We start from the raw sequence: 100998 nt of genomic DNA on the forward strand, positions 1-100998 counted from the left end.
GGTACAATCTGTGTGAAATGCCAGTGTTTTTGTGCTTCAAGGGTATAATATTGGTGTTTTCAGTGTATTGGCAGAACATTTATGAGCATTGGATATATGTTGTGCTTTATTCACTCTGTATTCACAATGTTAATACAGTCTGTGGGTCCACACCTTTTATATACATTCACATCCGTATCTCGAAGCACAGCCTTGGCAACAGTTATCCCATATGACAGTTCATATCATGCAATGCAAAATGTTGCCTCTCTTGTTTGATCTCTCAGAATGGTCAGTGAAATCCAATTCAAACTCCTGGATATAAGTGACATGGCATTGTTGAATTAAGCAGGCAGCATTTATCAACACACTGATGGTGGAATGTATGGGGGAAAGCAGCATTCATACTCGCAATAAAATCATACTACTCCTTCTGTTTGTCAAGGGATTGTTTTACACACTCCTATTTCCTTTTGCATGATTGGATTAAATAGCTACTTTGTAACTGATTATAAAAACACAAGCTGTATGTTAATCTGCTGTACTGGCAGTTCCTATGCAATGACTGCTCCAGAAACATTTTATTGCTATTTAATCAGTCAATCAGCCCTTAGGATGATGAGACCCCCGCAAACCACAGTAATAATGGACAAACGCAAAAGGGACAGAAAGCTAGTGCACATGTTCACATTCTCTGAATTCTCCTTAACATGTCCGTATTTGATTTTCTTCAAGTCAGCGTTTTTAAATCTTGCCTTAAAGTTTTTTAGTTTTGTTAATTTATTCTACTAAGCTACACATTCGTGTGCATGCAGTGTTTTTGCTTTTATCGTAAAGAACCATGAGATGATAAGGGTACTGCCTTCTTTTTCAATCTGCTTTTTCAGAGCCAAGCAGTGTTAAAAGGAAATTGCCTTCAGCCAATAGGAATTAAATAAGGAATTTGTTTCACATAGACTTACAGTATCTCTGCAAATCTTAAGAAGCCTCTTTTTATTTCTATGAACACCTGTCTACCTTGTAATATAGGGTAATGAGAAAAATGCAACACCAAGAACTAAGAAAATTTGTTTGTAGATCGACTTATCCTGGATGCAGAGCTCCAGCATTCTGAACTACTTTTCTGCTAGAATAATTGTTTTAACATTTATTATAAGCTTTATATATATTGCTGTATACTAACAGACTAATAGAAAGTGAAAAGCCATCATTTTACATTAATGAAATTCAGTAAATATTATCACCAATTACTGTATATATACTATTATTACATACAGATGTAAATATCAGCCATTTGATCCATGTAGTGTGGGATGTGTTTAGTGGAACAATACGTACAAAATATAATTTAATTGGAAGGGATGTTGTAAAAAATGGTGGGTAATTTAAGTTCCTAATGAAATGTTAAAATAAAGGAAACAAAAATCTGCTTACATCCAGAACTGATCTGCCTTTGTTCAATTTTGATGCTAAAAATTCAGTGAAGTACTTCTGCAACATTTACAGGGAGAGAAGGGGGCCGATTGCTTTTTGTTCAGTGTGCCTTTAATAAAGAGAGCAGCAGGGTTGCAGATTATATAACAACCCCACCTCCTCACATGTTTGACTGTGTGACTGTCAAAAGGATGAAAAGAGAGCAGGAGGGAGAAAGAGAGATGGAGAGAGATGAGAAAGGAGAGGGTGGGTGGGTAGCTGTCAGAAGAGGAAGAAATAAACAGCTTCTTAGATAGGTGCTGGTCACTTCACTTGTTAAACTCACTTAGGCAAGCAACTAAACTTAAACTGTGCAGCTCCATTGGCATGTTAATGGGATGTAACTAGATTGATTAGGCACTTTGCATACATTCAATATATTGAATTGCTTTTTCAGCAAAGCTGTTAGAATCCATTGATATCCTTTCGAGTGTTTCTGAGAAGGAAAAAAAAAAGAGCAAATCTTACAAGTGCATTTCCATTATGAAAAGATGGTCTTTGAAACTCAAACCTGTCATCAGTTGTATAAATCTAATCTTTTTTCATGTTTTAAAATCACCATTTGCCTTTTTAAACCACATATGGAGGAGTTAAGCCAGAGTTGGATTTGTTTCTCAAAATGCAATTTCTTATTTTGACTTTTCAGTGTGGCTCATGTGCTCAAAAAGGGTATGTGTGGAGTGGTTTCCATAATTATCAGGAAGTGCATCATCAGAACAATGTGTTTGGGCAGTCTAGTTTTGAAATAATGATGTGTTTATTTCTTATTTAATCCCATAATTGGCATATGACCGTGCTCTCCATTTTGCATTTTTGTTTTAATATGTATGACAGCTTACAGCAGGGGGAATGATAACCTGTCTCTATCAGTAGGGAGCTATCTAGTGATGGAGTACATACACTCCAGCTCTAAACCTGTGAATATTATATTTGTTATATTGCTGCACTAACCTGGTGATACTGAAACTGAAAGCACTGCACTGGAAGCTGGTCGCAGTGAAACACAGTCGTGGTCAAAGAGCAAAGAATGGTCTAGCTGGGATATTGTCAAGAGGCGGTTGTGAAGCTGAGGGGAGTCTGAGAGCATGGTCAAGGACACGCGCGAGGGTCAGTACACAATAGGTTGGCCTGGATCCCTAGGCATTTACAGAAGGTGTCCCAGAAACTGAGGACCATGGTCTGAGGTGATATCCGAGGGGAAGCAAGGGGAAGCTGGAAAATCTCTTGAATAATGATACCTGCCATTTGTGGCGCTGATGGCAGGCTGGGTAACAGAATAAAATGGGCAACCGTAGGAAACCTGTCGACCACGGTAAGGATCATGCCTCAGCCGCTGGAGTGGGGGAGACCACTGATTAAATCCGCTGAGATGGAGGCACATGGACACTGAGGAATGGGAAGGGACTGAAGTCACCTCCTGAGGGCAGAATTCACACTCTTCCAGTTCATCTGTTCACAGAGTTGCTGTGCCTGTTTGGCTGATTTCAAATGTGATATAATATCGCCTGCTTCCGCGTATTACAGTAATTGTTTTCTGATATGTCCAAAGTTATGTAGGCTGCACAGGCTTTTGCCAGGAGTAGAGACTCTAAATATAAAGCTCAGTCCTCCTGTAGCTAGCTACTGGATATGGACGCTCTTTCGAAAGTTGTTAAATAGTGACAGATGTCCTCATCTGGATTGTATGGATGTGATTTTGGTCCTTTGCGTGTGACAGTTGTAACTGTCATAGCAGCTGTTACTGGGGACCAAGAGGACATTGCCATAATATTTTCTCATTGTGTCACTGCCAACAGACACCTCCACGGGTGAAGTCCTTTCCAATAGACTGGGGACATTTGCAGCTGTAAAGGCCTCCAGTGAGCCTCCTGTTTCTCCTTGTTCCTTATGCGCTGTTCTTCAATAACATGCTGTCTAGGCAGCAGCATTCGCTGAAGGTTTTCTGTACCAGTTGTGGACCCCACTCTCTCAGGTTCTTTCACTAGTTGGACTAGTGCCAATTCGTCACAGTTTGCAAAGAAAGTCAGAACAGATGGAATACACATTGACAGTCACCCATACCGTGTACGGACAACTCCGGTGGCAGTTTCAGTCCATGCGAAGATGTGGCTCGTTACCGAAGTGTTATGGGGGTGCGAGTTGGAAATTGCATGGAAATCACAGTATTTAGATGAGAAGCAGCCACGACTCAGATAAATCCATGCTTATAGTTCTTACACATCCTGTATAATGCTTGGCAAAATGTCACCGACATTCCATTACATGTGTGGCCAGAGACAGATTAGATGGCTTAGGCTCAAAAGTGAACCTGAATTCACCAATCGCTTTAACAGATGCAAAAGAGAATTGAAAGGGACTGCCCCCTCAAAGTTTTAATCTGTTTTAAGGCAAACATTGCTTTAAAAGGTGTTCCTATGTAGCAGTTAAAAAAATACCTCTGGGTATGGGTGATTCATACTGAAAGTAAAACATAGACCTCTATGTGTTGGAAAGTGCAATGTTTGCCTCTGTATATTCGTGTGTAAGGTTGAGTGTGAGAGCTAAGACCATGACAAGTGCACATGGATGCAGGGCTAAGACTGTATATATTACAGCTATCATGTCTTTTACTTCATCAACGTGTCAAACAACTCCTCCTATGATTCCTATAAGACTAACACTTTATGAAATTTGAATAAATAACAGTATGTATATGAAAGAATAAATAACAGTAAATGAAAACATGTTCTAATATATCCTTATATTTAATTTTAAATCCAGCTTTGTGCCATTTACTAGCTTCCAGAAATAACTGATCTTTCCCACATACTGAACCTTTTACACAGCTGGATTGAGTACAACAGAGTTTCTCGTTACTCAGAATAATGGAGTCTATTTTAAAGTAAATTATCCCAGTACTAATCCATTAGTGTTAATGGGGTCCTGCAGATAAGGCTGGGATTACACTAAAGACAAATGTGTCTTCTGCTATTGTCCCTTGAAAACATTGGCATGTTAATGCCAGCAGGTGTAGCTATTGCTCTTTTAGATGAATAGCTGAACTCTTATTTTTAGAACTGTTTTTTTAAAACGTACATGATTGAATGTGAATGGACATTGCTTTAAAATAACCAATTAATTCAGTTATATTTACTATGTTTACTGTTTAAGAAAAAAATATGAATGTGACTCTATCTAGGGTTTTACCAATTGATAGGGTAAAATCAATGTTGTGCTTTTATTTTTCTTCTTAGCTGTCAAATAAAGACATTCTTGAATACCTATTATCTCATAAAATAAACGTCTATAAATGAAATAAACATGGTTTTTAATCTTTTATTAAATCCACTACATAGTGATGCTAAGAGTAGAAAGAACTGCTCAGACTTTTCCTTGCTACAGTATTATATTGGTGGGTTTATAGCTTGCCAGTGAAACTTAAATAACAGCTTTTAACTGTGCAAAGTAGACACTTTATTCCATCTAGTTTTAAATGTTATAGTATTAACACAGAGAGACTAAATTTTCACTTCTGAACATCAGCTACTGTAATTTTTGGTCTGATGCTAGCATACATAGATTTACTTGGTGGATCTCCATAACTATACTACATTGCAGTATTCGGACTTCCACATCCAATAATAATTGTATTGGAAATTTGCTGGGAAATTTAAGTAGATGAAAATTAAAAATTTTCATCTAACTATTAACTGAAACTGTACTTCTGTTTACAGGCTATCTGTGGTGATACCAAATTTCTGTTTTTGAGTTCCTGCTGGTGGTATACTATAGAAATGTCCAGGATAATCAGAGACCGAAATTGAGTAAAACTCTCATACCCCCTCTGCGCTTTATTTGAGAATTGAATCACATATAATTTGTTGTTGCTAGTCCTTTTGTACCAGTTGTTGTTGTTAATAGCAATACACTGAGAGGCATTAAAAACACAACACGAATAGCATCTGATGTGTTTTAATGCCACTTGCTACAGTATAAATTAAAAGATGAAACACATGCATCAATAAACTCCACTAACCCTAGCAGCAGAATAAGGGAATTGTGCCAAAACAAGCATTATAATGCATTCAGCATTTTTTTCACAGGATACGGCAAACACAGCAATGTGAAACAAGACAGGATAATCTCCATTTCTGTACACAGAAAAAAGTCATGATACAAAAGCATTGAAACAGAGGTCTCTGCTGACCTCCATGATAAAGGAGGTCATATTCTTGTGGTGGATCTGAACTCTTCCAGTACTGATGGTTATCTGGTAAAGACATCAACCCACATTCAAATTTCACAATTGGACTAGCTCTTACTTAAGATCTGCTCTTGTTTTCTACTTCAGTTCTGGATGTGTTAATGAGAGTTTAAAAATGCAGTTTAGTAAGTATTTTGAAATACAGAATCTGTGCTCAGTGGTTCATTTATTATTACTCTGCCTTTATTAAACAATATTCAGTGTGAAGTTCAGCAAAATATTCTGTATGTTTTAATTTAAAGGTCTTAAAAAGACTCAATGTAACAACAGCCTATTTTATAATGCAGTGACCTTATTCCAGAGCTCTTCTATGATATGACAAGTAGCATCACATTTTTATGAGCTGAAAACGTCAATAACAAGTAAAGAGCCATAAATCTGGTTCTTCTGTTTTATCTGGCCCATGCAAAAACCTGTAGAAAGATATTACTGCTACCAAAATAAACAAATGATGGGTGTGCTTTACAGCACTATGACTAATTCAGATAGAAGACAAACTATGTGAATAAGCTCTAATAAAGTGCTTAATTAGTGCTTTACACAACCCCAACAGAGTCAATAACAGTGAATCAAATACAATAAAGAGAAATAGAGGTACAATTTACAATAAATGGAAAAAAAATGTGGACAATAATTTAATCACAACAACTAAACAGTTTTGACATAATATAGTCAACTGGTGACTCATGCATTAATGCATTTAGCATTTTCAACAGGATAAAGCAAGCACGTCAATGCATAAAGAGACAGGATAATCTGCATTTCTGTAGAAAGAGCAGAAGAAAGTTGGTTTCTTCATGCTTGAAAATACTACAATGCATCTCACATTAGATTCTGTAAAGTCCTGAGTAAAACAGAGGGAAGCCCCTCCACCTTATCATGCCATCTGCATCTCTTATCTTATTTCTTGTAAATCTGTGGAAGTTTATTCAGTCCCCTTTGCCAATACAAATCATTATGTCCTCCAGCTTTTGAAGAAAGCTTTAAAGAAAGGGCCCTCTGTTCAGCTTGTTTTTAGGTGTTTGTATCAGTTGACTCATCTGCATCCCCAGTTGAAAATAAATCATTTCAATTCAGTACTCCATATTTTGCATCTTTCATAAACTTGTTTTCCTTAATTGAGGGCACTGTGCTATTACTCAGTTATTGTTTCATTCCCATCTGTAAAATATCTTGCCCACTCCTTTTTATTTCTCTCTTTTTTCATTCAATTTATTTATACGACAACTGACCCACCAGCAGCAGGACAAGGGATAATGAATCTGATTTATTTGGATAATTATTTATCCAAAACTTGCATTTCCTGTGCAAAGTGTTTATATAATCATATCACCCAGACCAAAAAAAGACTTTTTATGTGCAATAAAAAAGTTTCAGAGTTAAGAATGCCATTCTGAAAAGAACATTTTGTCCCTATTCATAGAAAAGGCTTTGATGCAGTCACATTCAAATCTGATATCTAATTACTGGCCACACAGTGTCTCCTTTTAATACTTCAAGCATACTACAAGTGAATAATACTTATACATATAATAATTTATACATTTTTACTAATTTTTCTTTGTGTTTACAAAAAGAACCTCAGGTATTTTCTTTCCCACTACAATTTCAATTTCTAGGCTTGATTTGAGTTTTAAAAGTATTATGTATGTTGTAGTTCTACAGTACAAATTGTTATTTTTCTAAAATGTCTATTGACTACACAGACACAGAATAGGGTTTATGTTACTTACCCAAACTTATACTGGGAATATACTTAATATTAATATAAATAATATTTAATATAAATACTGGGATTATACTTAATATGACTGTGGAGCAACATATCCACTATCAATGGATATTATGATACTGTATTTCTATAACTATGCACATTAGCCATAGGTTTTCTTTTATTTAGTCCCTTCCATTTTAAGTCAAAACATCCCTTATAGAAGCATCTTACTGCCTAAAGAAAATGCTAAACATTAGGGCCTGTGTAATATTTTGGGACTTTCCACAGGGGCTACCTTAGCAACCATGTGAATTGTTTCATGGTTATATATCCCAGGTATTTATCTTGTGATAATTCAATCCTATTATATTTTTGATGTGTACTGAATGTGCTGGTATACTTGCCCCGCAGAACTGTACTGTACAATTCATATTGATAGAGCAGGTACGACATTTATTTATAGACTGTATGATGGCTCACCCTTACCCCACAGGTCGTTAGAATATTAATTCATATACTCATATGACTGCAGTAATTTATAGATGTAACTAAATAAATATATACTGTAGTAATAATAATAATAATAATAATAAACTTTATTTTATATAGCGCCTTTAAAGGTGGCTTCTCAAAGCGCTTTACAGGATGACAATAACAATAAATAAGAAGACTACAACAATAAATAAGAAAATTTCACAAGACAGGACACAATTATAATTACAACAATACAACAATAACAATAGAGGAGACCGTGGAAGATGGTATTAAGAAGAGCAGAGGGGTGAAGAATGGAACCAGTTAAGTAAAGGCTTTTCTGAAGAAGAAGGTTTTGAGTCTGGATTTGAAGGAGTTTAGAGAAGGTGACTCTCTAATATCCTTGGGCAAAGAGTTCCAGAACTTGGGGGCATAGCAGGAGAAGGCCCTGTCGCCCATACAATGTAGACGGGCTTGGGGGACAGTAAGTAGGGCAGAATTTGAAGAGCGGAGGTTGCGAGGTGGGGAGTAGGGCGATAAAAGTTCAGACAGGTATTGAGGTGCCAAGCCATGTAAAGCCTTGTAGGTGAGCATGAGGATTTTAAAGTCTACGCGGAATTTGACCGGAAGCCAGTGCAAGGACTCCAGGATAGGAGTAATGTGAACACTTGCACTAGACCTGGTCAGGATTCTGGCTGCTGAATTTTGGACATACTGCAGCTTGTTCAGAGTAGATTTAGATACCCCAGGGAGCAGAGCATTGCAGTAGTCAATTTCCATACATACATTTCCATACATTTCCATACATACTGTATACTGTATGATGTATTAATTTCTGTTGTACTTCAAGAGTATCACAGCATAGTTTTTAAAAATAGTTGTCCTAAGAACCACTTGAGCAGCTCAACCACGAAGAGAGTTTGCTTCAAGTGAGGTTTGAGCTTTGTGATCCACAGCCCACGGGCTTTGGGCTCATGCCTGAGTCATACCACTTGCTGACTGTGACTGGGTTCTCCAAACAGCAGAACCCATTCAGCAAACATTTTGGTGTCGCCAGCAACGGCAATGATGTTGGTTCTCAGCACAACAACTCCTGTGACATCTTGGGCACCTGCAGGCCCTCGATGTTGTTAGCGAGGGATTTTCTTCACCTTCAATCACAGCCAACCCTCCTATGAGTCATTGTATACAGTGGCTTGTAGCATGTTCTAGAGGTGAGTAGCTCAAGAGATGGTGAGACCGGAGGAGCTGGTGTGCTTCTTCTCAGTCTCCCTTTTGTGAGTATGAGACACGTTGCTGTGAGCTGAGATGCAAAGACAGACTGGCAATTATAAACTTTGTGGGTAGATAATAAAAAACATTTGTCTTCCTTTCAAATCTTATTGGTAGAGGTGAGAAGTTTTCATTAAACATGAAGCCTCTGAGGTAATGTCTGTCTTTAGTTTACATTTCTTTAAGATCCGTGTAGCTGCAGGTTAGGATTCTCAGAAGAACAATCCAAATCTATCATGATTACTTGCCTTGCGACTGAAGCACGCGGATGGGATTTTCTCTTTTCAAACACCTGCTGTTGTTTGGTCGAACCTGTATTGTCATGCCATACTTTTTGAAACTATCTTTCTAAAAATGTTAGATTGTTGAAAATACATAATGTACAGGACAATAAGAAATAATCCTTAATCCCGTTGATTAAAAACATTTAAAAAGGAGTCATCTTTAGGGCCCATGTAATCAAAATTAATATATTTCCATGTTTGTATTTTTAAGTGGAGTAATAACAGCCAAAACAGCAGACCTTGTCTCTACCTTGTTAACCCCAAACCTGACCTTAAAACTCTTCTAGTTTCTTTAGTCTTTAGTATTTTGTATTTTGTATCAGCATACAGTACCTACTTTTGGACCTAAAACCCTTCACTCAAAAGTGGAAAGTTGGAGACCCCTTAAACACTAACATTAATACAATGGTTCTGTAACTACCATCATTCCCCATATTATTATGTATATACAGTAATGTATATAGTAAGCATGTATGAAAAACAGCAGAAGGATACATAAAGAATAGTTAATTGAACATTTTCACAACATTTGGAACAGTTGTTTGACACTTTTGCAGAAATCTTGTAACAGCGTTAAAACTGTGTTCAAATGATCTAAAAGTCATGGCCGAGAACTATTCCTGGAGTAGGGTTAGGGTTAGCAATGCCATCATACTTTGACTTCAGCTAACATCATATTTGCACTTCTCAAGTCAAAGGTAAGACTAGGTGATATGAATTGCAAGCTCAGCATGTAAGATTTGTGGAAGCACAACTTTAGCTGAATCACATATTGATTCCTAATGCAAACTTCAACCTCGGATAATTTCAAAATAGTTACATATACTGTACATGGGTGAAATACAGCAGAAAGATACAGAAGGAAAAATTAATAATTGTACATTTTGACAACTTTTAGAACACGTGTTCAACACATGTGTGGTTTCCACACCATCATATTACCTTGAGTCCATTCTACACAGAAATGTGTTTAATCAGAGAAAGAAACATATGTTTAGTGTCTCTTACACTATCACTGTGGATTATTGCCCAGTGTAATTGACGCTGATAACGATATCAGGTTGCATGGCACGAACAGATGGATGATGGGAACTACATCATACAATATTATTTAGGTGCTGGTCTCTGATATGTTCCAATGTCTGCAAGGTCATAACATAGAAAGGAAGTAAGCGATCATATAGAAGTTTATGGTGCGAAATTTCCACTCTGATGACACTTGTGGACATCAACCTCTGGGACGGTCTATAACACTGATTGATTGATGCTTCAGACAATAATCTATAGAATAAGGAACTCCTAGAGTTTTAGCTGTCTGCAACAGGCTTATGCCTACTTATTTTTTCATCATACTGGTCATTAGAACTTGAAGAGTTTTGGCACAGTATACTTTTTTTTTAATGTGAACAGGTTATGTGGTGTTAATAGGTTTATAAACATGCATCCAATTGCATACAGTATTTCAAAAACTCATATGCTTTAGCTGGCTGCAACACATTTATTAAATGTAATACATAAAATATAATTAACAATAAACATTTAATAGTAAGTAGTGCTTGCTGACTAACACATTTTTAGCTTGTAGAAAATGTTCAGAATGTTACTTACAATGAGGAATTTCAACCTGCAAGCAATATACTGTAGCACAGAATTTTTCCCTCATTGAAAGTCTTTGCCTACGTCTCCCAGGATTCAAACAAGATGTGTGAGGCAATGTTAAGAGTACTGTATCTACTATCACAGAAATGATTTCAGAAAAGTCAATAAAATATGTACAGGCATTTTAGATAGATATTAGGTAAATATGCATCTCATATTAAGATTGACTTGAATTGTTTAGACTTACTGAAGTGACTCACCAGGAAGGTAACTGCCAAAACAAAGGTGTCTGCGCTTGGTTTGGCAATGCAAGGCAAAACAGATGAGCAGCTCTGAATCAGTTGACTGCAAATGTCAATCTAAGGTGTCAGCAGGCAGTTTAATCTAGTACATGCCATTGAGAACTTCACAGAGAAGGATATTATGGTTTAATTGCAGTGCATAATCCCCTTAGTACACATAAAGAAGGCAGTGGTCTACTAACAAGTGGGGAAAAAGTCACATGGTAAGATAAGTCATCCTTCACCTTTTTCTCAACAAGTTGATGAGTATATGTGCGAGACACACTAAAAGAAACCTGTAGGCTAGAGTAAAGGTGAAGGGTTCTGGTGGCTCTTTTATCATGCTGGGTGCTTTTTCCTGGTATGGTTTGGGTGCACTCAAAGAGAGCAAGGCAAATGCCAACAAAAACAAAGCCATTCTGAGTGATCGCATTCATCCTATGGTGCAGCATTTCTATCCTAATGGCAGTAGAATCCTCCAGGATGGTAATGCCTCCTTCCATAGGGCATGGGTCACTGAATAGTTTGATGAGCATGAAAACAATGTAAACCACATGCCAAGACCGTACTCAGTGCTCAGATCTCAAACCCAGCTGAACACTTATGGAAGATTCTGGAGTGGCGCCGGAGACAGCGTTTTCCACCACCATGAACAAAACTCCAAATTTGGGAATTTCTCCTGGAAGGATGGTGTTGCACGCCTCCAGCAGAGTTCTGGTGAAGCAGTTCTGGTGTCTCACGGTGGCCAAATGACCTGTTAATATAACTTTATATTTGTGTTTTCCTTATTTTGGCAGTTACTGATAAATAAGATCTTCATCATTCAGATGTCAGACTTGAACTCACTACCAGCCATGAGTCCAAAGTCTTACCTACTGTGCATACCACCTCCCTTCAGTATATATGAATCCAGTATTTCCAGTACCACCACCATTGAAAAATCAAGTTCTTTGCTTAACAGAAAATATGCACTATTCAATATTTAGTCAGGTAATAAGTAGTTTGCCCCTCTTAGACTTTTACTTTTATTACTCTTTGTGTGCTTATTTTCTCTTTTCATAGGGTTATACCCCTGTCAAATGAAGGCTATAGGCAGGCGATGGAATGGGTGCAAACATTCACCTGTCAGCAATGGTCATCAGTTTTTCATTTCAAAACTATTCCTGTCAAATGTTGCAGGTTGCAAACGCCATTTAACCTAGATTCCTGTTGAATAATGACAGAGAGTGAGACACAATAGTGAAAGCAGGTGGTATTGAAAACCATTTCAGTGGACGATACAAACTGTGCTTTGTCAATCTAAAACCATCAGGTCTCTAAATGTCTTTCGTATATTGACCCTATGATCTCTTTCACCTCACTACCTTTTGACTTCCATCTCAGCCAGCACAATGTGAACCTACAATCTTTGAAAGTCATTTGTATTCTTATTTGGTAGTATTTGGTTATTGAATTGGAGACCTTTGCGTGCATTGCTTTTCTAATAAGAAGGCACTCATTTGAAATGTCTCCAATTGCCTGCGAGATTCAGACAGCAGAAGCACTTCTCCTTCCTGTCATTTTGATGCCATCATCATTGTCATTCCTTTAAAAGAAACACTTGTCTCATGCATTCAAAATAAACCCTCATGTTCTCCAAGTGTACTTTCAGTATTTGTAGTAACTTGACTGTTCTCATAGTAAGTCAGCTGCTGAATCCTACTGGTTTACTAAAATCTCTGGAAGGGTTTACAATATATGTTTTCCCCTCAGAAAATTAGCCTAAAATATCAAAGAGGACTGCATTTCCCGATGTGTTTGTTTGAGATAAAAAGTTATCGTGGTGGGGATTTACACTGGATAAGAAATACCTGAAATGCGGCAGTCCCACTACATATAAAGAGTACTTTTTATTTACTTTTTATTATTCCACAAGGAAAAAGGAAATCAGGAAAAACCTACAGTAGCTGCTAACCACATATTTTTCTTGAAAGTGGAGACTTAATGAAGCAGCACATTGGGAAATATGAAACACACCTGCTTTCTGACCACAGACTACATTTCAGCCTGCAGGCAGGCTGAAATTTCAACAACTGACCTTTAAACTTGTTGACAAATTCATTTTTCAATGGCTTGCAGCAAACAAAGGAGCTTTGAAGGTTTGAAGGGCAGTTTGAAGTGTGATGCGAAAGTTTCCTCTGTGTTGCATATCTCTGTCAGATGAAGAAAATAAAACAGACTTACAGTATACAGAGAAATGTCCAGAACAGGTACTGTAGGAAAATTGAAAAGCTTTGATTGTTGACCAACTATTCTGATAAACCAATGAGAAGCAGATGGACACCATAGACTGATGGAGTTGAACCAAGGGTTGCCATGGATTTTCAGAGCCTGTTTATATCTGAGAGACAAAGTAGACAGAAAATTTGGATCTTACAATCTAACAAATGCAGTCAATCAAGGCTGAATATTTTATTTTAACCAAATGTATTCAGTCTATGAGTATATAAGCATTTTGTTCTTATTTGCAGAACACTTTAATTTAATCTCTGTAAGATAACACTATAAAAACAATCATTCATTGCTTTGAGCCCTGGGTAAAATGCAAGGCAAACAAATTAAATCATACCGAAGTGAATGACCTACACTGATCCTTTGGCACTATCATTTAAGCCATTGATGATAGTAACCAGAGCATCTTTTTGAAAGGATTGGCTCAGAATGCTTTAACACGCCGTTTCCCAAGCCCTTATGTCAGGGAACATTATTTTTGTAAATGAGCTCTGTCAATGTGAACCACCACATTCAAATTATGAGAAAAACAAATGTAGAAAATCCAACAAAGGCACCAAACATATTGTACACAATATTATTATACAGTACGTAGTTGGTGTTTGATTAATGGAAAATGATACATAAATACCCACTATACACCTGTTGTGAAAATGTAAATTTATTTTAAAATGATACAAGTGGCATTTGCATGTATTGTGGAATTACTGAAAAACACTCCTCACACCCTGAGCAGTCTTTAGACTGCAGGCTGGAATCCACTTTTTGTTTTCATTTAACGTCAGAAAGTGCCATGAAAGCTGTGGTTCCAATTCAGCAATCATGTTGGTCTTTATTGTATTTTTGTTATTTCAATTGTGATAGCAGCCTCTAACATATGTAGCATTGTAATGATAATCGTGGCCTATAACAATTAATGTTGATGATGCATTGCTATGTGTAATATACTTATTATAGTTGGAATTCAGTAATGCAAAATCTTCATAAAGTACTTGTAACATGGAAACTGTAAGGGTGACACAAAATCACTTGAAATTCTAGGATTGCAGTCAGACAGCTGAGTAATTTTTCACTCCTCTAACACTTCTGCTGTGTAGTGAGGTGCATAATGGCTGCTGCACATCACACAGGAGGTAGCTGTACTTCTGTGTTGGGCGAAGTTGGTCTATTTCTATATAAATACTGAAATTATTTAAGATCTAAAACATTTGGAATCTTGGGAATGAAAAGTACTAGATAAATACAGGCTGCTGTGATGATGCTGGGTGGGTGGGGGGGATCAAGCCCAGTTCATTTAAAGCCAAGAATTAGAAATATGCAATTTGAAAAAAATACTGATTATATACTAATTTCTAATTATAAACTATTCACTCAGAAGTGTTTGTTTTAAAGCTAATATTAAGCCACATTATATGGAAACCCCATCATTTTAACAACCATACAAATGAACTAGTTGCTAATTCCAGCAATGGGACCCTCATGTCCTACATCTCAACAGCCCCTCCCCCTGGATGGAAAGTCCAGTTCGCCATTTAAACAGGATAAATATAGCAGGGTTCACTTGAACCAAATTATACAATCAAACAATGAAATCAAATGGAGCTGGATTAGATAAAACACATAGATTAAATTATGTATAGCGAAGAATAAAATGTTCAATCAGAGTAAATAAAAGAGGGCTCAGACTGGTTCATACTGTAGTTACAACTTAGTCATGTTTTAGTTTGCCGTGTAATCCTGTATTGTATTGTGATTAAGTGATGAAAGTGGCCCATATGTAATTTAGTAGTGGGGTTGTCTTGCATTATACTGAAGTTTGAGTTAAACTTAATTAGATTAATTTATTCAGCATGTAGGCCTTCTGGGGAGTATTAAATGTAATATTTCTTCAAATATGGTTCAGATGCTTATTGAGATTTGAGATTAGAGTATGCTAGTTCTGTTTTAATTTACTTATAAAATGTGTTTAAATAATATAGTACAGACATACAACACTGTCTACTCTGAAGGGAGGGGTCAGTATTTGACTAAAATAAAAGAATTTAATTAGCAGAACTGTTTCAAGTTTCTTTTTTACTTCTGGCCCAGTAGTGAAATTGACACTGTTGGAGTGACAGTGCTCTTTTTAACTTCATAGAGTATGTTTCTTGTGATGGCTCAATGATGTGGTGGAAGAAAAGTGAAGTTGTTGATAACAATGGTTATCATCTCAGTTTTTAAGACCAATTACATCAGTATCACAAGAAAAATGCTATCAGCTTGGTTATTTATATTTTTCAAAAACCATCCCCACTTTTCTATAATTATATCAAGCCTACTATGAACGAGTCTCTTCCTTTCTGTGCTCTAAAAAAGAGATAATAGATCAGCTTACAGTGAAGCAGAGTAAAGACAAGTGCTCTCTCTTACAATGGGTCCATAAGAACTGCTCATTAGATACCATGGTAAGTAAATCTAGGATAAAGCAAATTTTATTATGATTTTGTTTAATTTTTTTTGGCCAGTGAGTTCTTATACAAAAGATAACAATGCATTAAGCAGAGCAGTTCAGACACTGCACCATGAAGCCAAGATAGTGTACAGCAGCCAGTATAACATTAATTCGAGCTGTCTAGTAGGCAATTTAGATTGCAGTGCTGTGTAGAGAATATAAGTCAAAATAGTTCTGTGTCTTTGCTACATTTCCACAATACTTTAAAAGCAACATGATTTTCTAGTGGTATTGGATACCTTAATAAGCACTGACATTGGACTATCTAGTGTTGAGTGTTATTTTAGTAAATCATGCCAGGATTATCATTACTCTTGGTAAGTGATATCTACAGTATATAGAGTTGTCATTATGATAAATATATAACTTAGATAATATGGTGGGTGTATACTACGAACAAGTTTAACCCCAGATTTGGGGTGTTGTGCCATTAAACTGTCCGTTGAGATGGTGATTGAAAGTGTTTGTGCATCATTTTGCGCAATTCAACAGTCACATTATGGGTTGTGTAGGAGATGAATTGTTCATGTGAACCAAACATAGCTGGCCTGACACGTCATCCCCTTGCTTAGTGTGAACAAGAGCTACTAAAAGCCAATATTCATTAATTTCATGCTACCATTGAATTTTAATGAGACGTGCTGCTGAGGGTAGGCAAATTTAACATTTTAGTATTATTTGAAATTGAAATCTTAGGGAATCAAATAAATGCAAGCAGAATGTAAGTAAATGTGTGTTAATGAAAGCAATGTATCGATACTAAACCAAAAGACATTTAAGAAAATGTGTTACCTGACACAGCACAGACAAAAACACAGCTTCTGATTGATATTGGTGGTTTCATGCACTGTCGTGTCATGATAACATACAGTAACTTATACCAGCAAGCAGTATATATGCAGTCACACACACAGCAAAGGAGAATCACAACGGTACTCCAAGCCTTAATTTTAAGAATTTGAGACACATTGTTTAATATACTAGAAATACTTTCAGTTCGCATTAATGCTCTGAGATAATTTGATTTTATGTGCTCAACAACAGTTTAGAACTCGGTGAAGGTAGAACATTGTTTGTTTACTTATCATATGACATATCTGAATAGCTGATATAAAAAATATCCAGGCACTTCTTATATCCTGTTCGTAAATCTAAGACATACTATTAATCATCAGAGATACTCTGCATGCAATATTTTCTCATAAAATACATAGTTCCTTGGCTATGTATAAGTATACATTTTAGGAAGAATCTTTGATGTCCTGTCTTTGAATTAATTCTGCTTTATCTAGTGAGATGGGATTGTGTGCTTGCTTTGTAGGCTGATTTCATTATTTGTCTTGCCGAATAGCACTTCATAACCCTTAGCTATACTGAGATGGACCCCGAGGGAAATAAAGACTTAAGAAAAGATGGATTTTGTTCTGGATTTCTGTTGAGTTTTAGTGGCTTGTAATAATGTTACATATTGTAACCAGGTTATACAGTAGGCTAGCTTCTTAAGACAGCTGCTTCAACTAGTTGTGTATCTTGTGTAATACTATTGAGCACTGGAACCTAACTCTTCACAAACATTATTGACTTGTTCCTACTGTATGTCCTCTGTGGATTAGCTCAAGACCCACATCTATTAGAAATAAGAAAAGACATTTAAATGTTATTAAAGGAAATGTAAGAAACCTGTTATTAGCCCTTCAAATGAAATGTGAGAGTTAGAAAAATACCACACATCAAGATAACAAAAGATTAATCATCCAGGCTTTTCCTGTTTTTTCTCTTCATACAGTACATACATTGTGATCGATTGTGCAGTCAACAAGGATGGTTCAATATTAGGTCAATCCAAATGGAACCAAATGAAATACTTTTCTGTTGTCTTCAACATACTAAATTACTGATTATAAAATTAAGGTGGACAGACCATAAATAAACAGAATTTTGACAGCGAAATCTTTTATTCTTCTGTTCATTTTTAGGAAGAAATAATTGGTTCATGTAAAGAGTACAGCTATTTGCAGCCTAATCACAACTGGTTTCCCAATTAAATCTGTCATTAAATTGCTGTGAAAGCTATTAGATATTATTTCTATATAAAACCACTATCTGACCTTACAGGAACAGAACAATTGCCTGAAGCCGTTGTCTTGCATTCAGAAGTGTTACCAATTCAGAAGCAGAAACAGGAAACAAAACAGCTGGAGACTGACATGGTGTGTAGTCTGGACTGTCTAGAAACTTCATGTCTGTTTCAGCTCTGCTGAGCACCTCTGATACCAGACAGCAGGAGAGTAACCTCCTATTAAAAGGTGATTAGCCTATGATTTCTGACATTTCCTACAATACAGCCATACCCTACATTTATTTATTGACCCTCTTGTTCCTTAATATACTGTGGAGAGAACAGTTTTCTAAACTGAGTTTGCATGACTATGTTTTGCAAGTGAAAAGTCATGGACTATTCATCTTACTGCAAGCATAGGGGAAATATAATTATTATTGATCTATTACAGAGAGACTAGGCATGTGAGGAATAGATTAGGCTTGTAATTTGCTGTTAAATTGATGGGTTATACTGTGCATAATCCTTTAGAAACAATAATCATTAAAGTTAGAATTTTTACAGCACTTTAAAGCTGTAATGTTTTCAGTCACCTGCAGGATTAACCCTTACGATTAGTGGAGCATTACTTATCTGAAACAGATGTTTGCTTTCCTGGTAGTAACCACCCCTATTTGAAAACACGTCTTTTTTTTTTTTACTACAACATGATTTATTTTTGTTCTAAAGAAAATAATTCCGTTTGTTTTCACCAATGAAGCTTAATACGTACTGGCTGTAAGAATCATTTTCTGATTTGTATCTGGGATGAATATTAAATGATCACAACATGCTTCCGTTTACAAAAGTAGTTTCCACAATTCCCCCAAGAATGGTGTTCTCCTACTGTAGAGCGGGAACAAGTGTTAGCCTACAGTATGTGTGCTACAAGCCATCCGCAGAATTGCGTTTGTAGTTTGCTTTTACCAGTCAAATGAAAGCGCAGCCACGCCAATTTAGAGGTAGGAACTTGTTGCAGTCTTTGGCGTAGTGCAATTTCAGTTTGAAGCCTACGGTATGCGTGCAGATGGAGAAACTGGAAAAGATTCGGATTGTTTTCTCACTTCTGCGGGAGAAGGCGACCATCCCGCGGACAGTAAGGAGAAGGAGCTACTGTACTGTACATGTGGAAGTGGGTGTGAACACATCTCTGAACAGTGAGCAGAGCTGGCGGATTCCAAGCGTCCAGGGCTTCTTAAACATTAACCAGCTGCCATACTCTTCACGCTCCTCGGGTTCAAGTATCGGAATAAAAAGGCGCTGTGGGGAGCTTCACCTCTTTGCGGGTAAGATGTTTGTCATGTTTCACAGGTTTGTTTTTTCCCCCGATATGTTTCCGCAACTGCCGTGTTTGTCGTGGAAAGTTCATATGAATTCTAGCTGTTTCAATGGGTTATGGGGCTTTCCTCAATCCGAAACTTGCTTTTCTTCTGCGCTGCCTGGACATTGCAAGGCAATAAAAAACAATGAAAATACCACCGTAGTCTGAACCAATGAGATTGAATGAATGAAAACTCAAAAAACTTTTTAAAACCCACTATAAACATCTAAAAAATATATATGAAGACTATGTACAGTGTATAGACCTACGTATTAGGAACTGTTAGCTAATTGAGATATACGTAAACTGTATTTTAATAATATAAAGAAAACAATATTTACCTGATAAATACAAAAAAAAATAACGGGAAAATATTGTGAATATAGCAAGAAATGACCCTTTAACTGTGGGATGTTGCTTTTCAATATTTCATTCCAAATAAAGAGATTATTCTGAATACATTTGTACAACAGAGCTGTAATTGCTATATGTTCCACAGGTGGCAAAATCGTTGAATACCAATAGCAAGTGCGTGTTCCATTTCTTTGCTACAGTGTGTCGTAACTTGTAAACTTTGTTTGAAAATCATGTTCGCTATGTATACTGTATATTTATGTCACTCTAAAATGTTCATCATGTACTTTTGTTCTTTTATTTGAAAATCTGCACGGTTTGTAACTGATTTTGCAGCTGTGGTGTATGTATTTGTTATTGAGCGAAAATCATCGAACAGAGTAAACGTTTCCATAGAAATAATAAAATGGAGTATAGAAAAGAGGGATTTAAAGTTGTGAGATACATAGGTTAAATGAGTGGTTTTATTCACTTTTCAAGATCAAACAAAATGCTGTACAGTTCTACATTATCTTTACTTAGTAGTTTTAATATAATTTTAAATTACTTTGCATACTGTATTTCACATACAATAAATTAAGTATTTTTCTGCCCTTGTTTTATATTTGAAGGATTATTGTGTTTGGGGGAAACAAAGGGGTATCTGTTATAAATAGCACTTTGAATCTGACATATCACATTTAGAGTTGTTTCTATAGAACTCCCCCCACTTGCCATTACACTAAAAACAGTACTGTACATAGCTGTTTGAACTACTGTATATGGGTGGTTCCTTGTAGAAAACATTCATACACAGTTAAAAGTCTGACTGTAGTCAGACTGTCTTAAAGTATTTCAGACAGTTGTTTTATCAACACTGTAGACTTAAGATCAGTAACACTGAGTGTTTCTGCTTCATTGGTAGCTGACTCAGAAGTGAGATTATTTTGCTAGTTTCTACGGATTCTAATGAACATCAGTTAAACACATCTAATGCAATGAAGCTGTATTGCATGTGAGAAGTCAGTTTAGGATTAACATAAACTGTCAGAGCTGTGGTGGAGATTCATGATGTCAAAGTGTTATTGCCAAACTTTCATTTTTCTTTTTAAACCTAAACAAAATATGTTGATCCAGTTGAGATTGTCTTCAAAATACATGCAACATATGCTCCGTGTAATTCTGCTGTAATGTTTTTTTTTTCACAAGTGTGTTTTTTAATTTTCCGAAGACGACTTAAGTCATCACTTTTTTATATTAATCCTTAAAAAACTCACAACTCAATACCTTTTGTCATATGAACTGATTAGAGAAATGCAAATTAATTAAAAATCTAAGATGTGTTAGATTGCAGAAAAGTAGATTAGTTGAACTAAACTGTATCACTCATATTATCTATTTGTTGTTTTAAGTATATTGAAATAAACAAGTGCGATATCATAGTTTTTTTTACTGTGTATGTAAAATGTAATACAGTTCTCAGCTAAAAGTTAGTTTGGGCGAGACTTAAAGAGACCATTGAGTCTTTTTGAGGAAAATGTATGTAATCCTAAAGTAACATGCAAAAGAAGATGTTCAGTGGATTTGGTTAACATGGTTAAATGAGACCATGTGACTTTGCCTTACAAGGACTTATCATATGTTTCAGCCAAATGCAAAATCTGTGCCATACTTAAAAGTCCAACATTTTAAAGGAAAATGAGTTTAGAATTGTTTCAGGTGTAAATGACAGCTATGCACAGCATCAAATTATCTACTATCTCTGTATACTGATATTTGTGTTGAGGATGTAGACGAATTGTACAGGAATGTATTGATAAAATTGTTTGTGTGTACACATGCATCATACAGTATAAATAAATAGACATGCTCTGACATTCAAAACAGGGGACATTATAGGCAGCTGATAGAAGTCAGTAGGAAATAAAGCATTTGTCATATCACTAGCTACAGTACTCTAGGAGTTGGAATCAGGTGAATCAGTTTTGGAAAAGGTTATGCTGTGTTTGTTTTTAATCTTTCTTTGTAAGCGGTAAATTCCAGTACATTTTATAAATGCCTTTTAAGTTGTGTTATGCTTAGGCTATATTTTATTTTTGGGGGGAGTCTTTGGTTTCTCTTGGCACTCCAATTAAGAAGACACACAAGCTTGTGGTCACCCAAATTTAGCAGACGTAGCAAGTACTGGGTGTTCTGTAGAGTACCCCCGCAGTAGTGAAGAGATGTATACAAATGTGATAAATGGTGCCATGAGAAATATCAGGCTTTATCTCCACATAGATAATGCAGCAAAATGCAGATCACCCCTCACACTACACTAGAATGTAAAGGGAAAATGAGACCTTTCAACAAAACGCACTTGCTTGGTTCCTATTCGCTTATTGAACTGAGAATCCCATCCCGTCACTTGTTGAAGATTTCTGCAAATCATCCTCCACAGTATAACCTGGCAGTTATTTCCTTTTCAGTAAAGAAACCTCCAATACTTGCACTTCTTTGTATTTTCTACAAGATTACGTGTCATGTTCTGTCCTCGTCACAGGCACTTCCATGCCCTACTGATCCTTGCATTGTTTTTAAGGTGATTAAAGTTCAATACATTCCTAGCAATAACCATGCACATACTGTAGGAATATTTTCTAGCTATGGTCATGTGTGCCTGTGGGAATTTTCATGGAACTATTGGCAACATCTTGCAGTCCATCAGGGTGCATATTTTGCTTTGCAGAAACTGGTTGCCTGCACGTTACCTGATACCTCATGCGTGCCCATCCATTGTGCTATTGTTATGATGCGTTTTTCAGGACCCTGTGCAGACAGCACAATCCGGTAGGGAGTGAACACACACGGGGAGGAGACGAGGAACTGGGCTGGTAGACGAACAGGGAGGGCGTGACGAGTGTGCACTGGTGTTGGTCCAGGCAAACAAATCCAAGGGAGTCCAGGGGGAAAACCGGGGCGAAGTCCAAAAGTCCAAAAACCCATAAATCCAGGAGGAGACAAAAACAAAACACAGTTAAAAGCCGGAACGGGATACAGTGCAAGGACGGGGAATAAAAACAGGTAACAGGACCGGGCGCTCCAAGTCCCGGACTCGGCTGGTTCAGGATGCCGATAGGAGGCCTGTGCCCTCAAGGGCCCTCAAGGGCCCTCAAGGCCGCAGACGTAGGGCGACTTGGTGGTAGGCGGGCCTCCAGGTGTCCTTGTTCCAATGCAGAATAGCCTGGAATAGAATGAGCGTCTGGCTTTTGTAGGGAAGGTTCTGGAACAGGGAGCAGATGCACAAAATCAACTAAAATGTGAAAGAGCCGGAGCGCCTTTAAGGGGGAGGGATTACAATCATGACAGCTGCATATCACACTATCCATGCCATACAAAAATGAAAAAAAAAACCAATATACAATAACATAACCTCGACCTTTAACATTACATGGCATCAATCACATAAACAATGTGTGACATATCACATTCCAAATCAGATTCTGTTCTACTAATGACTTCAGTCCTTAATACAAGGATTTATACATAGAATTTCAGGAGGAATTTCTAATTTAGAAGAGCGTGCCATTTCATAGTATTAACCTAATTTACATATGTCATTGCTACAGATACATACCGCATGTGTATTTTGCCAGGGTTGCACTAAAATACTCAGTCGTTAAAATTATTACAAAGGCAGTTTAATGGTGTGACATGTTGGTTTTTGTTACTGTCGGGTGTCCCTTAGCAAAGTTCAATGTTTGCATTAATGTTGAACATCTTGGGTTAAGCTTGAAGACATGTTATATTCTCTGTTTTGTAACAATTGGTATATCGCTCTGGTGTATCTGTCTAATTCAAGCATTAATATTGATGCCTGCGTTTCTACAACAGCTCTAAAAGCCTTATTCCATAAGAGCCAATGAAGAGGGAGATACTTCAGACGTAAGCCTTTTATGTGTTTTCCACAGTAATCTGAGTAAATTACATCTACCCCATCGGCATTGCTGCATAATTTCAATAGCACTCCATATTTACTCAGTTGTCTTTAAAGTACTGAAGAGAACTGTTTTCTGGAGATTTTTTACGTCAAAGTGACCCAATTGCTCTCCAGCTTTTTCTAAATTTTATAATGAATTTTTTACGGTTGTCATGGTAGCTTCACACATTAAAGGAAATAGAAACAAATTATCTAGTTATGGTGTAGGTGCTACAATAGCAAGATATTCCTTTTAATTAATTGAATTTAATTAGTTGAAAATAAAAGACACAATTTCACCATGTGCAGTTACAGGCTGGGAAATATTTTTTATGTGGAGTTTACTTTATTAATGACTTCTAGTTTCCAGTACTACATATGAATGCCGAGCGTACTGGGTAGTTAATTAAAATTTTAAGATATTTACAGTATCCGAACTTGTATGTTGATGTACTTGGACACTCGTAAATTACGAGTCAACTGTATTTATGTACTAAAAGTCGTGTATTTATTTCCGATACTTCCTTTGCATTCACTGCTTTCTTAAAAACCATCTGAGACATCATGTACAGTAATCAGGATTTAGCCATCTTGTGCCATTTTGCATGATTAATATGAACATATTGTTAACTGAACATGTGCATATGGGCAGGAGTCTGAACATATTGCCCAGGACACGTTTGGACGGGATGTGGTTTTATGTTTTCCCTTCAATCAAAAGAAAGCATGAAAACGATTATTTTTTTGCAAAGATGAATACTAATTGCAATACATGATATATGAGGACAGCTCTTTTTACTTTACCTGCAACTGATCTGCATAAAGGAACCCTGTTATTTAGTGTTTTTTTTTGGAAGAACTTGTGCATCTGGTTATACAGTATATGAATTTCCCTAATTTCTTAAGTGCAACTGAAAAGGTGCATTGAGCTTCAAGTGGCCTTTAGTAAAACCTCACATTTCCCTGTAAAACATCAATTTCAGTAATGAAGTCAGTCGGATCTGTGCGGGGGAGTCAGTATTAATCTCGGTTAAATTTAGTTCGGTTATGAGCAAAGTAAGCAGTAAGTAAATTTGCAGATGCCTTTTTGTTTTCTACACATCATGTTCTTTTGTCTTGACTTCTACCTTCAATGTTCGTTTACTGCTGCACTAACAGAAAAGCTGTTTTGCTCTAGCTTAGTTACACTAGTGGTGTCCTCTCTCTTTCCCTTGCCATGTCTGATTTCATTTTTTATTTTTTCTGTCAACTTCAGTATTCTCGTTATTTCTTTTGATCTTGGTGCATCCTCAGTGCCCTGTAAATTGTTTTCCTCTAATGTTTTTTTTAATAATTTATTTGGCAAGCCCCTTTGGCCTCAGCCTTTTAGATCTTCTTACTGGTGAGATTTTTTTGCTTTGCACAGCTGCCATTGTGTCCTTGCAATCTAGCCATCCAATTTGTGGTGTTTTCTCATCCATTATCTTACCTGTATCTATGGGGATTGACCAGAAATTCATTACTCTAGTTGTTTTCCCAGACATTGTGTCACAACTTTAGATGTTACGTCTGGAAATATGAAATAAAGTTCTGTTGATAGCATGCTGTGATCACTGGTCCCCAGTAGTTGTCTACCTACCACTCTCAACACTGCCCGGATCGATAAGGACATCCCCTCTTGGCATCCTGAATATATCAGGTTAAGTCTTGGGATTCAGTCTCATTTGCAGGACCCCATAGTGGCTTTTCCTAAGCTGTGCCAAAGATGTTGAAATCATAATGGTTTTACTCATCTTATTTGCATTTCTAATTTCTTTATAGACTAAAGTAATGTCTGTAGTTATACATTTTACACATTTTCTACTAAACAGCTGTATAAGCTATTGAAACTTCAAATTTGGCTCTAAGTCTTCATGAAATAGAGCTTTCAGTATTCATTCCTACACTTATTCTGCTAACAGGATACTGTATAAGAATATGTATCTTCATCAGTTTGTGTGGTTCCAAAATTTAATGGTTTTTGTTTTTACCATTAGACAAAGCATAATGTTTACAAATTTGTTTACAAGTGGTTAATTTTTCATGTGGTGTTCTTGATATTTTCTATACACCCTGGGTTTTTTCTTACTTTCTTTCAATTCACTTTTCCCATTATCGTAGCTTCTAAAGAGTTGAGCACCATGAAAATCATGCATGGTACCATTTCAAAATGCCATGCGTCTGTGCAGAGCAAGGTTCCTTAGCAACAGAGACATGTCATTTCATGGCTGCTGTTCACACGCACCCTCATGTGTTCTCTGCTGTCCAGGGCTAATTCACTTACTCATATCGACATGAAAAGACACCTAAATAAGCTTCATTTTATTTGATTAAAAGGTGCAAATAATGGGTGTGTGTGTGTAGATGTACAGTCATACTGTACAGTACAGGATATAAATGTTCGAGTGGGGAGCTACGTCAGCATGCGATGGCTACAAAGGAAAAAGTAAAAATTAATTCCACACTGAAAAATAGACGCAGCACAATTTTGTGGTTGTTGAATCTTCTTCAGGGGTGATGAAATGTTGTGTTTCTTTTTTCCGTTGTTCTGTGTGGAATTAACCTTTACTTGTTCCTTTGCAGTATATATAATATCACACTTCTTTTTCACTCTGAAGTTTCTTTCTAGCAGTGTTCATTCAATTAATATAATTAATGAGTTTCTAAAAGAGTGGAGACTTGGCAGTCAAAAAGGAAAACAATGTCTGAGTCAGGAGGCACTGATAACAAAATACTGCACTTAAAAACCTTATACTGGAGTAAATAAATCATCTCCATCTGGATTTTATATTGTAATTTATTAGCCGATACCGAAAGGTACATGTGTAAATGTCTGTTGGGGAAAAACTGTTGAAAGGTTAATGATAAATCACATTTATTTTCATGGCTGAGTTGTAAAAATTAAATACATTAATGGTTAATTTTTTGTTTTTTTCTCATTTGGTCACGTTCCAAGTTTTGAATTTGTATTTGTTCTTCCGATTTAAACTATGGCTACAGATGACGTTTTCATAGTTTTAATGCGTCATTGAAGGCTTCTGATTGTATTTACAATTCTCTGAAATTATTCATAAGTGAAACATTTCACTAATGAATATTTATTTTGATTTTACAGAAGTGTAATTAACAGAACAGATGGGTTTGGGGATAGAATGCTTTTTCTTTCTTTTGCTAAAAGTTGTTAAGAATGGTTATTTGGTGCTTCATGCCCAAAATGTTTGGAGAAAGATACACTCCTTTCCTATTTTGTGTTAGTGCTATACTACTGTACAGTATGTTGACCATCGTTTGTTTAGGTTACAATAAATACATAACATGAAATTAGAAATCAGTCTTTTATTCTGCAGGGCTCAAAACAAGACTCACAGAATCAAATCACATTCTGTTTTTGTCATTATTGTAAATTTTTACTTTTCTGTCTGCTAAGGAATTACCTGCCTTGGTGATTTTGTTTTGAATTAATTTAAGTTTAACTTCAAGATCTGTAGGTTTTTAGATCACAGTCAGTGCATTTAGTAGTTAATTAATTATATCATGGAGCTAGTGCTTCCAATATCAGTCCTTTAATATACAGTTCGTAAAATGAGCAGATTAATAAGACGACATGAACCAGAGAACACAAGTGCATGAAGAGCATGAGAACAGGAGGCACATTTTCACACAAAAGGGTTGTGGAAATCAGATACAAGCTGCCCAGCCACATTGTCAAAGTTAACACCCTGGTTTCTTTCAAAAAGTAGCTGTTATGAGTTCCTCAGATCATTCTCTAGCAACTAAATGAGCAAGATCCACAAATCATACAACAGATACATAAGAAAATAACAGAAATATGTGTCCTGTTTTCTTAAACAAATTATGGGTTGAATTCCTTTTGTGCTTTTAGTTGTTTTCAAATGGTTGAAGAGTCTGTCAGCTAGAATTCTTTTTTCAGCACCTTTTTTCGGTGGCATAAGACTTAAACCTCATTAGTGGAGGAAGCAATAGTTCCAACTATAGCAACAGCTACTGTTTTGGGGTTCTAAAATATCAAGGGTGGAACTTTAATTGCTTAGCAAGTATGATATCAAATAAATATGGCATTTTCTCTGTCTTATTGTGAACATAAGGAATAGAATTTATCCTAAGGTAGTTACAGTTCTCATTATAACACTTACACTGTGAACCTCAATCACGAATCGTCCACATACAGTACCGTATGAAATCAGTCCAGACAGATCTGACAAACATTAAGGATGTGATAGCATGTGGCTGAAACGAGATACTCCTCATCTTGTTTGTCCTTTGTGTGGAGTTACAGCAGCTTTATTGCAGCCCCTCTTCTTCCAAAATTTGACCACATAAAATAAACTGATCATTTTTCAAAGCTCTTTACTTGCATAAACAGTAGGCATCTATGAAGTGGTTGTTTTTTTTTTCCTTTTTTGAAGCTTTGTGTCTTTGAACTCAGACAGCTTCTCATTTTTCTGTTGAATCTTTTTTTTTAAATCTTTTCTTTGAAATGTATTTTATCCAGCTTCTTTTTACTGAAGAAAAATATGGAAATAAATGAAGACCCTCCTGCCTCTTTAACGCAGCACTAGATATTGACATAAAAGAAGTTTAATTGCATTATGTCCTGTTTAATGCTTTTGACTAGGACAAGCATTAAGCTCTGCCCCTTAGGGAAACTAACAATTGAATACTTATAATTTATAATAGTCTTTGGTATTTTTTTGTTTCCCAAAACACTCTTTGGACTGTCTTAGTTTTCATTTTTTATGCCTATTGAATTATTTTTGTATAGTTTTCTGTAATAATTACAAATCATTTGTTTATCGTTAAGAGTATGTTTAACATTAAAATTGAATGATCTGTAGTTAGATATAAAATGATATACTTATCTTAATGGATTTTAGATTTTAGATTTTTAAAGACATTTGATGCTTTGTCAGTAGAAAACAAGGCATTTTATTAGAAAATATGCAAGGCCTATACAAATAGCATTAGAGCCATGCATTTCATACTGATATTAAAACATTAATTCTATATGTTGATATCAAACAGTATTTCCAGTTTTTCAAATGCTGTCATTTTTTTCTGTTTTCATTTTGTAGGTGTTAGCAGAGACAGATCCAGGACAAAAACATAATATGGTCTATGGTCTTCTGCATTTTTTACACCATGTGGACAGACCCAGGACTTCAGTAATGGAGACTACATCTGTTCTTTCCCTCATAGACAATTCCTTCAATGGCACTTGGAAAAAACAGTCAGATGCTGAAGAAAGAAGACTGAACAACTCAAGTGTCACTTTCCACAACCACATAAATGATGCCTTGCTTGGACTGGTTCTCGGAACTGTGTCGTTGTTGACTGTGATAATGAACATCTTAGTCCTTTACGCTGTCAAGAAGGAGAGAACGCTGCACACAGTTGGGAACCTCTATATTGTTAGCTTGTCTGTAGCAGATCTTATTGTGGGTGCTACTGTGATGCCCCTCAGCATTGTGTATTTGCTGGAGAAAGAGTGGAGACTAGGCAACATGGTTTGCCAGTTTTGGTTAGTCATGGATTATGTAGCCAGTACAGCTTCCATCTTCAGCCTCTTTATTTTGTGTGTGGATCGGTATCGCTCTGTGAGGCAGCCACTTAGATATCTCAAATATCGGACCCGGGCCAGGGCCAGTGTAATGATATCAGGGGCCTGGCTTTTGTCAATGACATGGGTCATACCCATATTGGGATGGCGGACCTTTTCCGACGTCGATCCACGGCCCGAAACGGAAAACAAATGCGACACGGATTTTCGATTTGTTACCTGGTTCAAAGTCCTTACTGCAGTTTTGAACTTCTACGTTCCCTCCGTGCTGATGCTGTGGTTTTACGCACAGATATATATGGCAGTGAGAAAGCATTATCGGCAAAGGGAGATCATCAAGGAGTCGAAGCCCTCTTCTTACAACAGGAATTGTTTCGCTAACAATTGTAAAATATCTGGGAAGAGGCGTAAGACTGATGTAGTCAGACAGGAAGAGAGTGCTCCTCAGGAATCTTCCCACTTTGAGGGTTTGATTGATCAGTACAGCCTCGGACAGCAATACTACCCAAAAGACATAAATGAGGGTATAGAGACCTGGGTTGAGAAAAACACAACTAACTGCTGCTACCAGGCTGCTTTATTCACTATCCCCAAACATCAAAAGCAGCCGCAAGAAGACATGTTCCTGACAGATAAAGAAAAGCACCCGCTTGCTTCTCTTGGTACACAGGGGGACACAAACGAACAGCATCTGGCCATGGGTCCTGAGACACCTTTGAAGGTGGCCTGCTTGCCTCTGGGCATTCTGCAATCAGAGAATGAAGATGTCAATGCAATGTTTGTGTCAGTCAGTGACTGCAATTTAATTGTGCCCAACTCTGTCGCTGGCGTCTGCGAGATAACAGACATTTCTGATGTTCAGAGGTTTGCCACAGTCCTGTGTAAAGATGAGTTCTCACATCCTGAGCCTCCATCGTGGTCTCACAGCAGTAGCCCCAAGGTAGATACTGCCAGCGTGAATAACCTGAAGCAGTCTTGGCAAAAGTTCTGCTCCCAGTCCAAACAGTATGTTCAGAGCCTTCGCATCAGTAAGGAACGAAAAGCTGCAAAACAGTTGGGCTTTATCATCGCAGGTTTTATGGTGTGTTGGATCCCTTACTTTGTAACATTTATGGTAATGGCCTTTTGTAAAACGTGTGTTCATCATGATCTGCATATGTTCACCATCTGGCTAGGATATATCAACTCCACATTAAATCCTTTCATTTATCCCCTCTGCAATGAAAATTTCAAAAAAATCTTTAAAAATATACTCCATATTAATTCCTAATAGTTTAAAGGATTTTTTCCACGTACCACTGGATGTGCATTATCATGTTTGATATTACGATAGTTCATATCAAATCAACCCAAACCTCCCTACAAGTCCTTTCAATTTCTCTTGAAATTACCCTCTGTAATTCTCAGATCATTTCCAAAACGTCTTAAATGACAAAGGAATCAGGACTGTTTCAGCATTCTAAATGTAAAAGGAAACTATTTCAGGACTAATAGCAATACATATTTTTTTCAATTTTACTATTCTGAAATGAGGAACCTATTTTACGCAATTCAGATGTTTCTGTGTAAAAATAATCATGCTAATTAAAGTCTTTCTCCAAAAGAAAGTTCCTTCAACAATGTGTGTGAGACCTACGGTGGTGGGTCTTGTTCTTGTTGTGCAGTACAATGACATCTTCCCCATGTGTTCACAAAAGATTAAAAGAGCATAAAGAATTTCATTGCCTTAGATTAGTACTATCAACTTAGTCATCACCCTAAAATAACCTCTGGAAAACATTTTTACTTATTAGCATTTCAATGAGCTTCTATTCCAGTCTGAAAGAGGCCTTCTTGCTATTCAAGTTAGTGTTTATGTGAAAAGTATTCATCCATGTTTTGAAAGCAAATCTTAGATCACAGACCTTTTATGTCGAAAACAGGTACCACAGTTTCTGCTATTGATGTTGACAGCATGAAACATAGTGGCCTTTTACATTTCCACACAGAAAGAATTGTATAGTATCGCTCCTAGTGTTATGTGCGTCATTTTGAAATAATTTATTTTGTAATTCGATGTTAAAGGTGATAGTCATTTAATCACTAATCAATAAATCCTTGTATTCATTATCTTTAAGAAATATTTTATTTTTAGAAATATGAATGAACAAGCTGCCCTGCCATTTAAAAATTAAAACATACTGTACCAATTAAAGGGTATTTGATTGGAAATTTACTGGAATCCTAATTTCTCTCAAACCAAAGAACTATATAAAGAAGGACTAGTGATTCATTTGTTTGTTTCAGTATTCACAGTATGTAAATATTTTTTTTTCCTTCTCCTTGTAGGCAACACTGGACATTGGATATACTGTATATGAAGCAAATCTTTTGTATTTTCCAATAACTATCTTATATTCATTACAGAACAGACAAATGCTTTAAAAAGTGGTTTATGTGTTTCATATTAACTTCATGTTTGGTTGAAAATGGAACTGTGAATTTGAAACAACATGCAACCTTTGTGTTTTATTCAAAGATCTTATGTAGAATCTACTAGTGTTTGTATCTAAAAATAACATCTTAAATTTATGACTCATGCTATTTATTGTTCATTTTATAAAAATATTTGTTAAAGTTTGCTGGATCAAATTAATGCCTTTATTTATGTGTCGAGTAAATTGTGTATTACACTGTGCTGGCTGTATTTACAAAGTAATCTATTATTTAACTAAACAACATTGTTTTTCTTTGTCATAGTATTTTGATACATTTTCCACATCCATTGACGGCGCACTTTATTCAGAAATGTAAAATGTTTCAGTAACGTGTTATTTTAATTCATGCCTTGTTGTTTCATGTTTTGTTAAAGAAGTGACAGATTTAAATTTGTTTTAAATAATTGACAAAATTAATCCTTCAGAACAGAACTTAATAATTCGCAGGCCAAAAGCAGGAAAAGTCAAACAAATTTGTAAATACTGCACATTTACTACAATGGACTGGCGACCGATCTGAGGTATACCCCATCTTGAATCCGTTATTTGCAGGTACCAGCTCCATTGCAAACCTAAATTGGATGAAGTAATAAGAAAATGATGGATACCACAGTCATATATCATGTTACAATATCAGTAATGGTTACTAGTACTGTAATAAACTATTACAACATCAATTTTGTATTTGTTTTTCAACGCATATGAAAGGTTATCTTAGAGAAATACTATATTTCTATCAAGGAATGTAGGGCACTATTACAAGAAAATACATGATTTTGGCTTTACTGTTACAGTGAAAAGGAAATGGCAAAACACCTTATACAGAGATGTAACCGAAATATTGATAAAGAAAGGGCTTATCTTTCCCTACAACTTACAAAATCTACAGTATTTGGGATCTGCAAGATTGTTTTAATAACATATTTAGATATAGTATCAAGATTAGTGTGTTTTTTTCTCAACAGGACTAACTACCAAGCAAATCAGTTTTAAGTATTTGTAATGTCCAAATACATCAAAACCTCCAAAGTTCAAAGACATAAAAACAGTAAACAATACTGTAAGCTTCAGTCACACTGCCCATGTTTAAGATGATTCAGCAGTCATTTGTAATGCCCAATAGAGTCAAATCAACAAAACTCACTGAACTATGTCAAACTTAAGAACTGTCTGGACATACAGTAAAAGAGCAAAGTCTTAATCTCTCTTTGTAGAGACAATAGGCTCATTCAGTTCAAGAACGCCTATGGAACCAGTACCAAATTGACTCAGTACCAAATGCTCCTTTCTCAATGGAAGATGTTTGTGTTTTTTTAGAATTTGTAGCTTATTCTACAAACCTTCGGGTCCACTGACCATTGCTCCTGAAGACTGACTGCAATATGAAAGTGTGCAATTCTGAGAAAAACTTAAGGACACGACACAATATTGAGCACCAAGTCACAGCTAAATAACATTCCAAACACCTTGGATAAACAAAAGCTTAAATTAAACATTGACAAAAAATGAAAACGGACAAAATAAGTAGCAGACTCTTATACAGTAGCTTTCTTTTTTTGTTGTCATCATCCACTACACATCTTGTATCTCTTAAGAGCTGGGTTTCTCAAGAGTCCAGAGGTTATACATTCAGAGGGGGAAATATTTTGTGGTCTCATAAAAGTATGTTTTCAAGCATGGCTGTGGATTGTACAGTGGCACTTATATCAATACCATGTAGTACCAGTAAGATGTATGCTCAGTAGTATGGTATATCATGAATACAATTGGTGATACCATGGTGTACAAGATTTGACAAGGTACAATATGAAGAACTATGATACAGTATATGGTAGGTACAATTGTCTTCTTTAAATTCTAGTTATAACAAATGTATATTTTGTAACAATTGTAAACATGCTTTCTAAAGCAAAAATGCAGGCTTGTTTCAGAGGCTTCAAACCTATTTCTCATCTGTTCCTAATTAAACATTTATTTTCAGACATGGTGCATGAAAACTATAAATTATTTTTTACTTAATTAAATACTGATTATTTTTAAACAAAAAAAATGTGCAGTGTGAATTCAGTTTGCTAACAAGGTGTCACCTTGTGAATCAGTCCTGTGGCCCTACTGCACTTAACCGAGCTCATGGTCCACAGTGAAAAGCAGTATGCAAACAGATGTATTGAAATGCTTATGGACCTACAACACAGTACTTTATGTACAGAGCTTCTATCTAAGTTTTAGCAGCTTTTAATACTCAAGATCATGCCATTATTCTCATCCAGGATAATGAGGAGATGGACAGTTCCTTTCTTCAGACGTGTTTTTTGTGCCCAACATTAACTCTATCAACAGGTTAGTTAACTCTATTCATATGGGAATAGTCATGTTTAAATACATTGTACAGTAAGTTATTAAATCTATGATAAATGTGATCATGCAGTATACTAAAATATGTTTGTTCTGCATGTATTTAAAAAGACAAATTGTGTGGTTTTGTGTGATTCTGTAGATTTAACTTAAAATGCTATATATATATTTCTTTTTTCAACAAGCAAAAAACAAGACAATGTCACAACTAAACTACTGTATTCAGTGGTGGCAGATGTGAGGGGGGGATTCCATCAGGAGATAATATTTTCATTCTCATAGTTTCGTTGTGGTGCCCATCACAGCCAGCTTATATTTGAACTGCTTGTACATAAATAATTAAGTTTAATATGTTTAATGACTAAATCTGAGAAATTACTCAGGTAACTGACAAATTGCCTAACATGGTTTCATGAATATTTGAAAGACATTAGACATGTTGCTTAACAATAGGTAACTCTCATATCCATAGTACAACAACAACACTGTACCCACTAATTATTATTGAATTATTGCCAGTAGAATACAGTATAAACTGTTTAAGATTGATGCAGTAATAAACAGATCTCAATGGGCTTTTGAACGTTTTCTGAACTAGAAGATCTTGGTCACTGGTAGATACCAGATGAACCTTTTCTACTACAATTTCCACTAGGGCATATGTTAAATTGATTAACGTAATACCAATAAATTGGTTTTTAACAGGCTTAGACTTGTCACAGAGAAAAGAATAGATCAAGGCCGATTCGTTTTCGATGGCGCTGCTGAGCAATTACTGTAGTTCCTAGCATGGACGCTCAGGACTGCTGCGTCTGATGAACAGGCACCAAAAATGCAGTTTGAGTCTCCAGTTCAACTCGTTCTCAGTATAGCCAGACTAGAAAAACCACATCACTCCATGCACTGATCATGGGAATTTTGAAATCTGTTTAGGATATTTTTTGGGGGAAAACCAATCACAAAATATCGTTTGCTCGTCGATTGCTGCAGTATGAAACAGGTTTAAATCTTTCATGCGGCACCACGCTTTATTTATCGATATCATGTTGGGATCCATTTTGTATTAAACCAAGAAAAACGATTCTAGTTCCATGTGAGGCAACTCACCTTATAGGTCGCTGCGTTGCTTCGTGGGGAGGTAACATTACTATTTTAGCTACAACAGGGAGAGTTCCTTCTTATCAGAATGAAAAGGAATGGTGCATATCAGTTTTTCTCTGTTTTTTCGTGCTTGGCTGTCTGCGCTTTTTTGTTTCTGTTTTGGTTCTTTGTTTTTTATACAATAGTTAACGCACCGTAAAATGTATTTAAATGCAATGCCTTAGTGCAGTAAGTGGTTTCCACGGTCGACTTCTGTGGATGAAAATATTATTTTGCATGCGACACTAATCTATGTAAGTGGCGAGACAAACAGATAGCTATAATGGCCAGGCTTCGTGTATTTACCCTGTCTACCTTGTTAGCTAGATTCAATTTAGTTTCTTGATTTTTTGGATTTAAAGATTTACGTAAGTTATTGCTAACATTTTGGCTTTCATTTTGTAATGCAATTAAATGTAGACGATATCTACTGGATTGTTATTATTTAGGTCTTGGAAAAGCTTTTTGTAGTAAATATGTGAAGTTTGTTAATAATTTCACATTCCTAGTTCTGCAGACGCCTGTACTATAATAAATCAGAAAGGATTATACATTTGGACGCTGTAATTTGTTGGAAATTCGTATCACTCCCACAACACTGGCGTAACTAATACATTACGTGCATTCTTTGCGTACGTCTGACGTCACTCTAAGAGCGTCCGGTCACAAGTGTCGAAGGCGGAAGTAGCTTTGGTAAGTATGCAGGTTGGAGCATTTGTTCTTTGGTCTGGGTACATAACAAAATTATACTTAGTAAAGTTTTTTCATCCAGCTTCCCTGTAGTCGGAATGATATGCCTTCTCTTCAGAACACTTGGCTATCTAATAAACATGATTAATAAAATATGTGATGATTTATTTTCGAGTCCAAGTAGAAGTTACTCCTTTTCATAATGAAAAGCACATAGTGTTGGACTGCTTTCTGTAAATTCTGCTAAATATTCTACGTTTTCTTTCGGTTAAATCTTCTGTTTATGATATGAATCTAAATGATAAGGTGAACTATATAAGTGTCACGTTACAGCTACGTAGCTCAAAGCTGTTGGATATTCATTTTTCATTAAAACCTAGGTCGTTACCTCACTTAACCTTATTCTTCCCCGCCTCATTTGGTAAGTGTGTAGTATGTTAAGGATGGATTCTGATGAAAAATAATTACCAAGAAAACAATGCCAGCATGCGTCTTTATCAGAAAGTAAAACAGGAAAGGTAACGTGGAAATTCAAGCTCTTCATTGTGTTATAGAGCAACAATATGTTACTGTTTCAGAATCCTGCGGCTCCGAGTGGAACGTATACTGTAGCTTCAAGTTAAAACTGAAATTAACGTGACTACTAAAATTAATCTGTAATTAAGATTGATTAATGTAAAATAGCCAACAAGTTACTAGATGATGGTCACTTGTGGGCTGTTCATTTCCAGTGCTGTGGATTTTTTTGAGTTTTTGAGCACACTGTTTTACCTGGGTGTGTAACAATAAAAAGTCCATGTGAATTAACCAAGTTTAATGGAGTGTTTAAGTGGATCCAATACTAACATTTGCAAATCTATTGATATAGTTGCCTCTTCTTCAGGTATGAACATTATTAGTATTTGATGAACCTTGGAAAGCCTGTATTGATAATACAATCAATAAGCAACTCAGTAGTGGAATAAAATTGTTAGAAAAGAAAGGTTTCAGTATTTGTGTCTGTATCTGTAGGCTATGTTATAAATGTGTATACTTAAATTATATAATTTTTTAGATGTACTTACTGGAGGAACATAATCTTGTGACTGTTTAAATTGCACTGAACATCAAAAGAAATATGTACAACCTGCAAAAAAGCTATCAGCTATCACATTTTATTGAATGACATAGGTAAAACATTTGTGCTGATTAACATCTGTCATCATACAGTAGATGGTGTATACTGTCCTAGTTCATCCAGAAAATGTTCATGGCGGCTTAACTCTGGCAAGAAGGGCATCCATGTCTTAAGTATCACACGAATGCCATTATTATATGAGCAGCATGAGGGTGCAAGTTGTCCTGCTGTAACCAGGTCGAGCAGCAAGTGAGGTCCCAGGACTTGACCAATGTAGACATGTGCAGTCAGGCTGTTATTAATCACTACAAGTGGAATTCTGTATCACCTAGACACGACCGTCCTTACCAATCACATTTAGAGACATCGCCATCGGTTTTAGTGTCCTGGTTTGTGGTCTCCTAGATCATGGCCTGTCATTGACAGGCTGTCATTGACAGGCTGTGTTTGACTGTAACGTCTTTCAAGGTTGGGAATTGTACCTGTGCCCAGTCAGCTCTTTCACTCATGAGGTGATTCATTGCTTATGTAACAGTCACTCAAGAGTATCACGATTAGTAATAAATGAACAATTAATCAGGATGACACCAAAAACATTTAATCAAAATCCATACCTCATTTTGCTGTAAACATATGTGAATAGAAAGAGACAAGTTTATTTTGATGGTCAGTTTATATTTTGTATTGGTCAGAGCCTCTTATCTGTGATACTTCAAGTCTTGCTTGTGTATTCACTTTTTACCTACCAATAATGTTAACATCTTAATATCTAATAAAATGATATGTATCATTTTTTTAATGGAGTTTAAACTACATTGTATTAAGATATAAATATTATTTTTGCTTGTACCATTGGTATTAGTAACTATTTTGCTAAAATAAATAAAAGACTCATACAAACATAGCACCTAGATATTCAGCGAGGAGTCCGAAGATGATATGTTATGGGTTTTAAATATTTTCTCTTCCTCTGCAGATGGTTTAGCTGCTGGTAGAACAATGGTCCTTAAAGTATTTTGGAGTCTTGATTTATTCTTTTATTAGTGATTGGTATTAGGCAGAGAATTTCACTGAATAGATACAATCAAACTTTCAAGATCTGGAATATTTTCAACTGGAAATCATGTAAAGCACCTCTGAAGTACAAGCCATTGGCATGCATATAGGCTCACTTTGCTAATTTAACAGAAAGGGTCTATTTTTGTCTGATTTTACCAGGCAGAAGTGGTATTTGGACAGTGATCACTGGCTTAACCATTAGCATTACATGCATATTTTAAGGACAAGGTCAGTATAATTTGTGAAGTATTTAAAGTTCCAGATGTGTATTGCTCAGTGATTGCATTGAGCCTTGGGTTCTTTTAATCCGTATCAAATATGCTGAAAAGCTCTTCTTTAATGCATCATGTTAAATGTCAGATAGAAGATGAAGTAGGAAGGAAAAGCAAGTCTTGCTGTCTAGTGCAATTTATCAGTTTCTCAGTCATGATGAACCGTAAATGCATTTTTTACTTGGGTGCTTAATCATAATTTGTCATCCTGTATATCATTAAAATGGCATTAAACTGTTCCTAATTTCTATTTATGTTCATAATAGAGAAAAGTAAAGACTGAATAATTTACTACAGAGTTTTAACATGGACAGATTCAGGATTATCAAGTATTGTGAATGCTTGTTTGACTTCAAAATGTCAAATTGTTTGTGCTACAAGAAGGGATTGTTGAGCTACAAGATCTTTAATTTTGTGGTTGGGGTATTTTGTTAAAATATCCAGAATTCAGCATTTTGTTTAATTTAAAATGTGTATAAGAATGCCAGATGGGGTCATGTAAATGCTTAAGAGACTTGGTGGCGCCAGTATTTAATTACACAAATTGTGTTGTCTGTCTTATGGAAGCCTGTTGAATGAAAGTACGTTCATCCACAGCAGAGCTTATTAGGGGATTAAAATCTGTTTCACACTTTGAACCTCTGAGTTTAAATAAAGAAGAAGAATTATTGTACGAGCTACAGTATGTGTCTTTTGGGGGGAGGTTGGTGTTCCAGTGCTACTTTACTTTACTGAGCCCTGTTCTTCATGTTCAAAAGAGAAAATAGGGCTGTTGATGTCTGTGTAAAAAAAAAAAGTTTGGAGATGTATGGCTTCAAAAAATATAACTTTTTTTAAATCTGGACACAATGGAAAACTAAGAATTGAATTGTTTGATTTATATCAGTTTTTGCATGAGTAAATTAAAAATCAACAGTTGCATATCCTAATATTAGAAGCACTAAAATGTCTGCCTTTGTTTATGTTTAATATATTTTTTCAAATATCAGCTTTTTACTCCTTTTGACAGTAAAGAAGAAACTTTTCAACGTGAAATGAATTCTTTAATCTTAATCTACAAATTGATACTTTTATCATTTCTTGCACTTTTTTTTTGCAAAATAAATTATTACGTTCTATGTAAACTTCAAACATATGCAGTAAACACCAAGCGTATTCGATGTGGACTGTAATAGGTTTGCATTTTCTTATTTGCATCCGGTTCAAGTTACTGAATCAATTGATATTGTGCACGACTCTAACAAGGTGATGGAATAAGCTGTCTTAATCAACCCATGAATTTGAATTCATCCTGATTGAAGTAATTCATTAATGCTGTTTATGTTACTAAAAAAGAATACTCCTTTGAGTTAAAAAAGGTAATTTACAATAAAAATGCAATGAAGACTGATGAGTCATTCCCCTTTGATTTATATTCAAAATGTGCTATTGAAGACTGAGTGTCCCTTGTTTCCATTAATGCTTATTTCCAAACTCAGCAGAGGTGGAGGTAATGTAACTAAGGACATTTTTTTTTCTTTCTCCTCCTTTTAAGAACATAAGAAAGCCTGCAGAAAGCTTGAGGAGGCAATTCGTCTCATCTTGTTCATTTGGTATTTTAGTATCTAAGACAAAATTTTATTCAGCTGCATTTTGAAGGAGCCAAGTTTGGATATCAACATCAGCAGCAGACTGGGAGGCCTGTTCAGACACTCAAAACTCTATGTATAAAGAAGAGCTTCCTATTCTCCATCTTAAGTAAGTTTCGTTTTAGTTTCCAAATCATTGATAGGGATCCGGAAGAGCAATTGGCCTAAATGGATCTATGCATTACATAACTGTTTACTTTGGCCCAGGTAGATATTATTCTTAAATTGACTTGCTGTTACATGTTCAGTGAAGCAGTTCTCCATTCACATGCATATATTGCTTTAAAATTCCTATGGCTTTTAATCTGAGGGTTAAGCTTTTTGGAAATTTGAACAGGTGATGTTAGAGCACCTATTGGTATTAACTATCCTTGCTGTTTAAAGAATTGTAATATGTTAAGCAAGACATTCCTTTTCTAAATCCATAATGGGATTTTAAGAGACAGACAATATTTCTGAAGTATTCTTCTGCTTTAGCTGTGATATTTCCAGACTGGTTTATAGTTTAATGGTTCAGTGTTGCCCCTCTTTTATGAACTGATGTTAAAATTGCCATTCCTTCAATCTGTTGGTACAGAGCCCATCTTAAGTGGGAACTGAAATATCCTAGTTAAGGGTCTATGACGAACATTCCTCATTTTTTTAAGTAAGACTGTGGAAATGTCATCAGTCCATTGCAATTTATTACTGGTTGTAATCTCTCCTAGCCCCTGTAGTTAGTGTGTGATTTGGAGGATTTTCTTCCTAAGAAAAGGTCTTTGCAAAAAACGTTCTTTGTGGGTTGGAGACCAAAAGGAAAATGAGTTTGTTCTCACCAAGCATAAATATAGATCAGATGGAGGTAGGACTTGCAGCTAAACTAAAAAAAAATAAATCTTGGTTGCAACTGGAACATGGTTTGCGCTTGATCTGTTTTAAAATGTTTTGGGATGGTATTTTGTGTTAAGGGTACAGCGTACAAACAGATGAGCTGTGCGTTTTGTGTTGTACATTCTGTTCCAGAAGCAAACCGAATTTGTAGAGCGGAATGGCTGCCCTGCCCACAGAGAGAGGCGGAACAGCTCAGGTTGAGCCACCCAAGCTGCAGTTTGCTCCCTTCAGCAGCGCCCTGGAAGCTGGCTTCTGGCACGAGCTCACGCAGAAGAAACTCAATGACTACCGGCTGGATGAAAGTCCAAAAAGCATCAAAGGGTACTATTATAATGGTGAGTGGAGTCAGGAAAGGGGTAATGTATGAGGAAGCGCATTGCAAACTGTTCAAATCCTGCAAGGATTTTAGTTTAGAAGGTCAGATGTGTTCCCTGTGAGTTCAGTTCAAATGATTGAAAAGCCCTCGAAACGTAAAAGATGCGCTGCAGCTTCCTGATGCCAGCAGGTCACCATTTCAAGTGCTTGGACGTAGAGTTTGGCATTTATGAGATAAACCTGCAAGGGGGATTGACTTTTTTGCCACCAAACTGAATCCAATTTACTTTACATTGCCAGCACCCTGCAACTCACGACTGGCAGCCCAGTGAAGCTCAGCAGGTGTGATCCTGGCCAGTACCTGGAGGGGAAAAACTAAGGTTGTTGCTGGAAGAGGTTTTAGTGAGGCCAGCAGGGGGCGCTCACCCAGCAGTCTGTGTGGGCCCTAATACCCCAGTATAGTGATGGGGACACTATACTGTAAAACGGTCTGTCTTTCGGATGAGATGTAAAACCGAGGTCCTGACTCCCTGGGCATTAAAAATCCCAATAAAAAATCCCAGGGTGTTTCTTGAAAAGAGTGGGGGTGTTACCCCAGCATCCTGGCCAAATTTCCTCTACCTTTACCAATCATGGCCTGATATCTATGAATTGGCTTCATCATTCTGTTCTTCTCCCTACTGAGAGCTGATGTGTGGGCAGTGTACTGGTGCACTATGGCTGCTGTCACATCATCCAGGTGGGGCTGCACATTGGTGGTGGAGGGGAGTCCCCATTACCTGTAAAGCACTTTGAGTAAAGCATCCAGAAAAGCGCTATATAAGTGTAAGCAATTATTATTATAAATTTACTGTACACATTACAGAATTGGGGAGCCAAGTGTTCAGAAGTCCATACTCATGTAGCTTCAGCTCAGAATTTCCCTATTAAAATAAACATTTATTTACAGTCATTCAAAGACATAGATATACTGCCCACCTTTGAACCCTTCTGCTTTGAGCTTTGAACTTTGGTTATATCTTCATTAGAGGCACCACGTCTCTGCTATTCAATAAATATGAATTATCTACTTATTGTTATGATATAAACTTGTCTCGTTCACAGGTCAATAAAAAGAGGGTATTGGATGCAAGTTAACACAGCTCCATTGTGCAAAGCTCTGTGGTTTATGTAATCTCTTGTCTTGTTCATGTTCACCTTCAAGGTGATCCTGTTGGGCTCCCTACTCGATTAACCTTGGAATTCAGTGCCTTTGATGTGTGAGTATCTAAATTTAGAACGTGGTTTGTACTTCAGATAAAGGTTGAACTCTGCTTCATTACTAATAACATGAATGTGGCAAAAGCAAGATGTTTCAGACTGTTGAGGGTCATTTTTTGCTGTCTAGTCGAGAGTACTTAAATTACAAAAAATAGGAGAGAGAATAGAAGCTCAGGAACACTGTGTTCTGAATAACAAACCCAAGTTTTATTGAAATAGATTCGTTTTTCTGAAGCTCTTATTTTTTTTTGCTCCTTCAACATTGACCATATTGCATTATATAACTGTCTGCAGTGCAGGGTGGCTGCCATTGCCATGATTAACCTGATACTTTTACTTTGCTTTTCCCTGTAGAACGTATTCATATTTTCTTTTTAAAGCTCATGCAGTTAATTTGGATTCGATTCCATGATGTGATCTTTAAAAATGGCGTGGTTTCAGCTGATAAATGAGAGACCTGTTATTTTGTTGATGAAAAGAAACAGAAATTATGATGTAATTTTGAATTACATAAAGCTTTCGTGTCAGGGCAAAACGGGCGCATTCTGGCAACACCTTGACCTTTCTTTTCATTTATGAAATCTCTGCCCAGAAAGGCCAGTGATGTTCGGCGGAGGCACATTTCATGTAATTGGCTATGGGTGTATTCTTGTATGCATGCATGCCAATAATTGTATTGCAGGAAGGGCGGCTGAAATCATCGGGAAAATGAAAAGAAAGGGAAATTCTTTGTTGACAAACTGCAAGCCATGCGTTTACTGATTGATTTTACTCTTACATACAGCAGGACAGTGAACCTTTTACCCGTGAAGCAAAATATAGTGTGAGAATTGATTCCACATTCTGGTAAAAAAAAAAAAGTGAATCTGTCATTCCATTCCTTTTCAAAGTTTGCGTCCTGAATTGTTCTATGCTTCAGAATAAAATGTTGCAAAAATGTTGCAGCACTGGCATGCACACACCAAATAAGCCATGCTGAACTAGCGTGTAGCTACAGTACATGAGTGCCATCTAACTTAAATATAGTTGACAACCAAGCCTTGAAATTTGAGGACAGTTAGTGAATGTGATGACAGTGTGACCAATTAAACACCTATAAAGATTTGTCACCAGTAGTGAAGTTAATTTACTTCAGTAAAACTGCTACTTTATGTATTTAGAGATGGCCCCACTCCAACCCGCTGTTGCCCTGCAGTTGGTACTCTCTACAACACAAACACTCTGGAATCCTTTAAGTCTTGTGATAAGAAAACGCTACTGGAAAAAGAAGCCAAGCAGGTAAGTTAAATATCTGTAAAGCCAGACTGGCCACAAAAAAAAGGGGGCTTTATGTTATTACAGAGACTTCGTAGTGAACTGTAGTGTTTTGATTCTGTATTTTGATGTTGTATTTCTTCGATTGGAAAAGTGTTTTTGTAAGGCTTGAGATGTTTTATTGATGGGCATGTCTTACGCAAACTCCAAATGGTCATAAACTGTGACCTTTGAGTATTTTTAAATCAAACAAGGAAAAGCCATGGTCTTTCCCGAGCGAAAATGGGTGAATAAGAGTAGTCAGAGTATGTTTCATTTGTCTTTGTCCCATTTTTAACTTGGTCCATTAAAAGACTGCATTAAAGTCAATTAAGGGTTTTCAGTCCTTAAAACCTGATTGAATAGTTTTCATGAACAATCTTGATTAATCTTGACATTTGTAACGTTCTTAAAATGACGGAAAGTATAAACTGATTTTAATATGGAAACGTGCCATCTATTGAGCGCACACACATTTTATTTGCAGAATTTCAATTATGTGATGGACAATAATTGTGTGTGTAGAATAATGATTGTATTACATATTTCTACTTAACGTGGTCACTAACTAAAGATATTCAGCATGGAGCAAATGCCATATTTCCATATTTGTACTTTTTGCCGGTTTTACTAATAAAACATAGCATTGTACGTTTTTTGTGTGAAGTAATTTTATTTAGAATGTTATATTAAATAATGTTGTAGGGGAATGGGCTTATCTGTAGTATCATTCACAGAAAAACAGGTAATATAAACAGTGTAAAATTAGACAACATTTTTCATCTTTACCATATAAGTTATACTTGTTATATTTGTTGTTTCTGGGTTTTTTTTGTCATAACTTTATTTTGTTTACAGATATGGGATGCAATACAGTCTGGAGAGGTTTTAGAAAATCCCTCAATTCTAAGCAAATTTCTTTTATTGACTTTTGCGGTACGTATTTATAACAGCGATGATAAGAAATTCTCTAACATTTTGGTTTCATCTTCTTATTGATGTAGAATTAATTGTTTTGTATGACCACAGAAACCTATAAGGTTCTTGAGATTACCATTTGGTATGATTATTAAGTCTTTGTGCTTTCCAAGAAGAACTAACCAAGTTTAAGTTTAAACAATTAACTGCAGTGAAGCTTAGTGTTGCATAATACTTATTTTCTCAAATATTGCTTTGTAATAAATTTCAGCAATGCTGTTCGGGCATTATGGAGGCACAATGGTTGGTGTTGCTGCTTCATTTTGTTGGAGCCCTTGGTTCAATTCTTGGGGTTCTTTCTGTGTGGAGTTTGTATGCTCTCCTTGTGTACCTTGTGTACATTTCCTCAGGGAGCTCCATCAGGTGTGAGCCTGGTCAGTACCTGGATGGGAGACCTCCTGGGAAAAACTAAGGTTGATGCTGGAAGAGGCGTTAGTGGGGCCAGCAGGGGACGCTAACCCTGCGGCTCATGTGGGTCCTAATGCCCCAGTGTAGTGACGGGGACACTATACTGTAAACAGGCGCCGTCCTTCGGATGAGACGTAAAACCGAGGTCCTGACTCTCTGTGGTCATTTAAGATCCCAGGGTGTTTCTCGAAAAGAGTAGGGGTGTACCCCGGCGTCCTGGCCAAATTTCCCATCGGCCTTTATCAATCATGGCCTCCTAACAATCCTCCTCTATAAATTGGCTTAATTACTCTGCTCTCCTCCCCACTGATCACTGATGTGTGGTGAGCGTTCTGGCGCACTATGGCTGCCGTCGCATCATCCAGGTGGATGCTGCACATTGGTGGTGGTGGAGGGGAGTCCCTATTGCCTGTAAAGCGCTTTGAGTGGAGTGTCCAGAAAAAGGCTATAAAAATGTAAGCAATTATTATTATTATTAATTTTCCTCCATTGCTTTCTGGGATCGGCTCCAGGTCCTTCACTACCCTGTATTGGATAAAGTGATTAGAAAAAGGATGGATTAAATATTCCACAGATGTTTTACTGTATATGCGGTGCAAATAAAATGCAGTTTTTCCCTATAAAGCCTTTTACAGTATATTCCTGAATGTTTTGACAATATAATTTTCCTCTCACGTGTCATTTTACTCATATCCAATAATTTATTTTTCCAGGATCTAAAGAAGTATCATTTCTATTACTGGTTCTGCTTCCCTGTCTTGTGCTTCTCAGAAGGTATTCAAATAATTCAGCAGCCTGTTACTCTTGAAGAAAAGTTCTCTGTTAAGCAGGTTTGTTGGATTGGCATTGAATAAGTAACATATACAAAAAGTATTTTTCTTACAAGTGTCCGAAACTTGCAAGTCTTGCAAATGTATAAAACTGGGCCATTTGAAAGAGTAGTATCACATATACAACACACTCTCTAGAACATGAGTATATTCTATTGTCTATAAACCACATCTCTTGGAATGGCAATGAAGAAGTGTTCCACCTGAAAAGGGGTTTTGGGAACCTTCTTTATGCAGCTGACCTTAATGTAAAGTCTTATGCACTGACTTTAAATGAAGAGTTTCATTTGGGAGACACAAGTACTGTTTTTGAACTACAGCACATGAGTTATTATGCCATCACATTTCAATGTCTTTATTATGTCGCCTTATATATTGATTAAAAATAATCCGAATTTCTTCTATGATACTGTCACAGACTCAAGCATTGCAGGAGGCTTATGATAGTCTTTGCCATGAGAACGGGGCTACGGCTCTTCCGTATTTTCTTGTGAAGTATACAGAGGACTGTGTTTCAGTATCTGTGCTCGGAAAATGGGATGACTTCTTCAAGGAGCAAAAGAAGGTATGGAGACTAGAACAATGCATGGGTGTGCAATATTACTCAGTCGTGTAATAACCAGTATAATATGCAGATCTCCAAGGATGTAAGATAGGATAAAGTGTGATCTTAGTATCATCACAAGTATTGTGTTACAGTTCATATGTTACTTCTATAATACAGGCAAGAAAAGGTGTAAGGCAGTGTTTAACATCTTCTGTAGTAATTTTTTTTAAACCGCAGGAACTTCACATCTTGTTTTGCTGAATTGTGTTCATCTTCTGGAGCAGACATATGTACAGATGTTCCAGTCTAATACAATGACAGTTAATTCTTATGTTTTCTTTCGCTTTAATTGGCATATTCTTTCTGTTGTCTTAAGGTTACAGTTGGTGTCTATGATCCTTGCACTCTGCCTCAGCATCCTGGATGGCCACTGAGGAATCTTCTTTTCCTTATCGCCTGCAAATGGTACAAAGTTGCAAGAGACTTATTGTTTCTGAGCTTGATGTACAGTAGAATGTAGAGCTGTAATGTAGCTCGCATTCAAAACATACAGATGACCTTAAATATGAACAAACTTGCCCTGATGGTAATTTTTATTTTGGTCAATTTTGTTTGTATTTTACATATTTCAATGTACATCGCAACATGGCAAAAATCGTTTAAATTTCAGTATCGGCAGGAGAACCTATTAAATAACAGCACTCTACATGATTGCGGGCATACAATACTTGTTTGAATAAGTCCAGCTATTTTATATTCAGCTTCTTTTTTCTGTTCCTGACGTCAGGGGTGGTCTTTTGGATTCAGTGGAGGTACTATGCTTCAGAGACAGAACCCTGCTGGGCACAAGGTCGATTAAACACAGCATCATCTTCGAAGTGGAACTCCCAAGGGTTTCAGCGAGCGCGGGTAATCTGCTTTTCATCCTAATCAGCTCCCTTTTGTCAAGCTATACAGTTCGGGAATAAAACAGAAAATCTTGTCTTTCACAATTGTGAGAAAAGGATGAAAGCACTTCTGCTACTAATAGTTACTGTTCATGCAAGTTTCTGTGATCTGTGAAGTTGCTTGTTTGTTGAGCTTTTTTGTGTAATTAGGGGCCATCAATCCCATCTTTCTATTTTTAATTAAAGGCTGAAGTGCTTTAATTAACCTCAATAATTTATTTATGGGGGAAAGGATGAAAGAAACAGACATAACCATTATTATCAGTAGCTTTGATTACATTTAATTTTCTCATAAGGAAAAAGAAAAAATAAGTTTTGTATTAATTTTCTGCTGTGCTGTTAACTGGGCCATAGAACAACAGTTCAGAATACAGTATTTTTTGCTTTAAATTTTTGATGTATTCATGTAATCCATTATTTTATTCCATATAGTTTCATTTGTGTTCAGTCTGTGCTTTCCCAGCCTAGTGATTTGTACAGTGCCGATAGAAATTGACAATAATTTCTGGTTCATTCTGTATCACAATTCTTTTCTGTTCTTTTCTAGATGTGTAGAAAATAGGTGGTACTGTATATCACTCACTGAACTAAGGTCATGCTGATGGTTTACCACAGATTTGCCAGTAAACAAAAATGAAATTCCGTCACCAACTGGCATAAAAATATACTGTAATATGTTGGTATGAGCATAAAAGTTAAACTTATCCAATGAGTGTGTTATGATGTAATGTTTGAACTTTTTCTAATTTGTGTTCCTTCCTAGTACAGTTTTCTGAGTTTCTTCAAAAGTGGTCATACATAAAATAATTATATTTTAAGTGCCCAGAAGGAATTCTGGGAAGACAGAAATGAGGTTTTATGTTTCTCGAATTAATTATGGGAATGCAACAATGTGGTTTTGTGTTTCTTGTATTCACTGTGGGAATTTATTGCTGCTTATACCAGAATATGTGCTGAGTGCTAGTTCAGACAAGTTAATATTCCAGCTGTGCTGGAATACAGATGTTCTCAGTTTTTGAGAGGTTAGGCTTTCTGAGACAAGTTCCGTACTTTACTCTGCACAAAATTACGGGACTACAATGTCTTGTTCATTCGTTCCAGAGCTTTTGTGCCATTACTTAGTTTGAAAATATTGACTATTAGAGTATTGTAATTTGAGTTTTATTTAAGCATAATAATGTAACACAGTGATAAGGCAGGGTTCAGGGAAATTAACCATAAATAAGAGCTGTGCTAAATGTGCACCTCCTGTATTCTTGAGTTGTGCCAGGTCTTTGAACCAGACACTTTCATTATATGAAGTGGGATGTGGTCAACCAGTTATCCAAACCAACCCATTTACTTACCCAGGCTACAAAGACTATTTCTCAAATATTATTCCTGTGTGCTTCAGTTGGATGTTGCTCAAACTACAGACCAGTATGATAGATGCATCAAAAACAAAACTACTGTTTGATATTAACTGTTTGATATAAACAGGTTGATATTACTGTTTAAAACTGCTTATGTGAATTTTTTTCCAGGTATTTTGTGATGGATCAGAACAGACATAATGTCATAAAACCTGATTTATGCTCAATCGATAATTGTATATAACTTTGAGAAAGTGCTAGAACATTGGTGATCTGTATTTTTTAAAGGATGCCCAAAAAGTGTGGGTTGGGAGAAGAATCAGAAGGGAGCCATGGGCCCAAGAATGGTGAATCTTAGTGAATGCATGGACCCTAAAAGGTACTGTATGTTTAACTATCGTTTATGGCACCAGCTATTATACACTAAAATAAAAGCTTATATAGCCCATCCTTTTGTCTCCCACTACCTTTTTTAAAACACGTAAAGCATAGTAGAATTATTTTAAAATGCTTAGTTCATCTTTTAAAAATTGTTGCTCTTTCAAGGGTATTGTGTGGAATCGCCTAAGCGTTCCTGACATTTTCATGACACGATATTGCACCTGCCACCTGTTACCATGTTCAGAGTTTTCCATTTCAAGCCGTTGCTGAAAAAAAAACCCATCTCCCCTCTCGTTGAGAAAGGCTGGCCGAGTCCTCGGTCGATCTGAACCTGAAGCTGATGCGCTGGAGGCTGGTCCCATCGCTGGACTTGGAGAAAATCATTTCGACCAAATGTCTGCTGCTCGGAGCTGGGACCTTGGGCTGTAATGTTGCAAGAACTTTAATGGTAAGGGGCTGGGATCTAATTGGTAATAGATAAATGCTAATGGCAAATGCTGCTTAAAATTGAATGAGAAAAACTTAAGCTCATTATTATTTAAAGCTTTTTTGCATATAAAGGCCAGATAAACTACCAACCAGTTTGACAAAATGTCAGGCTTCTTCAGTGTATAACAATTTGTTGAATTTAGTCATGTGTTAATGCATCTTGAGAGTATAGGTTTGTTAATTAAACTAAGTTAGGTGAACAGCTTTGTCTCCTGACCAGGGCATTTTCAGATTCAGATTGTTCTGTTCCCCTCCTTTAGGGCTGGGGAGTGAGACATATCACGTTTCTGGACAATGCGAAGATCTCGTACTCCAATCCAGTGCGGCAGCCTCTGTACGAGTTTGAAGACTGCCTTAATGGGGGGAAGCCCAAGGCTCTGGCAGCAGTAGAAAGGCTTGAGAAAATTTTCCCTGGAGTGGTGAGGCCTATTTGAACCCTCAGATGTCAGCCCTTGATCTTTCTTTGCATTATTTGAAAAACGCACAAAAACGCACTTTCAGTGGTTTGCCAAAGCACTTTGGATGCATAGATTAGGGAGTTTAGTCTTATTGTATGCTTCTACAGTATGTTGTTTCCCAATACTTTTACTGAACCATACATTTGGTTCATATGGTTCACATACAGTATATGAATTTTTTCATTTCTTTATGGGGAATGCCAAAACATAAGGATAAGGTTCACCTTATGAGCAGTAACACAAATTTTCCAAGATTCAGATGTCTGTGGCTTTTTAAATGACAAATACAAAACTGTAAGTGTTTAATAGTCATTTATGTTTTTTTTAACTAATAGGTTTTCATATGTATTTATTTAGCAAAACTGTTTCTGATTTACTTTAACTCCAGTCCTGCTCTCTTTCTCCTCTTTTTTCATTTAAAACTTGGCAATAAGTTTAATTTCTTGCGAATGTCCTTTTTTACAGAATTTGTATTGGCACTCTGAAAGTGCATGACTGTTATGACAGACTACTTTCAATTTAGTGTTTTAATACTTTCAAAAAGATTTAAATAAAGATATTGAATCAAAACAATTAAATATTGCACAGTTGGTAGCCAAAGTGTGCTGCAGCTCAAGAGGTTTTCTATTTCACTGTACAACCTCAGTTGTGAAAGAACTGTGAAGAATAGGGATAAAAACTGAGATCTGGAATTGGTTGTTGTGTAGTATAGGAATGCTGTGAGGAATTTCTAGTCATTAAGAGTGCCTTGGGGCTTCTGGTTTTCATCTCATTTCTTCTCCCAGTTTCTTAATTTCAGTAATTACATCATCATTTGGCTGTGTATACTCCATGTCTATAAACAATTAAGGAGTTAATTAGCTGGAAAACCTGCAAGACTTTGGTTCTTTGGGATTGGACAAGGGCCACCAGTGAACCATAGTCCAGGCAAAAGAAACCTAAAGACCTACGTTGATATATCTCTTATAGGTAAAACATTTTTAAGAGAAAATCAGCCTTAAAGCTTAACATATTTTGCACTGAATTGTTCAACATTTGTTTTGTTTTTTTTCCTGCCTTGTACATTGTGTTCTTGATCTTAAGATGTATAGCAAATATTAAAAAAACATCGGTAAATAAAGCACTTTATTAAGATACTGTGCTTAAAGGACTATCACTAGAGTGTTTTATTAATTTAAGATGCAAGCACATTTATTGTAAAATGCCTTATCGTTATTCACGGCTGGCTGCTCGTGCCTTAAAAGAATCCAGCAAAATTAGCGGCTTTGTGCTTCGGCTTTCTGTGTTATCTTAAAATAATAGGACACAATTGGGGAGTTGATAAGATGGGCAATACCGAGGTGATGATTGTTGCTGCATCTAATCAAATGGAAAAGGCTCATTGGCAGAGGACATACTAATACATGAGCAAGACATCTGTCAGGTTTGGCTCTGTTCATCTATGAATGATGGGACTAATCTATTTAACCGATAGTCAAAGAAAATTCATCTTGCAGCAGTATTACAAATAAAAACGGATTCAAAATTAAATGTCAGGGTGTTGACCTCGGTATCTTGACTATGCTTCACACCAGGCCAGCACAATCTCACCCTCCTAAATTTCCCCTATTCATTTGATCAATGAGCTTATTTCTTACTTCTCTGCCTGATCTGCAGTGCAAGGGGGCTGCTGGCACAGAATGGCTGCCTCATGTTGCCCATGTAGGTGCTGTTCTTCAGTGGTGAAGTGGTTCTTTTTTATGTAAGGTGTTTTGGGATCCCTCGGGTTGAAAATGCAAGTGAAAGTGTGGTGGCACTGTGGCTAAGGATCTGCGCCTGTGGCTAGAAGGTTGCCGGTTCAAATCCCACAGCCACCAGAGGAATCCTACTCTGTTGGGCCCCTGAGCAAGGCCCTTAACCCCAACTGCTCCAGAGGCGCCATATAAATGTCTGACCCCAAGCTTCTCACTCCCCATCTGTGTGGGGCAAGCTGGGGTATGCGAAAAGACAAATTCTTAATGCAAGAAATTGTATATGGCCAATAAAGTGATCTTATCTGATCTTATCATTTATTGACCTATTTCTCAACATATGCTTCTAGTGGCATTCTGGTTTAAAGCCTTGCATGAATTTTGGTGAAAATATATGCAAGGTTATTTCTCCTCCTTGTTTTATGTTTGAACATACATCTTTTGGCACTTTTGCCATGTCATATTTTTTCTGCTAAAATCTGCTATGTGTCATCATGATGTTTACAATCAAGGACACATTACAATGCTAGAGAAGTGCCAAGCCTTTCCTTGAAAGACAAGTGTCTTACTTGACCCGAATCCATAAATGTCATCCCCGTATGAACGTTGCCATTGGATCAGCTGTGCACAGAGGAATTGCATGTGTAGGTTAACATAGCATTTTCTTCCTTTTCCCCAGAATCTGTAATGACTGCTGGTAAGAATCAAATTAACTCCCTCACCTGGTGATGTTATCAACATTATTAATTCATATTTTTATCTGCATTTCACCAGCTTTCCAATTAATGAGTGGCCCCTCTGTCTGTCTTCCGTAACTGTGCTGAGGGTCAGGGCAATTAGTCGGTGCTATCAACACAGGCAGGGGGCATAGCGGGAGGTTCCTGCCAGCCGTTTCTGCCTTTCTCTCTGCTAACTTCAAGCCTTTGTGACAGATCAGATAACAGGTCGTAGGCAGTGAGTATCTCCTACTTCACCGCGCTCTCCTGTTGTGGCCCCTACCAAAATAAAGGCCGTTTCTGGTGCACTTCATTCGCGCAAAGATTAAACAAATATCGGATTTATTTTCCAACATTTCCAGCCCTGGCAGGGTGTGGAGAAAGGGGGTCGTTGGAGAATTCTCCTCCGAGCCGCCGCCGTCCTTTCGCTAATGAGCCTGTTATTTCGAACTTTAGCCAGGAAAGGTGAAAGGCGAGATAAGAACGAGGCATGTTGAATTCTAAAAGGCATTGCTCTGATGACGTATTTTGTTGCAGGCGGCCAAGGGGTATAACATGAGCATACCCATGCCGGGACACCCCGTGAATTTCTCGCAGGCGACAATGGATCAGGCTCGCACCGACGTGGAACAGCTGGAGCAGCTCATCGCTTCACACGACGTTGTTTTCCTGCTAATGGACACGCGGGAGAGCCGCTGGCTGCCCACTGTTATTGCTGCCAGTCAGAGGAAGGTAATTCAGGCCTACGATAGAGCATAAGGGCTTATTATTCCAGCTGCTCCAGTATTTCACCCTGTGACTTGCAACCCGCTGAAGCTCAGCAGGTGTGAGCCTGGTCAGTACCTGGATGGGAGGCCTTCTGGGAAAAACTAAGGTTGCTGCTGGAAGAGGTGTTAGTGGGGCCAGTAGGAGGCGCTCACCCAGCAGTCTTTGTGGGTCCTTATGCCCCGGTACAGTGATGGCACACTATACTGCAAAAATGACTCTGTTCTTCAGATGAGACTTAAAACCGAGGTGCTGACTGTCTGTGGTCGTTAAAAATCCCAGGGCATTTCTTGAAAAGAGTGGGGGTGTTACCTCAGTGCCTAGCGAGATTTCAGTATTAATAATAATGTAACAATTTAGTGCCTCACGTGTTTAAATTTAAAGACTAACTGTGGGAAAGGGTGTTTGTTTTGATGATGATAAGTTCTTTTAAAACAAAATATATATTTTTATATATTTTTATTCCATTATTCTCTTTTATCAGTACCAAATACATTATTTCACTTGGTAAAGTAAGAAGAACTAATCTTCTAGTCTAAGGAATGAATCATGTCAAAAAATGGATGGTGATTTGAAATAATTGGCTTGGGATAGTTATAAAAAATAATAAAGAATAGCTGTGGCATTGAAAGGTTTGAAGGTAACAATCCTGACTAAGAAATGCTGGTTCTGACACAGAGGTCTTGCAACTTCATTGTACCCTTTAGGGTAATTGCAGTGTACAACGGCTGTGTCCTAATGGAGCAAATGGTTACTGCTTATAATGTTACCTATGGTTCTTAATGTATGTTTTTCTAAAAAAGTACAATATTACACACTAATGACCAAAACACTATAATTTATTTCAAGCAAGACTTCATCTCCTATTTAGAAGCTTACATGACTGATATCAACAGCATTTTAAAGATTAGGCAGACCTCCCTGCATGGCTTATCCTTTCATTGTGCATAAATACTGCTCTTATACTGCTGTAATTCTAATACTTTTTACCATTGAGGTGTTGTTCTTATTTATTTAGTCACTGACATGTACAATAACAACATGTTGTTTATAGGAGACAAATAGTAATGTTTTTTTTTTTTATTTAGCCAGTAGGGCCATTTCATTAGACCATGAGCAGAAACAGATGACAGTAAAGAACTTAGTTCAGGTGGGTAGCTGTGTCAGCATGCATAGGCTGCAAAGGAACAAGTAATAGGTGTATTCCATGCTGAAAAGAAGGCTCCACAGCCAAAATGTTTTTTTTCTTTCTTCTCTATTCAACATGGAATAAACCTATTACTTGTTCCAATAAATAACTTATGCAACAATAATAATAGCTATAATTGAATTGAATAAATGTAGTTAATAGTTAACAGCTTGTATAATCAAACATTAGTACAACATTATAAACAGTATAAGCAATCGAAAAACCCCTTTCTAAATAGGTAAACTACAGTTTGCCATGTTTTGCCATAACAAAACCTGTCAAAATCCCTGCAAAGCTGTTTGATCCAGTGTTGTTCTGTGCATTTCCACTGTACTGTCAGCATCTCACATTGAGGGGTCTCTTCCCCCCCCGATCCAATCAAAGTCCCATTATGGTGAGGGGGAGACATTGTGCTGTAGCTGCCATCTTTTGGATGAGACATTAAGCAAAAATCCCATGGCGCTGTTTCTCAGAGTAGGCGTGCTCACCCTGGTGCTCTGGATGTTTTCCTCTCAGAGCTTGTACCAGCTTCCACTAGGTGGTTGCTCAACGTCAGTGGTGGATGGAGTGGGTACACTCCTATGTGTAAAGGAGTACACACTCCTATGTGTAAAGCACTAATTAGTGCTACTAATCCACAAATGACAAACCCAAGGAAAAGTACGTTTGTTCTCACATTAGTACCCTGTTGTACTGTATATGGCACAGGGTTAGCTCTCGGCTTTCAAACAGAAGTAACAACGTGCGTTTTCTTTTGTCTTTTGTCTCCCCTCTTCCTAAAGCTGGTTGTTAATGCTGCTCTTGGGTTTGACACCTTTGTTGTAATAAGACACGGCCTGAAGAAACCCCGGCAGGCCGAATCCGCTGAGGCAGAGCCCATGTCCTCCTCCTCCACCTACTCGGCTGTCCCAGGAACCTCGCTCTTCTCCAACATCCCTGGGCACAGGCTTGGCTGTTACTTCTGCAATGACGTCGTCGCGCCCGGGGATGTACGTACTTCAGGACCTTTTAACGTTTGTGCCGACACTGTTTGGGTGTTCCAGGCTCACTTACAAATATCCTCCTTTTCTGTTATTTTGTATCAGAGTGGAGTTTTTATTTAAAGAACTACAGTGAACTGCCTTTCAAAATGCTGTCTGAAGCAGAAGTCATTTTGGACAACGCTGTCAAGTGAGACGGCTGCTATTGTAGCTGTGCTGTTCATTTTTTTCAAGTAAAAGATTTAGCTAAAGGATATTGTTACCTGGAACTGAATATATTGTGGGAAGAAAAGTAATTCAGTAATTTGAGTTTATTTTGGTAGGTGTTGATATGGTGTTGGTAAAATTGTCTAGAAAAAAAGCTTTCATTTCATTCACCAATACTGATGAAGACATATTAATGAGGTAATGAGCACTAGATATTAAAAACATTTGTGTGGGCTTGTATATCTATAGCAAGGATGCAATGAAATGTCTTCAAAAACGACAAAAGATTTGGGTACAGCAACTCTTGTGACTTGCCTGGTGCCTGTGGGCCTCAGGCAACTTCAGCAAGAGATGCTTTGCTTCTCACTTGATGCTGTGGCTCCTGCAGTAGGTTGAAATGGCAGTGCAATTGGGTGTATCTGTCTTCTCATTCATTCATGTGTCATTCATTCAGTCTTAAACCAAATTAATTTTAAAAATATACAGTATTATACAGTTGTGTATATGGTATGTTTCCTGTAGTTGGCAAAATAAGGAAATTCTAGGCATTTCATGAAATTGGGGGAACATCTCATTATAGTATCTGCCTTTTGTATGTAGTAATTTCAAGGAAATGCTTGAAAGTGTCAAGCATTTTGTGAAATGATTTCGATGGTAAGCAGTAATTTAAGTATTTAAGTGAATGGAGGTTTTCATACATTTTTGAAAGTATTTCAAATTACTTTGGGAAAATTTTTATAATATGCAATGGTCCCAAAATACACAAAACGTATGATATGTATGAGTATATGTATAATTGACATCTACTGTATCGCTGTTTAAACAGCACAATTTAGGGAATAGGAAGTGTTTCTTTACATGAACATACAGTATGTGTAGTAGTAATTGTCCTAAAAGACAATGAGCTGTAAGGCATAATAAAGAGGCACTGAAGTAAATTAAGTAAAATGTCAGGCAGATAAAACCAGAGAATGACTCCCATTAACGTTGGCCTGCTAAATTTTTCTTTTTGATAGTCCACAAGGGACCGCACTTTGGACCAGCAGTGTACCGTCAGTCGCCCTGGGCTTGCCACGATAGCTGGTGCTCTTGCTGTAGAATTAATGATTTCCATTTTACAGCACCCAGAGGGGTAAGTTATCCTTTCAGCGAACTGCTCTCTTTTCGTTCCTCATTTCCGCAAGATAGGAATTCTTGTTGGCTGGGCTAAAATGATGAATTTGGATTTTGTGAAACAAAAAGGACAAATATGAAACGAAATGTAGTGAAGTCGTGCCCCCCCCCCTCTAATGGCATGCTTGTAAGAGTAATTATTGAGAAATTACATGCAGCCTGATTGTTTGACTGTTGTATGTAACCGATACACATTTTAATAACGTAAGAGGCAGCAATGGCTAAACAAACAGCAATATGTCCTTTTTACATGAAGAATATTGAGATATGATGTTTTAGTTTGTATTTTTATGTTGTTTTCATTTTTTCGGTCTTAAGTACAACAATTGTCATCCTCCATATTATCATTCTTATTTAGTATGCAAATGTTTTTCCTTAACCCAGTTAACAATGTTTATTTTCAATCTTAATTTTAAATTCAAGGCTGATTAAATGTGTGTAGCTTTCTATTATGTTCTTCCTAGGGAACTGGTGGTTGCACATTGAGAAGCTATTCTGACAATAAGCCTAAAATATTAAAGGACCACAAGCTGATAGATGAGTTTATGTCGCTCTTATGAATACATTTTTTTGTTATTTACCCCTTTTGTTACAGAATCAAGCCTCTGAGAATCTATTTCAATTTAGTTTAACTGAGTGGATTCCCAAAAGAAACTGCAGTGTTGCAAAATATTATTAGTTTTGTTTTTGACGAACTTCATTACTCAAGGAGGTCACTGCATATAAGTCAATTTTAAGGCAGGCTAACTTTAGAATAAATTTACTTGGCATTTATCTTTTTTTTTTCCTAAGTTGAAAAGAGAAAGACAGCTATGTAACCAGATGTCACAATTCATTTCTGTATGACCTTGACCTTAATGCGTGTAGTTGAGCAAAGTGATTCTCTGCTGCTTTGTCTAGGAGTTTTATATCCCATTAGTTACGATTTCGAAATATATTTGTAGTGCTTCCAATATCTGTTTACTGAATTTGTGAAGTCTTGTGAGAAGGTTTTGTTAAATATAAACATTGAAACGAGCATGAATTTTCAATTTATGTATGGCTTCATAATTGTAATTGCAAAAGAAAATACATTTACACAATTTCATTAAAATTATCAATATTTGTAAGATTTTGACAAAAAATTTAGTTTTCGCCACATCTCCAGAGGAATAGGCAGTGCACATTCAGAACACTTTGAAATACTGTCTACATTTATAACTTATTTAATGTTAACCAAACTAACATACTGTAAATGGGTTGTATTCCAGGATGAAGAGCTATGTGCGTCATATATGTACTGTATACAATTTAAAATGTTTTATTAAAAAAACAACTATCAGATACATAATAGCTGCGTTTGATGCTCAGGCTTCCATTACAGAATTTCCGGCTACATGGCCTACTATCACACCTGCTTCAAACAGGTCTAAAAATGTTCTTGAGTGACCCTCCAAACACATTAAGCCATAGCAAAGGATGTCTCTGTAAAGCCTGAGTAGCCTGACTTTCTCTTTAAAGAAACCATCAGGAGTGAAGCATGGTTGATTACTGCTAGAAAAATGTTTCCTAACAACTGTGGTGTTATAGTTTAAGACCAGCACTGATGTCTTTTCTCATTACCAATTTGTTTTCACAGAGATAAAAAAAAACTTTTTTTCAAGTATGTATAAGTCATTTAAGGAATAAGGAATGCACTGAAAGTCTGGAAGGTGAATACATATAGACATGTAACTGTATTCATTTGGGCATTGATGATTTTGCTAAAATATTAGCCATAGCGAGTATATAAATGCTGACTGTTAGACTGGTAGTGTCATGAAAGAGCAGAAATTTTATTTTCCCCTTTAGCTGCTCTAGAATCTCCCTTGTTATAAAATGCACCAGAAGGTAACAACAAAGACCCAAAGAAAATGATTCATTTTAGAGTGGTCATTTACAACAATTTCAAGATGCAGACAGGACCAATCCTAGTATTATGTGCAAATCCCTTCACTTAGATAAGCACTATGGAGGCTTTTTGAAAAATCTAGGCATTACTCTGCAAGACACCTACCTTCACAAGTGAGAGGATGATTACACATCTTAAACATAATGAAAAAACCTTTAAAAGGTATTCTTGTAAATGCACTTGATTCATACAGGTGACATTTTATCTATTGCTCTCAAATGAAAAAGCACATTCACTGCTAATGCATTAGCTGGCTCAATGTAATTTAATCAACTTTGTGCTGTATTAATATAATTGGATTGCACATTTTAATTATAAATATAAATCCACTAGAACAGTTAATAATATGGCATTAAACAGAAATAACTGTGATGATAAACATGAAATAATGTACTGTATAAAGGTGAAAAGAAAGAAATATAAGTCTCAAGAAAATACGACTTGTTGACTGTTCCATATTTTTCAAAACAGAGTGTAATAAAACACCATGAAAGAAAAAAATCTTTAGCTTTTCCGATGTAATACCCCTTTGTTTTTGTCCCTCTAAAATTCATTTTGGTAGCTAGTTCAGTTCATCTTTAGAGCTGCTTGGCTCAGTTATGGCCTCCACATTGTTTTGTGAAGGTAAAATGAAAACTTATTTTCATATTTTGTGGCTATATCAATTCAACCAGTAAAATAAGTGAGCAAATATCTACTGTACCACACGAGTTCCCGTAAAAAGTGCAAAGTCAATAAGAAGAAAAACTGTGTTCAACTTGCAAAACATTTTTACTTCCAAGAGGTATACTGAAAAGTATGAGTAGGTAGCTGCATCAGCATGTCTAATCTTCAAAGGAGCAAGTAAAGGTTTATTCCATGCTGAAAAGAGAAGAAAAGAAACACAACGTTTCAGCTGTGGAGTCTTCACGCACCAGAAGAAGGCTCCACAGCCGAATCATTGTGTTTCTTTTCTTCTCTTTTCAGCATGGAATAAACCTTGACTTGTTCCTTTACTGAAAAGTATGTGTAACTTAAAAATTAGGGAAAGTAAATCCTGCAGGGATGTCCGTTGCTTACATTTGTGTTCTGTTTCCTTGTAGATAAACACTGAAGCTCTGAACCATGGTGACAGATCTTGTTTTTTGTTGAAAATGTTGACTAAACTGACCCTATTGTTTCTTTTCTTTGTCACAGAGGTTATGCAGTAGCCAGCAGCAGTGATGACAGAATGAATGAACCTCCAACCTCACTTGGTCTTGTCCCACATCAGGTCAGTCAACTGAGAAAATCTGCAGGAGGTTTTGCTGTTGTAGTTTGCAGATTTGCCAAAAAATGCAGGCATATACTATATTTCTCTGCAGCTTGTTCATTTCTTCCTATCCCCTTTTGTTATTGAACTTATTTTGCTGTTGGAGATATGACTAGATTTACAAATGGGCAAATTAAAGTTTCTTCCAAATGTCGCATACTCTTGCCAGGATGACTAATGTTCATCCTAGAGGAACTGCCTGCAATGCCCATCCTTATTTGAAATGTCTTTTGCTTCTTGCGTCTCACAGCCATTGTCATTAGTTGATCTTAAAAAAGTAAAAAAATCCTTGTATTATATTGTGTATAGCATTTGCGCATATAGAGTGTATGTATTGAATGGAAATTGCTGTAGAAATGGACTAAAGCTAATGCCTACCCAGATTCACTCAGACATACCTGTCTGCAGTCTAAATTTTCATTGTTCATTAATATTTAAAGCCTGATGTTTATTTTTGCTGAGAGGTGCAGGATTAGATATAATCAGAATGAAAAAAAAAATCTACAGTACATATCATTATCATGAAAATTAAAACATAAGAATAATCAAAGGAAACCATTCAGCCCATCAACACCATTTGATATGTAGTAGTTAATTTGATCCTACGATCTCATCCAGACCCTACTTGAAAGGACCAGGTTATTAGCAACAACAGTGCCGGGTAGGTTATTTCATATCCCAAAACCGTTTGGGTAAAATAAAATTATTTCCTGTTTTCAGTTTAAAATGCACTTAACAGTGTATAGTAGCACTTCACTGTCTGGAAAACGGAAAGACATTCAGAACCAGACATCCAGAACTTTAGGTTTTCCAGTAGCATATTAACTGTTAAACCTATTAAATATGCGTATGTGTTTTCAGTTAATGGTTTTCTAGCTTATCACATGACATTCTGCCCCTGCTTTGAAAAACTTCCTTCAAGCCTCACTGACCATAATTGTCAGACATCATTATAGTGCTAATTTTATGCAGAAGAATGAGAAGGAGACTGATATCATTGATCCCTTGACCTATGTGGAACATAGTGTCCTTTCCCAAGAGGTGTTTCTACTGCAAATCAGAAGCCTGCTATCATGGGATTGGAAACGATTCATATTTATGGTGGCTTCACTGCGGGGAAAAAAAAGGAGTTGGTTGAATTGTGCACCTGAACACCACATGATCATTGGAAATTGCAGGATATTCCCTGAGGGTCTTTTCAGAAAAGCAGTCACCTGCTTCATTTACATGATCTGTAGAGCATATGGTTATGAAAAGCTCATCAAATAACAGGAATTCAGACCCAAACAAGAATCTAAATTAGCCGGAAACAGCTGTGTATTAAATTTTTTGGAGGAAAAGACCGAATAGTTACTTTCATATGTTTCTGCACATACAAGCACAATACTGTATGTTTATCATCAGGCTTATTGGAAAAGGCTATCCTTTGTGTAACTGGTTTTATTGAGTCATCTCCTAAATCGAAGAGACCATTGAGATAATTACGGTCACCTTGAATGTAAAGGAAGATACGCAATGCCCCCGAAGGGGAGAATTGATTCCCATTTATATAGGACTGTTTCCCTCCCAAAAATTGATTTTCTGTTCTTAACTAAAGATAGATCTTAGACCTGTCAACCCTGTATGTTGCACTGAGGAATATACTCTCACAGTGGTCCAAGTAGTTTAGCCTGTTTTACCCATTCCATCATGAACATTTTCAGATTGTGATACCTTTATCCTCAATGATTTGAATCCAAATGGAATTATCCCACTTTTTGATGCTGCATTCATCATTTATTACTACTGCAGCATGAAGATGAAGACAAATGAAATAAATATACAGTTGTGGCTTACTTATATGAGAAAAAAAAATTCAAAACAATAAGCTTTCAAAAATACATCACTTTTACTATACCCTATAGAGAGAGAGGATTGCCAGGTTAAACTTTAAAATTGTAACCTTTAGGCCTGTCTATTCCCCTCTCAGGTTGACTGTGCTTGTCTGTGCTTCTCCACATAATTTGCTATACTCTCTGGTGATTGCCTGCGTCAATACAGATTGCAGGAGACAGTTACCATTCTGTGAATCTCATAAAGGGCAAACTAGCACCTCACAAGTTCTCTGGAATCTACAAGGTTAGAAAGAGTGCTGTCTTAAATAATAATAATAATTGCATAGACTTATAAAGCGCTTTTTCTGGACACTCCACTCAAAGCGCTTTACAGGTAATGCCAGTTCATAGATGGGGATTATTAGGAGGCCATGATTGGTAAGGGCCAATGTGAAATTAGATCCACATATGCATAATGTAATGTACTTGTGGAAAGGCCGGGGCACTGAAATTACTGCTTCACCCAACCTTTTGCAAATAATGCCATCTACCAAAAAACATAATTTCACAATGTGAACTTTCACATTTATTATAGGATTAGATGGAAAATGTGTACTGACGGTCTGACTTCGCATAACAACCCCAGATCAAACCGTGTGATGTAGAAAATTAAATGTCGAGCAAAACGGCCAGCGTAGTGAATTGCAAAATATGAGGAACTAGGCTGCACAGCCTTCACAATCACAATCACCAGTAGTGGAAGTAATCCACTTCTAAAACACTTCTATTCCCTTTGCATTTCTCTCTGTGTTTAAAGTTGTAATCTGTGCAGTCATATCACAGCCAGTGGTTAAGTTCCTTAGATTAATGATTTTGTAAACACTTTTATCACCTTATGATCACAAATTTAGAGATCAAATATTCCCATTCAGAGAAGTGTTTAGATTGCTGTTGGGTGATAACAGATATTTTTCTGATTTTGTTTGTATGCTGTTCTCTAAAGATGATAAGGATCATTCAAGATCGTTACTTATAAATACTTAGATAAATACTTATGTATTTCATTTTTGTATATATGTTTATGTTTTAAAGGCAAGTAGTTTTAATCAGAATCGGCTAAATAGCATTTTGGTGATAGATAACATCCAGAAAGGTCATTTGTTACTTGTAGCTCGATACAGACATTATTATTTATACAAAAATGAATTAACCATGATTTAAATTATCAGGGGTGTGTCCAATTAAAGCTAAATTCCATACTGAACTATTAATAAATTATGCTATTGAAGTTTATTAAAAACAATTATAGGCATGTTTCTTTAACAGATACTTCAGAGCTTGAATTGTAAGAATTCTCTCTACACTTAATTTGTTCCTTTAATTCACATGGAAGAACCATCTAGTGTTTTCCCAGGGTTATGCTATCGTCTGTTTGTCAGCCACGGGTGGGGCCTGATGATGACTTCTCTAATTCCCTTTCTGTTATGAGACCACACTGCCTCCTTGTGGTCTAAAAACTGACAACCCACTGCTTTTCCTAAGCAAGAAATTAACATTTCACATGAGATGCCAGACTGAAGCAAGATTGTCTGAATTTAAGAAACTATTGCGCTGGTCTTGGTTTGCATATTACTTAATAAACAGATTCAATTGGTCATATTACCGGTCTGCAATGTATGCAGATATGGCAAGGAAAATGCAATAAAAATAATCATCCAGAAAGAAATGAGGAAGTGATTTTCTTCGGCACCTGTCATGTGATATTAAAGGGGTAAATATGCAATTAATGAAAGGTTTAAGAACAGTGCTTTTTGTCCTCTCCCGTGGCTGACAGCTGGGATGCAGCGACAAGATTTAATTAGCTATGATTTGTGGTATCAGGGGTGTATTTCTGTCAAATTGAGTTACAAAATTCTCATTGTTTCTCCTTAGTGGGCTAGTTAGTGCCAGCACTGTGATCATATCCCTGTGCTGCATCTTGCAGTGGCCACTGGCTTTATTAAAGCTGTCACAGTCAATCAGTGTCATCTTGTGTAAGCGCGTTCCATGGCATGGGATAGATATTTTTTGTTCTTGTCGAGGGACCTTTTTTTAGTGTAACGGGTGAAGCACCAAGGGCAAATAAACATTGATATGCACAGAAATTCAACCAAACAAATTTGTTTTGTTTTTTTGCTTTCTTTTGGACCGCTGTAGGGCTTTGTAAAGTCACTGATTGTAAGGGACACACAAATAAACAATGTTTCTTTTTATCTTTGGCAATAATAAAAGTGTAATGCAGCAGGGTTGTCAATATCCAATATCCAATAAAACTTTTCCAGGCACTCTTGGGATTTGCTTCACTAGCCTGGGTACTTTTCTTTAGAACACTTGAAGAAGGGACTTTATTTCACTGCAGAGTCACACCGAGTTTAAATAAATGTGGAGAGGAAAGCACTCACATTAATGGTCTGCTCTCTGTATTCTTGTCTTTACAGGTTACCAGTTATTTATTCACTTCAGTAATAAATATGGGAATTACCTGATTAATACGGGTGGTGCAGAATGTTTCAGTTCTTGGTTTTTTTCTGCATATGTAAAGTTACTTTTGTTATCTGTATAGAAAGGCAACTGATGATTAATTTTGATTAATTTTGTTCTGGAAGTGGTTGTTCTATTACTACTGCAATACCAGCACATGCTCTTGAACTGATTAATCGGGGGGCAACAAACATCTCCTCTCAATATATTTTTTTAAATTATTTGTAGCCATTGCAATCATATGCGTCTAATTCAGAGGGGAAATGTGTCATAATATCTAATAATAGAAAACAAAAACTTCTGCCTGTATTCATAAAAAATAAATCGTGTTTAAGGTGTGAATGTCTTCTCATTAACCATCTGCTGAATGACTGGTGAAAGCTGTTGTTTCCTTTTAATCCATTTAATCCATAGTTTATTGTATTTTCAAATACCTTCCAAGATGGCCAATTTGACTTTGTATCATAGAGTAGTTTTTCCCTGTTTCAGCTTAGTAATCAGTAGATTCATGACTATACTGAGGCCCTAAACATAAATCCACACTGTCTCATTTAGGCAATGAATTTCTTTTTTTTCCCAGCAAATTATCTTTCACCATTTTTTTCCTCCTTAATTTACATAATCTGTAGAGCATTAGGGAATTAGTTAGGGAAGGATTTTATGAACATTGTCTTAGGTCTAGAGTACCTTGAAGTAGTAGTGATATTTCAGAGAGAGAAATGCTATTAAGAAAAGATTAATGATAGGCATTTTTACATTCAACTCACCAAAATATTTTCTCATTTTGACTTTTTTTCTGAGCAAATATGTAGGACTTTTCTGACAAAAAGCAATTAATAAACCTCTTGATACCACTAGAAAAGTTTACTTTTCTTTAAACTCTAATGCAACAAAACTAAATGATATTGACATTGAAATTGTTAAAACGCTAACCCTAATCTGAAGCACAAATCTTCATATATAAATATGCATTGTGCTCTGAAAAAGACTGAAGTGCAACATAACTACTTAGTTTTAATTTGCAAGTGAAACTCTGGTAAAAAAAATAATCAAAAAGTAATAATTTGCAAAAACCATCAGGGAGTATTTAGATTAAATTAATAGCACTACACATAGAGCAGCTTTTGCTGTCTATTTCATTAGCTTTCATGGCTGTTGCTGATTCTGGAGAAATTAATTGACTTGCCTAGTTATTAAAATTGGAGTTCAATAAAAGCCTCTGGTAATGCGGGATTTTACGTATGGTCTCTCTTAGTTCTGTTTCTTCAATTCAGTCTGGGGAAGCAGCTACATTAAAAAAGCTTTTTGATTAGTGTACCATAATGGATGTAAGCTTAGTATCTGCTTCTTACATTAAAATTGTTTTTTTTTTTCATAAGGGCCTCCGCCATTGTTTGTATTTCAATTGGCGAACACAGTCAATATAGGAATGTCCACACTGACAGTCCAAAAGACCTGGATCTTTTCAACGTTGAACAGACAAGACTATGAGGGGACCCAATTCAAGTATTTGAATTTTTCTAAGGCATCGACAAAGTCAGCCCGGTTAAAAGTGAAATATGAAACAAAGAAAAGAAATAGAAACATATGTGGAGATGTTTTTAAAACCAAGAGCTGAAGGCACTTCATTACCCAAAAGGGCTGTGGGAGTCAGGAACAAACTACCCAGCCAAATTATTGAAGCCAGTTATGTGGCTTCAGCCTTCAGGAAACAGCTGAATGAGATCCTTTGATCAATTCGCTATTAACTTCCAAACAGTCTAGATGAATGAATAACCATCTATTGTGTGAAACTAATTGTTTATGAGCAAAGGTATTTTACAGATTCAGAAAACAGGTCCCCACAGTGCTCTTACACTTACATATTGAAGCAGCTACAACACATGCTTTCTTAGTCATTTGTGATGTTTTAAGCGCTAAACTCGGCTTTCGGTTATTGATTTATTGTATTTCGTCTTGTTTGGACGAAGCATGTTGGCATACATGCTTGAATGTAGCAATTAACTGATCTTAATGCATTACCTTCAGCAGTGTGGTTCAGGACACCAGGGGGCGCTAAAGTCTTTCATATTATTTCTCTTGACACCTCATAGTGAAGTATATGTTTCATAAACATTTCTTTCTGTTTGTTTTCTCCTTTATAGATTCGAGGATTTCTATCAAGATTTGACAATGTCCTTCCTGCTAGCTTGGCGTTTGATAAATGCACCGCCTGTTCACCAGTAGTAAGTTTAGCACCTTCATTGTTTAAAAAAAGCATCTACAGTACTTCTTGCATGGTGAAGTAGGACAGTAGGATTACTATGTGATGTGTTCTTAGATTGTTTTTTTTTGGCTGATATTAACATTTGTAATGTTTTAACAAAAGAATCCTTTGCATGGCTCACAGGTAACATGACCTAAACAAAATAGATTATTAGCGGCTTTTAATGGCACTTAGAATTATTACATATTATGTTTTATTTGTCAAGCTTCAGTTCACTGGAGCCAAAGCAGAGCTGTAATTCAATATTATATGAGTACTTATTTCTTTCTTGCCCTTTGAGGAGCCCCACACAAGGGTTGTGTCACAAATACAAATCATTAGGGAACATCTAGTGGGGGAAATTGTGCATTTTGCGTAATGGGTCCATATGGTTTTAATCATGACACAGTTGGTTGTTGATGTCATTGTCACATGCAAGTAATTAACCTGCATATTGAAGCGTTTTCTCCCCTGGGGTAAAAGGGTGCTGAAAGGCTCACATCTCATAAATCATCTTTGCAGCTCAATGTCTTCTGCATGTGTCAGCATGCAGGTCTGTGCAGTGCAGCACTATTATTTTCAACCCTGGTACACAGGCCACTACGTGTGTGTGTGTGTGTGTGTGTGTGTGTGTGTGTGTGTGTGTGTGTGTGTGTGGCTCAGGGTTTCATTCAAATTTGGCTTCATTGCATTAATATCTGTAAAAAATATTCTCCCCAAAAATCTTTAAATTGATGTTCTTGGAATGATAAAAAAGCAATGCAATACGATGAAAGAGATGACTGAACACTGTCATGGTTTCTTTCATACTGGGGCTTTAAGGTTTTTAATGGTAGTGTGAATTTGAATAGTAATAAAATGAGTAAAGTTTAGCTATAAATAATTCTTCTGTAGGAGGCAAAATATTGATTTGTAAAAACCCTGTTTTTACTGGAGTCGCAGAGGAAAACTGGAGAATGGAAAGTTGAGGATCTTGAAATAAAGTAATGTATAATTTTAAAAAGCAGTTTGGGCTTTGAGAAGAAAAGTTGTAGCACACCACTAATTTCGCAGAGGTTATAGTGGTGAGCTGTAGAAGCTGAAAAGTGAAAAGAAAAGAGCACAATGTTTTGGCTGAGGAGCCTTCTTTGAACTCACCTCTAGAGGGCTCCACAACTAAAATGTTGTTTTTCATACAGACTTCCACTTGTTCCTGGAGTGGTTTTGTATATTGTTTTGTAAAAACAGTTTCTAAAGCAAATATCAATGAATAAGATGTTTAATCAGATTATTACTGACAAAACAGTATTTTTCCTGTGCACAGAAAACCATGCAAACTGGCACTTTGCTTTGTATTGAGCTTTTTATATGTATTTGTATTAAGCTTTTTGTATACTTCTGTAGTAAAGTCAAAAATAATTTTCGGTTTCAGAAAAAAAAAACTTTTCATTATTGCAGTATGTATGTTCCTATCAGAACGTTCTTGATATAATTCTGTTATAAACTAATTCTATAGGCAGGCTGTTGAAAAGTAATATTATGTTTGATGATGAATATAACTCAACGGTATATTTGTTTACATATTTAATCTCAGAAGACCATAAGAACCAAAACTGGTCATTTTATAAAGCACGGTTTTATTCATTATTTACCAGTCAGTGCAGTTTGTAAACTGTAAATTGCAGTTCTGTTCGATTTGCCATTGCCTAAATGGTAATGCAAACTACATTGCAGTTCCTTGCTTATGGTCTTTAATTGACATAGTCCCCTTATAGTCTTTTTCTTTCAAATAATTTATTTTTACATTGACTTCAAAACAATTTTTAATAGGGAACAGCCCACATGTCACATTGTTCCAAATGCAGCTAACCGTCAATTGAAATGGAGATGTTCAGTGAGAGCAATAGATTACATATAGTGATTTGAGGAATATGGCCAAGCTGATATCTCTGAAAGCTATAGAGAGATGACAATTTTAATTGTGATAATACAGAGACTTATTATTTTACTGCCTAATGGCTTACAATATGATAAAATGATCAAATATTGTGTATGATTTAACTGGATTCTACTTAAAATAAAAGAAGATAAAACAATTGGAATATTGGAATATAAATGCAGCCGAAGGCATTTGGTAAATCTCTTAATACAGCAATTCTGAAATTGAATGTTTTCCCCTTCAATTTCATATTTCTTTTCTAAACAAACTTGTACGTGCTAACTCTTTCATCTGACAGTAGATTTATGGGTTTTTAGATTACATTAAAGCTTTGGTTTAATTCAGTGTGATCTGTGGGGACAGCTGTTTGTAAAAAGTCAAATGCTGTGTTAAAACATCACTTTGTTCCTAAATCCTAGTTTGAAAACACATTAAAAAAAAAACTTGTACAATGTTCACTTAATGTGTAGTGCTGTTTACACAGGTAGGATTTGTCTTATCTGTGGTTTCTATAATAGTGTATTTTAGGTTCTTAAGCAGTATTTTTAATAGTAAAAATCAATAATCACCAGATGCAGTAGCTTCAAAGAAAGGACTGAAGAGCCGTGGCATTTTTATCTTAGCAGACAAAAAAGCTATGCAGTTGCTCCAAACAATTATAGAAGAAGAGTAGTTGTGAGGGCGTACCACATTTAACTAAAAGAGGCTAATGTAAAACAGATGTATGTCCCCTGTGTCACATGGTTGCTAGGCTTTGTGAGCTCCATCAGTCAAAGCTAGGGATCATGGGATACACTTCTGGAAAACATAATGAAATCTTGTAAATGTTCCATTGCTTCTATTTCCATGTTGCTAAGCGATGACTGGTTTATCTCAAGAATAACTGTACTGACCTGTAAACACTATGAGGTTAATATGCTGTGAAAAATAAATTCGATAATTTGTCAGAATAAGCAAAAACAACACACTGAAATAAAATGCGCTGCAACCACGTTTGGCCCCTGTAATGCTGACATCACATCAGCATATAGAGAAGTAAAGAAACACTAGCAGAACAAGAAAAAATGACAGTAATCTCCTCACGTTTCGTCTGAAATTCAGGACACTATTCCATAGTGTGGCTGTAATGATGGGGACTAAGTTATTTCACATTAACCAGCTGTCAGTGGAAACTGGACCATTTTTTGTGTGGAGAAATTGAGTTTTCTGCTTGTCCTCTTATCTGTGAATTATCTTCATGCTACAAGCAGAGGTTTATTCAGTCATGCTGTCAATCCAGGTCCTTTTACACACTATGTATATCCCTATATCCAATAAATGTCTCTGTTAAATAGCCTCTTCATTCTGGCTAATGCTGTACTTTTTACAATCATACAGAAAATTAGCATATGAAATTGCTGTTTTTTTGCAGGTGCTTGATCATTATGAGCGGGATGGATTCCAGTTCTTGTCTGAAGTCTTTAACTCTTCACACTCCTTCCTGGAGGACCTCACTGGGCTGACATTGCTGCACAAGGAGACCCAGGCGGCTGAGGTAGGAAGTGACCAAGGGGGATTTAGCCTCTTCAGTGGGATGTGAATTTTAACTTTATGGCTCTAGCAGGGTAATACTAGGTCATCCAGTGACATTTCTACCCATTATAGTAGAAAGCAAACCTTGACGGGTTAATTTATTCAGCCTAGCAGTCATTTGTCCACTATCAAGACAGCATGTCTTACCAGAAGCCCAACTACATTTGAATTCACACTTCTTTAAGGAAACAGTGTTTTTCAAGGCTAATGCTGATTAATAAATGTCAGAAGTCTGTACCATAATGCTTTGGAGCAGGTCATTTTGATATTTCTGCCTAACTTGGGATGGATTTAATTGTTTTCCTGAACCACTGAAATTATTTAGATCTCCAACCAGATGTAACATGTGGACGTCAGAGTTTGAATCTAAAATGCTGCTGCATTCATCACTTTTATATCAGTGCTCATCCTTATCCAGTAAGAATGCAATAGGTATACTGTGCCAGGACCTGAAAAATGACAACCTAACGACACTCTGCAAGATCATAAAACACTTTCTTAATTACAGGTCTTTTTTCTAATGCGGTGCTGAGGGTTGTATCATTTTAATGAATAATGCAGTCCTATTCTGTGCAGTAAAACCTTGAGATTTAGAAGGCCTTTCATTAGACCAATTTGAATATTCTTACATATTCACTGATCTATTGAAAAATGTTGTTTCATATTAAAAACGAATTAAATTAAAGTATTAGGTAACCCAGGCGTACCCAATCCAGGATGACTTAGGCAGCTCTGTTAGAGATTCAGAGCTGTTCAGCCTTCTATGAATGTACAAGGAATACTCCAATGAGAGACAGACTCTGCAATATGAGCCAAATTATGAAAATATGTTTGGAGTTTCTGTTCTGTTAAGGTTTGCGCAAAGAAAAATAGTAAACCATAATACGGTAATGAAGCAGAAATCCAAGGAAGGTTCTCACATATTTTCAGAAAACGTTTTCAGAATAACAAATCTAAACTTTTTTTTTTTTAATTCTTGGCTTCTGCAACTCCCATCTGGCTTTCATTTGGCTCCTTTGGAACATTTTATGTTTTCTGACAACAGTTGGAGGTTGGTATACAGCTTCATCAAGATTCTCAAATGACAAATATGGCTACAGAGACCATTAGAAACTGTGGGAAAATCCCACGTCAGCACTTTGCTTGCAGTAGCAATAGTTTAAAATTCTAGGAATTGAAAAGATGGAAGGAAGAATTTGGTAGATGCTAGAGGAAACCTGTTTTTACAGTACCTTAATGAAAACATTATTTTCTGACAACCTCCAAAATGCTTCTTTTGTGTTTTAATGAATGATTTATGTATTATTTTATTGTTATTTATTGTTGATAATTTTTAAGTCCTCTTTATTTCTGCACGGAGGACATTGTTTTACAAATGGTCTCCTTTATTTGTGTCATTTCCAAGAAATATAGTGAGCAGAACTCTGAGTCAGCGTGGTTTAAAATTGTTTCTCCACTTTATCTTTCTAAACAACTCTTACTGTTTGCTAATTGATGATTTGCAGACATAGGTGAGAATTACACTGGCAACCATAGTAAGTGTTTTTATTGCTCATTGGTTACATTCATCCAAGTCTTTGAAACTATAAACTTAGAAACTGAAATGGTTTTGAAAATACAAGCGATCAGATCAGTTTAAGAGTTTGATTAGTCAAACTAATGAATTTTAGCTTGAATAAAAACCAGGGGTATTCCAAAACCAGGAAAACACTTTCCTGGTATTTAATTCAGTTTGACTTACTGTAAAGTATTGTTACTTATGGCCAAGGTTCCTGATGTAGCATTTCAGATGACTGTAAGGAAGTGATTGTCTGCCCAAGCAGCTTTTCTGTGATCGATGGCAGAGATCCACTTTGTAAAACTGAAATTGTAGAAATTAAAAATATATGCTTAGGAAATGTAAACCAATGCCAAAATCTGAAATCGAAATCTGAAAGTATAATTCATGAGGCAGATAAGGCTAAACTTAATTTTTTAAACAAAATGAAACAAAACTTTGATATAGTTGTGAGGAAGAAATATTGCTTTAAACAATTTGGTACATACACACACAGACATACAAACCCATGAATATAAATAGGATAATTTTTCAAGTTTGGGCATCTTTTCTTTTGCATCACTGACCTCAGTGTCATATGATAATGCTGTTGTGCCAAGTACAGCCTAATTTTTGGGATGAGCTATTATTTTGGAATAACACAAGGAAATAAGCAACATTTCATACTGTTCCAATTAGTTTGTGACTGTGGCATGGAAGAGAGGAACACAAAAAGCAGGTTATTCACAAATACCAACCACATAGCTCATGAGCCATCAGTATGCTATGTTTGCTGATTCGCTGGTCTGATTGAGCGTTCCTGCAGAATGTGGACTGGTCACAGGATTCTCATAGAAAACCATATTTTATCCCACTCAAAAAGGAAGTCTGCTTCTAACCTACACAGTACTTCCTTGTTTGTAGGCTGTGTGGTCTTTTGGTCAGGATAAACACTGCAGGGTGACTCACCGAAATTCAGGGTTCAAATTTTTTTGTGTGTGATTGCACTGAATGCGTTTTTCTATAGTACTTGTTTACACTTCGGTTAAGAGTTCTTTCTCTTCTCATTTCATTTTTAAGACTGATGCCAACTAGATTCATTCGTCTTTTCGCCCGTTGGGTCTGCCGTTTTCTGCTTGTTTAAGCCGGGTATTTCTTTTTCACACCTATGTCACACCTCGATCGCTCTCCTTCCCTCAAAACATCACCCGCGTCAGAGGTCCGGGGAGAAGTGGAGTTATCTCTTTCATCGGTTTGTAGTGCTACGAGCGAGCAGAAAACCAGGAATCTCTGACACTCGACACAAAGAGGCTCTGTCTGTGTCAGAACCATCCTGGATTCATATCCGCCCACCACCAGCCCACCCTCTCCTGCCTTCGTCACACAAGGCACCACTTGTGTATTCTTAGAATACATAATCATGTCTATTTTTCTTCTATCAGGCCTTCCTGTGTTCACTAACTTTTTCAGTCATTCAGATGGATGTGCACTATTGCCATAAATAGGTTCATGCTGAATAACTCTGGAAATAGTATGAGATACAATGTCGGTTTTCAGCATGCGAGAAGGTATAATGAGCATGGCTTGTCACTCTGTCTATATATTTTTAGAAAAAATAAAGCTTAAGGATGTTGAATATTGATTAGGTGTTTTTGACATCATGGCGATTGTTTGCGCATTGATAACTGACACCCTCAAGTGACTTTGTTGAATAAGCACTAACTTACCCCGTGACTGAGAGAATCGACTGGGAGTCAATATGTCCCGTGTAACATGAGAAGAGTGCTTTTATGTCATTCACATGTTAGAGCAACACCAGGGCTGGGCTTGCTATCAGTGGAGCAAAGTCCCCTTTAGTGAAAAATCAAGGTTTTGTGTACACCATTCTGATGGATGTCAGCAGGTTTGTTGCAGACTAGTAGAACAACAGACCTATCGATGAGAAGGACCAGGTTTGAGAACCTAGGCAGGAGTGTAGTCTTGTTGCTACAGAGCATCACTTTAATGATTGATCAGTGTAGACCCATGCTTTATGGTTGCCATTAGATGTTTGATTCTTCACAACTTATTTGCTTTTTTGTGGTCTCATTCTACATGACAGTTACAGGTGCACAACGCATACTAATGTGTCATTTAACAAAGGCTTTGCTGTGAGACGATAATATGATAATTATGCTGTGGATGCTCACTTTGACTCCCATTGCAGATTTGAGAAATGACCAGGGGTGTACTTGTCTGGCCTTTCTGAGATGAAATTGAAAGATTCCCACAAGACAGCCTTTGCAGTGTAGTTCAAAGCATAGATTATGATGATGATGATATACAGCTTGTACTTCTTTCAAACAGTGGTCATATATGCTACTAGCCTGTAACTGCTGATCAACTGTGTTGATGACAAATTTCAACATAATGAATGTACATTATGAATGTACCGGTGTCATGTGTGTTCAACACAATGTTGAAACACACCGGCTGCAAAAAGGTTGTCATTTTCCTGATAAGAACATTTTGAATTTATTGACGGACTTTGGTATTGTGCTTAGGATAAAGCAATACTCAGCTCTATTTTTTGATACATTTAGAATGGCCATTTATTTTGTTATAATGACCTGTTTTGCAACAGCCAGTTGAGTGTTTTTCATTTCTTGGCTTGCAGCTCTGAGCCCACCGACTGTGGGGAAAATGGGTAAGTCTGTTGTGCCCATCTCATTGAGGGTATCCCTGGCACAGGGAGTGACATGGCCTTCTGTGCCACTCAGGAGGTCAAGACTTCTTAGTAATTATATATCTGTAGGAAATGTACCACAATATAATCACAGATGTAGATTGAGCGGGTCTGAAGTTTTTAGGGCATACTGTACATATTTTGAGCTCTTATTTGCCACTATTACAAAGACTAGGCATTAATAGAATTCTGTTTAGAGAAATTCAGTAGAAGGTTAATTTGGTCTGTAAATACTAAGATTAAGTAATACAGGAACAATCCTTGCCCACAGACATATTATTAAAACGTTTTCCTCCTTATGTTTACACAGTTCCATGCTCCTCTTGCTCATCTCCTAAGCCAATGTTTAGGGAGCCAAACAGCAGGATAAAGTTGGGCTATAAATATACTTCAAATGTTAATAACACCTCCATCACACAACTACACTAAAAACATCCAGCTGAGATTCTGGACAACCAGCAGTTCCTTCTCATTAGGGAGCAGATGAAGACCAAGGGAGAGAAAAAATTGTCTCAATTTTTCTCCGACCATGTTCCACTCCAATTTCTGCTGCTTGTAAAACCGAGTTTGTATCTGAGGCAGAGCTATCAGTGCAGTACATCAGGTTTTACGTGTGCCAACTCAGAGTGAGATAATCCATCAAGCTCACTACAAGAATCAACCCAAACAAAGTCTTTAAAGAAGGGTTTTTGTGATTCATAAGCTCCAGAGGAGGAAAATTGCACAACATGCTCTCAAATGATATGTTGATAAAGCTGCTTTTGTAATCTGGGCTAGGGAATTTATAACGCATGTTTGGTATCTAATGAACAGTTGCAGGCTAAACGGGCCCCTGTAGATTATTGTGTTGTGTAAAAAACACTAGTCGGTTGCTACTAGCTCAAATTATAACCAGATGTTTTTGAGTTAAATAAAAAAGCATGCACTTTTTCTTCTAGGCCAGGGTGCAATATGCATCCTTCATATATTTGGCCTTGTGCATCTTACATGATAAAATGATGCAGTAAGTGGTTTAAAATATAAACGTAATAAAAATGATCTAGTATATTGTGGAACATTCCCAACTGATTTTGAAACGTAAATCTTTTTTTCCCAGCATTCCAAACTTTTTGCTGTAGAGAAAGTGTAATTCCATCATTATGAGCAAATCATTGTCTTTTTGTCAAACTATTGTGATTTTGTGAGTAATGAGCAAAACGGTGATTTAAAGGCACTAATTTAAGCTCTAGGAATCCCACTCGCCTTGAGTTCTGGCAACACGTGATGTGATGTCTAGGCATTGCTTGAAGGTCAGGCTCTGTGCCATTTTCAGAACAGCTCAAATAATCTTGTTGTGGCATTTTAAGGTGGTGTTTTCTGTCCGGGCTGTGCTTATTTCAACCACTCCTTATGTATTAATGCTCCGTCATAATTAGTCCTTTTTGTACATATTCTACAGTTCATATTTCTGGATTTTTTTTCTGTTGCTTACAGATTCCTTAGATTGCATTCCCTAACTCCTATTGGTTTAAATATTTACCACGGAGATTTAACTATGAGTTATATTCGCTAGGTGACTGTTAATTGTGTTAAACCAAAAATATGTTGTGGATTAAACATATATTTCCAAAACTCCTTTGAAATAAAAATAATTGCTTCCGTTTCCAATATCCAAATGACTTCTTTGCTAGACTACAGCGTTTAAATCCTTTCCAGTGCTATTGTTGAAATCTCTTTTCATTTCGTTTCTCAATTTCCATTATTTTGTTCTAGACCAGAACAAGCCTTTGGAAATCATTATATTCACATTTTTATTTGCAAACAGTAAATACAAGCAGTCAGATGACAGCTATTAAAACAGATGACCTCTTTTTTTTAAAAAAAAAGATTGACTTAATGCCCCTTTCTTGCTTTTTTTTTTCTTCTGCTATAAATATGGGGTATAGAATAATGCATTAGGCATGTGCAGTAATTCTATAGCTGTGAGCCAGTTATCCCTATAGGCCTTCTCTGGTTGCACCCTTTACATGTCATGGAGTCTGTTCAACCCTGTTATAGTAGCAAGTGTGATCTCTATACATGGCACCAGTGCTTTGGCGCCATGGAAGATTTATGCATTCACCCGCTTAGTCTTATATATACAGTGTATCGCCTTACAGGTGTGCGACTGTTAATTACTCTGCAAAGCTGAGCTGGTGTACGTGTTTCTGGAGCGTTGGCTGAGAATGCCCACTGGCTTTCTTCCATCCGTTTCTTATTGTTGTACTGTGCTTTCCAATTTCAGCAGTGCCCAGAACACAACTAAAGCTGGAATTTGACCAGCAACCAGTACCTCAGCTTTGTGTTTGTGACACAGTTACACTACTAACCAACTTTGGTAAGCAGGAGAGCACATATTAACTCAAATGAATTTCTGTCATTCCTAGTGATTTTCTTCTTCTTGTTAAGTGAGTGGCTTATTTGACTGGGTGATGACAGGTTGGAAATATCAGGACATGTTCTTTGATTAATGGAGACCAGAGAGCAATCCCTTAGGAGCAATTTAGATTAGCCAATCAAATCTAACCTGTGTGTCTTTTGGTTGGTGGGGGGGAAATTGGAGAAACAAGATGCCCATTGCTCTGGGCAGTTTGTACACTTTTAACAAAACACATTATCATGAGTAACTAGAGTTTCTACCAAAAATTGAAACCTCATGAGGTTGAAAAGATTTTATTGTATCACATTTGTATCTAATGGGTGTTTGAAGTTACAAGGGACATCACTCTTTTTCCCTTAACCCAACTGGTCAGTTACTTTCTGAACAGTAAAGACCATGCTGGCATGGTCTCAAGATGAGTGCATTTGTTTAGCTGACATTTTTATTTTTGTTTACTTTTTAAAAGCATCCTGTATGGTTCCCCATAGAATGTCTTTGTGCTTGTATTTTGCTCTTTTATGAAAGAATGTGTTGATAAAATATCACTTCTTTCACATTCACTTCACCATTTTTTACTACAAGAAATATCGGTGTGATGTTCACAGTCGTAAAGATATCTGCTCATAGTTTGGAACAATACCAACACATTAAATTGTCCTGTCCTGTCGCTTTGGTATCATTGCAGTGTTTGTGAAACTTTCCAGTATCTTCAGGTCTTTGCCAGGGTGTTATGTTAAACCTCATACTAAGAAAATCCTTCCCTTTTGAGGTTGTTATAGACACTCATTTGCCAGTCTGTCATAGCTCTTGTTGTATCTGAGAGAGACTATTTTTAGGCAGCATTTCCAACCTGAAAACACAATCCTACAACAGTACAATTAGTATGATATCACAGAATCACTGTATCGATATCTCAGTAAGTGCTACGCTAAATTACATGGATTTTTTTCTGCAGCTTTGTTCCAGGTTTAAGAAAATTTTTAATCTTTCTCTGATTTTTTTCTCCGTAATTGTTACTGCATATTGTGCTACAGTATATGTGCTATATTGAGAAAATAAAGATTGTATTCCAATGTTAATGAGTTTTAGAAAGCATTTGAGATAGGGTTAGGACTAGTCTAGGAATGGGGTAATTTTTCTACACTACATTTTACTTTAAAAAGTGAATCCATAATGTGACCCGAGTGATATTTTGCATTACAATAATTTTTTCGTAGCATCTTGCACTTTTCAGGATTTTGGGTGTGCATACGTTTCATTTGTCAATGAAGTGCTAAATAAATCCAATTTAGATAAATATTCTGATTTCAAGTTTCATAGAAAGCATTATAAAGCATTTAAAAATATAAAGGATTTAGAAATATAAATGCGTTTAAAGTATTGCAAACATGCAACTTATGACTGTAATGTGAGTTGTTTAAAATGTAACCTATATTTTGTTTGGATCTGTATTTGTATTTTTGAGGTACATTTTTGAGGTACATTCTTAGAAATTAGTGTTCTTTCATTAAGGAAAAAAATGTAGCACATGGTTGAGTCCTAATTAATGTTTGCTGACATGCTTTGCTGATTAATGGTATTAGTCCTGTTTCTATTTATTTTATAGTCTCAACTTATTTTAGCTTGAGTTATTATTGAAACTACCCAGCCACCTAAAGGAGACAGGTCATAATATTTACTTAAGCAAAGTCTGTATACTTGTATGATGGCATTAGTATCTGTCCTGTGGTTTAAGATCTACTGTCTGAATTAGGACTCTTTTTGTTGATCCAAAATACAGATTAGGTTTACCAAAGCTGTGCTCAAGCTTTCAAGTGTAGTGCCTTAAATCTTTGGCTGATCTCCAGTTTTCTTCATTAAAGTTTTTTTCTTTTCCTTTATTAGTGTTTTTCATAAAGTCTGACCTTTAAAAGACTGTTTGGCACAGCTCGCTCTTGATTACAGTTCTGATCACAAAATAAACTGGCAGTTACCTTCTGAAATGAATAAGAGATGTAATTAAAAAAAAACTAGTTTCTACAAGCCAAATGTTTAAAAGGACAGTGATTTTGAACAGTTTTCCACCCTTCGGGTTAAAAAACCCCTCTGAATAATAGCACCTGCTCAATTGTACATCCCATTTTCCACACCAGAGATGACATTTTTAATTCATTATAGTCCAGCTTTGATGTGTTTTAAAAAATACATTTTAGAATACATGGTGTTTGTTCAAGCCTTTAATCCATTATTATGAACAGCACCTTATTCGTGGAAAATAAATAGCTTTTATTAAAAAAACAACAACATAACTGCATACCATAATCATTCTAAAAAATCAGCTGAAAGTAAGCCATTCACTTTTAAATAAAATTTCAAACTGAATTTGCTACGTAAAGTATTAATAATCCAAATCCTTTAGTATTCTTTACTTACTGGATTTTGGTGCATGGATATATTATTTGTGGTTAACCGCTGATGGACCAGAAATAAAAATGACTACCAGATTTATGTAGATGTAGTGCAATGACTGCCTAAAAACTGCTTTTCTATACTTTCTATACTGTCTCTTCATTCACTCTAATCATTCAGACTAAAGCCAAATTCTTTGAGTTGTTTTTGTTTTCCATAGGTTTTCAATTTGTTGCGGTTATTTACCCCAGCACATACCCCACACTAAACAATGTCAGAAGACATACAGTAGTATTGCTTTCTAGGCTTTAGATTCTAGTCTTCTGAGTGCTTTGGTTTGACCTTGAAATGCTGTTGAAATGAAAAGTGTTCATTTTCCTTGTAAAAAGGCTGGAGAAAGAAATGATGGATAAAAGCAGCCACCTGTAAGATCTGTGGTGTTTGGGGCAAAAGAGGGCTGAAACAGAAGTCCCGCCAACGGTGCATATTTTTAAATGTGGGCTTCCACAGCTGTTACAGTTCAAAGACCAGATCTCATAAATCTAGAGCTGTGGATTTGTGCTCCACAAGCTCCACCCCATGATGTGTTTTTGTGTTCTTATACTGTACATTCAAGGTGCGAAAAAGAAAACAACACTGAGATCTAATGGATTTAATCAAATATTATACATAGACATCAAACAAAATCACAAAAAAATCTGAAAGAATACAGGCATAAGAATATTACTAAGTTCGCGGTTACAAAGTTTAGCAGGTCAATTTCACTTACGACCTCTGAGCATTAACATAATCCTGTCAGCGTTGACGCACAAACTTGATCAGCCTCTGGATAGTCAATTCTACCAATTTTCCTGTGCAGCTGCGCCCAGCTGGCAGAGAGTGTCCAGTCACGGAAGAGCTGATTTCCTGGGTTCTCAGGAGTAATGGGCCAATTACTGTAGCAGAAATCTCATTCTTCAGGCAGCGTCTTCTACAGACAGGCTACCTCCAGTCATGTCAGTAGCAATCAACCCATCTTCATTATTCGCATGCAGCATGGTTGTATCTTTTCCTGTTCTTGCCTTAATGGAAATTGCGTCCTGAAGACAGGCTATTTATATAGATTCTTCAGAACGAATTTGGACAATTTTAACTGAAGATGAAATACACAACACGTAGAAACTGACAAGTTATGAAATCGTGATTTGGGGTCAGTATTTTATCCTAAGGAACCATTAACATTTACAAAAATCAGATCAAATAAAACTGTATAATAAAACTGTAAGACCTAGTGTATAATCTGCTAAATGCTCGTTGGCTTACTTTCCCCATTTAAACCTATCAAAGTTTGTCATTCTGTGTTGTTTTATTTTGCCTCTTAATTGCATTCTTGAGTCTTTATTCTTCTTCTGAAAGGTGTTTATTTAGCAGTGCTGTTTTTTCCACTTCTTTCCAAGGGATGACTTGCGCTTAAATCATAATAGGATCAACATCCATTTTAAAAAAAAGGTTATGACCAACCACGATTTGCAAAAATAAAAAGGTTATTTCACAGTAGAGACATTGAGAAGTTGATTATGTAAATATGCACTAGTCTATAGGAATGGAATTGAGGAATACTCTGTATTAGTGTATGTACACAGCGAATATCACCAATAGTATAGAAATTCTACCTGTATGTGATATTATATTTTTAAGGATTATGTCACTTTTTATTGTCTCTTTTGTCTCTTTTGTTGTTGTATCAGCTAATAGGAAATGGTCAGTTGCTTTTATGGAAAATATATGCATTGTGAGTATGTGCTTATGTATCTGTACATATCTTTGTATAGGAACAAGTAATAGGTTTATTCCATGCTGAAAAAAAGAAGAAAGAGAACACAACGTTTTGGCCGTGGAGCCTTCTTCAGGTGTCGACACCTGAAGAAGGCTCCACGGCCGAAACGTTGTGTTCTCTTTCTTCTTTTTTTCAGCATGGAATAAACCTATTACTTGTTCCTTTGCAGCCTACGCATGCTGACGCAGCTACCCACCTGAACTATATCTTTGTATATATGTACAATATATATTTTAAAATATTTCCTAGCACTTTAACAGCTTTGGTGTCCTCTTACCCTAAGCCTGACATTACACATTTGCAAGCTCTGTTTTAACTCGCCAAGGAATGTGGTGACTTTTTGCTCTAAACGTGCTACCTATACTTTTTGAATGTTTTAGTATTTACCAAAGGCCTTCTGAGTTCCTCCTCATCCTTATGCATTCTCACTCACATCTGGTTTGAGTTAGCTCTGGGTTATAAGGCCGACCACATTTTTTGTCCCAGTTGCCAGCTGGGGTTTGCACATTTGACAACAATGCACAATTTCCTTGCTGTCACACACTTCAGAAGTGGAGGCTTCTTTTGCACTGTATTTTTTTTGTATTTTCAGCTAGAAATGCTCAAGTAGTTTTTTTTTAATGTACCTATGTTTCACATTGTAAATGATACCAGAGAATCCATCCAGATTCTAAATCCAAATGAATGAAGCTATGTTTTGGTCAAAGTATATATTTCCATAGCTGGCAGAATAATACCGGAATATAAAAGCAGTGCAGTCATGCATGATGTGTGTGTGTGTGTATATATATTTTAAAACTACAAAATGTATAGGTACTGTACCTTTTCGTGATTGATGATTTGTCCTCTAACGGTACTTAATATCCCCCTTTTGTATGTGACTTCTCGTTTGGTCTTTAAATAAGCCCCAAAATACTGATTATTCTGTTCTGAAAGCCTCACTGTTGTTTGTCTTTAAAAGCACACAAGACACAGCCCGTCCCTTTCTGCTTTCATTTGACATTACCTTGAAAAGACAACTGGTACGTTATGTTATAATTATAGCGGGTGTAAAATCTACACATTTAATTACTAATTTCTGAAAGTATAGTTGTATAGAACTAGTAAATTAAAAAGGTAAATTGTATACAGTATGTTTTGGATTCGCTTTGAAATTCTTAACTTTATTGGTAGTTATGTCTTTGTAACTTCTTAAAGAGGGAATTTTCTGCATGTGAGATCTGTTTTATGTACTACTGAGCCACTGATGTTGTGAACAGTAGAGAAGTAGGGTGGTAGGCACCTGTTTTAGGAATAAGTATACTTATATGTCAACAGTTTTCAGAGATGTCTGACCTGCTCTCTACAAAATAGCAGACTGAGAAAGAAATTGTACACAGTGGTACCCATTGCTATTATAGTATATTTGCACTTCGCCCTACTATCTTGAAGAAGGTCTCTTGTTCATAAAATGTTTTTTTGTTCATTATTTACTGAATATTTTGAATGTTCTCTGACTGCAGGCAGAGTGTGTACATTAGGGGTAAAATGTATATGTTGTAGGAGTTACAAGCTTGTTCTGTGTAAACTATTATAACCAATTTAAAAGACTCAGAAGTATTTGCTTTGGTATATAGGAAAGGAAATATGTCACCATGTCACAGCATTCACTTGCCTGCAGCAAAAAAAGAATCAGACAGCTTCTCTGTACAGAGGAGCAGCAAACCACAGCTGTAGTTTGCTTGATCACCACACCCATGTCAGAACGGATTTGTTTTTGTAGCTACCATGCCTCTGAATCCCTACAAAAATAAAAGATCGTTCCTATCTTTGTTCTCTGATTAATTGCATTCACATTTGTTCCCTTCTTATTCTTTTACTTGGTGTCTCTCTGCTGCAGTGTTTCAAACAGATTATGTTTGTAGAAATCTTTGGTTGTATGTGCTGAAAGTAAATGGCGTTGAGTCACACTCCTGAGGGAATGTGCATTAGAACTGTTTTTGAGAAACACAAGCACTTCAAGATTAGCTACATAGGGGTGGAAGATGATGGAGGGCTTGGATATGCTAGTAAGTCAGAGGCCTCAGAGAAGGGGAAAGAGCTTAATCTCCTCAAATTCATCTGTTGTTTTTTTCTTAAATAGATTTCTTTTAGACTTGGTAACAGATGAATCACTTTCACCTGGAAATGTAACAATCCAGGCTTTATTGTTAGATTTATTTCTATAAACTCTGCAGTTTTATTTGTCTATGTTCACGGCTCAGGCTTTGTAACTAAATATTGCTGTAAACACCATGCTAATGGTTGAGATGAATAATCAAGTCTGGAAAAGCACACATTTCCAGTTACCACATCCGACTAAGGCAGCTATAACTGTTTATAGGATTGTATTTCTCTTCTAGCTTGTGCCACCTTCAGGAGAAATAAAGGGAACATACCTATGAAAAAAAACTATATATATAGATATAAACTATATACATTTTCCTGATTCCCTCTGTGAACAGTGATTTCTCTAATGTGATTTAGACTGAGAACCAGGAAAGTACATAGGATCAACAGAGCACGCAGGCTGCTCAACCAATACCACAGCTGTCCAGTACTTTTCTGAGCTCAGCGTTGGGGACTGTTTCAGCAGACACTAAATTAGTGCTCTTTCCCATGGAAATGTCCTATAGATATAACACTTTCAAAATGTAATTCCCCACGGTTTATATCCAGGAAGCAGTGGCATCCATTGGATTAACAAAATACAACAGAAGGATGTTATTTTTTATAACCATTTGCTGTGGTGTGCAAAATTATGTCATGCCACTTCTGCTTTTTTTTTCCCTGCTGTTGCTGTTATTATTGTAATTACTGTTGTTTCTTAATAAAATATAATAACACGTTAAAAAAATAACACGTTAAAAACACCTTTGACATGATGACACACAGAAGCGTACTAACTGCTGATTAAAAGTTGTAATGCATGTGCACCTTCCAGTATCGGCTTTCACATTGAAAGGATATGTTTTTTTTTATTTTGGGGTCTTTTTTAATACTTTACATAGCAGTCCTAGCCTGAATGAAGCTTAGACTATTTAGGGGTTTAAGAATGTTCTAATCAGAGCAGGGTAAATTGTGTCTGGAGAGGCTTTTTTCTTTAGTTGTCCACTAGAAATTGCACCCAGTATTCTGCCTTCAGTTCATCAGTGCTGATATCCCCTGCATGAAATTGCTTTTCTCAGCTTAATTCTCAGGCAACAAACAAGATGTTCAGATTGTGCTGCTGTTAATACACTCCTGCCGACACTGGGAATCGTGGGAATCAGGTGGAATGATGACATCATGGGGCACAAGGCTTTTAGGTGTTTCTTTTCTTTGGTTTAAGGCATAAATGAATCTGGCATTCTAGCTGACTAATAAAAAATGAAACACCTTCTTCTGGAATAATAATTAGCAATTACAGTAAATGACTGTGTATATAAAAACAAAACAAAGAGTCAGGATTGTCAATTCTTCCTGTGTCCAATTTAGAAGATCTCTATTGTGTTATTAATTTCTAGTCTTCTATTTGGAAAATACATAAGCGTGAAGGTTTTTGTAAAGCCCATAATATACGTTTAATTTTTTATTTCTTTGCTCAGAAGTAGTCAGAAAAAGAGATTGCCAGTTGATGTCACTTTAATTGAAGCACTATAACCTTTAAAGCATCACTCAAGCAGTGTTTCGAATCAAAACAGACTTTGTTGTTTACAGGCCATTGGCAAACACTTGCATTCTTCAGATCACAGCCTCTATAAAGCACAAGTCATTTCCTGTCCAGGAGATTGGAGCAGACAGAATCTGTAATTGTTTGTGTGAAAGCCCCCTTTAAAAAACTGTCGCTGTAATGACAGTAAGGAGGTTAACAATAACAAGAGGGACCGTGGATATGTTCAGTTTTGTTAATGGGGTTTAGGTCAGTTAATAAGGTTTATTTGTCATTCACAATTTAGTAAAATTTAGAACTTGTTTTCTTGATTATTGTTCCATTCTTAAATTTGCTTTGAATCCATTATGCTTCTGGAAAGTTACTTAATGGAAGTAACATCAGCAGTTACGACAGGGTAAAAGCTGACGATACAGTATAACTTTATGAACTCTTTCCCAAATGTGTCCTCAGCTTTCTCCTGCCTTTCTGTGCTCAAAGAATCAAGTGAATATTAATCCACGACTGAAGACTAAGGCAAATCAAACATACACTGCTTAGTTTTGGTCCGCTTTTCTTCTGATTTGAAAAAAGTATTTCCACCGACTGATTGAATATCTGGCTTTTAAAGGCCTTAGGCTTTTCTTGTTTCACCGATTACAAAGCCTCCTTTTGTTGTTAACAGTATTACATACACAGTTTATATGTAATAAATGCCTGCCACTTGGAAGGAGTTAAAAGAAACTTGAAATCATCCCCATTTATTTTCATAAACACCACAGCAAGAAAAGAGTTCTTTGTACAAAGAGTAATCTGTGGGTTCCTTCATGACGATGGAGCTGATGGAAGTAAATATCGAATCTTGACAAATTGCCCTGTGGTACATAGGAGAAAGGCAAAAGGGTGTAAACATTTGGTTACAATGCAGTGGGACAGTCTCTCCCTTTTAAAATGCAACCAGGGAGAATGTCATAAAAAAACATTGCACATCCAGACAATTTACAAGTATATCCATGTGCAACCAGACAAGGCTTGCCATTCCTGGAAGAGCGTCTTTGTGGGTCTGCAGGTATTTACTAATAATAACTGGGTGTTAACTTACTGGAAGAAAAGGTTATTGTCAGGAAAGAGTTGTTTTGCCACCAAACAAGTGCTGTGGGGAAGCAAACATGCGTATTACAGCACTTCCAACTTTGTTGGAGATTTTGGTTGACTGCTATTGTCGCAATAAAGACCACATTGTGTAATTTGCTTGACTAATCTCGGCTTTTGTGCAAAAACAAGCATCTGAGTGTCACGGATCACATTGCTGTGAAGAGACGTTTTTGTTTTAAAATGTTTCACTTCAAAATCAAACCAAAACTTTAGACTGGCCGACTTGTGAAGTGTTCAGACAATTTGTTGTTTTTTTCCCCCACACATCATTCCACAAACGGTCAAGACTAAGCAAGAAACTTTTTGCAGATATGTCAGGTGGAACTGCTTGTGAGAGAACCATTTAGACTGGAAAAACTCATTGACTTTTAGTGGGAGGGGGCCAGGTGAACACAATTTACTCTTCTAAAATAACACGCATAACGTGGTCATACACAGACAGGAAGACATGGAAGAAGAAGAGCATGTTTGCTGAAGAATGTTTTGTAGGTAGCTGTCAAAATACGAATACGAAAATGCTCTTGATTTTCACAGCCTGGTTAGTATTAGGAGTAAGAGTGATGGTTTAAAAGAATATTTTAGCAGAATCTGGCTCTAGAGGGATTCTCAGTTCATTACAGTTGACACCACTAGTCTTGCACTGTTCTCAGACATCTTGAAAACATATGGAACAATAAAATGCAAATATCAATGAAACTACAAGAGCAATTTAAGTAATCCCCAAAATTGAAAGATCAAAATTTACCATAAATCTGTGAGGTCTGCTGTCAAATTAATATTTAATTAACATTTCATTATACCAGTCCTAAAATGAAAACAAGTTTGAGACCACCAAGCTTTCTGTTCATATCTTAATATGTCTCCGAAACCTCTTCTCCAAATAATTTAGAACATGTTTTTTGAAGTGAAGCTAATGGAAGCTGATTGCCACAAAGAGAATTCTCTTGATAAGAGCATGCAATGGGTTTATTGGTTGAGAATGTTTTTAATAAGCTATGCTACTCTATAAACTAAAGAAAACATTATTTATAGAATCACCACTGTTGTTAAACATCTCACTACTGTTGAGTAATAGGTGAGACGAATAACAAAGGAGGCATTGTTGCTATTGTTTTTGCTGGTTCAAAACCATTGTTTTTTGAATGTTGAAATCTTACTGGCAGTAGGACAGATTTCTGAAAAGCCTCTAGCTTGTTCTAAGGGGAAATTAAATTGTATAAGTCAAAATGAGCCATTTATGCAGGGATCAGTGTCCAACCACAAGCTTTGTATCACTCATCAGAGGAAGCGTCGTACTGCTGGTGTCTATATACATGTAAGTGCCCTCGTGCTTGCATGATCAATATACACTGACGACCAAATGCCGTTAAAACTTTTCTGTTCAGCAGTTAACTGCTTTGGAACTGAACTTGAAGTATCACCAAAAACCATCTTTCACTGTAGTTGGTGAAGTAAAGTGTAAATTACAGCTGTTTGTGTGGGCTTTTAATTACAAATTTCTGCATTCGTTGGTGGCACATGAAATAATGGAAGGCAGAAGGCTAATGTAAAAAATAAATATGTATATAAATGCCATTTCTATATTTCAAACTGCAATGCACATTATAATTAGAATGAAAATTCAGTTTTTTTTATTTTATTTACTCCATAGTGCATTTCAGCACAGAAATTAGAATGATCCATGTACTTGCTTGTATGACCTTTTTGTTTTCCAGCTAAAGTGTTAAAGTATACTGGTGAATTTGGATTCATTTTGAAAGGGTCTGGCACTAGTGTTTACTAATTAATTTATTGTATTTACGTATCGCTTCTTATCCCAAAGGAACCCAAAGCAATTTTACATATAGGAGGAGACCTTATCAAGCAGCAGCTGGTCTTAATGAATGGCTGTTCCTTACACACTATATCAGGTAAAGAAGTGTGAAATAGTTTCACCAATTAGATTATGAGGGAACTTTATGTAGATTTTATGAATGCCTACTCTTAAAGTACCATGAGATTTTTATGAGCAAAGTAATCAGGACCTCTGTCCCATATCTCACCCAAAGGCCAACACCATCCACTGCACAGTTTCCCTGGTGACCATACTGGTTCATTGGTTCTTTCTGTCTAGTTTCGTCCACCAGCACCACTTACGGCAGCAACCTGAATTTCCTTTCGTAGACCTACCACCAAAGTGCTGAAAAGGCTGAGCCTTGCTTCACTTCTGTGCTCCAACAAAACCAGACTGTGAGGTTGTAACACTGCTGCTGGTTCAGTATCGTAATCAGATTTTTTTGTCCTCCTGGTCTGGCTGCACCCTTTCTGAACTTCACTACAACCCCCCTCGTACACAGGGGCAGCGTGCCTTTTCTGTGTTATTTGGCACACCCTTTTTGCTTTGGCGTTTAACCTCTTTCCTGTTAGTCTCAAATATTTGAGGCCTTTGTGGGAGAACGAACTGCATTTTTTCTTTATTGCGCTTTTTTTTAAAGAGACACCTGTTTTTCATGAGCAGATGTTGGTGATCTGTGTATTTTGTGTATTACTTTCAGTGTGGGGATACATTTTGAGAATAGTTTCTTACACTGTTGTCATTTCTGGCAAAAGCTTGATGGTGTGTGTTGGGAGGGGGGAGGGGTCTCTCAATGAAAACAAATTGCTTCTTCTTTTGAATTTCAGAAATACTGAAACTATTTGTATCAGGAACTTTCATCCTGTGTGGAGAAGAAAGTTGTAATGAAGAAGAATGGGAGCCAGTGTGTGGTCCCCCCAAAAACAGGAACACAAATTTGTGTGATTGTGTGCTTCCTAGTATTACTTTGTCTAAAACATGCGGAAATATCGCCACTAATTCAGTATCTTGGACCAAATGAGTTCTGTAAACCTTAAAATCAAATTTTATGGAAATTTTTATGGAAGTCACTCTGGTGTCATATTATTTTATACACTGCTTAGGTCATGTGCAGAGTTTGTAACATAATAAATACATCATGTTCTACAATAAAATGAAATCATTCGCTGATTAAATAGACTATATAGAATATAAATGCATGGATTAAATAGTAAAAGTAATTTAAGGAATCACTGTGCAGCTGTAAGCAGTTCATACTTAAAAATATGAATAAAAGACTATGCCTGATTTTTTTTTAATTGATTAACTCTGGTTTTATGTAAAGTTGAATTTGCATAAGTGATGCATAGCCTGAGAGTCCCTTTATATAAACTGTAAAAAGACATGTTCGAGGTAAGGGTAAACGTTATCGCTTTATCAATTATCTCAGCCTCTGATCTTATTTGCACATTGTGAATAAAGTAATAAAGAATAAAGTAATATTATGTTGATTTTTATGACAATCAAAAATGCCACTCATCCTTCTCATCTCTATGTCTATCGGTACAGTTAAAAAAAAAAATTGTAGAAAAGGCTGTAATGTTTTAGTTTGATAGTTCAGATGATTCTTATTGTGGGAAAGAAAACACAACTTAGCTATGCTTATGTTGGCTGGTGTCTGAAAAATAATTGTTTGCAGATTCATTTTGTTTGTACAAGATTGATTGTGATCTCGTTATATATTTCAGTACCCAAAAGATTAAAGGGGGGATCACTGCTGCAGATACCAAGCTTGAATTTGTCCATTTTGTCGTGACTTAGTCTGGGAAAATTAAGACGTTTTTTCATTGATGTGAAATGCTAAAAAAGGATAACCTTAGTTTTGTTAGCAGACAATTGGAAATTAAAAATATAAAGCTTTATGAACAGATATACTTCTTGTCAATGTATTGGAAAGAATATAGAGTTTTTCTTTCTGAAAGGCTTTAGCTTTATTAAATATTTTGTGTAAGAATATGATAGCAGTCTTTATTGTACTGATTTATAAGAATTACTTCAGACTCCATCAGTTTGGATTATTACTCTAACCACCCCAAAGGAAGGCAGGATAATTTAAGGTTTTTATGTCGGTGCAGTTATAATGCAGCATTTTCTTTTTCTTTGAAAATGAAGTTAAATTTTTAAATACTGTACATATATTTCTTTTTCAATGTTAAGAAACCCAGAATTGCGTCTACACAATTAGCAGTAGCTTTTTTGCATAGATGTGACATAACCAGCTGATGAAGGACCAGTCTGTAGGAGAAAGCTGAGAGGGTCTCCTTGTTAATTTCTTATTGTTGAATTCACAAGGTTTCAGAAAACAAGAGCAAGCTCTGTTTTTCAGTTGGCTTTGCATGAAACAGTGCTCGTTGTTGGCAATGAAAAAAAGTTGGAATGTTTTCCTGTGAATGATAAAAGATAATAGAATATAAAAATAGAATGAGTACCTATTTTTTGTTCTGAACCCTTTTCCTTTATCTGCCTCCTTTCATTGAAGTTTAAATCCTATTTTTATTATAAATTTGTAGCTAGTGATAGACCAAATGTTTCTGAAATTGCGTAATAAAACTCCAGTAAGGTTTTTAATGGATTCAAGGTTCTCGAGAAACTCACAGAAAAATAATCTTGGCTGAGTCCAAAAAAAAAAAGCTTACGTGGGGATTCATATCCATAAAAGTTTTGAAAAAATTCAGAGCATTTGAATGAGACTGTAGTAAATTGTTGGCAAAAGATAGTGCTATTCAGGTTACATAAGTCTTTTTTTTCCCTCTTTCTTCCTTGGTCTGCACAAAGGATCACACACATGCAAAGCTGCACTGATGGAGTGAGTCCAAAGAGGGGCCTTATTTCTGCTTTTGAGCTTATCCGTTTGAAAGCTTTTCCGCTGCTTCTTCTTTTGATGTTTATTAACAAGAAAGTAGGCCAATAAAACCAGTTCTGTAACAGTATGTTTCTCTTTGCTCCTGTTCGTGGTGCCTTACTTTGTGTAGTTGTCTTAGTAGTTCACCTTTCATATCTCACCTTAGTTTCTTCTTTTTCGTGGCTGGAGGGCATTTCCTCTTTTGCTGGTGTGATGTTTCCCTTCTGCGACTTTTTGTGGGCTAGAATAAAAGGAGACAGGCTTTTCAGAATGGGCTTTTCTTCTTTTCCAAAATGTTCTTTAAGTGCTGGTGTCAACCAGATTTAAGCTCATGGTCACAGAAAAAAGCAAAAATAAATGGGGCAGGGGTTTATTTTCCAAGGTACCATCTGTGAAGAGCAGTACCGTTCTTTATTACAAGAGTAATCTCACATTTAAAATCTCAACTGTGTTGGAGCCCATGAAACATTAAAGGATACAGAAAGGCAAAGCACCAGAAAATGTACTTGTCTAAAATATCAAAGAGCATTTCAACTTTAAGGTCACTGGTTCCATAAAAATAACAATAAGTCATCCCAAGAGAACATTTTGGATCCCCTGTAGGTTGTGTGGTGTGAAATTTAAAGATATGCACATGTAAGCAATTAGAATCCCCTGGGGCAGAGCTTTTTGTAAGGGATGTCCATATTATGAGGCCTGAAGAATATGACAGGTCACACCCTGCTTTTAATATTTGTGTGGGGGTTGATGGAAAAAAATGAAATGCTAAAAGCATATGCTTTGGAGAACCGACTTAAACCATAATGATTAAGTTTAAACCCTGTTTACGTAATGGGATATAATCAGAGTATCATTGAGCCTTACAACATGATTCTATTTAAATGCTTCCTAAAGTCTAAAATCTGAGTTGTAGCACCATTTACAGAGACCTCTGTCCAACTATGTATCAGAATTTTTACATGTGTATGTTTGTGGGTTTCACTATACGAAGTGAAATGCACCTGGTTTCCAAATGTTAGAGGAAGAATCTAAAATTATCTTTCTAGATATTGCTAATTTATGGGTTCATTTGTTAAATCTTTTTTTTCTTGGCAGTTTACCACATTTTTCTAGTGAGCCTTACTAGCCCCTTTCCCGTGTGTAGGGCAGTTCTGGTAAGGTTAATGTGTAACCATTTTGAAATGTGACATATTACATCTTTGTGCTAGATGTTAGACCTCTGATGTAACATATAATATTCAGAAAACCTCTCTTGTTAAGCTGTGAAGGAGTTTCTTTGGTAGAAATACTGTGAATCTGAGAAATTTTCCTAATGAAAATCCGAGTGGGCTGAATTAGCCAAAAACACATACACCATTAAATCACGTCAAGTAGATGAATACAAAGTAGTTTACATCCTTTTGTCATCTATTCCCATTGAAGCTCAAATGAACCCTTTTGAAACAATGATCACAATTAAGAGGACATCATGCTAATTTCTATAATTCAAGAAAAATAATTGTATAAAGTAATAAACACACTTACCAATTAGGTCACATTAGCCCAAACCAAAATGCACTTTGGTTCTTTTTGGGTGTGGACTATCACTTCAGAATAATTAACTGTGCAACACTGGTTTGTTAACATTAAGGTTGGTTATATTTTGTAACCTGTCCTGTAGTATATATGATAAGGAATCCTGTTTATTTTTAACCTGCCCCAAAACACCAAGCTGTTGTAGCTAATTTCACCTCTTTTGACAGTTCTTGTGTTGAATTTATGTGAGTATACTTGGAACACAAAGCAAACCGAGTCTCTGAATAAATTAGTTAGACTTAACTCCAGGAAAATCCAAAACAATCTTTCATCCCCAAACATCAAAAAGATCTCTTTTGATGTCAATATGTTATTCAGGATGACTAATTATGTAGTGTGGTAGATTTAATGTTTTTTTTGTTCTTAGTGATGCTCTTGAAGAGACCTACACAGTTAAGCCCCTGAGGATTAGTGAGATGAGACAAAATAAGGAGGAACAGAATCTCACAAGACTTAATAGTAACATAGCCAGGAGGAGTGTTGTTCTCATAAGCTGTACAGCATTAAATGTCTTAAACCATTTCAGCTTCAGCCCTCTCCATAAACAAGGTAGGGTTTAATTAAGCATTAAAAGAAGGTGACAGCAACTCATTTGGTTTTATAGGCCCAACAACCGATCTCTTATTACAGAAATGTCTTAGAAAAAACGTCATAATTGGAAATGTGAATAAATACCCAAGAAGCATTTTGTCAACCATTTTCACCACTGCAGTAACAATGTCATGGTTTGATGTACAGCAACTGAACATTTCTGAGAGACTTACTTCATTTTTGGGACACATCTATGGTCATTGTAAGATAAGTTAAGTTATCGCTACTGTACAACACTTTTATGTTTTGCTTTAGCCATTTTTCTAAGATGTTACAAACACGGTGACAGCACCATTCATTTCTGAGGCACCTTTGCTTGGTTTCTGAGCTTATGTAACGTTACGTATTCTACAGTGTGTATTATGACATGTAAAAAGAGAGAAGTCTAGGATTAACACATTTAGCAGACGAGCTGCAAGGGAGCATGCCCCCTAATTAGGCCTCACTATATGCACATGGTGTGAAAAAATATAAACAGATAAGACATTAAATAAAAGGCACAAAAGCAAAGAGACCAAGCTGGTACATGTTAAAATTTATTACATTCAATTACGAGCAAACCATTATATACTCCTTGTTTATATAAAGCAGAAACAGTTTAAAAGACCCAGGACCAGTGTGTAATTAACATTATGACACACATAATTATAGTTTCACTGTTTTTTGAAAAACAAGGCCATGCTGATATGCCAAAACCACTAAAAGGATTGTTTATGAAGAATCTTTTTGTTGTAATCTGAAGTTCCCGTTCTGAGTATCAGCAGACTTTTACACATAACATTCATTTATTGTGGTCATTCATATCAATTCAGAGAGTAAATCGGTTACTCCAGATGTGATAGATATTAAAACTGAAAAACTAAAGGTTTTCGTGATCTCATCCTGATATTACTGGCAGTGTTTGAGCTGAGTTACTACTACAGTATATACAGTATAAAACTGCTCAGTTCTATGAAAGACAGATTTTTGGCAAATTAAAATTTCTGTGTATTGTTAAATAATAAACTGTGTTCATAGACTGCTTTTCATCCCAAAGGAATCTAGAGCTCTTACATACAGTTGGCCCATCACCGAAATGCAGCACTCACCTACAGTAGCTGATGCGAGGCAGTAGTCCCACTGCTTTTCAAATCAGGTGGAGAATTATTTCACCTGTTAAAATAAGAGGGAACTTTAGGGAGTCACCTTTCCCAACCCCAGAGTGAAATTTATCCAGAACATTGAGATTAACACCCCCGCCCTGACAAACAGTGACCAAGTAATCAGGACCTTAGTTTTACTATACATCTCATCTGAAGGATTGCACCTCCTGCTGCATGGTGTCCCCGGCCACCATACTGGGGCACTGGCTGTGGAAAAAGCAAACCAGTGATCTAAAGTCTAAGTTCTGGAGATGATGACTAGATACAACCAAGAAAAATAGAGACCCAGAAAACCAATTAGATTTGAAAACCAGACATGGGGACACCTGGTTTTAAGAATATCTGTGCATTTCATGTTTCCTTAAATAGCTGAAATGTATTTCCACCTGTAATGAGGGTAAGTGGAATTCAGGGAATCTCAGACTGACGGCAGGCCGGGCTTATTTACAGACATGGAAGTGCTTCTCAGGTCTACAAGAGATCCTTTCTGATGTATATGTGATTTGCCTAGAGTTAACTAGCATGGCAGTGCAACTTCCTGTGGAAACGGTCTGGAAACGTGATTAATTTGGGAGTGTGACACTCACTGAGGGAAACCAGCCTTTGAAGTTGAAACGAATGTGTCACGCTCTCTCCATGATTTGGAAACGGTAGCTTTGCCGAGAGCTCTTGGGCAGGAATCGGGGGCAGAGACTTCAAAGTGAAACATTCGGCCAGCTTTAACATCAGCGTTATTGCCTGTTTGTCTTTGCCTTTGTTCAGGCTGGGCTTTCGATTTGCATGTGAATCGTGCAGAAAGCTAAATCAGGTAAGCTGCCAGTGAACGCCCAGGTGCAAAGGAATAAAGGGCCGTGTTGTGGAGTGTCCTCCCTGTCATTAGCGCACAGGAGCCTGAGTCCTTGCTGCTCCAGGTGTACAGCGCTATAGAGCAGCTCTGGCCTATGACCCACATCCTTAACTCTCTGAACCCCCAAAACTTGTCACAAAGGAAACTCGTCACAAATCCCAGATGCTCTGCTGAAAATATCAATCATAGACCATTTTTTAATGGGATTTCCCCTCTTGACAGTACAAGTGAATATTTAAGGTTGTTTGTATCCGTGTGGTATATTTTGCAGGTACATGAAAAGATACGTAACTTTATGCTGTCAGCATTACACATTTTTAGTTACCTGAATATGTACTTTTACCAGGAAGGATTAATATGTAAACTGTAGCGCAGACTGCTACAGATGTCTTTAAAGCTTTAGTTCTTTTTGTTTTGTCAGCTGCGTGTTATAGCCTGTTTTACATGTAGGCCCTTCTGTGGAATTACATTTTTAAGAGTGCACATTCAACATTATTTGGATTATTAAATGGTAATATTTTTGAAGATCGTATTCTCTATCCTTAAATTAACAATACTTTAACATTTATTGTCTAACACTTTTTTAGAAACAAAGACAATGGCTACCTATTCCTGAAAATCAAAATTGTTCCTTTTGTTTTGTAGTGGTATCAGTTGTTAAAATTGCAGAAATGTTTTTGAAACATTAGCAGTCTGACAAATAATAGTACAAACCTACAGTGACAGCATTCAGTCATGGTTTCTTGGCTGCATTTTCCTGATTTATTCTGAGGGTTTGTGTTGAAAGATGCAGACACATTGTATTGTGGGGGAGGTTGTTGTATGTCCTCAAGAAGGAGTCTTTTCTAATAGGTTATATAAAATCCACCTTGATAATGAAAAACAATTACAAGACAGTCAAATCATAGATGAAAACTTGGAGCTGAGCTTGCCATTAGACATCAAAGATTAATTAGAGGACTGCAGGAAAAAAAAATCAAATAATTAAATATCCATCTTGGAAGTCTTATATACTGTGCATATAATTCAGATGCAATCAAATACTGCATTAACCCAAGGCAAAATGCAGATTCAAGCACATGGAAAAGCATTTTTATGTTGGTAGAATAGTGTTTAACACTTAATTGCTGTGGTTCTGTTACTTTATTTCTTTGAATCAAATACATTTTCTCTTTACAAAGGTCCATTATGGGTTAGGTCACATCACATGTGCTTTCAGTCCTTAATGTCAATGGTTGTGACAAAGCCATTAGCTTTGTCAGAACCACTGACACTAGATGTCTCAAACAAGTAGATATGCAGTATTGTCTATACTGTACATACACCACATGTCCAGTTCTATGGTACATGTGTTTCTGGTTTAGAACACAGTTATTCCATTGCTTGTGAAAAAAAATGTGGTAATTGGGCAGATAACTTTGGAGTCTTTATGGAATGTTTTTACAAGTTCTAACAAGTTTAATGCTCCAAATGTGAGTGTGTTTGGATTATAAAAATCTAGTTAAGTTTGGTTGTGACGCAGGATAGTTCAAAATCAAGACATGAGACTCTGTTTTTACTGCTTTACCAATTGAAGTGGGAGAGTCATTAAGAGGAATCAACCTGGCATTTTGGTGAACTGTTTCACTTTTATGTTACCGGCATGGGTATGTTCAAAGTTTGTATGTTGAGACATTACTAATTATCTTCAACACTGGACTGCTTGTGTTATTTGTAGTTTTGTGTCGAACAATAAAAAGTAATATAAGCTTGTACCAGTTTATTTATCTGGTGCAACTTTTAAATGATAGATATGAGTACTCTCAGGCCTGATTAGAAACAAGCCTAGCCTTGTTTTTTTTTTTAAAAAAAAACAGTTTTGGAAGTGCAAATGGGCAGTTTGAGAAAATTAAGTATATTTCTTCTGTAAGGACATCCCCAAGAAAAGCAAAAGTGAATTTTCAGAAATACAAAATTGAGTTTTAGACTTCAAACCCTTTGTGGCACATGACATGAGAAGCCCCAGCAGATGTTTAGTGTACTTACTTATTCTTAGCTCATTACTTGGGGTTGCTGATGTATTTTTCTGTTATGAAAGACAGATTTGTTGTTTGGCTTGTAAGCAAATATTATCTTGGTCCTAGATGAAATCAAAAAGATGTGTTGGGAATCTTAAATGCATACATACATATATATAGTATAATAAGAGAAGAACACAGATATAGTTTTCCAGATTTACTTTTATATTTGCCATGTAGAGAAAATGAAACTATCGCAGCAATGAGTGAAGAAAGAGGCACAATCACAAACAAGCACACAAACAATCCAGGAAATATATACGTTAGATTCCAGGAACCCATTGTACGTGTCCACCAACCAGCATGTGTTTAAATAGAAAAGGTATAAAAGTGAACTTTTATTAAATGAATCATTTTAGATGTGACAGACATAACTGTATGTACTGAGCATCAGAGGAAACATGTCACTTTTTATGCATGTATGCTTCTAGGAAAATACAATCTGGATATTGATTAAATGTTTTTGGCATCATTTTGATTAATCATTAAGGACTTATAGTGAAATATGTTTGAATGTTGTACGAGCACTGAATCACCTCATCAGTGAGAGAGTTTGTTGGGCATAGGTGATGAGATGATTTAAGCTGGTGAATGTCTGGCCTGGTAAAATTTAAGAAAGCAAAATAAAGGAACCAATTTACACAAGTTAACAAGACAACAATGTCTTCATGCTATTGGTACAGTATGTTAGAGGCTCAAAGCATACTTTTGCTCTCTATTTGTAGTTTTGTGTAATCACAGCCAGCAGTTTCTAGCCAGAGATGGTCACAAGTAGGGATAGGCCACAATGAGTCTGGCCAGAAGTATCTTGTCCATGGGTGTCAAACTCAATTTCTGGAGAGCCTAATTCTTTATTTTGTTTCAATGTGAGCTCCTGGGTACATAGTAGATGTAATTATTTGATTAACTACTTAATTGTAATACTTGTAACTTGGCTCTGAGGTGTTTTATAAATAACATGTATTTTTGCAAAATGTTTACAGTTAGAATTATGAAGTTGTTGCAGGTATAAGTGATATGTTTATTTGTGAAATAGATAGAATCCTAATTTATTGTGCTTGTATAAATATTTGTTGAGCATTTTTACAAAGTATTATTACATTTCTTAAGCACTGACTTTTTATTGCAAAACAAATACAATGTTGCAGAATTATTCTAAACATAACCAAACATTACAGCTTCAATCTGACAACAATGAGCCATTTATAATTATATATAATTGCCTGTTTGATGGAAAAATTGCACATATACTTATTGTTTTGAGTATAATTCTTTCTAAGGATGGCAAAATACTGAGCTTACCTGATGTTATTCCATTGAATTGCCAGGAGCATCATGTTAGGCATTGGAATTGAGTAAACCTTAACAAAAATAGGTTGTTGAATAAAAACAGCTAAATAAAAGCTAGAAATAAATATTTTCTTTATCATTATATAAATTATGAATATACAATTTAATAGAAATATTAAATTATAAATATAAAATAGACATAAAATGCAGCTTAAGATATGACCATGCCCCACCTGTGTAATGAAGATCACCAGATTGTTATTAACATGATTGTTTGAGAGGTCTGTCTGTTGAAGAGGTTGCCTGAAGAATGAGATGCTTTAAGTAACTGGCAGACTAGTCCAGAGAAACAAACAGTCCAGCCTTTTGTGGGACAAGACATATCCTAGAAGGCAAGATGTCACCATACCAGCCCTGGGCTGTCACATTTGTCTTATTTATCTGTGTAATTGTTTTCAGAATATGGTGGCTATCGCACAAGAAATTCCAGGAAGAAATAACCTGAATGGGCTATAGCTCACCATTTGCATACACATTATGTTCATGCTCAGAGGATAATGTTGACAGCTGAAATTTCCATTTCTCAAGACTTGCAGAGATGTCGTAGTGAGCATTATGATTACTGTTTACTTCAACTGGTGAGACGGGGAAAGTGTGAAGGGGAATCTCATTTAACACAAGAACACTTTTGTTGCAGGTTGAGGGCAACCTTACTCCTCAGCAATACATTAATGATGTCAATGAGTTAATAGTCTTGCAATTTCTGCAGAACATTCCATAAATGTTGATATTCTAGCAAGACGGTGCAAGATCACACAATGCTAGGATTACAATGGCAAACTGTGAGAAAAGAATGCCATGGCCAGCCTTTTCTCCTTATCTGAGTTCAACAGGGATTATGTATTTATGGACTGATTCCAATAGTCTTCTTAAATAGTCATTCATAATTTTATTCACAGCACGTTTCACTTTCCTTTTCAGATCTGGGATATGAGTGATGATGAGAGCATTTGAAAACAGCGATGAAGCAGAGGAGTGGGAAGACAACTGAGAATCTTCACAGCTTGTTGGCTGGAATCTAATGGGGACGTACTACTTGAAAGCAGAAAATAGATGGGGAATCTTTACATTTGCTTTTTCAGATTAAAATCTTGTTTATTCTGGGTTCAACTCATAGCATCTTGAGGCAGAGGACTTTGTGTAACTGGTAATGTACGTTCATCTAGGTCTTACACGTGTTTTCACTGAATAAGAATAACATTTTATATTTTACTTTCATATCTGAACATACATTTCCATACTCAAATAGATTTAATCAGTGATAATGCAGTATGCTGTACATCCAGGAAAAAGATTCCTGTGACCCAATATCCAAAAAGTTGACTCTATTAAAAGAAGTTTAAAAAGGTATGCATTTGTGAAAAGTGTCCATATTGTCTTATGTTTGGCTTATGCTAGTATTAATTACAAACCAAAGATTGATATGGAACAAGGAATTTAAAATCATTTGTTAAGTTCTTATAGATTTGAGGAATTATTCTGAGCAATATTAATAAAGGCTAATGTATGTCTCAAGGATTTTCAAAATCTTGTCATGTGGGATTGCAAATAAATAACAGTAGTTCTCTGTATTATTACATTATATCTTACATTATCAATGCAGCTGTATAATATTGAAATAGAATAAATCTAGAGGAATGGGCATGAAGTGAATGCTAGTATGATAAAGATTTTTAATTTAGTTTGTGTGGGGAAAAATTAAGACCATGGTGTCACTACCTTCCTTCTAGATTATAATCCATATTTTTGTTACTCAGATTAAAAAATAATCTATATTTTGATTCCAGATCAGTAATTTTTCTAATCTTTCTTTTTAGATGCATTGATCTAAATGTTTATGAAGTGTGTGTGTGAGAAAATGTAATTACTATGGACTGAAACATAGAAAGATGTACCTCTTACACTCCAAAATGTGTTCCAAAAGTTTGTGTCCAATTTGCCATATCTGCCTAATTATTGAAGGTTCTTAATACATTGATTTAAAACAAAGCTGGAACTACAAACAAAATGAAGGCAGGCTGAACCAAGCTTGAAGGAGAAACAGCTGCCTTTGACTTGTTAGTATTTCCATTGTGACGCAGCAGCCTGATGCTGGTGATGTCATCTTGGTGCTTCAGAACAGGTGTGTACCATCATAATATGAGTGCATTTGTAATATTGAATAGTGCTGGGTTGTGAAATAAAAATGCCAAGTATATGCAAAGAATAGATGCGACAATATTGGTATCGCGGTATTCTAAAGAGCAGTTCTGAAGGTGTTATTACAATCAGTTTATTAAATTAGAAACATCCTTCCTTTTCAGGTGCATGTTGAGAAATACAAGGTTAACAGCTGCATCACCGGAATTCTGCCATTTATCTTACAAATATGTTGTGCTTGGAAAGTAATTATAACCTTATGGCAATTATTTGATGTAAATGTTTTAAAAAAGGAAGAAAAAAGTAGAAAAATACAAAATGCAACTGGACATAATCAATAAGCCTGGCCCAAAAGAGTCTAATATTTTAGGTGTTGTTCACTCTATCTTGAAATATCTTGTAAGTGTTGCAAAGATACCAGGAAATATGTTCCATGTCCTTTATAAGTGTTTTTCTTTTCACTTTTTTCCCCACTTCTGTACTGCTGGGTTTTTTTGCCTAAGGAGTCTTCCTTTGCATCCTCATATAGAATATGGAATGTTATATGGAATGCTTTTGATTTATATCATTTATTATGCTGTAGGCAATTCATCTTGAACACTCTGATATTC

The 100998-nt window shown here is 36.3% G+C and overlaps 2 protein-coding genes and 1 long non-coding RNA gene across 3 annotated transcripts; 2 read left to right on the forward strand and 1 right to left on the reverse strand.

Annotated features, from left to right (window-relative positions):
• The first annotated feature begins 28938 nt into the window (after nucleotides 1-28938).
• On the forward strand, nucleotides 28939-31598 carry hrh1 (histamine receptor H1). Its single transcript, XM_088636834.1, has one exon. It carries the CDS (start codon nucleotides 28939-28941, stop codon nucleotides 30655-30657), a length of 1719 nt encoding a protein of 572 aa, XP_088492960.1. The 3' UTR covers nucleotides 30658-31598.
• A 4303-nt stretch (nucleotides 31599-35901) lies between these two features.
• On the forward strand, nucleotides 35902-99300 carry atg7 (ATG7 autophagy related 7 homolog (S. cerevisiae)). Its single transcript, XM_088636832.1, has 20 exons — nucleotides 35902-36052; nucleotides 40032-40234; nucleotides 41128-41330; nucleotides 42515-42569; nucleotides 43731-43848; nucleotides 44722-44799; nucleotides 45963-46079; nucleotides 46498-46644; nucleotides 47003-47091; nucleotides 47414-47535; nucleotides 49214-49304; nucleotides 49610-49754; nucleotides 50056-50214; nucleotides 53237-53431; nucleotides 55436-55642; nucleotides 56857-56972; nucleotides 60120-60195; nucleotides 66713-66793; nucleotides 70143-70265; nucleotides 99170-99300. The coding sequence occupies exons 3-20, from the start codon at nucleotides 41153-41155 to the stop codon at nucleotides 99200-99202; spliced, it is 2130 nt and encodes a 709-aa protein (XP_088492958.1). The 5' UTR covers nucleotides 35902-36052; nucleotides 40032-40234; nucleotides 41128-41152; the 3' UTR covers nucleotides 99203-99300.
• Nucleotides 85562-91210, reverse strand: LOC148662093 (uncharacterized). The gene is made up of 2 exons (XR_015939664.1): nucleotides 90848-91210; nucleotides 85562-85691 (listed from the first exon to the last, which is right to left on the reverse strand). It is a non-coding gene; the product is annotated as an uncharacterized LOC148662093 (long non-coding RNA).
• Nucleotides 99301-100998: the final 1698 nt, after the last annotated feature.

Source organism: Lepisosteus platostomus, chromosome 6 (assembly GCF_059453375.1).
Source record: "Lepisosteus platostomus isolate fLepPlt1 chromosome 6, fLepPlt1.hap1, whole genome shotgun sequence".
Classification (NCBI taxonomy): domain Eukaryota; kingdom Metazoa; phylum Chordata; class Actinopteri; order Semionotiformes; family Lepisosteidae; genus Lepisosteus; species Lepisosteus platostomus.

Bases quoted from the DNA above. Each gene is read 5' to 3' on its own strand.
- hrh1 (XM_088636834.1), top strand. From the start codon at position 28,939: ATGGTCTATGGTCTTCTGCATTTTTTACACCATGTGGACAGACCCAGG.
- atg7 (XM_088636832.1), top strand. From the start codon at position 41,153: ATGGCTGCCCTGCCCACAGAGAGAGGCGGAACAGCTCAGGTTGAGCCA. The intron at 46,645-47,002 runs GTATGGAGACTA...TGTTGTCTTAAG, and splicing joins TCTTCAAGGAGCAAAAGAAG to GTTACAGTTGGTGTCTATGA. The intron at 56,973-60,119 runs GTAAGTTATCCT...TCTTTGTCACAG, and splicing joins ATTTTACAGCACCCAGAGGG to AGGTTATGCAGTAGCCAGCA.